Raw genomic sequence first — 107,816 nt, 5'->3', positions numbered from 1 at the left:
CAGCCCATGTCCCATTCTTCAGTTAAGCCACAATGTTCCTTTATTAGCAAAAAACACCTGTGCTTCCACCACAGCTAAATAAAAACAAAGATAATGGGTGCGGATGTAGGTGCAGGGGGCACTATTTATATAGAATTCCCCTGTATCCCTGGTTTCCATGTCTGCAGGGAAGGCCGGAATGGAACATCAGCAGATACAAGGGAGCACTTTTATCGCGTCAAACCGCTGATCCACCTTAGCTCAGGGTTGATGACACAGACTGGCAGTAACTCTCCAAGGTTTCAGACAGGAGTTTTTCTCTGCCAGACCTTGAGATGCTCCAGCATTGAATCTGAGTCCCTTTTCACGCAAAGCAGATGCTCTTCCACTGACCTGCAGGCCACATGTTATGTACCCTTCTGGGGTTCCATCAGACAAGAAAAAGAACAGCTGTTGGAACCGGTGTATCTCCTCAGTAAATGTTCCCAATGTGTTCTGATGAAACCTTTGTCAGTGGACTGCAGTATTTACAAGTAGTTTCCATACAGACCAATTCCCTGTGAAGTCTTTCCCAAAGACAGTGAACTGGTCTTGAAAAAAGTTAATATTTTCTTGAAATCAATTTCATTTAAATACATTGGGAATATCTATTAAAGAAAACACCAGTTCTGGCAGCTCTCCTTTTTCTTTTGTGGCCTGATTTGCAGCAACTTTTGTACCTCTTTGCTTCTTTTCAGTCAGATAAAACCTTTTGGGGTTATCAGGTCACTCTCTTCAGTACCTGACATCTCATTGATCTCAAACAGGGTTATCTTATACCGTTGAGCAACTTATATAGTTGTTAGTGATAGTAACACTTCACTTCACTTACCTTACTCACTCTTCCTAATACAGGTCGTGCCTCCTTATCCACTGACGTTCCATTCCAGAAGCCCCAGTGGATAAAAAAAATGGATACCAAATCCATGGAAAAATTGCTTTAAAGACCCACTTCCAGGTTTCTTGCTCTTCCATTGTCACCCCAGAATACATTGGTATAGATACTATACCGCATTCAGCCACTAGATGGGGTGAGTAATGGCATCAAATGGAATTGAATTATTCAATTAGATTCAGTTATTCACCCCATTTAGTGACTGAATGCAGTATAGCATTTATACCAATGCATTCTGAGGTGACAATGCAGGAGCAAGAAACCCTGAAGTGGGTCTTTAAAGCTGTTTTTCCACTGATTTGGTGGAAAGCTATCTTTAACGCCAAGAAGCTTGCAACCAGTGCGGTTTAACAGTGCAAAGATAGGAAATGGAATTTTGGTGCTATTTTTCCTTGTTATCAGTGGTGAGTTAAATCAGTGGATGCCAAATCAGTGGATACCAAGGTCGCCACCTGTTTGTAGACTGGATGTGAGTGTAACTAAGATGTGTCTGTCTAGTTAAGATTATTACCTTGAGCACGACATGCTGGTTCAGGCCCCTTCTAGCTCTGATGTGCTTTTCTTCTTCTTCTTCCATCTATAAATATGGGAATGGATCCATGTGAATTGTACTGGCTGTCCAGATCACACTAAAATATTTGTATGACAGCTGCAGAACTGGACATGTGAAAGTCTTAACTGGTGAGTAGGAGGCACTTGCTCATTAGTAATACTCAGTGGGGAAAAACAGTGTGGCTGGGGAAACTGTTACCAAGAAACTGTTACTAAGGCTGCAATAATATACACACATTCCTGAGAGTAAGTCCCAGGACTTAACTCAACGGGCCTTACTTCTGAGTAGACATATATAGGATTGTGTTGTAATTCTCTTCAGATTTCTTTTGACATACATTTAACAGTGAAAGCCAAAAACAGAATGAAAATATCTGCATAGCTAGCTAACATTATGAAAGATTAAATAATGTCAAGGGGCTTGATAATAAGTGGTAGTTTCAAATGCCCATGAGGACAAGGATTTGTCATGGCACATGGAACATAAATCAAGTGTGTTTTCTGCATTTCCTTAAAATAAAGTTTCTCCCTAAAGCTCTGCCATGAACACATTCCAAATAAATTCTAAGCTGGCCAAGTCCAAATATCTGTGGTTGCTCCAACATTATCATGTTTCAGATACAAATGATTAAACCTTGCCCAGGAGTTTCCATAAGCCAGTGCCTTTAAAATGAGATAGTCCAACAATCCTCTATGTACCATAAAAGGTGCAATTTCAGAGCATTCTTAAACCAATTTAAGTCTTTTATATTCATTTTCCTTGCACCCATCCCTCCCAAAATGTAGGATTATGGGGAGAGCTATACAGTATGTGTTTGTTTTACTTGAAGATGCATGTGATATAAATCTTTTTCAATAAATAAATGCTAAAATACTTCTATATTGTTTTCAACAACAACAAAAATTTCACAAAGCAGTTTATGTAGCAAAAGCAATGAAAAGGTGGTTCCCTGTCTCAAGGGACCTTATAATATAAAAAGATTCAGATGAAACACTACCAAGCAGCCACTTGAGAAGATGTAATGCTGGGGTGAAGTTGCTCTCCCCTGCTAAAAACTAGAGGAGAACCACTTTCAAAAGTGCACTTTACCAATTTAACAGCTATGGCCAACCAAACAATTTGCATTGTTGTTTCATTGACCCAACCTCCCCATTTTCAGCTGGGCTTCCTGAGATCCCTACAGTGAGGAAGCCCATTCACAAAGGCAAGGAAACTACTTGGGTGTCCCTTCCTCAGCATCACTGGAGTGCTGAAGAAGGGGCAGCAGTCAATCATTCCTCTTCCAATCCATAACTCTTCCTGCACAAGGAAGAAGAAACAGGAGTGATCATGGATGGTGCTGTCTCCTCAGCATTGTTGGAGTGGGTGAGAGAGAGACATCCATTGCACTGAGATCCCCCGATGTGTGCCGAATACCGTGGTTAGGCTGGAATCTGGTACCCCAAGTATAGAGATGTCGATGTGGCTAAATACCTTGCATTATTTCTTGAAGATTCTGTTAAGACAGTGTAATTTTACTCATTTGATATTTTGGATCCCTTTATAGGCTCCTGGGAAAAGAAGTGCCTGGATTACTTTAATTTTTGCATCTTTCCCCTGAGTCTTTAACAATGATGAGCCTGGGAGACGCAAAAGAAATTTTGCGTCAGAGGTTGGTGGATCTTGAAATGAGATCTGCGAGAGCCAGACTTTCTACATATGTTTTTCTTGGGGATCAAGCTCTTATGCTTTGTCCTGCCAGGTATTTTTATAACATCGTTATTCCAAAATTCAGGATTGCTTTTACTAAAACCAGGTGCAATGCACTCCTATCAGCAGTTCTTTTGGGGCGTTACGCAAAGCGTCCTTATTCAGAGAGACTGTGCCCCTGCCATAATAATGTGGTGGAGACAACTGCCCACATTATTCTGCAATGTTCAAATTATGATGATTTGCGATATAAATTTATTTCCCCGGTTTTTGGCGCTGTAACGGGAATGCAGGTGGAGGAGCAGCTTGCCTTTCTGCTGTCTGATGTAAATCCTGATATATCGCTCAGGGTGGCCCGTTTCTGTCATGCTGCACAGTTGATAAGAAAGAAAATTGAACATAAGAACATAAGAACATAAGAACAGCCCCACTGGATCAGGCCATAGGCCCATTTTGAGAGTATAAATTGATGATTTTATGATTTTATATATGTGTAAAGGGATGTTGGTTTTAATTTTGTGTATTTTGTTGTGTTGTTTTGTGACTAGCTGGTCGGATGACCGTTAATAAAGTATCTATCTGCACTGAGATCATTCCATTTTGCCAATGTGATTAGGAAAACAGAGAGAAGCAATCTTAGAGGGCACCTCTTAGCATTGATGGGGCACTGAAAGGCAACTCTGCTGCGCCATGCAGGGCAATGGGGTGGAAGCATGCATAGATGCAGGCACCAAAGAGGGCCAGAATTTACCTTGGCCTAAGGCACCTCAAGCCCTGCCATCAGCACTACTGGTGACCATTTACCATTGAGATGGAATTGTGACATTGTTCAGAGTATATACATTTAAGCTGAAGGATGACCTTGGCTTTGACTAAGCAGTTGGTGCATTGTTGGGATCCAACCCACCTTTCTGGGGAAAAGATTTCATGGTGGACAGAATACAACATCCAGAATAAAAGAAGAATGGGGACTACTAAGGAGGTTGTGACTTCCTATAGACTTCTTTAGGAAGGTACACCAGATTTTCTATTTAGTTGCAGTGTTTGTCTTTTACCTGATTGCCATTGCCTTGTAAAAACAGTGCACAAGCCATCCATCACTGAAGTCTTCTTGCATATATTGAAATATGCATCTTCTTGAAATAAACTATGCTTTAATCTGCTGTTTTAAACAGCTTTCAGTGGAGAGCTTGAGGCTATATACCCATGATCTAAGCTACTAGAGTTGTTTTTTGGGTACCTCTATAAATCTGGGCTTCCCACCATGCAACTGGAATTGAGGATCTCTAAGGTGGCCCCTCCCCTCTTCCTGGTTGTAACCTTAGTGAAGGCAGGAATTAACACCATTTTATTTTCCTGCATAAAGGGCGAGTTGGAGAAAGAAGAGGGCCAAGTGCAGAAATTCCTTTCCTCTCCCTCCACAGCACCCTCAGCATGAATGGCACTCACTCATCTTTATGTTGGCATCCTTCAGTCTTGGAAGACTATGGTATCGTGCTCTGAATAGTGGTTCTGGAACAGTGTCCTCTCCAGTGCACAAAGCCTGGGTAAAGTAGATATGGAGGATAGACTGTTACCCTTGCAGCAAATCCCCCTCTCCACGTCACTGAAATGGTCCAATGGAAAGGCAGAAGCCAATACGGTTGGTTCCAGCGGTGTCACAGGAGTTGCCAGAACATGATTGTGTTCAGCCATGAACTGCCTCAGGGACTCCGGCTCCGAATTTTGCCTTGAGGTTGACTCCTGAAGCCTTTTCCATAACTGGATGTAGCCACAAGGCAGTGGAGGTTTGGGATCAGAGTTTTCCTTCTCTCAGATGAGCTGCCTTCCCAGGCTAATGAGTCCCATCTACCTGGTGGCTGTTTATTCACCTCTTGCGACAAGTACAGCCAAACTGAGGGCCTATTCTTATCCCCAGTCCCTAGGGGAGACACTCATCTTATTCTGGCAATAATGTAATAAGAACACTAGTGCAATAATATATGCTTTTAAAGATTTGTGTGGTGATAGAAATGTAATTTTATAAAATCAAATCTAGTTAAGGGAGCAAAAGAAATGCCACTACTGGTATGCAGCCAGGGGCACAAGTTGCTCTGTTATTATCTCAAGTGTTTCCATCTTTCAGTAAATGGGTAGTTCACATATAAATGCACTTTGTGGTATCATCTGAGTCTGGTCCAACAAGAAGCTGACGGAACATACCAAGATCCAGGTCTACAGAGCTTGCGTGCTGAGTACACTTCTGTACTGCAGCAAGTCATGGACTCTTTGTTCACAACAGGAGAAGAAGCTGAACGCTTTCCACATGTGCTGCCTCCGACGCACCATCGGTATCACCTGGCAGGACAAAGTTCCAAACAACACAGTCCTGGAATGAGCTGGAATCCCCAGCGTGTATACACTGCTGAAACAGAGATGCCTGCATTGGCTTGGTCATGTCGTGAGAATGGGCGATGGTTGGATCCCAAAGGATCTCCTCTATGGAGAACTTGTGCAGGGAAAGCGCCCTACAGGTAGACCACAGCTGCGCTACAAGGATATCTGCAAGAGGGATCTTAAGGCCTTAGGAGTGGACCTCAACAGGTGGGAAACCCTGGCCTCTGAGCGGCCTGCTTGGAGGCAGGCCGTGCAGCATGGCCTTTCCCAGTTTGAAGAGACACTTGGCCATCAGTCTGAGGCAAAGAGGCAAAGAAGGCCCATAGCCAGGGAGACAGACCAGGGACAGACTGCACTTGCTCCCAGCGTGGAAGGGATTGTCACTCCCAAATTGGCCTTTTCAGCCACACTAGATGCTGTTCCAGAACCACCATTCAGAGCGCGATACCATAGTCTTTCGAGACTGAAGGTTGCCAACACTGCAGCTTTCCTTGCTCCTGAGGTGGAGAACTGTATATGCTAAACATTGACTTTCTTAGGACAGATGTGGAAAAAGAGATCACTGCAGCGGTGAGCTACAGTGATCTGTTCTGTCAGGACCTGAGAATAGCAGCTGCTAATCAGTTTGATAAAAAGGTAGGAGGGTTACACGATTCTTTTCCTTTGGCTTGCAGCCAAGCCTCTATTGGGGAATCTGTTATCAAGCATGTTTTTTGAAACAAGTGAAATGTGCACGTGGGGGTGGGGGAGGACTTGTGTGTGTGTGCAGGGACCAAGCACAGTGGCTCATAGCACAGCTTAATGGAATGATGTGAAATGGAGGAGGAAGATCAGATTAAAAGATGCAAGAATAAATAGCTTTTATTGTGGGGTTAAGAATACAACAACTGGGAAGGGGAATAAAAAAATAAAATGCAGTGCAGTGCACACAACTAGGCCCTAAACACCAATGGTTTCTAGGCAGAAGGAAAGAGAAAATTAATATAAGAAAAAGGAAGCATGTAATGGTGAAAGTGGAGGTGAGGAGAAAGAATTGGGAGCAGGACATCGGGAAGCCAGGAAAGTTACCAACCAACAGTATAGGTGTTTGAAAGGAGATTGATCTGAGCATCCCCCTTGAATAGCTGCAGTGACAAGAGAATCCATCTGAAAAGGAAACCTGGGCATTATCTTCGGGCTTCAGACTTACTGAAAAGTAGACTAAAGAACCCTAGACTCAGACAGAACATTGAACATGTGGTCAATTTGACTGTGTACAGGACAGAAGATAGTTTCCTCACAAACTATCAGGGTTGCCAAGGGCCAAGTTTACCTATCCATCTCTGCAGAATAGGAGAGCACAGATTGTGGGGCTAGGGTGCCAAGATGCAGCAGTTTCAAAGGTGGAGTGAAAAGCAGAAAGCGGCTTGAAGAGCAAACATGTGAGGGCTCCCCATAGCTGGGGAGGGAGGTGAGGCAAGGAAGCAGAGATTTTTTCCTGGGGGAAAGGATCCATGGGGGCAGCTCAGCCAGCACTGGAACAGCGCCTTGCAAAACCACTCAGAGGAAGGGTGTGGAAAGAAGGGGAAAAGGTTGGACAGTGAAGGGAGCAGTCCAATACTTGTCATGGATGCTGGTAGGCAGTAATTCTTGGGTGGTAAAGGGAATGGGGTCCCTTTACTTGATGCAGCGTTATCAAGTAAAGGGATCTTGATGCAGCATCAGCAGATCTTAGAGCAATTCACAAAGCAACAATAGCAAGAATGGGAATTAGCAGATGACAATGACAGGAGGATCTGGGACCCTGCATTTTATACTCAAAGCATCCACCAGAGAGCACAGCGGGGTGAAATCAGGGCCTCTGAAATCATTGTTATTCAATGAGCCTTGGTGGTCCATCCCCAAGGCAAGATGGGAACAACTCTATTGTTCTGTACCCTACCACAGGTGTCCCAGCAGATGATTGTTTGAGGCCCAAGTGTCCATTAACAGGCAACTCTTGGTTAAATGTACCATGAAACTAGAGAGGGAAGTTAGAGTTGAAGTCACATGCTTTGTATAACTAATGACTTTGTTTACTGCAGAGTTAGGACATCCCCCAAGATGCGGCATTGTTTACCAATTCAAATCTGCTGACCAGCTAAGTGCAACTGGTAATGGAATTTTCAAAAAAGATAAAGAAAGGAAGGCAAGTCTTCTCTTAAGTTAGAGAACTACAATAGGGTAATGGCAGCTGCTTGGGAAAATCAAAATTTGGACTTTCCTTTAAGGCCTATGGGACCCAAGGCTTCCATGTCATCAATTCAAATGCCATGAGTCTGTCCTCGCTTGATGCTAACCTGGCAGGCACCCAACATCATGTACACATGTATCTAAGGAACATGTCAGGCAACTGATCAGGCACCAAGGTGGAGCACAGATGCTTTAAATCAGTGGTTCCCAAACTTTTTCAGCTGGTTGCTCACTTGACCTACTGGGCCATTGGGCATGGCTCCTCATTAGGGCTACAATTCTATACATTGTACTGTACAGGGTGGTGAGTTTTTAATGCGGATTCTGTGGCTCCCCTGGCTGGTTTCCATGGCTCCACAGGGAGCCACGGCTCACAGTTCAGGAACCACTGCTTTAAATAAAATTAATATCAGTGGCAGGTCGGCTGTAGGACAAACAAATCCCTTCAATGAAGTAGTGCACCTGGACAACCCCAGTAAAGAAAAAAATTAACTGCATAAACTTGGAAAGACATTCTTTTTCTTTCCACTCAAGCTGTGACAGAAGATGTTCACCACCCATCTAGATTTACATGATAGCAAATACTCTATCTCATGACTAATTCGTATAGTCATGAGAAAACAAAAACCAGTAGGGTCTGTTTTATGGAAGACACGCTTTTGGAGACACAGAGTTATATAGCAATTTAGGAATGTATCTAGCCTTTTAAATGCTTGGGATTTACAGTAAATGCTTTTTTGTGTCTAGTACTGTACAGAGCAATTTAATATGCTGCATCTTAACTCAAGAATTTAACTGAGAACTGTGATACTCAGAAAGGTAAAACAAACTTGTTAAGCCCAAGCTTCTGGGAGAAAAAAAGAACAGAAGTTTTGGATTGTGATTAATTCAAAAGAAAAAAAAATCATCAAAATGCTTTGATGTCAAAGCTCCAGGTTTTTTAAATTTAGCCTCAATTTTAAGTTTGCAAACATTAAAAAGCGCTATGCAAGCTCTACTGAATCTTTATATACATGTACAAAAGGTATTACCCAATAACTAAAATAAACCAATAATTAAAATTTTGTTTACAATTGTACAGATCATATATTCAAGTTATTCATGCAATCTTGTCAATTAATCCATTTTACTTACATACTTGTTTAACTCTGAATTACTAAGCATTAAAAAAAAGCTTATCTGAGGTTCATGTCAATTCTTGAGGCTCAACACCATCAGCCGTCATACAAAAACTAAGTTGTTTTTTATGAAACCAAGCTACATCAAATGCCTTCAAGTATATTAAATATGTTTCTAATGTAACTTGTTTTCAGTTCATTGGCAAGCACTTTGCCTTGTCTTAGCAAAAAAGAAGAAGAAAAAAGGGCCATCATAAATAAGATGGTGTTCATCCCAAAGCCAGCACTCGCTTGGATTTCTTCAAAGTCCTTAGTCTTCAAAGTCTCACTTTCAGAATTAGGAGATTCTACTTATTTAATTTTCTGTTTCTTCCTTGCTTGAAACTGTTCTGTTTTATTCTTGACAGATTTTATTAACATTGATAATGCAGGATCGATGGATTTTTTGATAGCAGTTTTCTCCTCTGCCACAATCTCCTGCATCTCAGCTGCCTTCGTAAGTTCCTGCTCTCTTCTGCGAGCTTTCTCCTCCAGAATCTTTTCCACTGCTTTTGTTTTCTTAAAGTTTGGATCTGAAGGATCCAGATTAAACAGATGGGACGTATACATGGCTTGGAATCTGGCATCGGCAACATTCACCTAGGGCCAGAAGGACAAACATACTTAGGTTGTAACAATGAAAAATTAAGACACTCGTTCATGCATCAAATCAATTTCCTAACAAGGAATATAAAGTTCAACAGCCTTCTATTTTAAATTATTTCCCCCTTCACCTGCCTCAGAACAGTTATCTATGAAGCAGCTTTAAGCAAAAGGCAGGAAGACACCTGTGCAGTTCCTCTTCCATGAATATAGACTATAACTGCTCTTTACAAAGTTGAAATGACAGAAGTAGCACTTACATGCAAGCACTGTGTGGCTATGAATGAAACTAGACAAAACTCAGTTTTGGTCTGGGAGGGAACATGCCAAATAAAAACAAAATTCCAAGTCAAATCCTTTTATCTCTCCCAAACTTTAAACTTCTTGAAATGTCTGCAATCATATACTACATGAATTTGTTTTTAACCAGTCAAGGAACTGGAAAATATTTATCCAATGTGACCAAAACCAAGGTGACTGCTTTGGTACTATCCACCTCCTCTGCTGGATCAAGTTAAAACTACACCTGTAGTTAGTGCTATATGTTGCATGTACCTCCAAACACAAGAACTAATGGCAAAAGAATGTTCGGTTACTCAGCATAACATGCAGAAAGCAAAAGCCCACAGCCCAAATAAGGAGACGCTTTCGTATCATTCCAAGAACACCACATTAACTAGGTCTTATGTGAGCATGAAAGCCATAAACTAATCCTTAGAAATATATCCAAAGAACAGCAGATGAACCCATAAAAAACAAGCAGCATACAAAACGTTCCACATGTCTGTGCAAAATAGGATGCTTTTGCATCATGATTTATAATTAATTTCGTTACTGTCCTTTTTGAAAAAAAAGAGTAAACATATTTTAATGTATACAAAAACAAGGTTATTGATCCACTTCAAACTTAAAATGACTTGCATTTTTAAATTGCATTTCAGAACTAGGATGCTCATGGAGTTACCTGGAAGTCATCTGTCAGCAGTTCCTTCTTTTTCATTAATAGCTTCTTTTTCTTTTTGCCCAGGTTCTGCTGTTCCACTATCTTGTCATAATTGAAGTGTCTCCTTTCATCTTCTTCCTCATCCATCACCAGCAAAGCCATTTCGGCCTGCTACAATCAGAACAGATAGGATCTGTTTGCACAACATTTCACAGAATATGGGTTGCAGATGTTACCCTGTCTCATCTAAAGATGCAGTCACTAATGCACAACAGGAACAGCTATAATTGCCTATTGGTTTACAAAACATTTTTATTGGCAATGATGTGAGTACTTTACAATAAAGCACAAACGATTAAGAGCATCACTCTCACTTCAGTGAAGCTGGACCAACTGCTCTGAGGCAAATAGCTAGGATTTGTTTATTGCACTTTTAACTCATCCCCTTTTTTTAAGCTTATCAATTCAAGCTTAGAGAGACTTGGAAGACCGTGATGAAATTGAAATTTCTTCAGTTAAATGTCATTGTGTGTAAGATAACTTCTCTGAGCAATTTTAGCTACATACTTCATATGTTGAGCCAATTGGCTGGAAGACAACATGGTGGAATGGGGCTGAGCCTTGGGTGCACTTCTTCAACACACAGAGAAAACTGCATGCTACTCCAGTGGTGTGTATATTCTAGATCACATGCAACATACTATATGTATGTATGTGGTTTGTGATGCACTGTGAGCCAAAACATTGTCCCTATACTCTGCCTTTTGCAGGGCTAAATGCAGGGACTGGGTGGGTGAGAGAACCAAATATAACAGCCATAGTGGCAGGTTTTATGACACCATGGCTGTGAGACCATATATTATGCCGAAACATTTCAGTGCATTTTAAACAGTTGTTTGTACTTTCCATTCTGTTCTAGCAAAACTTTATTCTGTTGGCCAGTAATCAAGTCTCATTAATGTCCAAGGTTTTAAAAGGAAGACAGTCGGCCAATTTTTTTTAAAAAGTGAAAACAGCACACGTCTAGGACCACATGTCACTGATAAAGTAGCTGAGGTTGCTTGCACTGATTACAAACACAAACATCAAAAGAATTTTCTGTTCTGTAGTTGAAGGGAAACTGATTCACTACCCTATTATTATTTTAATCTCAAGATAAACAAAGGAGTGTTTTTATAATATATAAAAAGAAAATATATGCCACTGTGGCAAAAACAGCAGCATGCAATGTAATATGCAAATGTAGCTTCAGAATGATTATGTGATAAGCAACCTTGTGCACTAGACAGGAATGACAAGAATTCTACTTATTATGAATATAGCACACAAAAGGCATAATCCCCAGCACAAATGACCTTGCCACAAATCCCACTGAAAGCCTATTCACATTTTCAGCATATAGTGTCCGCCTGAACACACCGTGGGTGAGGGACTGTGTGCCTACCACCTCCACACATTTATCACATCAAAAAGGCATCTTTTTCTATACACGTGTAAACACACACACACACCTTGCTACTATTCTCCTCTACTCAGGTAACAGGGAGAAAGACTGTCTAGCACTTGCAGAAACAGATGAATGTTGTTTTCTACATTTAGACAGTATGGAATGTGTTTAGAGACAGATGAAGATGGAGGCAGGATGGGTAGATGGACAATCCTTTGCTCCCTGCAGTCATAAGTTCTCCAAAAGTATGAATAGGCCTTGAAACAAACAACAATGTGAATGGAAGAACTGTGTAAGATTACAGCAGCCTATTCATTTTGGCTACAAAAGCACTAAAAAAGCTTGATGAAAATCCATGTGGTGCTGAAGTCATTGTGTGCAAAGGTTTCCATATACAGGGACTGCATTTTCACAAGCAATAGATTTTTGAAGGACCTTCAAAATGTGTGTTCTGCCTAGAGATGTAGACTGAAAGCATGTTATACTATTGTTTTCACTGGGGATTAACTAATGGTCTATTTAAATACTATAGACAACATATGGAAAGAGCTAAAACATTCACATGCAACAAACATAATGCTTGAAAGCTGCCGCCTTTGAGTGTCATCCCAAACATGTGCAGCATCTCCACATCAGTAACGCACATTAACCACGCCATGTGGAGTATCATTATGCGGAAACACTTTTTCCAATGACCTTTCCATGGAGGCTTAATGTTTAGATTTATTCAGACAGTTTGGAGAACTCTTTGGAATATTTTGCAAATATTCAGAGGACACTTCAGAGTTATGAAGGAGGGATGCTGAGGGGCTTCTTAAAGATGTACCAGATGTGACTCCAACTCACATGTTGAGACACAACTAAACTAATTGTTGTCAACAAGTCCTACCCATATTACATGATGCAACAGCATCATTGCATAGAGTGGGGCCATCCTTGGGGAGGACAGGGGAACGACAACAAAGTCATGTTAGCCAGTCTGTGACCCGATAGTGTGCTTTTTCTCCCCCAAGAGAACTGTGCAGTAGCAGGACAGAACTTAGTAGAAAACTGGATTATGGCTTTGCATCCTCCTTACACCCTCCAACATTAGTGTATAGCTTAATTAGTCTATTAAGATGACACTGAAGAAAGTGGAGCCACAGATTATCTTGAGAAACAGTTTGCTGCCTCCGTATTCATTTGTTCCCTCCTCTTCTTTTGACTGAGAAGTAGAAAGCACAGCATGGGTCTTGAAAGATTGAAGAGCCAAGTAACTGAAGTGATTCTACTTCTGGTCGCCTTAGCTGGGACAGAATCAGAATCTGTTATGTCCTACACTGTACAAGAGCCTGCAGACTCCGACAGGCCCAACCAATTCGCTCCTGAAGCTGTACTTGCAATACAGCGGGTAGCATGAATCAACCAACCAAGCAATTTGCTGCCTACAATGATGAAGGGGCCTCTAAGGAAGCCCATTTGTGGATAGGGAGGATAGGAGACTGAGCATTCCCCCTCCCCCCCACCACAGCATTGAAGAAGGGGAGCTGTCTGATTGGTCCTCCCTCTTTCCCTGACTTATCCTGGTTGGGGAAACAAAGAAAAACAAGTTTGGATGATGCTTCCCATGCTAAAATGCTAGAGGAGAGGGAACCTCTGCTGAAATGGCTGTTCTCCATTTCCCCAACCTGCCTTGGTAGCACAGCCCAAGACAACTCAGCAGGGGAGGGGGGGGGACAAAAAAATGCATGTGTGTAGGCACAAATGGGGGGCAGGACTGAGAAGGTTCCTGAGATCTGGAGGTGACCATGAACAGAGAAGTAGCATTAACATACGTACTAACTTGAAGAATCATATTCCTATACCTAAATTTTAATGCTATATGTAGTATGTTCTCTTCTACCTGATGCTTTTCCATGTCAGCTTCCTTTTCTTCAGTACCTTCTTTCTTGGACCTTTTCTTCAAACCTAATTGTAAGTATAACAGAAAAACACAACTATTAAAATATGCAGAAACACAGGACAACAGGAAAGCATGATTTCTCTCCCTTCAAATGCCAGCTTCAAGGACACATTGAAACTTATGTGCTGAAAATGAGTTGTGTTTGTTCTGTTTGTTTCTGTATTTAAAATTATTTTAATAATTGGAAGCTTTGGGTATTTCTTTGGAGAAGAAGAGACTGGGTGTAATTTTTAAGTAAATGAATAAAACCAAGATCTTCATAGAGCTTTCTTCAGCCAGAACCTTCTAAATTTATGTAGAGGGAGATATCAATAGCAAAGGATAATGAAGGTCTTCTCCAGTGTTCTCTCATCCAAATGATGGCTCTGAAAACCATTGGTATGATTCAAGCATCACAGCTCTGACAAGTTTCCCACGACGAGTGCTTTTCCCATGACGAGTGCTACTTAAACCTAAATAATCCTGTTAAAATAATTGCATATTGACTGGGATCTACAGCATTGTCATTGGTGGCTCATTCCTACATGGGTTTTTTTTGCAGCAGCCCATTACAACCTTGGAGACTTTCTGTGGAAATACCACATTATAAACAAGAGGCTGCCATCAGACGGCAAATATCCCATGTTCATTCATAAAGCAGCAAATTCTGCCTGTGAACAGTCTGGGTGGGGCAGAGTCTGAATCTTGGCCAGTGTTTAGAGAAGTAACATTTAAAAAAATTACAAACGCAACCTAAGTGCAGTGGGATTTAGTTCCAGATGAGTTTAGAATTAGGGTACTTAAACAGTTACTGAAGCAACCATTTCGTTAAAAAATGTACTTATTCCAAGCCTTAAGTACAGAAACAGGTATGAAGAACTTTTAGTCGTGTATTGAAAAAACTGAGTCAAAAGGCTCCAAGGCCCAAAGTTTAATTTCAGAATATCTCCTCAATCTTGCTTGCCTGCATGAGCTCACATCTTTCTCCTGTATGAATGTCCTGGATAACATTTCCCAGATCTTTTTGTGCCAAGTACTTTTTTTTAAGAATTACAGAATAGTTGTCTTCCTCTAACTCCAGGTGTTATGAAGCGATGTTAACTAATCCTATTTTCTATTCAGATCTTCTCACCCTTTCCAAGAATTTGAAAGGATGAATCTACTCAGCTCTCTCTCTCTCTCTCTCTCTCTCTCTCTCTCTCTCTCGTTTTCAATGGGATATCCAATGACCCCAGTATAAATTAAGGAATTCACCTTGGCTTGCAGGGCTAAGGAGAAGTTAACAAATGCACACCTTCATGGACAGCATTTTCTAGCCCCCTGGGGATTAGGATAGGTTTCCAATTTCCTTGTTAAAAACGGGTTGATGGTCTTTTTTTCTGCAATCAAGAATATAGAACCTGCTTGGCCAGAGCCAACTTTGGCTAGGTTTGTAGGAAACCTATTGTACTTCCTTCTGAAATCTTTTTTGCTTTATCTTTTTACCTCTCAAAAGTCTGCATGTTCTGATGATTTTGCATAAACTTCATGTTTTAATACTATAAGCCTGTGTTTCTCTAAGTTTCTCTACTCTAACCATACCTGTGTCACCACAAGGGTTCATGTTACCAAGATTTGAATCTGCCTAATTTCAACAGAGGCCTTTTTACACATTTGGGGGTCATTCCTGGGATCTACTCCAACTTGGCTCTTTTTTACAAAGATTCCATCAGCCTTCGTCTAAATTGGTTGGTGGCAAAAGTTACATTGGACCTGGCCCTATAGCAGATCTTTCTTCTAAAATCAGGATCCAAGAAATACACTAGGGTATAGGGTTTCTAAAAGATGCTTGTTAAGAAAAATTGTCATCTAAAAAAGTCAGTATCTAGGGATAGTGCATGAAGTAATTCTTAAAGCATAAGAAATGAGTACATTTCTAAATTTACTTACTTATTCTTATATTTAAAACTATAGGGTTTTTTTTGTCTAGCACGCAGAACACATAACAACAAATTCCACTAAGAAATCTGTTTTTCTATCAAAGCATATAAAATTACCCAAGGGCAACGCAAAGCAGCTTGGAACAAGTGAACTGCTCTCCGTGCTTCCTGTGGATATGGTTTCCAGGAATCAAGAGAAAACAACAGTCTCATAAAAACTATTCAGGTATGACAAAAAGCAGAGTATATTTAAGTGTACATAATTTCAATAAGCCTCTCCCAACTAGGATGTATGAATTTTTTTAATAGACCTATCAGTTCTAATTCATTTCAATATTTTTTCCACTATCATCAGCCAGTAGGATGCATTCTATCTCCTACTAAAACACAAATTTACTATTGAAAAGTTAATCATCTAGGTTGGAACAGTCATGAAAGAATTTTACGGCATTGCTCAGCTGAAGCAATTCTCCCATATTTGCCTGATATTCTACAGCCAACCGATTACTTTTTCAAAACAGTTAAACGTGGCTAAATGTTAGATGAAACCTTTCAAACGCTGTTAGAAAAGAAATTCAAATTGATTGCTTGACTGGATTTAGTGGTAGCATGTACATGAATTCTAGTTGCAATATCCAAGGCTGTAAACCTCAACGGATGTATGCTTTGGCATTCATGAACATTACACAACAGGACTGCAAATGTCCCAGATCTACCCAATGCCCAGTTTCTGGTTGTAATTAGGCATTACTACCAACTGCGGGTCAACTGAAAGGGGCAGGGGTGCCACCCAATACAGTGTAGCAGGTCTAGGCAGTGTCCCGCATTTTTAGGAGAACAAAAGGAGAAAAACCCAGCAGATCCCTGTTCTCCTGATCTGGTAAACAAGATCCTTCACTCCGCACATGCTTTCTCTGGACACAGAAACTGGTTTGCACAGACCAAGCTTATTTTGTCAAACCATATTTATCATACCATACTGTGTTTCTGTACTTATATTTAATACCTCCACACGGTCATCCAAAACAAAGTCCAGCAAAACAGCAGTCAGAATCCCAAAGCCCTTCGCTCTTGACACATGTAAACAGGTAAGAGTTAATCAAATTAAGAAGGAAACTAACACAAAGCTTACCTAAATAAGCATATGCATCTGCACTATAAGCTAGACAAAAGACACATTTAACTAAGGAAATGTGGGTATTTAATTTTGACGGGCCATCAGCTGTACAGGGAAAGCTGAGAGGATTCTTCTGAATGCTTTCACTTACTGAATATATTAGTTTTCAAACTGAGCTGAAGGCCATACACCTTCTTGTCATTTCCCCTTTTAAAATAATTAACGTTCTCCTTCCTGCTGACAAATGACAGCTGCACAACATTCCTGCTCCTCCGGTTCCAAGACATTCCTTCCTGCACCCTTTGTTGGGTGCTCACACTTGTGGACAATGTTACAGAGAAAATAAATTATAGCATTTTTTGCACCTGTTCTATTAAGGGCCAGGACGATGCTGGACTCTCCAGAATTTTCCTTTTCCGTCTTCTCATTTAGAAATTCCATTTTAAATATCATGAAGGATTACAGAGAACTTTTACATGATCCCATGATTTCTGACCAAAGGCATTTCACATAAGAAAGTCCTGTACACATATGACGCAACACATAACAAAAAAATTCTAAATCTTGCTCCAAGACTAATTATTTTTATTTCCCACCACACTTTGTGTCCAAAAACAGGCTACTGAAGGAAAAGCACTTTTAGAATATAACTGAAAGATGTAATTATTGCCTTGTTGGATCAGACAAAAAAGTTCACCTAATTCAGCACTCCACGTAGATTAGTTGTCAGTCAGGCATCAATAAGAAATCCACAAGCACAGCATTATCGAGATAGCCATCCCCTACTTGTCCCTGCCTCTGAACCTGGGGGCTCAACTATTATAAATGGCTAATAGACATGATTCATAGACCAACATCCACAAGTATGTCTGCTGCTTCTCAAGCAACTCATGCTCACAGCACTGACAACAACCAACAGAAATGAACTACGCATTATACAAAGTCATTCTTCCCATCATTTTCAGAATCTTAATTTGCAATGGGTTTCCAGTGAGATAGATAATGTTTAGTCATTCACTGTCTTTTCTGTAACTTTCCAGCTTCAGAATACCCTTTTTCAGATGTAGTAACTAGAATGGCACACAGCAATCCAGAATTGCCAAACTAGAATTGCCAGCACTCCAAACTAGAATTGCCACAGCAATGGCACGGATGTATCATAGATTTATGTTACAGAAATATACTTGCCATTTTATTTTTCCATTTATTTCCTAGAAATTTGTGCAATGCCACAGCACCCAGAACTGGCATTCACTAAACTTCCTAAAATGACCCCAAGATTTCTCATTTGTACAGTGACAATCGATCCTCAACAGCATACATGAACTTATTATTTTTGTCCCAGTGTGCATCACTGCCCTTCAGTTGAATCTCTTCTATACTTTGGCCTTGCACCCATGTTTAGAGAGCAACTTTTGAAACTTATATTCTGCTTCAGATGTTATTACCAATTTATTTGGTATAATCTGCAAGTTTTTCAAACTAACTCCATATGAGTGTTAAATAGCACAAATCCCCAATGCATATTCCTGGTGGATCCTACTATTTATTGCTCTTGTAGCGAAAAATGTCCATTTATTTCTATCTTATTTTTCCCTTTCAACAGGGCATCAAGTGGCAGAAGGGCTTGTCTCCAAAGCACTGAAAGCTTCCTTAGGAATCATGAGCGAAGTCCTGAAAAAACTGAAGAGGATCTCAAATTCTTTTCTCTACCCTGAGTAAAATCTTACAAACTCAAAAAGAAAACTAATCAAAATAGACAACTCTGATGTTTCCTGAAAGTCAGATCAATTTTAGGCAACTTACTGTTCTGGAGCCTGTAGAGCAGCTGGCTCAGAGGAGGAATAGCACTTCCTGGCATAGGTAGGACGCTATCCCTCCACTCTGAAGGGAGAACCTATCACGGCATGTCTAACATTTCCCTCTCACAGCCACAAGCAGCATCCTTGGACAGGATTTCCAGCAGCTAACTCACAGTACAACCCTATGAATATCTAGGTCCTATTATAGTCAACAGGGTATGTTGGTATAGTCAACAGGTCAACCTAAGTATGCATAGGATTGCAGCCTCAATCAGGATGTGCCGGTAAAGTTACCTCAAATTCTGCTGGATCTGCCAAGTGAGTTGTGCAGGTCAGCTTCTGGTGTACATTATTCTCAGTCTGAAACCCAAGATGGGGAGCATCTTCACCAGGTAGGGCTACTAACGTTTGTCATGAAGTTGTAGAAAATGGCCCTTGAAATGCGAGGAGCAGTCTGATTGGGCAGAGTGGACTCTGTTCTCACAGCAGGTACCACATACAGGATTTGGTTAATTGTGCCAAGTTTGCTCTCATCACTGCTGAAGTAACCATCGAAAGAGAATACTGAATCCTAGCTAACCAATTAATTCTAGTTTAATAATTAACTAACCAAGGCAATGAAGAATTTTGAAGGCAACATTGATTAGATTTGTCCCAGCCCTGTTCCTTGGAGTAAGACCAGAATGGAAGTGGGGGAGTAGCTTCCTCTGATGAGTCAAGAGTTTTTTTTTATACAGCACCCTCTATCTGGGGCAAGTGGGAAAAAGCAATCTGACAAAGGACACCATCCTCTACTACAGGGGTGCCCAAACCCCGGCCCGGGGGCCACGTGCGGCCCTTGAGGCCTCTCAATGCGGCCCTCAGAGAGCCCCCAGTCTCCAATGAACCTCTGGCCCTCTGGAGATTTGTTGAAGCCCACACTGGCCCAACGCAACTTCTCTCAGCGTGAGGGTGACTGTTTGACCTCTCATGTGAGCTGTGGGATGAGAGCTCCCTCCACTGCTTGCTTTTTCACATCTGTGATGCAGCAGTGGCAGGAAAGGAAAGGCCAGCCTTGCTTTGTGCAAGGCCTTTTATAGGCATTGAGCTATTGCAAGACCTTCATTCATTCATATAAGTTCATCTTTAATATATTCATTTATGTAAACTTATGTAAATTTATTCAAATTTTAAATGTAAATTAATTCTTTTTTTCCCCTGGCCCCCGACACAGTGTCAGAGAGCTGATGTGGCCCTCCTGCCAAAAACTTTGGACACCCCTGCTCTACTACAAGAGAAAATCCAAGGACACAAAGTCTCCTTGATCATCCTTAAGTACATGGAACAGCAAGAATATCAAACCTGATTTTCCAAGTTCCTCAGCAAAGTACGGGTCATCCAAATCAACATCAGATGGGCATTCATCCTCGCTCAGTGTTTCCCCAGCAGCAGCCTGAAACAAAACATATTGCATTTCCATTACTAAAAACACTAATAATGTGTTAGTAATACAAATTAACATCATATAAAAACACAAGGCTGCCAAATACAAATTTCAAGAAATACCCTCAGGGCACAGACTTAGAACACAGGAAGAAAGCAATTTCAGTGGACGCTTTTGCTAAAACCAATGAAACTACAGGGCTGAAAGCATCATTTTGGGCTCCATGGACAATTCCATGAGCAACTTCAAACACAGCCACAAACTCAAAGACTTTAACAATGGACACCATTGTCCCTCGCCTCTCCTCTCCTATTCAAAGCTTTACAAAGTGGACAGGGGACCAAGTTGTTTGCAATGACTCGCCTATTTTCCAGTTCTTATAAAGGAGGGGCCATTAAATTACTAAAAAAGTAAATATATACCCACTTTCCAATTGTCCCTAAAACAGCGGTTCACAAACTCACAGGGAGTTTGAGGACCGCAATAAGTCATTGCAGGGGAGCCAGGAAGGCAGCGATGCAGTCCCTAGGATCGCGTCACTAAGGGGGGTGCAGGGACTGGCATGCACTTACCAGTCCCTGCTGCGGCCTCCCGCGGGTGCGGAGAACCCTGCGCAACCTTCCACAGGGCTCCCCAAACTTCAGAAAGTGAAAGCGGAAATGGAGCGCAATTGCTCCGCTTTCACTTTCTGAAGCTTGCAGAGCCTCCCTCGGCAGGGACTGGTATGTGCATGCCAGTCCCTGCACCCCCTTAGCAAAGCCATCCTGGGTATTGTGTCCCTGCCTTCCCCCCGCCCCCACCCCTTAAGGGGGTAGAGTTCAGGGCCCACAGGTTGGGGTGTCGCAACTCCCCAATTTGAGAAGCCCTGCCCTATAACAAATGGCACCCCACCCTTTTCTGCTCAGAAGAGACCTGCAGTCAATTCTCTTGGCTTTAAAGAAGCAGGCCTTTTAACTGGGCAAAGTGAAGGAGACAGGAAATATGCCTCAACCCAGAACCTGAATCAAAGAGTAGTTGCCCTGGAAAATGCGGTTGCAGTGAAAGCTTTTAGAGAGTGGTTCAGGGATACCTGCTTTGAATAGTATTTGGGATAACCAGGTAGTGAGTACTGTGAACCAGAGTTGTGGCTTAATTAAAACTTGACCTTAAATTTCACTGCTGCCTCGAAAGCCACTATTTCTCAGTGTAGCCTATTTCCCAGGCTTGTTTGCTAGGACGATAAAATGACACAAAACCATATATGCAGTCCTGAGATTCTTAGAAGAAAAAGCAAGATCCAAATGTGATAAATATGTACCCAATGTAAATTGTTTAGTTGTCTAAGAAACAATCTAACAAACGATAGCCAAAAATTTGGCTATTTCAATCACCAAAAATTTCAATAACCAAAAACTCAAGAATGCCAAACTTCAGGTCATAATCATGTTTATGGTGTGTGTAAGTACTGCATTTTCAACAGCTGTTGATCCAGTAATCAAAATGGGAAAAAACAAAATTTACCCATTAGGTTTGCTAGAACATTTTTCAAAATAAGGCAGACTTTGAAGCTTAGTTGTCTGTTCCATAGAGTTCCTTGGCTGGCCAATGTCAGAACTCTTGGACATTCCACATGGAGACAAAATGCTTTCAGAGCCAGCCTAAAAATGGAGGTGTGTCTGGCAAACTTATGGTTATTTTACAGAAACAATGAAGTTCACCATGAAGACACTCTCATCAGTTTTTCCAAAAGAATCCCCAAACAAGCATTTCTTTGAAGACTTTCCCAGTGTTTTAAAAAAAAAAAAAAATCTGCTTCTAAAATTCTGCAGGCAAGATTTGCTCATCGCTTAAGACTTCTCATCCAAGGCTTGGCAACTCAAAAACAATGATATTTCAGGAACAAGAATAACTATTCCCTTTAGCAATGCAAAACTTATCAAGGACATGAGATCAAAGGATAATTTCTGGATAGGTCAATACATTTATTTTCCTTTAATCACATCTCTCCCTTCATTTCATTTGGCAGCCAAAGACAAGTGAAGAGTGCTTAGGCCAATTATGACTAGTGCTACCATAGTCAGTCACTTGGCTTGCCTCTGTGCTTTCTGTAAATGCCCTGAGTGCTGGTAGGTTTAAGAAGCACAACTCCAAAGGAAAAGGGCAAAAGTTTTCAAAATGTGCTTTGGGAACCCAGAGATTCCTTGAACACTTATCACGAGTTTCTCAGCAAGATAAGTCAAGGTGGACAAGTATTCCTAAAGGACTGCCTGGGCCCTTGACATGAGGCAAATGATTGGGGCCCCAACTGAGGAGTGGTGCACACCCACCAACTCCCCCCATTCTGCAGCAAGGAACGGAACCAGTCCCTTTCGCCTTAATCAAAGCAGGAAATGCAGAAAGTGTGCCCTGCAGTACCTGTTTTGTGTAAAGAACCCACACAGAGGGAGGATCCCTGCATTCCAATCCCTAAAGCTCCTTCACCTTCCTTCACCAGGCACTTTGAAAGAGTCAGTGGAGAAAGAAGCAAGACTGCCCTTTTTTCTGCACGGGCTCTTACATGAAAGGAGGAAATGTAGAGAGATCCCAGGGTGCCTCACATTTTCTGCTGTGAGTCAAGCGTGGATGTGGAAGGAGCCACAAGATGAGAAGAGCAGGGAAGCTACAGGCTGCCTCAAGCATCCTGTTTGGGCCCACCTCTATCAATCTTCTCCTGTGGCTGCAACTTGCAGGGGAATGTTGGGCACATGCTAGAGAATGCTCCAAGTTTGTCCAAGCTTCCTGAACGGCTTCCTGCAATTCAGTGGATATGGAGGGGTTTCCTGACAAAAGACAATTTGGAAAGGGCTCCCTAAAGGCAAGAAAGCTACTTGACTAGAGCAGTGTTTGCAAATATGGCCCACAGTCTGCATCCAGCTCACCACTGAAGCCCTCCTCACTGTAAGTAGCACTTGCCGTCCCAGCGTGTCGCTCATAAGAAGCACCACCTGATTGCTGCAATGAGATGCTCTAGGCCAGGGCTTTTCAGACTATGGCGTCATGATGCCGCAACCTGTGGGCCCTGGCCTCTGCCCCCTTAAGGGGCAGGGGCAGCCAGGAGGCAGTGGCGCAACCCCCAGGATTGCGTGGCTCAGGGGGCTGCAGGAGCTTGGGTGCACAGAGGGTGCAGAAGTGAAAGCGGAGCAATCGCACTCCACTTCCGCTAAACCCGAAGTGGAGCGCTATCGCTCCAATTTCACTTTTGAAGCTGTAGGGAGCCCTGCAGAAGGTCGCACAGGGCTCCCTGCACCCCCAGGAGGCTGCAGGAGGCTCTGGTAAGTGCACCCAAGCCCCTGCAGCCGCTTGAGTGGCGCGATCCTGGAGATCGTACAGCTGCTTCCCCCCGCCCCCACTGCCTCCCCACCGCCCCTGCAAGAACTTAGAGTAGTAGTAGGCAACCTTCAGTCTCGAAAGACTATGGTATCGCGCTCTGAATGGTGGTTCTGGAACAGCATCTAGTGTGGCTGAAAAGGCCAGTTCAGGAGTGACAATCCCTTCCACACTAGGAGCAAGAGCAGTCTGTCCCTGGTCTGCCTCCCTGGCTATGGGCCTTCCTTCTTTGCCTCTTTGCCTCAGACTGTTGGCCAAGTGTCTCTTCAAACTGGGAAAGGCCATGCTGCACAGCCTGCCTCCAAGCGGGCCGCTCAGAGGCCAGGGTTTCCCACTTGTTGAGGTCCACTCCAGCCGTCTGCAAATTCCTGGTGAGTTTGAAAACCGCTGCTCTGGGCAGTTGCATCTGCCTGGAAATGCAGGCACAAAGCCTCCTGGGGCAGTGGGCTACAGACATGACTGCCTAGAGCAGCAGTCTCCAAACATTTTGGCCAGAGGGCTGCAGCAAATATCTGGCATGGTGTTGAGGGCCAGAAAAAAAATTAAATAAATACGTTAGCGATTGAACTTAGACGAGTGAATAAATGGGCTCAAATTTCCAGAATTTTTCAAAGCACCAACAGACACCACAAAATAAAGCACATACTCAAATGGACCCCTAAATGGAGGCCTCCCCAACCCTCAGAAAGACTTCTAAGGCCTTCAGGGGGCACAAAAAAGTTACTTCCAGTTTTTGGAAAAACCAGGAAGTGATGTTTTTGGATGTTCACAGGTCCAAGGAGGCTGCACGCAGCCTCCTCAGCCCTCAGAACAACCATAGCACAGTTCTGGTCATGTTTGTTCAAGTTGGTGTTTTGCCAGATTCCTGGTCCAAGCTTCACTTAGAGAACCTATGCCCACTTTAACCTAATTAGCTCCCCTTTGTTCCCCAACAATGGCCCTAGTTCTGCACTGCAGCACTGTTGGACCCCACCACCAAGGTAGCTCACATGTTCAACCTGCAGAGGTCCTCCTTCCTCCCAGCAGCTTCTCCAACCACTACAGCAACACTTTGGTCCTCAGCAGGTCTTGGGTGTGGCAGGCACACACCAATCTCCAGTGTCTCTGTTCCAGCAGTCCTCTTCCAGCAATCCTCACAAGTCCATTCATCCGTCTGTCCGTTAGCCAGCTAGCCCACTGGTCAGTCAACAGGTCCAGTAATCCATCAGCTAATCCATTAGTTCTTCAGTTCATTAATCCATCAGTGTAGCTTGCTTGCTTCTCCAAGCTTTCTTCCTTCTACTACCCACACCCCTTTTCCTTCCTGCTGGTGCTGCTTTTAACCCTGAGGGCCTTTTTGCCTCCAAGTGGCTGCAGCTGTGCAGCACACTCACTGTAATCTAAGGCCCTGGTATTAACCCCATGCTGGCCTGCCAGAGCAAGGTGTCACTGTTGATATCACACCCTATCTCCTTGAGGGACCTTACGCATTTCCATTACAGTTGGCCAGAGGCTCTCAAGGGACCAGAGGCTGGCTGCGGGCCGGATAGAGGCTCGCTGCTGGCCACATCTGGCCCCTGGGCCAGGGTTTGGATACCCCTGGCCTAGAGCATCACACTGCAGCAATTGGGTAGGCTTCTTTTGAGCAACACACCGGAATGGTAAGTGCTGGTCCAAACAGGGACCACTTTTTCCATGCACAGCAGTTGCAAGGTCTAGATCACTGAACTAGAGCATACAGTACCTTCTGTTTTTTCTTCAATTTCTTTTTTTCTTTCTTCTTTTCGAGAAATTGTTGCCATGGAGTCAGTTTATCCTTTCCTTCTAACTTGTTCCTTACCATTTCTTCAGCACTTTCTTTAAGCCCTACAGACAACCATAAAAAATTAATTCACATTAGTACTTCATCAAGATTTGTACATAAGAGACTGAAAGGGAAGCAGTATTACCCAGCATGAAGCACAAAGGAAGCACCAGTTCAGAAAATATTGTATGAAACATTGTTGAATCAACTAATGAATGACAGACATCCCAGAGCTATTCCGCAGTCTCTTAGTTATCAGCTGTGGAGTGCTCCTAAATCTGCAGTAGAGCTTACAAGGCAAGGCTTGAGTAGTGACTAAGAGTGCATTTCACCTACTACATCTAGAAAAAAAAAACTTGCAGGCCTTTCTGCCTGTTGAAGATCTAGAAACAAAGTGAAACTAAATGAATCTCAATAGTTATACATTATTTGCATCTATCTGGAGCTGCACTTGAAAACTGAACATCAGATAGCACAAAACACAGTAGCCCAGCTGAGTTCTCAAAATATGAATAGTATCTGCACCAACTTTCCCAGGCAAAGATTAAGGAACTGCTTTTGAACCATCAACAGGGCTATACATATATACTACTTGTCAGTGTTCTCACTTGTTTCTAGTCCTCATGACTACAAAAAAGTCCTAACTGTTAATTTAAAATGCCTACTGAAATAGCAAGAAACCAAGGGGAATGAGCAAGATAGCTACCAGTGCTATGCAGTTTTCAAGTAATTCATTTAAAATCATTATTTCCATAAGGAACTCAATATACTTTTTCCCCATTCTTTCATATGCTGGTTCCTTTAAACACATGTCACATCCATGCAAAGTTTCATTATTTATTACTCCTGAACAGCTATTTTGGTTAGAAAAGGGCATTTGATAAATTAGAAGCAGAAGGCTTCCATTACAGCAGGAAACCAAAGAGTCAAAGTTTCACCAGTAACTTGATTATTTTAAAAATGTTAAAAGGACAACAAAAATTGCAGAAACTTGTTCCAATAAGTCAATCTAAAGTGGCTATCACAAAAATAAGTAGTCAAATTATATTCTTTTCATTTGGTTGAGTTTTATCAAGTTGTCTCCTATACTAATATTATCTGCTGTAAGAATAGAAAGATCAAAGAATATGAAGTTACTATTATCTACCCCTGAATTCTCCCACAGGGATGTGTAATCATCAAACAATGAACACAGATTTTCATCTCTGTGATGCCCTTTGGTCACATCTATGTACTTGAAGAAATTTTTACATTAGCATTTCCGGACCTGTCAACAGTTAGAAGAACATGATATCCATCTTAAATGCTTGGTTGAAAGAAACATCCTCTTTTACCACAGCAAATGACAATTTCATAGAGCTAACAGGAAGAACACATTCCACAGAACTGCACACTACCTGATCCAAGTTTCCCCAGTCATAAGAGCCTGAGAAACGCATAAAGCAATTTTAAAATACTTTAAAACACACAGCACACAAAGAAATGCCAGGTATTGCACCTATACATTGGGTTTTCTTGCTCCTGCAGCCCCTTGTAACTCTGAAAATCTGGTTCCAACAAGGGAGGATACCCAAGGTTGCTATGTAACATATCTTGGAGAGCTGCAGCTGGCAGGGGGAGAACTTGGTTCAAGCTTTTGTTTTATTTTTCATATACCAAGGATCAGCACAGGTAAGATGCTAAGCAATGGTTTGGTGATATTACATCAAGCCTTGTGCTCATAAATGTACTCTCTTACTGTTCAAATATATATATAAACCCCCTTATCAGAATTCAAGGCGGTGCACAACTGAAAAAATGTCACACACAACAGAACAGCAAAAACAAGCAAGCAAACAAGAACTCCCACACTCAGAACAGCAAAGCTTTTCACAGTAGCACATTTGCAAGTCTGAAGCTCTGACAAAACAGAAAGGCCTTCAGAAATCTGGGAGAGAAGGTGCTAGGCACACCTTTCAGGTCAGGAAATTCGATAAGACCAGGGCTACCACCACAGTGACCACAGCTACCTCCCTCAAGTTTCCATCAATCAAGTCTCAGGGTGGTGAAACTGGCAAGAGAGGCTTCTTAAAGAATCTTATTGCATAGACTGGTTCATATGGAAGATGACAATCCTTCAAACACTTCGGCCCTAAACCACTTAGGGCTTGAAAAGTCAAGACCAGCACTACGATGTGCCAGCCCTCACATGCTCTAATTCACAGAGATATTTTCTCTTTAGCACAAGTTTCAGATTGCCATCCCATTCAAACCAGAAAACATCTGAACTTGTTTTTCAAAGCCATGGTGTGAAGATAACTGGCACCCTGATTTGGAGAGCATACATGATTCTTTGGTGGTTCAGACAGCAAGTTATGGTTTGTGTTCAAGAGGAAATAATTCACTGAATTGGAACATGCGAGAGGAAGGAGGAACAGACAAACACAAGTCTTGTTCTTGTAGCACTTAAAGGTTTGCCACCATGTGTGTGAACTTGTTCACCCTCATGCACATGTTCCTTTCATAACATTCATTCAGTGGAAAGCCAGGTTTCCATTTCTTTGGCTTATAAGAATGTTTAAAGTTAAACAGGATTCCAAGCACTCATTCAACTGTAATGAAATTTCACACACAACCAGAGCTTTCTTGCCAATTTATAGAAGCTCTTATTCTGGATAAAGTAGCAACTTTTTAAACAAAAATGGTTAGAAAAGGCAATACTGTGCTGCCATACTGGTCTTTCTAGCCAGAGTAAAGATCACTGAGGCAGTTTGAAGGAGACCATCTCTCCAAATAGGGCAACTATCCTCAAACTCTCCAGGAGAGTCTGGGCCACTGTAAGTCCTTGAGAGGGAGGAGGAAGAGGCAGCGACAGCACTCCCACTATGCTGCTGCCAGGGAACAAAGCGCACTATTTGAAGAAAAAAAAACTTTCCAGAGGTACTGTGGCCCTCTGGAAGGTGCAGAGAGTCCACAGCCCCCTCTGCAAGCCTCTCCATGCTTCCAAACTGCTCTGGTTGGTTGGTTGGCAACTTTCAGTCTCGAAAGACGATGGTATAAGCCTACAGCACCCGGTATTCCCAGGCAGTCTCCCATCCAAGTACTAACCAGGCCTGACCCTGCTTAGTTTCTGACATCAGACGAGATTGGGCATGTGCAGGGTAACAGTGAAATACAATCAAGACCCACTTCCTCTTTTTATTGCAAAACCAGGTCACAACTGCATTTCAGAGTAGTTTGGAGGCATGCAGAGGAGGCTGTAGGTTGCCTGCACTTTCCAGAGAGCCATAGGACCCAGGTAAGTTTTTTTTAAAAGCCCTCTGTTCCTCAGCAGCAACTCAATCATACAGGTACTGTCAATGCTGTTGCTTCACCCTTTAAAGGGGAGTGACAGAGATTCCCTGGCTGGGGCATCGGGCAAATGGCAATCTTTGTTATTTCCCTTTAAAAACATGTTCGTTCTGAATAAACTTGATGGGAGTCAAGACTATAATGAAACACCATGAACTCGAATTATACACACAGCACATTTTCTTAACAGGGACAAAAAATAAAAATTGAAGAGGAGGAAGCATTCAAAAGCTACTTTTTCCCTACTTAAGAACTTTGCGGCTCTTCTCTGTATTAGCTGGATGTGGTATGGTTACAATAATTGCAGTTTGTAGCCAAAACAATCATAGTAGTAATTACAAATAAAGTAGTGGGATCATTGACAATAGAACTGCAAGTATAAAAATACTTTTCAGACATCATATGCTAATGGTCAGGTAACATCCTTTGAAATTTTTTTTGAATAGAAATAAGGTTAGATATTTAAACATAGCATTCCTCAGCAGAGGAGTCCTAAAACAAACAAAATTGGGTTTTCCAGATTTCAGCTGACTAGAAAATGAAATCAAATTGCTCCATCTAAAGAAGTAGGACTAGTAGGATAACACAGCCTTTTCATGAAAGCCAAAAGGGATTGAATTTCCTCCACAGATTAGATGGTCTTAGATGCTGCTGCCCAAACCATTTCCTGAGAATGGGATGACGGAGGGGGTCAAACTGTACAACACTGAAGAAATAAAAGGAGCTGCTTGCTTAAATGAATGGTTGGAGCAGTGGTTTTTAACTGTTGCCGTGAGGCCGTCTCAGGTGTGCCGTGGGATCAGAGGAGGCTGGCAGCAGCTGCGCGCCCACGTGCGGGAGAAGCGGCTGCTTTGAGCCTCCTTCTGCAGGGAGAACAAGCAAGGGAGCAGCCAGGGAGAGGGCTGATCTCAGCTGCTTTGCACCCCACACAGCAGCTGAAGAGCCCGCTAGGAGGTTGCTCCTGCTACTGAGCACGACTCAGGCTGCAACCTGGTCCTCACTTTCCTGGGAGTAAGCCCCGTTGGCTACTATGGGGCTTACTTCTGAGCAGACATGCATAGGGTTGGGCACGAAGGCGGTTGTTGCCTGCCTGCGTGCTGATTGGCCAACCAGAGAAGCCCGGAGGAGCCAGGAGGTGGGAGCTACAGAGTGAGTGAGAAGAGGGAGCCAGAAGCAGGCACACAGGTACATAGTGAGCGAGTCTGCTGAGGCCCCCAACCTAAGGACTGGCTGGCAGTCAGGCTGCCTTAGGCTGGCAGTGAAAAGGGTTCCTGAAAGTCCCTTTTCCTTGCCAGTTTGCCTGCAATTCCCCAAAGCGACCCTCCCTGCACTTTGGGGCTTTTAGAGGAAGGGCGCTGGGTCACAATCCTATCCACACTTACCTGGGAGTAAGCCCCATTGACTATAATGGGGCTTACTTCTGAGCAGGCATGCATAGGATTGGGCTTTTGGTTGCACTCTTTTTTCTCAAATACACAAGCAGGCAATTGGCACTTCTCTCTCCTCTTCTCCCCCACCTACCCCACCCCCTTCCCCAGGCATATATTTCCCCCCAAATCTCACAATCACAGTTAGCAACTCTCTTACTGTCCCTCCCCTCACTTGTCAGCACCTTCCAAAGATACAGAATCACTGCCTCACATTCTCTCTCTCTCTCTCCCCCACCCCCAGTTTAATCCTGCACTTGTTTCAATCATTTCTCCACACTGCCCCTCACCCACTATGTGATCAACCTGCCCTGTCTTTGCTAACACTTTCTGGCACTTTTGATAAGAATCTGAACATAGGACTTTTTCCTCCTTTTCAGAAACCACATATACTTTCCTCTCCATGCTTCTTGTCAATTTTTTTGTCATGTAATGATTTAATTGTATTAATTTTATTAATTCAATATTACCTGTAATGTAGTAACTTAATGTAAGTAAAAAACTGGTAGTGTGCCTTGACAATTTTAGTACCTTGTCAGTGTGCCATCAGCTGAAAAAGGTTGAAAATGGCTGGGTTGGAGGGTGAAAGATGCTCTATAATATATAGTATGTCTATGTTAATCGGTTAAAAACAAAACATCTATCATTCAGATGGCAGAAAAGCAAAGCACAACAAGATCAGTGAAAATACTATGCCAAAAAATTTTTTGGCATATGTAGAATTTGGTAAGTTTTTTTTCCAGGTATGGAGCACAGAGCTGAAGAATGATGGAAGACAGGCCCTGTTCATCCCCCTTCCCCAAATGAAGACTGTTTCACAAAAATGGTTCTCTAGGTGACATTGAGAGATGGTGAAGTCCCCTGTTAAAGCTTAACCACCTCACATGGAAACTGCTTTCAGTGTCATCCCCATACCAACGACTTCCAGAAGTACAGTGACTTATAATGAGATCAGGAGCGGCGTAGATTCCATCTGTACTGCTACCAATTTTTATGCAGAAGTTGGGAGACACCCAAGTCAAGCCACTACATAAAGACAAAACACAGGGCAGCTTCAAGTGACCAAGATGTCAGCTACTGTGAGCACCCCAGCACTGGACTGTTACCGCCTCAAAAGTCATAAAGGATATGGTGCATGCACATGCAACACTCAGCACCATCTCTCCTTGCTCAAGGAGTGGAGTGGCAACCAGAAAAAGAACAGCTGTATCCCTGAACAGTGGTATTCTACAGCTGTCCCTGATGAGACAAGATGCTTCTTTTCAAAAAGTAGTCCTGGCTCATCTGCTGCAGTTGCAGGGATGTGTGCATACACAACACTTTGTACTACATGGGCATTCCTGGATTTTTTTATTCTGAGAAAGGGGAAGTAGAGCACCCCCAGATTTTCTCGTTGCTGAAGCACTGTGGTAAAGGTAGCCACACTTTGTCATGCATGTACTGAAGTCACAGAACAACCCCACCTTATTTTCAGGAAAATTTCCCAAGGCTACAGAAGTAGTATCCTTGGGAAGAAGATGGGGATGCTCCTCCCCCAACTTTATTTGATTCATATATGCGAATAGATGAAAGTTCACCAGATAATTAGCAAATAAAATAGGACAGCTTAGTCTTGGACCAAGATTTCAGTATTGTTTGACAAGTTAATAGAACTAACAATTAAGGAAGGTGATGTTCAGTTCATATTGCTTTACCTGTCACATATTTCTAGAGGTGAATCTAAGCAGATTGAGTCTAAAAGAAGGATGAACTCAAGAAACAGAAAGGTAGCATTGCAAATAGCATGATCCATTTACCTGGAACCCACTTAATCTCCATTTCCATATCTGTTTCTTGGTGCTTTTTTTCCTTTTCATGGATACTCTGAAGGAGTTCTCTGTATTTTGCAATTTGCTCATCATCATCCTTGGAGTGGTGCTTATATCTGTCACTCTCTGCTGTGTGTGTTCCATCAGTATCTTTGAAAAAGGGAGGAAGAAAAAGCAAGGAGAAAATTCAAAATGTAGCTTTGATAGATAAACAAAACGTCCAGGGAATAGGCTGGCTGTTAAATGGTAGACTGTAACAGATGCATCCTAACTGTGTAGTTAGGAGGAAATACTCCTCCTTTGACTGGACAGAAAGAAGTGCCTTCCTTGGTTATACATGTTGATTATTTTCCTGGAACTATTCGTGTGTTTGGAAATGAAGAGTGGCCAGCAACACTTCTCACCAATTTCACCTGGTGGGAAGCAAGCAGAGGTTTTCTTTAACAGCTGCATACTTGAATACAAATTCAGTTTAACATTTGAGGAAACTATAACAGCAGACTAAGATGAGACAGACTGCTCTTTTTATTTATGTACATCACCTTTTCCCCCCCATAAACACATACAAGGCAATAAGTACAGAGCATTCTTTCCGTCTGATCACACTTTTTACATTTCTATTCAAACAGCTGAAATTCATTTTTTTTCCTGTTTGTGCTTAGTGCCACAATAAACACACTGGCTAGAATCCTGTCATGTATCCTCTAACTTCATAAAACATCAGGAACACGTTAAAAGCAATGGCTATGTATTTTCTATTAAAAGTTTGCTTTTGAAAATGTAATTAAATTCAAGAACTTTCCAAACTGAAAATACCCCAACAAGTCTCTGGTCTGGTAACACAGCTTAAACCAGGGTTCTTAACTGTAGTTAGCAGTGCTCTTTCATGTGGCCTCTGAGGCCGCAATGAAAATAATACAGGAAATAAGTTCTTTTCCATAGGAATAAGTGGACTGCTCAGGAACAGTCAGGAAGTAATCAACAATACTGGATTAAACCTCAGTTCCTTCTGCTCTCCAATGCAGCTGTATTGAATGCATGAGGTGAACAGAAAGGGCATGCATTGCTAGACAGAGTGTAAGCACATGCTTTGTGCCACTTCATTTGCCAGTTGCCACTATTTAAGATCCTTCTTTTACCTTTATTTCTTTTATTTTTTCACATTTTTATATCACCCTTCCTCCAAGGACCACAGGGTAATGTACACGGTTCCTCCCCTCCTTTTGTACTCACAACAACCCTGTGAAGTCACTCTGGCTTTCCTGTACATCTTTACTGCAGTGCAGAAAGAGTTGACTTTTGAAATCCTTTCAAATGGTCTCCATACAAGAATTTTAAAGAAAGAAAGTTCGGTTCTTGCCCCTCCTTCCATGCACAACAATATGACTTCTTCCTTCTGCATATCATGAATCACACAGGAGTTAATCAGTACTGCTAAATTTACTGACAGCCAGAAAAAGGATATAAAAATACTGGTTGAGAAGTTCCATTACAATACATATTATTTTATGTATTATAATAATTATGTATAATGCATATACAGGGGGTCCCTATACTCACAGATCCTGTATCCACGGTTTCAGGCTTTCCCAGCTCTCATAATGCCTTATAAAGGCATAAAACACCACTTCTGGGTTTTGGGGAAAAACCCAGAATATTTTATTTATATTTGGGTTTTCCCGAAAACCCAGAAGTGACATTTTTTTTGCTTATTACAGACATTCCAAGCCAGGCAGAGGGCGTGGGCAGATGCGCATGGTCTCTGCTGGGCTCAGAAGGCCCTCCAGATTCTTTGGAGGGTGGAGGGAGGCGTCCCCCACATCCACAGATTCACATATTTGTGGGGGGTTCCAGAACGGAACCCCTGCAGATACAAAGGCACACCTGTACTGTACCCACACTATTATGATTCAACAAGATCAAGCACTTTTATGTCCCAGTGGATTAGATTCACTATTCTCCAATTGGAGTACGTGCTGAAAAAAGCATGGAATTATGCCTCCCTCCCTGTTGTTCCTGTATAACCTAAAACAGTGGTTCTCAAAAGTTCTCCTTAGGAGGACAGAACCACTTAAGTCTTTGTTGAGGCAGGGGGTTTGCAGCAATTGTGCTGCTGTCAGAGAAAGACGTAGGGGGAGTTCTGACTTACCTGAAGCTAGTGTCAGCCTCCGGGGAGTGCAGGGAGCCCCATGGATGCCTCCACTGGGCTCCCCAAGCCTGGAAATGAGTAAGAATTGAGATCGGAAGCCATTTCCAGGTGTTTTTTTTTTACTCATTTTTACTCATTTCCAAGTTTGGGGACCCCGTGGAAGCATCCATGGGGCTCCCTGCAAATCAGCACATATTAGGGCCCATCTTGTTGGAGCAACCATAGTTTTCCACTCACACATTGCACTTTTAAGATCAAACTCATCCTTACAGCATCCATTTTTTGTTTTATCTTTTCTATTCAAAATTTAAGAGACAATCCACTAATATGCAGCATGCCAGAATACTGAATGTATATAATGCATCCCCCACCTACTTCCTGAAGAAGCAGAAAAGAGAAGGCAATGGTTTCAGGGACCTTACTACTGCACTAGTGTCAGTGCTACCAATATTCCTTCAACCGGCAAGGTTGCCAAACAGCTCAAGTCCATAAAATGCATACCAAATGCTATCCATTAATACTCACTTCAGCTGGCAAGACTCATCCTGCATAGCCCACAGAGTATTAGGTTGCTCTACAATTGCACAATTTCAGGTGCCCAGTTTCCAAGAAAAAGAAACATTTCCATGAACAACAACAAGAGCATTAGCTACAACTGCTGTAGTCCAAATTCTTCCAATGGTTCAAAGAAAATTTATTCCAATCACGGACAAGATTTGAGGCTTTGGTTACACAATGACTGCTAATATGATTTAACCCAGCTTACTCCAGTTTAAAGGCCTAAGAGTGTACACATTTTAAACATTTATAATATAAGATAACTGAGAACCACAAAAATGACACCCCCATTTGTCAGAAACTGACAAATTATATAGAATTCAGATTACAGAAGGTAGAAACTCTGATAAATTCCTTGAAATCTGGTTGCTGTTCATATCGTATTTTGCATTCTAATATGCTAATCCAGAACCACCTGTACCTCCTTTAATCTAATGTAGTGGTTCTCACACATTTAGCACCAGGACCCACTTTTCAGAATGAGAATTTGTCAGGACCCACCGGAAGTGATGTCATGGCCGGAAGTGACATCATCAAGCAGGAAAATTTTTAACTATCCTAGGCTGCAATTCTACCCACACTTACCCAGGAGTATGTCCCATTAACTATCATTGTTAAAAGAATATACATAGTAGCTTGTTAAAAGTACAGGTCTGTGATATTTCCTCAAATACAGTCACATTCCACAGTAGGTCTAATATATTAAAAATAAAATATTGAAATGAATGGGGACCCACCTGAAATTGGCTCATGACCCAGCTAGGGGGTCCCGACCAACAGTTTGAGAAATACTGATCTAACAACAAATACAACGAATGGATACTAGGGAATTCTAACCAGTTAAAAAATGCACTTTGAAGTGAGTGGAATAAAAAAGTCTTACAAGAAGAAAGCAATGCTTCTTCATAATGGTTTTTCCATATAAATACTCCAAACCAGGCATATTATTTGCAGTATGCACACATGTATTATTTAAATGGAATTAGATAATCAGTAATCTTTTGAGGCTTTGTCAATAAGATTCCATATGTGAAATTTCTGCAAGTCCTAGTACCACAGGAGGAAGACAATCCATTATCAAATTTTCATACAATTGAAGCAGGGGAGGGTGGAAGCACACACATTATTACCAATTTCAATTATGGGAGAAACTTCCAAAAACCCGAGATTCAGTGGCTGTAGAGAATCAAGTAGCAGCCAACTTGAAAAATCACATTAGTGCAGGTGTTATCAAACTGTGGGTCCAGGACTGTGTTATCAAACTGTGGGTCCATGACCCAATTTTTGGTAGTTTGTGAAACTGACAGGGTTGATTAGGCTATGTGCATCAAGGGTTCAACAAGCTGCTACTTGGGGTGAGCACAGCTGCCCAATCACTATTACAGCCACACCTCTTGGCATTTATAAATCAGGCAACAGTCTCTAAAAAGTTTGGAAATCACTGTACGAGTGTTTATCCAATATGCAACTACAATCAATTCTTGTTATCTGTTGGGGTTAGGTTCCTGGAAAACTTCGATGATACCGAAGCATTGATCCTACAAGATCAATGGGGTTGGGGGAGGGGTAGGTCCCAAGCCTATCCTATTTTCCAGCATCAGTGCAACTGCAATGCAGCCCTGAGGTAAGGGGGAAAAGTTCCCATTCCATGAGGAGGCCTTTGTTACTGTCTCCCCACCACAGGACACGGCACACGCCCCATTGGCACGGCTGCACCAGCATTGGAAAACTGGATAGGATTGGGCCACTAGCCAGTAATGGCAGTGGATAGCTTCAAAATGTCCACAGCAGATGCTTCAAAATATCTCTGAACAGCCTCAGGGATGTAACTATTAGCCACAATTTCCACCTCTAATGTAGTTATTATAATAATAATACTTTTCTTCAGGTTTGCTGTATGCATTACTGAGATATGCACAGCGCACTTGGTCATAAGAAAAAAGGGCTCTGCTACAGCCATAATCTGGCAAGTGCCTAGGTAGGCATCTTATATTTATTCAGCTTTACTGTGAAATCTTGGTAACCAAGAGAAGAAGCTTTAATCCTAGCAGGAAGATATGATAGCCCTCAGAGGAACTGTCCACTTCTTAAAATGTGCAACTTAATAATATGAGAAAAAAATTAGCAACATTTAGAAGAGTTAATGTCTTTCTATTATAACAGAACATGAAATCAGTGTCAGATATCATCTTAATGTCAAAGGCAACATCCCACAGCTCTAAATATTCCTACAAGTTTTAAAAAAAACCAAAAGTTACCATCGCATCCAAAAAGCAAGTTTGATTGTAGAAAAATCCCAATTGCTACCTCTGAATACCAAAATTGTTACAAAAGTGGACTAATCCATTTTTACAGAAATAACAATTTAACAGTGAGATTAGTACACACATTGCTTTAGAACAGGAGTGCTCAAACCCTGGCTCGGGGGCCACTTGCGGCCCTTGGGGGCTCCCAATCAGGCCCACACGGAGGTCCCAGTCTCCAATGAGCCTCTGCCCCTCTGGAGATTTGCTGGAGCCCATGCTGGCCCGACGCAACTGTTCTCACTGTGAGGACAACTGTTCGACGAGGGCTGCCTCCACTACTTGCTGTTTCACATCTGTGATCCAGCAGTGACAGCGAAGAAAAGGCTGGTCTTGCTTTGTGCAAGGTCTTTTATAGGCCTTGAGCTACTGCAAGACCTTCTTTCATTCACATAAGTTCCATCGCAAATATATTCATTTATGTAAATTTATTCAAATTTTAAATGTAAATTAAATCTTTTTTCCCAGTCCCCAACACAGTGTCAGAGAGATGATGTGGCCCTCCTGCCAAAATGTTTGGACACCCCTGCTTTAGAATGACAGCTAATAAGCAGAAATACTAAAACCTGGTCATTTAAACAAAACCTCTGCCTTCCATTCAAGTGATTTTCTCAACTTGATTGCTATTCTATTAAGAAAAGAGACATATTTGTCTTAAAATCTAAATGCTTGATCTATAAAAAGAGATATTTCCTGAAAAATGCTCCTTAAAAAGAAAAGATAGGAAAAAACAACCTTGAATAAACTTTTAAATCATCAACTCTTTTACACAGAATGTTAACTGTACCTTCTTGTTCTTCCTCCTCACTTGATGAAGCCAAGTAAGCTTGGAAGTCCATGTCCAGAAGTTCATCTTTTTTGAAGGTTTTGTTTAAGGAAGTCACTCTTTCATGATCTGTCTCATCCCATGTGACATCTATCTTAAATCAGAAAAGTACTATATTGCATTTTATACTGTAGATATGCATTTAAAAGTCATATAATTAAGGCAATGAGTACTCCTAAGCAAAGACACTCCAGCACCAACTCAGACTTTGTGCCACAAAGAATCTTGCTGCTCAGAAGATGACTATATGGGTATCGGTATCTTTGCTGCACTCTAAGAGGTTTCAGAGAAGTTCCATCCCCATCACAGCAATAAAAAGTCCATAGGAAGGAACCTGACAGGGAAAATTGTGAAGACAACAGACTTGAGGCTGGAAAGGTGTGCCCCATTTCCTTTGCTTTGGATATTGTTGCAGTCCAAGCCTCTACTAGAACACAGAAGTTCAACGCAGTAGTCAGTAATAGCCAAGACTATAAACCTAGTTTGGGGAAGTCCACTCTAGGACATATTTTAGATCAAGCAGGCTTTGTTTTTCAAACACAGAAGTTCAGCGATTACATATCAGGAAACTGCATCTTAAGTATCACTGGGGACATGCATTAACTTAGCATGTCTTTCAAAAGAAGCTAGTGCAACAAAAAAAAGGATATCTACAAGAGCAGTTTCAGGCTCCTGACCCCTGGTGAGCACTGCCAAAAGCACCCAGGCACACACAACACTGCAATCTGTGGCAAAGTTTCCTAGAACTGTGATTCTGGCTTCTGACAACGGCGACAATACTAAGGGATGTCTCCCTTTCTATCAACAGTGAGACTGCTGTTGTATTTATGTAACTTACAAATTAAGAACACACAGAATAAAAAAAGGGCTACAAAAACACTGTCAAGGTACCTTTGATGTTGCCACAGCGGCAGATGTGAAGTACTTTGGCTTATAAGCAGCTCCGTCCACTTCTGAGGCCACGTCCTTTGGCATGTTGTCAAACGTCACATCATCTGGAATAAATCTTAAAAGCCAGAGAAAATTATTTATTATTAAAACAGATACTGAAAGGCTTCAAAGGGACAAATATTGACGGGCCCAGCTTCTCTCTAATTAATATTAGCTGAAAGACAAACAGAGAATTGTTGCTCAGCTATGGCTTAGCCTGAAGCAAAAATGGGAAAGAAGGTAGAGCTAACTTGCTCAGGCCAGGAAATGTCTGGCCAACTCCAGTGTGCTTCCACTGAAAATTAGGGAGCTCCTGTTATTATTCTTCAAGTTAAGGTTGTCCTCCCAAGTTCCCTGACAACCTGCAACACACACTGTTCTTTTCAAAATAATTGTCATAAGCTGCCTTGGCTTACACCTGGAAAACAGAGTAATTCTTTTTAAAGCAACACACAACCATCTCAGAGGTCAGGAAGCCAAGAGGGGAGCGGTCGTTAGTTCAACCACAGAGTCGGTGCTTTGCGTGTATTACATCCTCAGCTCAATCCAAGGCATGTTTATAGAAAAGAGTTCAAGCAGCAGGGATAGTAATGACCTCTGTGCAAGTCCCTAGAGTGGCATTTACTGCTAGAGCAGGCCACCCTATGCATAATGGACCACAGATTATTTATTTGGTTCATGGACCTTAAGGTAGCAAATGTGAAGTTCTCAGGTATTCTCTCATTCAAGCACAGACCATACCTAGATCCGACCGCTTCTGTAAAATGGCTGCATCATGTGCCCTCAAGACTCTGCTCTGGGCATGATTTCCTAACAGGACACCTCTAAATATGAATGTGCAAACATATTTTTGGCTACTGCCACTCTTCTCTCAAGTCTCTGCTCCTCTCAATTTTCTTTTTCTCTTACCTTCACCCAATTAATTGCTGAGGCTTAGGCTGTCAGCCAACAAGAATCGACATTTGCACCTCAACATTCTTTAAAGTCATAGCTGGAATCCTCTTAAACAATCTTCCACTGTCTTTTTTAGTTATTTGTGTTCTCGTAATAAATTCAGATTCCCATATTATAGGGGACTGATTTCTAAAGAACTTCTTTGGGACAATTTATGAAGAGCCACACTCAAATTGAAAAAAAGACTTTTTAAAATCAGGTAATCAAGGAGAAAAATGTTCCAATTCAACAGTGTTAGCCAAAGCATAAAACACACAAACACACCACCATTCAGTATACCTCAGGTCCACAAAAGAACAACTGCTTTCAAATTCCAGCCCATCACACTCTTCATAAATTTTACTGGCAGTTTCTGGAGAGTCACATTCAACTACTGCATAGAAATACTTCAGACGTTTGAACTGATAGTCTCTCAGTTTCTCCTTGTAAATGCTACAAATAAAGAGAGTAACATTCGAAAATCAAAGCAACTCTGAAACAATATACTGCAATTTTTAAAAAAATTGTCCATGTATGGCTATGATAAAACAAGAGTATCTGCCAATACATGCACGTTTCACTTTATAGGTCATGATCAAAGCATTATCAAAGAAAAAACAAAAAAAACACCAGACACCAATTAGATGCTTAAAAGTCTGATCTACAAGCCCCAATTCTCCAACTGTGACATTGCAAGAATAAGAACAGTTAGAATGTACTTTTGTATACTGCATACTAAAGAGCATATTCCACTGATGGCAGCAGACAAATTGAAGTAGTACATGCAGAATCTCAAACTGTGAGTTGGAATTCACTAGCTGGATCGCAAGCCAATTTCAGGTGGGTCCCCATTCATTTCAATATTTTATTTTTAATATATTAGACTTGATGCTACTATGGTATGCAACTGCATTTGGGGAAATGTTACAGATCTGTACTTTGAACAGGCTACTATGTATATGCTTTTAACAATGATGCTCAATGGGGCTTACTCCTGGGTAAGTGTGGATAGGAGTGCAACCTTTGGGATGTTTGGGGAATTTATTTTCAACAGATCAGCAACAGCGTGGGAGGGTTAGGAGGGTTCTCCTTTATCTTAAATAAATTTTTAAACTTAAACTTATTGTAAACTTTTAATTTACTCAGTTAATTTAATTAATTTTATCATATGGGGTGTTAAAAATTTTCCTTCGTAATGATGTCACTTCCGGCCATGACATCACCACCAGGTTAATATCACTTCCAGTGGGTCTGACAGATTGTCATTCTAAAAAGATGGTCCTGGTGCTAAAAAATTTGAGAACCACTGCACTAGAGCATAAACATAGATCATCCAGGTTGGATGGCTGAAATACAAATTATGTTTGCACATGGACAAAAGGATTCCAAAAAAACAAAAGCAATCTTTTGCAAATATTTTTTTCTTCCCTGTGATATCTCTTTTGAAAATTCCTGGATTTTCAACAGCAACTTGCAGCGTGCCCTTAGGAGTTATGGTTTCAAGAAACACAATGTGCAAGTTACACTGAATAACCAAAGCAAGGCGTCTTTAGCATATAACCCATTGAACCTTGGCCATGGTTTGTGAAGCCCTCCTGCAAAATGGTATATAAACTGCCCTGCACAGAAGTGGCCATGTTTCCAAACTCACTTGTTTTTCTCAAGAACAAAGCATAAATTGGAACTTACAAGCAGTAAGAAAACTTGCTTGCAGCTCAGGTTTGAGCTGAGAGTCTCTGCTTTAAGTTATGAGGGAACAACCCCAATTTTTTCCTGGTGTACTTTCTGCTACCAGTTACCTCAATGGACAGTCCTCTGAGTTAAGTGCCATGCCAGTTTTCTGTTGCCTAAGAAGTACCTAATATGCTTTACTTGCTAAACAAAGGTAAAGCAGCAGGAGTTAGCAACTCAAGTAACAATTTTCTCCTTTTTAGATTTGCTGTGATTACACAGCAAATTGGTGACGGTTACCCAATGATAGAAAAAATCTCCATCTAGTGGCAGAAATGCAACCCTCTATTTTCCTTTTTATTTTTTCCAACAGATACCCTAATATTCAGTTGCTCAAAGGCTCTATGCCTTCAACTCACGGGGCTTATGGAGAACTGTTTTTCTTTTAATGCACCAAGTTATACATGTATATTTGTGCACATCAACAAAGCCTTCTCAAGTACACAGAGCCTCATTTCACTTCTATTCAAGGTCGCTATACAATATTAAAATACCTGTCTTTCTCTGTGACACCCTCGGGAAGGCTTAATAGTTCTGCTGGCCCATTCACTTCTTCTTCTTTCATTCTCTTTTTTCCAAACTCTGATGGATAAATCTAGAAATGGGGGAGAAGAGAACACTGTTGTACTAGGGTGACTTGAAAGCAACATAGGCTTTGGAGGATGGGATAATAGCATGTTAGGTTCAATCCCTGGCATTTCTGGCTAGAGCTGGAAAAGATCACTGTCCAAAACCCTGCAGAGTTGTTGCCAGTCAGTGTACTGAACTACACAGCCCAATGATCCAGCTCAGTATAAAGAACTTCATATGTTTGTATAGGTTTGTTCTAAGAGGTGTTTTTGTTCCCATGTGTCTTTCTTTCCTACCCAAGTCACCATAAAAGTACAATGAAATCCACTACACCCACAGCACTGTAAGCAAATCATGGGGGTGGGGGGGTGGCAGGGGGAGCAAAACTGCCAACCTTGTACTAACCCTGAAAAAACAGAATTCACTCATTCTTTCCTGTTTGTAAAAAATAAGAACACCATCTTTAGGAATGAGGCTCAATTCAATGTGCAACAGGAGTACTTTGGAAATGGCTAACCTTGAGGCTGTAATGCTATACACGCTATCCTGAGAGTAAGTATGATTGAACTCAGTGGGACTTACTTCTTAGTAGAACTGCATAGGACTGCACTGTGAATAATACACTATTTTAGGGGTGGGAATATCACAACTTAAATCATTCTACCATCCTTCTGTTTCTCCATGGAAGAGACTGAGATGCTTAGTTAACAGAATGTAAATATATCCCAAAGTTCCAGAATGTAAAATACTTCTTCAGTTTTGCAGAAACAGTTTACATATAGAGTGTTCATTTAATGAGCATTCAGTGCCTGGGTGTAAATAAATAAAAACCAAAAATGTTCAAACAGCCTTTCATGTGAATCTGCTGATTCAGCGCTCCCACAAAGCAACACACTGTCACCACAGGTCATTTCCACCTTCTCTCCTGTCAAGGATGAGCCAAGTGCCCACTCAGGGTGGAGCCAGAGGATGAGCCAAGAACCAGGAAACAACTTTTGCCCAGGCAAAGTCCCAGCCTGGATAGGAAGTCTTTTCAGCATTTCTGTTTAGGAGGGCCCAATGGCCAGCCTGGGTGTGAAAGGTGTTGGGAGACAGGAGCATATACAACCCATTTTACATCAGATGGACTATTGCAATTTGCTTCCTGACTCAATGAAAGGTGCAGATTTTAACCTTTAAAGCAGTGGTCCCCAACCTTTAGGAGCCTGTGGATGATTTTAAGCATTGAAGCAAAAAGTGGAACTGTCATAGACCACATGCAGTGCCAGCTGCTGCTGTGGATGGTTCATTTTCTACCCTCTCTCATGGTCCGTGGGGAAGCGTCTGCTCAAGTGAGATACTGGAAGTGATAAAAGGCTATCTTTTCTTCCCTGAGACCTCAAGCACCACTTCTTAAGGGCTCTTGGACCACAGGTTGGGAACAAGTATTTTGAAGCTTTGCACTGCCTTGAAGCATCATACTTTAAAGACCATCTCTTGCCACCCACTGAGGTCCAGACAGCATGCTTTGCTGGTCACTCCACCATGCAACAATCTGGATGGTGACAGCAAAGAGTCTGGTGTTGACTGTGATTGCTCCACAACTGTGAAATCTCCTAACAAAGCAAGAACAGCTAGTTCTCTACAGCCTTCCAAAAGAGGTGCAAGATGCACCTCTTCTGAGGGATTTTTGGAGAATATAGTGTTCTGTGGCTGTTTATATCACATACTATGGTAATTTTATAATAGTTTGTTTTCAAATTGCATTTTTGCCTGCAAAGTTAAAGACGCTGAACCTTAAGAAAGGCAGCATATAAAAGTGTTAATAAGCAAATAAATAAGCTGAATAGTATCTCACATACCTGTTGTGCAACCCTGACTAAGGGCCCAATCCTATCTAATTTTCAAGGGCCGGTGCAGCTGTGCCAATGGGGTGTGCACTGCATCCTGAGGTAGGGAGACAGCCATAGAGGCCTCCTCAAGATATGGGAACATTTGTTCCCTTACCTCTGGGCTGCATTTTGGCTGCACCAGTGCTGGAAAGTTGGATAGGATTGGGGCCTAAATCTTTTAATCAGACTACCCCTTTTCTGCACCAGCATACTCTCATTCAACTTACACCAATACTCATTATGTAGATTTTGTTACTGAAAGAAGAGAGCTCACCTTTACAGAAAAAACAACTCCACCTTTAGGTGTAAAAGAATTAAGTAGAGTCAGTAAGTCCTTAGCCTTCAGTCGATCCCAGTCCATGTTGCAAACTGCTAACCTGTGTGTGACCTTGAATGTGAGAACAAGAATTTATAACAGAATCTTTTCAGTTAACCAAACTGTAACTACATTGTACAGTAATACAAATAAATAAAATTACTAGCATGAAGACTGTCATATCATTCAATTAAGACTTTTCCTGGGCCTCCTACAGCAAAATCAAACTTCTCCTGGGCCTATTACAATAACATCAAACACCAGAATTCCAAATAGATGGACCGGGAACTAGCATGACGGGAATAGTAAAACAAAATATGTTGAATGGTTTCAATTTGACCCTGATTGCAGGGGCGATAATTAGGCTCTCCAACGTCTTGAAAATTTGATCAAGATTTGCATATTTCCTCCTCTGGGCAGGAGGTCTGGTCTAGAGGGTAGAGCCTCCATTTGCCTGAAGATAACATCCACAAGGTCACCAGTTCGAGGCCACCGGCACTGTGCGACCTTGAAGCAGCTAACAAGCTGAAGCCGAGCTATTCCATCTGCTCTGAGCGTGGGAGGATGGAGGCCAGGATGGAAGCCAGATCAGAACGAAACATCTGAATTGTGGTGGCTCTTGAAAGATAGAGCCTTCTTTTAATTGTAAAAATCCCTACGGGGATTTAAATAAGCCTGCCCATGTAAACCGCCTTGAATAAAGACCAAGAAAGGCGGTATAAAAATACCTGTATTATTATTATTATTATTATTATTATTCTGTCATATGAAGCTAATGAATTCCTGCATGAGAACAAAGTGCTTATTTCTGGCTTTCATCTGCTTAATGATGTCACTTCCAGACCTCAGCAGGCGCCACCTATGTTATTTGGCCTACGGGATGAAATGAGTTTGACATCCCTGGGCTAGAACAATGCACAAGACAAAGTATTAGGTATAATGCGGGAGGCCAATATTCAACAACACTGTCAGACATGACACTACCGGGTGGATGCCACCTAGTTTATCATCCTATGTTTTTGAGAGCAATTCTAGACCCTTACTTGAGATACAGTATCTTTGAACTCAGTGGAACTGACTTTCAAAAAAACTAAAGTAGGATTTTGCCAGAAGTGAGGTCAGAAGTGAAAGTCCTTTCTAAACAAAAAGAACTGAAACAAGTAATAGTTAACTCCTTAACAACATGTCCCTTCTCAAGACTTGCCTTATCTGAACGAGGTGCATCTTTAGCCAGCTCACCCCATTCATGTACAATTTCAGGCTCTTTGGGAACTATTCCAGTCAAATCATCTTCTTCTTCATCCTCAGAGCTAGTTTCTATATTGCCTCTCCCTCTTGCCAAATCTGGTCCACTGTCACTTTCTTCATCATCTGTCTCATTTCTGTATTTTTCATCTTCTGAATCATTTTCATCTCTCATTTCACCATCATCTCCTGAACTGCTTTCTTCTTCCAGATCTCCATTATCTTCTGATTCACTTTCCTCTTCAGTTTCCTCATTGACTTCTGATACTTCAAGTTCAAAACTTTTCTCATTTTTAGAAGCTTTATTTATTTTATTGATCTGTCTGCCATAGACATCCTCTTCTTTTACTACATGAAAACACCATATTTGACTCACATGTATTATATATGCAGATAGTTTGCTTAAATACATTTATAACCAAGAATCCACAAAAGCACTTACAACAGATGTCACAGAGACTGCCATTCCCAACTCCTCAGTGGGGCATGAATGAGCCAACAACAGAGATGTCCAGGTAAATATTAAGTTTACTATTTGTGTGGATCATTAGCACAGATTTTAAAGAAGCTGGGCTAGTCACTCTAAATGAGTACAGTATTTGGTTGGTGGAACTAGTTACCTTGCTAATCAGAGCTAGCAGGGATTTCAGGTTAAATACAGAGGAGAAGAAGAAAGCATGCTCACCTAAGCTTTCAAAAGTCTGTAGACTATTAATCAAACTACTCTCTATGCATACATTTTTCAGTGTAACTAAGGAAGCATGGGGAAAGACTGATTTGAATAAAAGGCAAAGGGCCAGAAAGGGAGGCAAGGAAGATCCAGAGGGGGAATGATTGGCGACACAAGGAAGACCAGGATGGATGTGCAGAACTGGCTAGAGGGCCCCTCATCCTGCAGTGAACCACCAGAGCAAAATGGCAACTGACACAACAGTGGGCTTTGAGCATCACCGTGTTTGCCCCCAGTGCACAGCAATGGGGGAAATTGGATTGGTGAAGGTCCAAGGTACCCCATGAAGGTATCACTCAGAGATACTGTTAGATCATGGGATGAACTGGTTCAGTGCGAAGGGTGAGAACAGTCCATTAAAATAGATAGAACCAGCCCATTAAAAAATGCTTCAAAGTGTGAAAGGGAGAGAGATTACCAACAGAAGAAAAAGGCAAAGGGCCAGAAAGGGAGGCAAGGAAGATCCAGAGGGGGGAAGATTGGCTACCCAAGGAAGACCAGGATGGATGTGCAGAACTGCCCAGAGGGCCCCTCATCCTGCAGTGAGCCACCAGAGCAAAATGGCAACTGACATAACAGTGGGCTTTGAGCATCTTTAAAATTATTATTAATAAGAACATTTATATATAGGGGACAGCTGTATCCACTGATCCTGTATCCATGTATTCAGTTATCTGCGGATGGGCACCCACCAGAGGGTCCTCTAAGCCCAGTAGAGACCGCAGACATCCGTCCTCAGCCTCTGCTGGCCTCAGACTGAGTTTGGCAGTTTAACACAACTTCCAGTTTCATGGAGAAACTGCAAGTGATGTTTTTAATGTCTAATAAGGATTAGAAGCCCCGGATGGGCTCAGAGGAACCTCTGGAGGTGAGGGAAGTAGAGTTCCCATCAGCTCGGGGGGGGGGGGCATTTGCACTTATCTGTGGCTTCAGGTAACTGCAGGGGATTTTGGGACAGAACCTGTACAGGGTCATACCTGTACTGCTTTTCAACAAAAATGTTCACAACTTTGAGGAACATAGCCTACTTTTTCTTTCTAGAGCTTAATATACTGATTTTACCAGAAAGTACAGGTTGAGTCTCATTATTTGTGAACTCACCTGGATGGCAAAAAAACTGCAGGATAGCAAATCAATTAAAAAAACAAAGTCTCTTTGTTCTGGTAATTTAAAAACAGCCTTGCTGACCTTTGTAATGCACACAGAGGCCATCAGTCTCTCTCCAGGCACTTAGGCTTCACTAGGAAGCAGCAATCCCTCCCTTCACAAGGAGCCCCAGCAAGGGGGAAAGAATGGAGAAGGTGATAATTGATGCCCTTTAGCCTTCTTTCACACGGTCAGGGGGAAGGGAGGAGTGAAGCCTGCAGAGAGAATGATTGATGGACTGTCAGCAGGCTGTCCTCTCTGGCATTATTAAGACTTTTTTCCTTTAATTTAAAGGGCCCTTCTCATCAGCTTTGAGACAGAAAAATCTGTGAATATTTACGTTATACCTGTAGTCACTTGCATGACTGTCTCTCTGCAACAGTAAAAAGCAGTTTTTTAAACTGTGGTTTTAAAGGGGTGCATTTTTCCCCTTCTCCAGGGATCAGCACATTCCTTCTCATTTGCAGGGGCCATTTGTGTTGAGTCAAATCCGTGTATAACAAGGCTGGACCTGTACTTCCAAGTACGTGCACTTCAGAACAGAATTATTTCAAAATCACACTACTGATAAATAAATTTACTATTCTGTACTGTTCTTTTATCTGTACAATAAATCAGTTGTCTCTAATAAACTGAAGTTTTGCACACAGACATTTTATGAAGACATTGTTTATTAAGGCTGCAATCTTGAGCACACTAATTGGCAAGTAAAAGCCATTGAAGTCAATTAAGCTTACTTTCAATGAAGGAGGGTCCATGTGATAATCATTCATCCAACCCACTGGTTCTCAAATTGCAGGGTTGCAACCCACCAGGAAACCGGAAGAAGCCCATTCCTCCATAGGAGGAGTAGACAAGAAATCAGCAGCAACGTGATGGACATGATTGCACTGCTGCAGGGAAAGAAACTGGTTTTGTTTTTTTTAAACTTAGCTGGGGGTTGCTATGGCCCTCTGGAAGGTCTAGGGAGCCTGCAACCCCTCTGCAGCCCTCCCCATGCCCCCATGAAACTAAAAGTGGTTTGTTTTATTTATTTATTTATTTTTACAGTGCTTTGGAGGTGTTGGGAGGGCTGCAGAGGGGGTTGCAGGCTCCCTGGAGAGCCACAGCAACCCTGGGGTAAGTTTAAAACAAAAACAAAAAAAACTGCTTTCCTTCAAGGCAACAGTGTGCATTGCTGCCCTTTTCCCTCCCCCACAAACACTTATCAGTTCTGAAGTTTGAGAACCACTGATCCAAACTAATCCGGTGCCTATATGGTCCACATAGCTTCTGATGCTATGATTTTTCACTAGTACTACTGTATTTTTTCTACAATTTTTTATTAAGTTTTCTTACCTGCATCTTCTGCTAAAACTTCTCCTTGCCTATATTGTTCTTCTAACACACATTCCTTATCTTGTAGAGAACTGTTTGCATTTGTTTCTTTTTTATTCTTTTTGGACTTGAACAATTTGCTTTTTTGACCTTCATTTTTGGATAGATTTGATTTTGATACTGATGAACAAACATCATCTATACTTTTGCTCTCTTCCACAGAGTTACTATCAACAGGAGACTTCCCAAGGTGTGTGTCTCTTTTAGATTTTGTCTTTTTTTGCTTAGTTTTCTTCCCAATCAATTTATCATCAGACTCTGAAAGATCAGAATCAGAAAGATCATAAAAGCGTTTCATGTCCTCCGTAGAGCTACGATGAACAGGTCTTCCTCTCTTATCCACAGTATACTGCAACTTGAATTTCTTGTCATGGAACATAGCCCGAAATCTTTTATCAATTTTGATCTTTCGATCCTTTTCTGGCATTTCCCAAAATCTGGGGTCTTTGGTAATGCGGGAAAACCGCTGGTCACTAACGAGTTCCTTCTTAGATGCCATTTTCACTCTTTTAAAATGTCCAAACTTGAACTATAGAAAAAGAAAGCAGGGGTGGTTAACTTTGTAAAGCATCCTAATAAAGAGTACATTTATTTAGAGCACTGATTCCCAAACTGGTGGGTCTCAACCCATCAGGAGAACCAGAAGCAGGGCATTCCCCCTTAAGGGGAGTGACCTTGTTCCAATGCCAGCAACAATGCTGCAATGATCGCAGTTCTGCCACTGCCAAGGGGCTTTTTTACTTAGGTGGGGGCAGCTCTGGCCTCCTGCAGGATCCTGGAGGTTCACAGCCCCTCTGATCTCCTGACTTAGAGGGTTTTTGCAAAGCAGTAAAAACTACTGAAGATGACAATAGACTCACTGCTACATTTGATAAAGGAGAAAACAAAGTACACAATCAGTCTAGAAAACTATATGGCACAGTCCAGGCAGACAGCAAGGCTTTTTACATTATCTGCTCAGCAGCAGCTTTTTCACAGAACTCAAAAAAGACCTTCCATCTGCTCTGATTTTCTTACCGGTGTTTGTCATGTTGTGGATGGCCTCCCAATCTGGCAGTAACTGGTGATCACATCATCACCAGTTACTTCCAGTGGTAATTCCCATAGGTGGACAATGTGAAGTGGTATGGCAGGGGACAACATTGAGAAACACTGGTTTAGAGCTATGATGAACTGCAGTGTGGGAGGCAGCATGTGGCCTGAATGTTTACCAGATGAGTTTAGTATAGTCTACCTTTATGAACTGACTTGAGTCTGTAAGATTCTCACAATGCGTTACAAGAGTCAGTGAGAAAGGCAATATACAAATGTTGCAATTCAGTTTTTCTCAAGGTTCGTCCTCTGCCATACCACTCCACATAATCCATCTATTCAAAGTGCCACCAGAAGTAACTGGCGATGACATCATTACCAGTTACTTCTTAGTTGGGATGCCAGAAGTGACACAACAAACAGCAATAAGAGGCTCAGGTTGGACAGGAGGACTTTTTTGAGCATGGAAAAGCATGCTTTGGAGCTCTGCCAGCAGAGCCAAGCCTCCTACCACTGTCTGTTAGGTCACATTCCTGGTCTTGCTGCTGGGCGGGAAGTGTTCAGGGGTCCCTCGAGTACCACCAGGCACCACCTCAAGTACCTCTGGTGGTACCTGTACCACTAGTTGAGAAACACTGGTGTAATTAACAGCCCAATTCTATCCAACTTTCCAGTGCCAATGCAACCAAAATGCTGCATGCAACCAAAATGAACTTGCATGCGCTGCAAGGAACGAACGTCCCCTTGACTTGAGGAGGTCTCCATGACTTCACTGCCACTGCAGGACACAGCACACACCCCAATGGCACAGATGCATCAGCACTGAAAAGTTGGATAGGGCTGGGCTGTAAATCTCTCGAGAAGGGGATCTGAAGCAGAGCCTCCCCATGTCAGTAGAGGGGGGGGGTGAGGGGATCAGATAGCTGCATGGTTTGTCAGTGATCAGCACTGACAGATCAGGAAATACTTCACACAGCGCATAATTAACACGTGGAACTCCCTGCCACAAGACGTGCCCTTGGTGCCCACTGCACTAGATATCCCTTAAAAAAAAACTGCACAAGTTCATGGACAACGGAAGAAAATACCCCACTGCTGGGAAACCCCCGCCCCAAAAGAGGGCAACAAACATCTCCATCTCAGATAAATGCTCCACCTGTCCACGGTGGAGGAACCCCCTTTAACTCACCTGGTTGTACGCCTGCAGCTGCACACACTCATAGAACGCACGCGCTTCCTCCTGGGGAACACGCACGCGCTGCAAGGCTGCTCACTTCTACCCCAACGACGGTGGCCCTAAAAGGCCAAACTAGTGAGGATGAGTGCGTATTGACTTGATTGACTTTTCTGCTGACCATGAATGATCATAATGGGAATGGATGATGTTTTTCAAGGCACCAACTTTAGTGGTGGGGGGACATCCCTCCTTAGCTAATTCCTTAGAAACTTTCCCCCACCCTGATGTTCTGCATGACGATCTGAATTTTAGGGCTGCAACAAAAGTTAGCCTCCCCTCGCCCTCGCACTGTCATTAGACTTGATTCCTTCCTACCACTCTTAATGCCACGCACATGGAAGATGCGTTCGCCGACAGGGAACCGGAAATCAAGACGCACGGCCATTGCGACTGCACCTATTGGGACTGAAACAAGTACAGTGCAGGACTAGAGTGGCAATTCCCCTGTTCGGAGAAAGGGCTTGTTCGTTGCTTTTGAAGCTGTCTGGGGGTTAAACACAGCCCGATCGTACAGCACAAGCTCACTGGGAAGTCGGTGGTACTGTATCAGTAAGGCTTACTCGCAGGAAAGTGGGCATTACAGGATTGCAACTGTGTGTCTCACTGGGGAGCAGGGGGTTCCCTTCTCCCCACAAAAAGTTCATTGCAACTCAGCTCTTTCATCCCGCATAAAAATGGGGCTGGGGTTTTCTTTGCTGTTGTTCTTAAACATCTTAAAAAATTGTTTTGCAACAAAAGGCTATAATATGTTATTATCTCACTATTCCAAACTAATAGCACAATCCTCTGCATGTCTACTCGGAACTAAGCTGCATTGTGTTAGTGAGTCTTCTTCCCAGGAAAGTGTGGATAGGATTTGCAACCTTGGAGCCCAATTCTATGCAGGTCTGCTTAGAAATAGGTCCCATTATAATCAATGGGGCTTCCTCCCAGGAAAGTGTGTATAAGACTTCAGCCTTGGAGCCCAACTCTATGCAGGTCTACTTAGAAGTAGGTCCCATTATAATCAATGGGGCTTCCTCCCAGGAAAGTGTGTATAGGAGTGCAGCCTGTGGTTGAGGTATAGTGCCTTATGTCATGTAATCCCCCCACAACCCCCCCCTTTTTTGCAAACGACTGTGCACAGCAGCCCTACCTGCAGCAGCAAACAGCGGCTGCTCGGAGCCCTCTGCCTGGGTGCACCGGGAGAGGGCGCATGCGCAGAGGGAACTCTACCCTTTCCACCTCTAGGGCTGGCTGCCCTCTGCCCCGCGAAGGTGAGAGCCTGCTGGGGGAAATGGGCGCCCCCGCGGCGGAGCTACTGCTGCGAGGCGCCTGTTGGGCGTCCCGGCTGCACCGCTGCAGTGGCCGCCGTGCTCCTGCCCTCTCCCCCTGGACGCTGCGGCTGGCAGGAACTCGCGCGGCCGGCGGGCCTGGAGCCCGCAGCCCCTTCGACCGGCAGCTGAAGAGAAAGCAGAAGAACTGGGCGGCCGCGCAGCCGGAGGCGGAGCGCTGCGAGTACTTGCGGGAAGAGGTAGAACGAAGCCGGGGCGGGGGGGAAATGGAACGCGGGCCCGGCGTTCTCTTCTGGAACGCTGAGGATGGTAGAATTCGAAAGTGTTGCACTTCAGGGCCCGAGCCGGCGCTGCGTGTGCTTTCCCAAGCAGGAAGCCTCTCTGCGTGGCATGAATGAGTGCATGGGGGACAGGCGGAACCCGGGGCTGTCCAGCTCTTTTCATACAGAGGACCGCAAGCTAGCCTCCAGGGTGCCTGCATAGGGCCAGGAGTGACGTCATGAGGCAGGGGATGACGTCATGAAACAGTGGATGGCACAGTCCTGTCCAACTCTCCAGCCCTGGTGTAGCCACAGTGCAGCCCCATGGTAAGAAAACTCATGTTCCCATACCTTAAGAAGGCCCTAGCGACTGTCTCTCCACCACAGCTTGCAGTGCACACCCCACTGGCACAACTGCACCAAGCACTGCAGAACTGGATGGGATTGGGCCCGCAGAGGGACAAACCAAAACAGAGTCTGTGTGTGACCTTGCTATAACTTGCTTTGTTTAGCGGTTACATATCACCTTGGAGAGAGGGTTCCTCCAGAGCCTGGGAAAAAAACAACAACCCTAATTCACATTCCAACCAGTGTGATCAGATACAAAGGAGGACAGAGTGCCTACGCCTTTAACCATTGTATAGAATTTTGGCAGGTGCAGTTCAACATGGAAGGGTTTAGAAAGGCATATCTACCAAAATTCTCTCCTTTATATAATATTTAAAGGTGTGTCCTCTGGTCACCCTGATTCCAGTTCATGTTCACTGCAAATGTAACATCAAACTATGATTTGGTAATCAGGAGCACCCCCAGTGAACTTGCATGCACCTTCCTCCCTTTTCTGTGATTTAACACAGGCCTACAAAATTGAGTGTCAGAAAAGTTTTTCCCAAACTTTATGGTGGTTTGATATGAATTTGGGGTGCCGATTCCAAAAATGGCATCCGTTTTGCCCTATCACACCTAGTTTTGGAGATACAGTATAGCCTCATTAGTGAATGGTTCAAGGTGTAGGCTTCCTCATGAGGAAGCTGCTCATGAGGAACCATTCACTAAGCGGCTATTCAATGTCTCCAAAACTAGGCGTGATAGGGCAAAACTGATGCCATTTTTGGAATTGGCACCCCAAATATACCCAGGAATTGGTATAACGTTTAAGGAAGCAAAATGTGTGTTGGCCTGTTATCAAATTGGCAGGCTATGGCTAGTACTAATCTCCAAACTCAGATTTGAAAACTTGCTTCTAACCATTGTTTCAAGTTATGGTTTGAAAGCAAGGAGCTTGGCCAATTCATTCATGAAATGCAGTCTAGCTTAGCAAAAACTAAAAAATACACAAGAGAACCCACACACTAAAGGAGAGGAGGGAGCATTTGACATTGTGGGAAGCGTTGCTTGTCACCAAATGGTAGCTTGACATTATCTCTGATTTCTCAACATATTTTTTCAGTCGAAGAATTAAGTTTTTCCTGAGATTGAACTTAGTAGTAATGCTCTTTTGTTATTGAATGCTAATTTTTGTTTATTGCAGGTTGGTGCTAGGATAGCAGACCGTGTGTTTGATATAGCCAGGTAAAACGTTATAGCTTATTTGTCTGTTTAGTTCTGTGGTTTTCAAACTCTCTGGGAGTTTGAAACCCGTAGTAAGTCTTTGCGGGGCAGGAGCAGGGGGAAGGCAGCTTCGTGTCGCTCAGGGGGCTGCAGGGACTGGGATGCACTCACCAGTCCCTGCAGCAGCCATCCCTGTGTCTGGGGAGCCCTGCGCAAACGCCTGCAGGGCGCCCCAGGTCAGGGAAAGGGAGAGTGGAGCGATCTGCTCTGCCTCCACAAAAGCTGTATTAGAAGCCTCTGAGGCACGACTAGAAGACACTTTCATTCGCATCTGGGAGGTTCTGGGAGGTCATCGGGACCTACAGTAAGTCAAATCTGTGGGTCCTAAACCCACAGATAAGAAGGGCTAACCTGTACTCTTTTGATCCTTGAGACTTTGATCTTTGTCTCTAGAGCAGGGGTTTCCAAAGTTTTTTGGCAGGAGGGCCACATCAGCTCTCTGACACTATGTTGGGGGCTGGGGATAAAAAGAATTAATTTACATTTAAAATTTGAATAAATTTGAATAAGATTAATAATAAATAAATAATAATAAACTTTATTTATACCCCGCCCTTCTCCCCAAAGGGACCCATTCATTACATAAATGAATATATTAAAGATGAACTTATATGAATGAAAGAAGGTCTTGCAATAGTTCAAGGCCTATACAAGGCCTTGCACAAAGCAAGACTGGCCTTTTCTTTGCTGCTGCTACTGCATCACAGACATGAAAAAACAAGCAGTGGAGGGAGCCCTCATCCCACAGCTCATGCGAGAGGTCAAACAGTCACCCTCACGCTGAGAACAGTTGCGTCGGGCCACTGTGTGCTCCAACAAATCTCTGGAGGGCCAAAGGCTCATTGGAGACTGGGGGTTCCCTGAGGGCCACATTGAGAGGCCTCGAGGGCCGCAAGTGGCCCCAGGGCCAGTGTTTGGGCACCCCTGCTCTAGAGGTTATTGTTGAAGATTTGTCTGTTCTTGTGAGAGCTTGGAAGATCTTTAAAAGGACAACTTCTTTTCATTCTTGCCCTAGTAACTAGCTAGCAACTTGCCATTATCATTTCTTGTATTTCTCTGAAAGAAACCAACAACTGTAAAGGAAGATTATCTGAGGTACACAATATTGGCTTGTAACAGCTGCTATGAAACTAAGCAGCATCTTATAAAAGAGGGTGAATGACAACAGTAGACAGTAGACCTGAGCATATTAGAAGTACAATTGATTTTTATACAGCTTTGACAGTAAGTTATTCAGGGCCCAATCCTATCCAGCTTTCCAACAATGGGGCAGCTACAATGTAGACCTGAGGTAAGAGAACAAATGTTTCCATATCTTGAGGAGGCTTCTGTGACTGCCTCCCCAACACAGGAAGCAATGCATACCCTGTAGGTACAGCAGCACTGGCACTGGAAAATTGGATGGGATTGGACCCTTTGTAAGTAAGCGTTGAGGCATTAGTGTCAACTATGGATTTATGCTTTTGTTTACACAAAACAGTGCCGTATAAACATGCCAGGATAAGCTTCCCATCAACTAGTTTCAAGTGGGGAAACTAATTTCTGGAAGCTAAATCCATACTTGCATGTTTAACTTCTGAAAATTTTATGGAAAAAATATAGCTTATTCTTATGTACTTTTTGGTTTGAACTCATGAATAACAAAAGTTCCAGCATTTTATATTAAAGCAAATGTTAGAATACTCTCCTGACAGTGCAATCTTATGTATGCTTACCAAAAAGTATATCCCACCAAGTTCATTTGGACTTATTTCCAAGTAAATATGTAGGAGTGCAGCCTAAATTGGGGACAGTAAAAGTGTTCATACTTCTTGAGGAAGCAAGGTGAGCAGTTTTGTGATACTACATTTACATTATCACACTAAGCATAGTGTTCTGATGTAAACTCCACTGAGTTCACTGGGACTTATGGTAGGTAAGATTTCAGCCTAATTGGTAAAACAAGAACTTGATCAAATAATTGTATGTTACATAGTTCCCTGAGTTTCATTTTTGCAAATAAATTGCGTTTATTGTTTTTGAAGGTCTTTTCCCTTTGCCTTGGACCTTGGTTGTGGACGAAGTTACATAGCTCCGCATTTAAATAAGGTATGATTTCTTAGGCTGCAATTCTATACATAATTACCTGGGAGTATACCCCATTCAATTGAAGGGAGCTTACTTTTGAGTAGACATGCATAGGCTTGCGCTTTTAGTCTTTATATATGCGCTATGAATTTGAATTCCACAGACTGAACTAACAAATAGATCATCCTTGAGTTTTACTTTGCTAACTTCTCTGTACAAATTAACTTTCAATTGTTTAAAAGTCTAGCAACAATGCTAATACTGTTTTATTCTTGTTGTCTTGAATAGTTTGCTCATTGTGAAAGATAATGTCACCTTAGTAGCCTAATCTTCTAATCTACATAATTACTCAGAAATATGTTTTACTCAGTTTGGTGGAGCTTACTTCTCAGTATGCATAGTATTATCACCTAACTCTGTTGTATTAGATTAGGGGCCTTGAACCCACCTCTCCCCCCCCCCAATTTAAGCTTGTTCAAAGTTACCTACAGTATCAGGAAAAATATTTGTATGTATGTTCATAAAAGTTTTGGAAACAATATTTGTTTCTAAATAGTTTGTAACCACAGTGATGCATTTTAAAATTGTTTATTAAAAGAACATTTTTAATATTTGCTATAAGAAACTAAGACGCAGTATTAAGCTATGTGTAATGTGACATTATCTTTTAAGAGGCTAAAACCTTATGAAAGTATACACTTATTACTTTACACCCCTTGCTAAACCAATACCCTTTCCCCAAAACACACTGGGCAAAACAGTTGATGACAACCTGCGACTCATTTTAATTTCAGGAAGTTGTTGAAAGGCTGTTTCAAACAGATGTTGCCGAAAATGCTTTGGTAAGTAACTGTGTGACATGGTCCTGGTATTTAATCCCCAACAACGAAAAGTGAAACAGCTTTAACTGTAGTCCTAATGGCAGTTATGTTCTAATCCTATTTAGAAAAACACAGTAGAATCGGAAATACCTACAGTCAGTGTTGTAGCGGATGAAGAATTCCTTCCTTTCAAAGAAAACACATTTGATCTTGTTGTCAGTGGTCTGAGGTAACTAACAATTGAGTTAAACTAGAAAAAGTATTTGTAGCGAAAGCAGCATTTCTCTGTGATTGGAAACCGCAATTCATTTTGTCACAATCCACATCTTGTACAAAAGCATTTCCCTATGTGTGGCTAAGGGCACAATCCTAACTATCGGTTAAGGCCGTAAAGCACGTTTGCACCTCCTCGTGAGTCGGCTGGGCCAGCGCAGGGATGCGGGCTGGCCCATGAAGGCTGCATCCAGCCTCCGTGCCGATGTGGGGAGGGAAACTTGCATCAGTTGAACTCAGCCAATGCAGGGGTCTGTGGAGGGCAAGGAGAAGGCAGGAGCGAGGCATTCTGGGGCAGGGGAGGGTGGCCAGAGGGCGCTCTGGGGGGGCGGCAGGCAGGGAGTGGGAGCAGGGAGCAGGAGGCGGAACATTTATGCCGAATCCCTTCCCCATTCCCTGAGCATTGTGGAGTGGCTCGAAGCCGCACTGTTCTCCTCAGACTTGTGCCACCTGAAATGGCGCAGGTCCAAGGAGGCCCACTGGGGTTGAGGTGATTTACCCAGAGGTAAGGGGAAGAGTTTCCCCTCACCTCCGGCTGAACCAATTCTGGCCCCAGTCTTGCGCTGGATACAGCGCAGGCCTCCTCGCCTGCCTGTTCCTGTGCAAGATAGGATTGCTCTGCACAGCTAATAAGTATGCCAATAGTTTAGCTTGTGGTCAGGAGGCCTTTGTGTACATATAAAGTGCTTTCATGCAGGGGGAGCCTTTCTGACTTGTTACTGAAGTACCTTGCATTGTAGTGAATGTTGCTCATTGTTTCCAGAGTAGCCTTTTGAGGGGTGCAAGAGACTGTCCTAGAAAGACAGGGAACAAGGCACAAGAACCAGTCATCTAGCCTGTTATGAAGAGTGAGCTAGTTAGGCAAGTCAGAGGAGGAAAGAATGTTAGAATTAGTATATTTTTTCCCCCAAAAGAAAGCAAAATGGTGGGGCAGAAAATTAGGGTTCTGCTTTGGGTGCCACTTCAACTTGGGTTGGGCCTGCTGACTGGTTGCAGAAATGTTAATTTTTTTTTTGCTGGTATATATGTATTCATTTTCATGTAATCCATAGGAGAAATGCATAAATGACTGAGTTTTTTTGGGGTGTGAAAACAAGTGCTGTATAGCATAGTGGTTTAAACAGGGTATGTAAACTTGTATGTAAGTGAGAAATAAGCTGGCTTGGCTATAGTGAGAAAGAAGACCCAAATAGCACAATTCTGTCTTCTCAGACATGTGTTTTGGATTATAGGCTAAGTATTAAAGCCGTTACTTTAGGCTGCAATCTTATATGCAGTTTCTACAAAGTAAGTGTGATTTAACACAGTGGGACTTCTGAGAATGCACGCTTAGGATTGCACTGCTTTTCTTCATTTCAGAGACTTCAGGGTTTTAGGGCATAATCATAGTTTAAATCTAAGTGACCTGTATCACACAAAGGGCGCAATCCTAACTCCTTACATTAGTGCTTTCCAGCACTGGCATAGTGGTACTAATGGGACATGTGCTGCATCCTGCAGTTGGGTGGCAGTCACAGAGGCCTCCTCAAAGTAAGGCAATGTTTGTTCCCTTACCTCGGAGCTGCATTGCCCTTATGTCAGTGCTGGAAAGCACTGACTTAAGGGGTTAGGATTGCACCCTTAGTTTGATAAATTTTGACCTGCATACCTTACCTGCCAACCTGATTCAGCTGCTGGAAACTTGCAAGTTTGGGAAAGTTCTGTGCCTTTGTTCAGCTTATTTTACTGTTTGTTTTTAGCTTGCATTGGGTGAATGACCTTCCCAAAGCACTGCATGAGGTAAGCGCAAGTGTTACTCTCTACATAAAGAAGCTGATAATGACTTGTCTCAGGGATGTCAAACTCGTTTCATACAGAGGGCCAAATAGTATTCATCATTCCTGCTGAGGGGCGGAAGTAATGTCATTGGCAGAAAATGATGTCATTGAATAGGTTATAACCAAAAATAAGTACTTTTTTCACTTAGGAGCTCATTAACTGCAGATGACATAAGAGAAAATACACAAATCATATTTCAAGATATGGGAGAGCCCAAGTTTCATGTGGGCTACCCTTTCAGCAGTAACATCTCAGCACTGCTCAGGAACTGAGAGTTTGAGGGCCGGATAAAAAGCTTCGATGAGCCGCATCCAGCCCCGGGCCTTATGTTTGACACCCCTGACCTATCTGTTGCTCTGTATTTAATTTTATCTTTAGAACAATAGGTAAGAAATTGACTAAATTTATGAGGCCTATGTACAAGTGGCTAATGAGAGTGACTTTAACTCTCCAGAATTATTCAGTGTGCCCCAGTGAGCAACATGATCACCCATTCCTAATGTGGTCTCTGGCTGCTATCTTATAAGGATCCTTTTCTCTTATACTGCAGAAACTGGTTGTCAGGTCAGCAGGGGAGGATAGCCCTTGCTTTCCCGATAGCAAAGTGGCATGGGAGTGTAGGAAGACAGCACAAGAAGCAGGCGATCCCAAACAGAGCCAAAGAAGCAGACACAGGCTTGTTTGTTGCAGGAGCATGTATTGGTCAAGGAGCAGGCAGAAGAATAGTCAGTCTTACGGTCCAGAAGTCAGGGATATAGCAGGTCACAGTCATGAGAAGCCAGTCCAAATCAGTACACAAACCAGCAGCACAGCATGCAGAAACTCCACCACAACACCCACACCTTAGTGTCTGTGCTTGCCCCATATATACTGGGGTCAGCCAATCAGAGTAAGGCAACCTCATAGTCACAAGACAGTCTTGTGACCCACTCTGATTGGCTGTCCAGTGGTGCATTGCACCACTCCACCATAGCCTATGTGACTCTGCACACATCTCTCCCCAAGTCATGTGACTCCCACCTGTAACAGGTGCAGCTGATTGCTAATCAGCATACAGTGTTGCTGTTCCTTGAAGTACATTTCATACCAGGCCTGGACATCAAGGCCCCTCCTGCCACATCCTGGCTTACAATAATTCAGGGCCTGGGATGCCAAAGGCCTGACACTGGTGATGGTGTGATTTTCTCCCCTATCAGTTTTCTGCCTGCTTCTTATCTACTCTTTGTTTGAAATTTATCTTCCCTCAGTTTCACTGTGCAGTATGAACTGCCGCTGCTGTTTTTCTAGTCTTTTCTCTCTGATTTTGATACTTGAATCTTGGCTCTCCATTCTGCCTTATCCCTGTGAACTGGAAACAGACAGCCCAATCCTATCCACACTTTCCTGGGAATAAGCCGCATTGACTCAAATGGGACTGACTTTTGAGTAGACATGCGTAGGATTGGGCTGTGATTCTTCTACTTCTAGCTCCCAAATTGTTGGACTATGTTCAAGCAGAGTTAGTTCCTATGGGCACTGCTGTCAAAAGGAAACTTCATCAGAATTATCAGTGCTTAACTATAAGATTTTGATACACAATCAATGACTTTGAATTGCATTTTATTTTATATACTGACTCTTGAATTAACTAGCAATCACAAACAACTTGTACTTCTTGCTTAGTGTCTTTTAGGCACTTAGGGGACGTTTTGTTTTTTTTAAAGACCCTACTCTTAAATGTTCAGGTATTAGCGTGTTGGTGTTTCTGGATTATTACCTCTTACATCTCATGTTTCTGTTTGTGCTGTCCCATAATGTCAGTCCCTGTTCTACTGTTCAAACTTTAAAACTACAATTTTAGCTACTGTGATAGTAGCAGGCCAAACGTGATCAGAGATGTTCAGAGTTGGAACACTTGCTTGTCCACAAAGCTCATTATTTGTTTTCTATTTTACCACTTTGAGAGCCTTGTTGGTTGAAAGGCATATAAATAGTAATATAAATGCAGTTTAAATAAAATGAATAACTGCCAAGCTACAGACTCAGCCTAATCCACCAAGAGGGAGGTTGTGAAACTAAATACAAATATTTATCTGTAAAAATATTTTGAAGTAATGCCTTCGGAATCAAAGTTCAAAGCTTATACATCACTGCTGCAGAAGAATTTGTCTACGTGAATGACATTCTTTAATTGTACTCTTTTATTGTAGATACACCAGGTCCTTAAGCCAGATGGAGTATTTGTCGGAGCAATGTTTGGGGGAGATACACTTTATGAACTCCGCTGCTCTTTGCAGCTGGCTGAACTTGAAAGAGAAGGTGGATTTTCTCCACATGTCTCTCCTTTTACTGCTGTCAGTGATTTAGGACATCTACTGGGAAGAGCTGGTTTCAACACACTAACTGTGGTAACTATCAATGGCACAAAAGGAACAGCTCAGGAAAATGCTGACTGATCCTTATCCATTTGTTCCAGTACAAAGCAGTCTGCAAGCTTTAAACTGAAGTGTTTTGGAGGGAGAGAAGATCATAATTTACAAATGAAGTAGGTATTGCATAGGAGACTGCCTTGTACTGAGTCAGACCGTGACCCATCTAGCTCAGTACTGTACTGTCAACACTGACAGCCAGTGACTCTCCAGGGTTTTAAAGGGGAATTTTTCCCTGCTGTATGTGAGGTTGCTGGGGATTGCACCAGAGACCTTTTGTATGCCAAGTATGTGCTCAGCCTCTGAGTCACAGTCCTTCACCAAACTCTGAACAAATTCAAAATGTTGCATTGGAAGAATCAGCTGTAAAAATAAACTAACTTTGAAATGGATGAGCAGCAAAGTGCAAACCACTACTAATTTTTCTACTATTTTGTTGTAATAGATAGAAAAGAATCTACAATACCCATGAGGGTGCCTATTAAACCAGGAAATTGTGGTAGATAGTGATATAATCTCTTTCCCCTTGGACTCTAATCTCATTTCAGTGGAAAACATATTCCAAAGCAAGAGTTCTGCTAGTTGCTTGACTCTTGTGTAAAACAGTTTGATTAGTGAGATCAAACTGAGGTTCATCTGTAAAATAAGTGGTAAACTTTCAGTCAGAGATCTGGCTGGTTCAGTCAATATGAAATTCAGTCTGCCTTGGCTGCCTTGTCCACAGTCACCAAGCCTCCAAAATGTATTTATTTCTCCAGGGTATACCACTTTTTCTGGCCCAGCAGGCCAAGTTTCATTACTTATCAATTTCCTTCCTGCTATTAGTGTGTAATCTTTTCTGTTCCTGGCTCCTGTGTTCTCCCCCCACCTCATTTTTCTTTTACCTTGATTTATCACGAACTATTCCAAGTGCCTATGCCCTAATGTTTTTCAAATGTATCTGCTTCTCAATCCGTAACCTTGGTTTGGATCTGTTTTCCAGTCGTCAGCTCCTTCCCCCATATCTCTGCTTTCTGTAAGTAGCACAACCCTTCCTGTTGCAGGCTTTGCATACTTTTACAACCAATTATAGTCATCTATGTATACTTTTACTCTTAGAAGTGCATTGTGTTAGATACTATAAAAAAATCTAATCTTACTGTTCTTAGGATACTGATGAAATCCAAGTTAACTATCCTGGAATGTTTGAAATTATGGATGATCTGCAAGGCAAGTCTTTTTGTGCTTCTGTTTTTTGTTTTAAATGGTGAACCAACAGAATGGCTAGATTTTGAGGAAGAAGTGCCACAAATGCAGAATTAAATTATTAGAAAATGTCTTCTGTTGCACACAGGATTATGAAATAACTGGATGAGAATTAATACAGTTCTGCATTGGAGGGATTAATAAAAAGTGTAAAATCATGCTATTAAAATTACATCTGTATAGATGCATAACTTATTAGATGCTAGATATTGACAATCATATTCTCCAAGTGAGTGTCAATGCAGAAAATTTTTGATACCATGATTGGGTTGTTGTTGTTATTATTAAGAATATGTATACACCGCTTTTAAAAAGGAGTGGTTTACATAATAAAAGAAATCAGTAAATGGTTCCCTGTCCCTGAAGGGCTCATAGTCTAAAAAAATACAGAAGAGACACCAGCAACAGCCACTGGAAAAGACTCCATGCTGGCATGAGGGAAGTGCTTTCCACCTGCTAAATGTAAGAAGACACCACTTTGAAAGGTGCCTCTTTGCCCAGTTAGCAAGGGTTGGTTGGGAAAAGAACAAGTAGGAAGTTCCTTCCATTGATTGTATGTTGCCTATTACCCTTTGAAGTAGATAAAACACAAATTTAATAACTAGCAGTATACCCCTTGCTTTAGCAATGTGCTAGTTGTGAATTCCCAGACTAAGTGTGGATGAAACAGAGTAGCCATTTTGGGGTTTGACTTAAAGAATTCAAGAAATCCTTTTGCCAGCTGGTGTGTATTGCTGGCAAGGGTTAGAACTATGGTTTTAAAATTGCCTGGGACCAGCTGTCATCTCTTTTATGAATCTGCTTGAGAACCCCAGTGCAGAAACTCTGCTCTATGTTCCCTGTTAACCAAGAATTAAGGGTGAGCACAAGAGGGACTTCTCAGTCTTGGCAGTGGGGCTGTGGAACACCTGCCTTAAGGAGGTTGCCAGTCTCCATCACTACTGGCGTTATTTTGGCAGGCCGTGAGAACTGTTCTATTTCAGCATGTTCCTAGTTGGATCAGTTGCTATGCTGATTGCTTTGAACCGCTATTTTATGTTTTCAAGGCAGTGGTGGTTGTATTATGTTTTAATTTTTGTATCTGTAATTTCTCTTGTATTTCTCAAATTGTTAACTACCTTGGATACGATTCTTCTGTAGTAAAGCCAGATATAAATAATAGTAATTGTTAAACATACAAATTTACATAAATAGGAAATATACTTTCTGGAAATTTCCCCTGGTAACCATTTGAGAAGATCTTCCAAACAAAGGCAATGGTTCACCAGACATCTACTTTAATATATCCCTCAAACAATAACTGAGTTTCTAACCTGATTCTTGGTGTTCTACAAGTTGACTTATCTCAAAGAGTCCTTTAAAGACAGTGTAGAGCTCTGTGCTTTGCTTACTAAATAAATCTCACAATTGTTCCAAAATAATCTTCGTCTAATCATGTCCTATAGTACTGTACTCTTTATTTGAAATTACACTAAATGTGAAACTCATGGTGTATGCTGTATCTTTTTTTAAAGCCTGAAAACTGTTTTTAGGTATGGGAGAAAGTAATTGCTCTTGGAGCAGAAAGCCAATGCTACACAGGGATACCATGTTAGCAGCAGCAGCAGTGTATAGGGGTAAGCGCATACTGAATTTGCTGTTTAAATTTGTATGTCTTGATCGGTTGAGATCAGTATAGCAAATAAGGCCCAAATCCTAACCAACTTTCCAGCACTGACATAGCTGTGCCAATGGAACATGTGCTGCATCCTGTAGTTGGGTGGCACTCACGGAGGCCTCCTCAAAGTAGGGGAATGTTTGTTCCCTTACCACGGAGTCGCATTGTCCTTATGTCGGTGCTGGAAAGTGGGTTAGCATTGCGCCCAAAGTGTGTCAGGGCTGTTCACCTGTCCCTTGCTATTGCCTCACGTTTCTCACTCCCTTCCCCCAAAGCATACACAGCTTTGCAGTCTTTGTGCATTTTCTACTGGTGTCAATATCCAGAAGGAGTGGAAATGCACAGCTGCTTTCCCTAGCTAAGGGAACAGAAGAATACTAGGCTAGTTGTAATACTTCGCTGTTTCTCATCTGGCATGAAGACCAGCAGAAAAAAGAGTAGATGCAACCTTTGTAGCCATGAAAATGCAGTGCACTGGCATGATCATGCATGAATGGTCTTTCTCCTGCCCAGTGCTTTTTTTGTGTATTTTTTTTTTTTTTAAAAAGGTACAGGAACTCACAACTTGTTAATCATTTATTTATTTACTTACTTACTTTTAAACCATTTTTTATCGGAGAAGTAAGTAATAAGATACAACTAGACATAGTCAATAACTATACACACATACACACGTCCATCCCGTGTGAGCTCCCTGATAGCAAAAGCACTCCTGCCACAGCTGGAGTGAAGCACCCCATTTTTTTTAGGTGGGGAGGTGCTCCATTGGGCTATAGGAAACTCTCTCCATTGGGCTATAGGAAAGCCTATAGTTAAAGTGTTCAGAACTAATATATAAGGTCTTGAGCCCAGCTGGTGGCTATCAGCGCCTCAAGTATTAGTTCCAAACACTTTGAGCCTAAGAGTTCCTAAGGCTCAATTGCTAAGGTGCTGGTCTGTGGAGCCAGAGGCTAGGGGTTCAAATCCCTATGAGGAATAATTTTTTTTTTTTTTTAGGTGGGGAGGTGCTCCATGGCTGCAAAATATAAAGGTTGTTTGCCAGTTGCCAAAAGGGGGGCCAGATGAGGCTGCAAAACTCCTTTTTTCCTGGTCTGGTCTGGTTTTTACCTGGTCTTTTTTCCTGACACAGTGTCAGGGAGATGATGTGGCCCTCCTGCCAAAACGTTTGGACACCCCTGGTATAATAGATTGCACTGGGTTCTGCTATAAGTTTTTGTAACTTATAATATATGCATGTTTCTTTAACAGAAATGTATGGAAATGATGATGGGACAATACCTGCCACGTTTCAAATCTATTACATGATAGGCTGGAAATTCCATGAATCACAGGTAATGTACACACCAGTCTTTTATGTACAGATGTCTAAATAAGCATATTGTACACTAAGTTTTAGTTACTTTTAGCTGTAACAGTTTAGGCTGCAAACCTGTGTGCTCTTTTCTGAGAATACACCAAGTACTTGTGATGTGCAAGTACTGCAAATCACTTTTTACTGAGCTTGGTTTAATAGTTCTGCATATACAAAATTATAATTCCTGTCTCCTTTCAGGCAAGACCAGCCCAGAGAGGTTCGGCAACAGTGTCATTTGGAGATCTGCGTAAAATAAATGAATTGATTCCAGGAGGAAAAAAACTTTGACATGAAGTACGACAGTGGCAGTTATACTAGACTTTGCACTGCAGATAGCCTGTGGTTGTCATGGCAATACATTTCCAATGTAGTCACTTCAGTGCCTAGAAAAATCTTGTATACTCGTGTTTACCACCTCACTGGCTATACTCATGTATGTAAATTTGTAAGTGTGTGGAGTGTTTTTGCAGAAAACCAAATAAAGTGATAATACTGTGTGCTTCTGTACAGAATGTAACTATCTAAACATGAGACTATAAAGAGATCTGTGTCTAATGAGAAACAAAGGGATGGCAAACAAGGGATTATGTGGTGCAGCTGCCACCCTAGCCACCATGTAGAAATACCACTGTTCCTCTTTATGCTGTATTCCTGGGTCTTCCAGTGGAATGAAACAAACTACACTGGCCTGTGTTTATTTAAAGAAAGAGCCTCTAAAAGGCGCTTTAAAATTGCATATCTTTGTTAAAATCATTATAAATTTGATTAATTTTCAACCCCCAAAAAATACTTCTGGGATAAGAGAATTTGAGCAGACATCAGTAAGTACAATAGCAGCTGTTAACCTTTAATGCCACTGCAAACTCAGCTGATTCACACAGTGCCCTGTATAAAATGGTTTAGGCTGCACACTTTCCTGAGAGTAAGCCCCTTTGAGAGTAACCACACTTTCCTGAGAGTAAGCCCCTTTGAACAAAATAGGACTTACTTCTGAGTAGACCTGGTTAGGATTGTGCCCTCACCTTGCCTTTTGTGAATGAAAAGTATGATAAAAGGTGGAGACAATTCTGAAGAGTGAAATCATGCTAGTCAACTACTTTGCTTGAAAGAAAACATCTTTACTGTGGACAAGCATAACTGGCTTCCTGCTATGGGAGCAGCTGTTGCCACCCATTAAATCAGGAATTGCTACATCTGTGAACTACCTGGCTCATATTCCAGTTCCTTTCTTTAAATGTAAAACAGGTAGCAGCTAGCAATGAGTTTTTCTTTGGGTTGTTTGTTGCTGCACGTTTTTATGAATATTACGGATACTTAAGGTACTTTTCAGAGAAAAATGTTCACAAAATGGTGTACATAACATCTTTTAATATTAAAACAGTACAAAGTGTAGCACAAATACAGCTTGTTCATGGCTCCTGTATTGTGTGAATGGGCAGTGGAGCTTGGAATATAAGGGCCAGGCTGGAGCAAAAATAATTTGGGCAGTTAGCCACTCCATTCTAAATAGTGTTTTTTGAAAGTTGAAAAGGATCAACCTTCAAATCATTGCTTTGTATCCTTGATCGATCTCACTGCCTCCTTGATTTTGTGATTAACACAGCAACATTTCTCTCCATCTCCTTAGTATGCTTCCAGTCCATTGAGCAGTCTTTGAGCTGCAGATTATGGAAGAGCTGGACTGGAAAGAAATGTAGCTTCAGGTAAATTTCAGGAGTTATCCTATGGAAGACCTTGACCTTTTGTCAGCTATAGTGAAAGAATGAAAAGGCAACAGAAATCCTTATGAAAGAATGTGAATTTGGCTTGCTTATTTAAATACAGGTGGGCCCCTGTACCTGCAAGGGATTCCTTCCATGCCCACCTGCAGATATGGGGGAATCAGGTTTCTGTGCCCTCCACATGCCCATTAACATTGTTAGATCCTTACCACTACAAAAATGTTTTTGCTTTTACAGGTCACTATAGTGTGTACAGTCAGGCTGCAGCAGCTGGAATATTTAAAGAGACTCAATCAACGTTAACAGGAAGCAGTTAACTTCCTGCTTCCTGTTAGCATTCGATCTAGTCTTTTCAAGCAGCCTGCATGCACTATAAGCTTGTATGCTTTTAGTGACCTATAAAAGCAAGAAAATTTTTGCAGCAGTAAGGATCTAAACGGCATTAATGGACACGGTGAGGTGGATCCACAGAAAATTGAATTCACAGATACTGAATCTGCAGGTCCAGGGGTCTGCCTGCATATTAATCTTATTTGATTCTTCCTCCACAGAACTCAGTGCAGCAGAGTTGTTTCTTCCACGTGGCCCATTTTGTCCTCCCAATAACTTGGGAGGACAATAACTTGGGAGACTGATGGGCCCAAAGTCACCTGGTGTGTTTTCATAGCTGCAGTGAAATTTGAAGCAGAGTTCACTAGTTTGAGTCAGATGTCATCTGTTATATACCACACAGACTATCTTCTGCCCTTATAACTATTTAAGATTATTGTGTTGATGGATTACAGTATACAGGGAAAAAAATGAACTCTTAGTCTTGTTCTTCCAGAGGATGTCTAGTGTATAAGCCATGCACAGAGTAACACTGTCCCAGGGCATGAACTGAATGAGAACAGTCAGGGAGGAGAACATAAGACAAGCTGTGCAGGATCCGCCAAAGGCCTATCTAGGCCTGTCTGTCTATTCTGTTTCGCACAGTGACCCACAAGAGAAGCCCACAAAAAGGCATACTTCTCTCCTGCCCTGTTATCCTGAAACTGCGATTCAGAGTCATATTTAAAAAGATTACAGGGTTGGGCTAATTCTAGCCTAGAAGTACTTGGTATGGACTAAAATCTTACAGTGGTGCTAATAACTATATTTTGGCTAAAATTGAAATTCTGATCCAAGGAAAGTGGAATTGAGTCTGACATAAATTACTTGGATTGACTGGATTTGTATAATTCTATTTTTGCATGAGGGGGAAGTGCAAGGGACTGTGCAGTGGCCTGGAGCTGCATTACCACCATCAGAAACTGGATTCATTAAACTTTGTGGCTGCTGAGCATATTACCCATTCACTTTTCAGGCAAGGTCATCCCAGTCATGAAGCTGTCTGAAGGGGCTTCTCTGAGTGCTGGGTGGGGGAGGAGAAATGGTGAATTGATAAGGTTTGCCCCCTATCTGTCTGCCATCCCTTAAGAACAGCCCCACTGGATCAGGCCATAGGCCCATCTAGTCCAGCTTCCTGTATCTCACAGCAGCCCACCAAATGCCCCAGGGAGCACACCAGATAACAAGAGACCTCATCCTGGTGCCCTCCCCTGCATCTGGCATTCTGACATAGCCCATTCCTAAAATCAGGAGGTTGCGCATACACATCATGGCTTGTACCCCATAATGGATTTTTCCTCCAGAAACTTGTCCAATCCCCTTTTAAAGGCATCCAGGCTAGACACCATCACCACATCCTGTGGCAAGGAGTTCCACAGACCGACCACACGCTGAGTAAAGAAATATTTTCTTTTGTCTGTCCTAACCCGCCCAACACTCAATTTTAGTGGATGTCCCCTGGTTCTGGTATTATGTGAGAGTGTAAAGAGCATCTCCCTATCCACTCTGTCCATCCCCTGCATAATTTTGTATGTCTCAATCATGTCCCCCCTCAGGCGTCTCTTTTCTAGGCTGAAGAGGCCCAAACGCCGTAGCCTTTCCTCATAAGGAAGGTGCCCCAGCCCCGTAATCATCTTAGTCACTCTCTTTTGCACCTTTTCCATTTCCACTATGTCTTTTTTGAGATGCGGCGACCAGAACTGGACACAATACTCCAGGTGTGGCCTTACCATAGATTTGTACAACAGCATTATAATACTAGCCGTTTTGTTCTCAATACCCTTCCTAATGATCCCAAGCATAGAATTGGCCTTCTTCACTGCCGCCGCACATTGGGTCAACACTTTCATCGACCTGTCCACCACCACCCCAAGATCTCTCTCCTGATCTGTCACAGACAGCTCAGAACCCATCAGCCTATATCTAAAGTTTTGATTTTTTGCCCCAATGTGCATGACTTTACACTTACTGACACTGAAGCACATCTGCCATTTTGCTGCCCATTCTGCCAGTCTGGAGAGATCCTTCTGGAGCTCCTCACAATCACTTCTGGTCTTCACCACTCGGAAAAGTTTGGTGTCATCTGCAAACTTAGCCACTTCACTGCTCAACCCTGTCTCCAGGTCATTTATGAAGAGGTTGAAAAGCACCGGTCCCAGGACAGATCCTTGGGGCACACTGCTTTTCACCTCTCTCCATTGTGAAAATTGCCCATTGACACCCACTCTCTGCTTCCTGGCCTCCAACCAGTTCTCAATCCAGGAGAGGACCTGTCATCTAATTCCCTGACTGTGGAGTTTTTTCAGTAGTCTTTGGTGAGGGACCGTGTCAAACGCCTTCTGAAAGTCCAGATATATAATGTCCACGGGTTCTCCCGCATCCACATGCCTGTTGACCTTTTCAAAGAATTCTATAAGGTTCGTGAGGCAAGACTTACCCTTACAAAAGCCATGCTGACTCTCCCTCAGCAAGGCCTGTTCGTCTATGTGTTTTGAGATCCTATCTTTGATGAGGCATTCCACCATCTTACCCGGTATGGATGTTAGGCTGACCGGCCTATAGTTTCCCGGGTCCCCCCTCTTTCCCTTTTTAAAAATAGGCGTGACATTTGCTATCCTCCAATCTTCTGGCACCATGGCCATTTTGAGGGACAAGTTGCATACCTTAGTCAAGAGGTCTGCAACTTCATTCTTCAATTCCTTAATAACTCTTGGGTGGATGCCATCAGGGCCCGGTGACTTATTGATCTTTAATTTATCAATGAGGTCTGAAACATCTTCTCTTTTAACCTCTATCTGACTTAACTCCTCGGTCAGGAGGGGCAGTTCAGGCAGCGGTATCTGCCTGAGGTCTTCTGCCATGAAGACAGATGCAAAGAACTCATTTAATTTCTCTGCCATCTCTAAGTCTCCTTTTATCTCCCCTTTCCCTCCCTCACCATCCAGAGGGCCAACCGCTTCTCTGGCGGGTTCCTGCTTCTAACATATTTGAAGAAGCTTTTATTATTCCCCTTAATGTTGCTGGCCATGCGTTCCTCATAGTCTCACTTGGCCTCCAGTATCACCTTCTTACATTTCTTTTGCCACAGTTTATGTTCCTTTTTATTCTCCTCATTAGGGCAAGACTTCCATTTATGGAAGGAAGCTTCCTTGCCCTTCACAGCCTCTCTAACTTGGCTGGTTAGCCATGCGGGCACCCTCCTGGATTTAGTGGAACCCTTCTTTCTTTGCGGTATACACCTCTGCTGGGCCTCTATTACTGTTGTTTTAAGCAGCCTCCATGCACTCTGGAGAGATTGGACTCTTTTTACCCTCCCTTTCAACCTCCTTCTAACCAGCCTCCTCATTTGGGGGAAGTCTGCCCGTCAGAAGGCAAGGGTTTTTGTTAGAGATTTGCCTGGTATTCTTCCCCCAACGTGCACGTCAAAACGGATTACAACATGATCACTGTTCCCCAATGGCTCAGTAACGTTTACATCTCTAACCAGGTCCTGCGTACCACACAATATTAAATCCAGAGTCACCTGTCCTCTGGTGGGCTCCGTGACTAGCTGATCTAAGCCACAGTCATTTAGCACATCAAGAAATCTGGTTTCCTTATCGTGACCAGAACACAAATTGACCCAGTCAATATGAGGATAATTGAAGTCCCCCATGATTACAACCCTGTCCCTCCTTGTCACCTCCCTGATCTGTTTCCTCATTTCAAGGTCCCAATCCGATTTCTGGTCTGAAGGACGATAGCACGCCCCCAGTATTACATCGCTGCACAAGCCTGATAATTTAACCCACAGAGATTCTACGGTGGAGTCGGACCCACCTTCAATCTCTACTTTGTTGGATTCTATCCCTTCCTTAACATAAACGGCCACCCCACCTCCAACACGTCCCTGCCTGTCCCTCCTGTAGAGTTTATAGCCCGGGATTGCGGTATCCCACTGATTCTCCGCATTCCACCAGGTTTCCGTTATGCCCACTATGTCAATATTTTCCCTTGTCACCAGACATTCCAGTTCTCCCACCTTTGCTCGTAGACTTCGGGCATTCGCATAAAAGCATTTATACACGGAATGCCCCAGGATGGGCTGCTTATTTGCTCCTTTGTCCCCGCATCCTCTCATTGTGCCAAACCGTCTATCACATCCCATCACACTACCTTTCCCAATTTCTTCTCCTACCCTGCCTTTGTCTTGTTGTTCTCTAACCTCCCCATCCTCATCCCATAGGGATGAGGAGTCCCGAACCGGATGCCCCTCGGCTCCTGTCGGCCTTCCCCCAGGGATCAGTTTAAAAGCTGCTCTGCCACCTTTTTAATGTTATGTGCCAGCAGTCTGGTTCCATTCTGGTTCAAGTGGAGCCCGTCCCTCTTGTACAGGCCCCGCTTGTCCCAAAACGTTCCCCAGTGCCTAACGAATCTAAACCCCTCCTCCCTACACCACCGTCTCATCCACGCATTGAGACGCCTGATCTCCGCCTGCCTAGCTGGCCCTGTGCGTGGAACAGGTAGTACTTCAGAGAACACTACCTTTGAGGTCCTGGCTTTCAGCTTCCTGCCTAAAAGCCTAAATTTGGCCTCCAGGACCTTCCAGCTACACTTGGTTGGTGCCGACATGCACCACAGCCACTACCTCTCCCCCAGCACTGTCTACTAGCCTGTCTAGATGAGAAGTGATGTCCGCAACCTTCGCACCAGGCAGGCAAGTCACCATACGGTCCTCACATTCGTCGCAAACCCCCCCTCTCTATGTTTCTAATAATCGAATCCCCCACTACAAGAAGCCCCTGACCCCCCTCCCGCCAAGGAGTATCCCGAGTGCGTTCGGATACAGGCCCATCCCCTGGAGAAGGGGTCCCCCCTAGGGGATTGTTTCCCTCCTCTCCAGGATGACGTCCTCCAGTCCCGAGACTTCCCACCCGGGCAGCCAAGGAGCTGCACGCCTGAGGTTGGGACGAAGCCTGATCATCCCCAGAAGTCTCCCCACGGTCCTCCTCTGCCTGCCTGCGCTTCTCCCGGTCGGCCACCAAGGCTTCAAGGGAGCGGACGTGTTCCCTGAGACCCTGGAGCTCCTTGCACCGAGGACACACCCATGACTTATGCCCCAGAGGCATATGATCATACATGTGGCACTCGATGCAGAACACTGGATAGCCCCCACCATGCTGCTGGCTGTCTGACTGCATAGCTTTTTTGTTGTTGTTGTTGTTGTTTTATTTAGGGGTCCTTTTATAAACCCTACACTGTATAGCAGCCCTCTTCTCAAGGGAAGAGGAAGGGCAGTGTATGGGGCCCTGGCCTCCTCGCCCTGCTGCTGAACTCGCCCAGACACTAAACTCTCGTGCCTTACCTGGCACTTAGTTCCCAAGGCACTGGGTTCCCAGAGGCCACACGTGTCTGGAGAGAGCCTCACGTGATGGCCGGCCTAGCTTTATACTCCTGGCTGGCTCCTCCTCCCTCCTTCCTTCCTGATTGAAAGGGGGCCTGCCTTCCCAGGTGAGTTTACAAAAGCTCAGGAAGGCAAACGGCTGCTGATGGGCGTAACCTACTCTGCAGGCTCCTGAATGGACTGCTTGGATTAGCCTAATGGGGCTCTTAATGGGTTGGGAATTGCCCCATACTAGGTTCTTTCCCTCCTAGTTCTGTTCTCTTAGGCTGGACTGTTTTTGTAACCTCAAGCTAGTTTTTATTTGGGTTTGTTTAATTATTTATTGCTCTCTAGATCCTGTGTCCTGTGTCCCAATTTACTGAACTGTTTAGGTTATGTTCTAACTTAGATTAGGTTTAACCTGGGTTAAGTATAGGTTTAATTTAAACAAGTAGAAAAACCTGCTTTCCACTTTATCCTCCTCCCTTCCTTCGATTAGGTGCTACCTTAGGTGCAGCTAACTTTCAACTTTGATTTAAATGCCTGACCCTTGGGCTCTTACTCATGAGTAGGACTCTGCTCTTACTCATGAGTAGGACTCTGCTCCTCCCTTATGGTGCTAACTTTCAATTTTGATTTAAGGTTGATTTAAAGGTAAGGTTAAGGTTAGAAGACAGGGAGTTAGAAAGACAAAGCGTTAGAATGAGTACACTTACCCTCTCGTCATCTTCCTCCTCCTCCTCCTCTAAAACTCAGAGGTCTACTTGCCTTCTCCTTGCCCAGATGCTAAACTCTCGTGCCTTACCTGGCACTTAGTTCCCGAGGCACTTGGTTCCCAGAGGCCACATGCCTTGGTTCCCTTGCTGACCTTGGTTCCCTTGCTGACCTGCTCCTTGTCCAGCCGTTTCAATCAGCTGAGGCTAAGAGGTTCAGGGCAGTAGTAGTCCACATCTTCCTCCAGTGCCACTCTGTGAGTAATTGTGGCAGTAAAGCTGTTAGAAGCAGCAGCAGGATGATTGCTTGCTTCTGAGAATGATCAGAATGGGATTGTTAAACTTCACTGGCTTCTCTTTGGCTACCTGCCAAGAAAGCCACACTGTTGAGAAGGAAGTGGACTCCCCCCCCCCTCTTCCTCCTTACCTATTGGGCCATTTGCTGCCACTGACCCTCTTCTCCCTTGTTCTCCACCCAGTCTCTGGAAATAATCAGCATGGGTAGAACCTGTTAAGGGAGCATTTTACCCAAGCTGCTGCTCCTGAAAGAGGGGGAAAGCATTATCCTAAGTTCAGGCGTAACTGTAGAGCTTATGAATCAGCTGACTTTTGATGACAATAAAAAGCTTATACTTCAGGTAGCATGGTTGTGCAGAAAGGTAGGGTGGGCACTAACATCTTTCACACAAGCCGCATTCACAATTGCTGAATACAGGGAAAGAGGAAGTGAGTGCACACCAGCTAGCTATGCTGATAGGCTTCTTGGCTATGCCTGCCAAACTTCCCTACCTTCAATTTTTTCTCCTAGTCTGCAGGCAAGTGTGGGGGCATCCAAGGATTATGGACAGCTGGTGTGTTCCTGCTTCTAACTCTGGCTTGCATGCTGTAAATGAGATGCACCCTTCGTGCTGCATTTTCTGCCCCCCTTCTTCAGTGTAGCAATTTTACTTCCTCACTCATTACCCAGAATAATAGGGCTATTATTCCAGGATAACTGATTATTTGGAAGCCTGCTTTGTATCCCAGTCATCTCTCTCCAACTGGCTAACATCTGTTCCTGGAAGTTCTTAAAAATTTCTGTCCTTCTAAAGCTGTCCTCTGCCCCCAACGATGTTCTGCTTTACATTACATTCCTGGCATAGATGCTGCTGGAGCACTGGAAAGAAATGTCAGAAGTCTTAAGCCGCAGGAGAGGAGTCCTGCTGCAGCTCCTCTTCACCCCAGCATTGCTCCAGTTTCTAAGAGGGGAAAGCAGCGTACGACGAAGCCACATTGTGCACTGTTTCTATGTGGCCCAAGAATTGTGATGTCAGCGGAGCACTTCAGAAAGAAGTGCAACAGTGCGTACTGCAACAGCTCCCATAATCATAATGTGAGGAAGTGGGGGGGGGGGGGTGTCGAACTTTTTGCCTTACAGACATGGGTATCTTTAGTCCTCATGCCTTTCCACCCTAGGCACTCATTGTGGTGCTGCTTATGCCTCAACCAACTTCCCTTTATTCTCCTTTTACATCCCTCCTCAAAAGCCCCTTATTAAATAAAGCCTTTTAGAAAGTGCCCCCATTCTCCATTGCCACTGTTCTCGCTTGACCTGTTTTCACCAGCTTCCATTATAAATCTCTTCCCCTTCCATTATTGCCTGTCCAATGGAGGCTGTAAAGCGACTGTTGCCGCTTCATTTTGTACATCCTTTAGCACATTGGTTCTATATTAAACAGTAATGCCTAGTGATGTTTTTGTACGGCTTGTCTTGAGGAAGAAATAATTGTGTTACCACAAAATAAGTGATCATACACAGAGTCACTTCTATACAGAGTTATGTGGCTGTTAATTGTGGACAATGAATCCACACCCTTTCGCATGGTGGCATAGGAGAACACTTTTAGGCACCTTGAGTTGAGCCTAAGTATATTAGTGATCTCAGAAACATGGAAGCAATCATCCATTTGTTGATTAGTAAAGCAGCTTCCTTTCTTGTGGAGATGACAGAACCACAAAAGGTGGGGGAAGACATTATTAAAACTGGACACCTTCCCCAGCCTTTCCGGAAAATACCGGGACTTGAAATGACAAATTCTCAGTTCTGTCACCTTGGAAGTGAAGAGAGACTGAGGTTCCTTTGTCCTCCAAAGTAACCATGGGGAAAAGGAAAAACAATCTGTAGGATTAATTCTGGGGCTATACACTCATGTAGGTGGATCAACCACTGCCAACTATACAGCAGTTGGGAACTCACAACTGCTGTATAATTGGCCATAGTTAATCTCTCAGCTCATTCAGTGGAAGTTAAGTAAGCACTGATGTGATGCCAGGTAAACCTTGGAACCTGGCTGCTCAGGGCAAATATTCCTTGGTTTTGTGAGGAGTGCATGGTGCTCTTCCCTAAGAAAGGACATAGAATGGCAGCCCCAAAATCAAGGAAGCCCAGGTAGGGGCTTGGTAGGGATACAATTAAATACGCATTACCTCTTGCACATCAAGTTTCATGTAGAAGGTCTGAGGCTTGGAGCTGTAACTGGATTGAGAATCTAGATTTCCCTTTTGCAGGGTGCTTCCCTCTAGGAAACAGCTCTAGTGTGGAAATTGCAGTTAGGATAGTATTTACAGGTTTGGCACAAGTGCTCTGAGTGTTGAAACTGGTTTAATAGCTCACTGGGTTTGACAACTATGAAAAATCTAAATATAAATGAACAGCAGTTACACAAGGAACGAATCTTGGAACAGGAGGCCCTAAATAAATTACAACAGATTGAATTTGTGTAAATCACACATACGTTGAGAAGTTGCAGATCGTAAACCACATGCATAGTTTCTCGTTTTTATATGCTAGGAGCATGGGTACAGATGCATCTGGGTTTGTTTCTGCTGCCAGGCCATGTGATCAGAAGATATCTATCTAGCTAAATATATATCCTAAAAATAATGGTCCACTTCTAACATTTGTAGGTGACTTCCTTAAAGTGTCGGAGATAAAGGTACCTTCAAAGAGCAATGCACTTAACATCAGTCTGATTGATATCAGAAGAGACAATCAATGTTGTCAAATTCCATTCACTGAACCACTGAAGTACATGCAGCTTGCAACATCTCTTACTCATGCATATACTTAGCCTACTTTAGTGAAGTATCCCCTGGGGATACTTATCCCCTGGGGGCTGGGGATAAGAATAGGCCCTCAGTTTGGCTGTACTTGTCTAAGAGGCAACTAAACAGCCACCGGGTAGATGGGACTCGTCAGCCTGGGAAAGCAGCTCATCTGAGAGAAGGAAAACTCTGATCCCAAACCTCCACTGCCTTGTGGCTACATCCAGTTATGGAAAAGGCTTCAGGAGTCAACCTCGAGGCAAAATCCAGAGCCGGAGTCCCTGAGGCAGTTCATGGCTGAACACAGTCATGTTCTGGCAACTCCTGCGACGCCACTGAAACCAACCGTATTGGCCTCTGCCTTTCCATTGGACCATTTCAGTGATGTGGAGAGGGGGGATTTGCTGCATGGGTAACAGCCTATCCTCCATACCTACTTTACCCAGGCTTCGCGCACTGGAGAGGACACTCTGTTCCAGAACCACCATTCAGAGCGTGACACCATAGTCTTCCGAGACTGAAGGATACCAACAACTTTAGTGAAGTTTTGTGGCCATTTCATGTTATCTCTAGTCAGGCAATAGAGGATTCTAGTTGTAGACAAAGCTACTATTATCACAAAGATTGATTAGAAACACAGGGTGGAATCTAAAGCATAACGGACAATATTTTGCTTGTACATGGAGATTTTTCTGTTATTTCTGCAAGTGGCAGTCGTCATCGTCCCACACACACACACTCAAAAGCCCTTCACCTAAGGCCTCTGGAACAGCACCCCATGAAGTATGAGAGTCAGCCACAGGAAGGAAATAGTGTCCCCAGGTGCATGCAGAAACAGTTTGGGCCCAATCCTACCCAACTTTCCAGCACCAATGCAGCCCCGAGGTAAGGGAACAAATGTTCCCTTACCTTGAAGAGGCCTCCATGACTACCTCCCCACTCAGTTCAGGATGCAGTACACACCCCCTTGGCATGGCTGCACCAGCTGGAATACTGGATAGGACTGAGCCCTTTACAAATCTAAAATATAGAGTGATATTGTGTATTCTTCTTTTGCCATGCCAAAACAAGACTAACATAGACTCAACCAACTGTAGTGGCAAATATGATCTATGAAGATCCTAATTCTTCAGTTTTGTTTTAAGCTATGCTTGTTATCTAGCTATGATCAGTTCAGTTAGAGAGCAAATTCAATCTTTGCTGTTCTTAACATTTTAATCTGGGGAGGAATTGCCAATAGGATTGGGCTAAAAAGCATGTAAGAAGAAATGCTGAAATCTAAGTTGTCTTTGGGAGTCTCAAGAAAAGGATAAGTTAGGACAAATTAACTCTAAGGGAGGGGCAAGTTGAGAGCACTCTTCAGTTTGATATCTAGAGAATTCAGTCACCTTCAGGGCATGGAGGAGGGGACATAGAATTTTCTGGAGCAAGAATTAAAGGTTCATGGTAGCTAAAGCTTTACTGTTCAGTGAGTTTTTTTTTCCATGCTTCGCACATCATCCAGAAACCTTGAGAGGCATGTCAAAGAGCTGAAGAAATAATCAGCTCTAACAAACATGAGGTTGCATTTTTCAAAGCACCTGACCTTTTCTCTGAGAGAATGGAAGAGCATTCCTGAAACAATAAAATGAAACAGTTATAAAGTAAAACCACTTAAGCCGTTCAGCACTTATAAGTATCAAAACAAGATAAAAGCCCAATCCTATACCTCTGCAGTTCTTGGCAGTATAGGTTATGGCATATGCCCCTGAACATGGTGCACTACCACTGCAGGGGTGGTGATGAAGCCCCACCACACCACTTGTTATGGCTGAGTGGTTAGTTGAGTGTGGGTTCAAGACCCACATTCCTCTTTTGTCCTGCCATGAGAGTTTCTGACATCACATAAAAATAGAGGGTGATGTACATTATAATAAACCCCAACTGGACTCAAACCCACCTTGCCTAGATCCCAGTCTGGGCCTCTACACAGTGAAGTACCAGAACCCTAGCTTTCTTGAATGCTTTGACTGGCCCCAGATCCACCTTTGGCAAAAGGATTCCTTCCAGCTGGTGCACTTCTCCACTGAGAGCCTTGCAGGTTTGTTTTACGTGGCTGCCCTCTCTTAAGGGAACTGTCTTCCTTCCCTTGTCCTGTTGCTGTCAAAAAGGCATTCTGAAAAGTGTGTGTGTGTATGTGTGTCATAAGAAAACTTAAACTCCAGGTGCCAGAATTCCCTACAGTTCTCAGTTTTTACATCCTTGCTCTCAGTGGGAGTGTACAGGTATGGTGTCATGGGGGCATCTCCCCATGGTCACTTGGTACAGTGGTGGCTCTCACTGCATACTCATTTCTTGGGTTGCCAATAGTGGCCACTGGATAAACCTGCACCTGCCACTGCCCCCACTTGGTTCATTCCACTGATGCTTCTCTGGTCACTGACATTTCGAATATGTAAGTTGTGGTGATGAATTCCTTGCCTGTCTAACCAATAACAGGCTGGGGGACCATGACTGGTGCATGGTGTTAGGATTTCCAGGAATGCTGGAAAAGTTGCTGAGAGGTCTGCACCCACAATGGAGTTGTCCTGCTCTTGTTTCCCCCTCCTGCTTTGTCCTCAACGGGCTTAGGAGAAGAGAAATGTTGCTTGGATATTGTGCCAATGTAGCAGGGACACCAGTGCTACTTGGGCATAGGATTGCACCATTGAGAGTACAATCCTAATCCACTTTCCAACACTGACATAAAGGCAATACAGCTCCAAAGTAAGGGAACAAACATTCCCTTATTTTGAAGAGGCTTCCATGAGTGCCGCCCAACTGCAGGATGCAGCACACGTCCCATTGGCACCGCTATGCCAGTGCTGGAAAGTTGGTTAGGATTTGGGCCTTGGTGTGATTAACCCCATTTTGCCTGGCCCACAAGTGTACACATTTGGTTCCTGTTGCATATATGGTTGGGCAGAAATGGCTTAACTAGTAATATTTATTTTTTACCCAAATCTATTTTAAAAGTGAAAGTTGTATAATCATGCATAGGGATTGATGCAACAAGAACACAGGTGAAAAAGAAACAAGATTTTTGAGCACATAAAGAAGTCCTCATGGGAATGCCAGTTTAATAATGAATTAAAGGGAGGAAGGCAAATGCTGCCTGAACATTCCATGATTGTGGAATGACTTTTGGGATTGTTTAACATTCTTGCTCTTCAACTGCAAGAACAGAATGGTAGGAAATCACCTTAATAAGAGTGGACAGCTGCAGGATAGGTTATTTTTAACTCTGTTCATACCTTGAGTTGTAGTCCACTGCAGTAAAAGAAGAGCCACTGGATATATTAGACTTTATGGAGAATGTTAACCTTTTCTGTAACAAGTCAGTGTTACAGCGTAAACTTCTCTTAATATAATCATTGCATGTAAGAATACAGGTAGTTGCGAGATTCTCTAACCAGATTCCATAATGAAAGCTAAATTATTTTTCCCAGACAACCAAGTGGCTGGTTATGTGCTGGTCCTTCTCTATGTCTTGGGCTAGCCAAGCCTCCTACTGAATTGGCATGTGCCCCCTGATTGGGCACCCTGTCTAGATTAAGGGGTGTGATGAAGTGGCCAGGTGGTTTCCATTCATGCAATCAGGTGGCATGAAACCTGGCTTCTTAAGCATACTTGGGGGCCCAATCCTATCCAACTTTGCAGCACTGATGCAGCCATGTCAATGTGGTGTGCACTGCATCCTGTGGGGGTGGAACAGTCACGGAGGTCTCCTCAAGTTAAAGGAATGTCTGTTCCTTTACCTCAGGGCTGCGTTGAGGATGCATCAGTGCTGGAAAGTTGGTAGCATTGGGTCCTTGGTGTGTTTTTACCTGGTTTGCAGCCTGCCTTTTTGTGTGCTTTGTTCTTAAGTAGCTACCCAATGGCTTCTGCAGGGTGTTTCTAGTTACTACATCCAATTTTATACTTTGTATGCATCCAGACAAGTGCAGGCATTTTTTTCATTTTTCATCACCTGTCTGTTGTACTTTTTCTGCTCTGCTTTCCCTTGTTGCTAGAGTGGTCATATTTTGACTCCTTGCCTACCTTCTATGTTCTGTGTTCACAGGTAATTCAGCTGGTTATCATGCCTGACTGCTCACAGGCTCTACCGTTATGTGATTTAAATAAGAACCCATGGTGTTCTGTGCTTTTCTGAAATGGGTGGTTTTTCCCAGATGGCCTTCTCTGCCTGGTCTCCTTAGTTTGGGATGGTGCCAGTGGATAGATCTACAGGTTGCCCCCGTTTAGCTGCTGAGCCAGTAACAGGGAATGTGGGGAGCAAGAAGGGGTGTGTTGAGGCTAACTACTAGGCGCTATTCTCTTCAGTTGGCCTGGAGCCTTTTGTGCCTTCCCTGTTTCTTTTTACTTTTAAAAGACAAAATAGTGCTTTTAAAGTGTTTTACAAATTTTTTTTAATGAGAGGAATTACTAATTAAAGCTCTCCCTTGCAGGAAAAGAAACTGACATGGGGCAATTCAGAGATGCATTCCAGGGGCAATTATTACTCATTAAGGGCCCAATCCTATCCAACTTTCCAGCACCAGTGCAGCTACAATGCAACCCCAAGGTAAGGGAACAAACATACCCTTACCTTGAGGAGGCCTCTGTGACTGCCTCCCCACCAAAGGATGCAGCAGATGCCCCATTGGCACAGCTTCACTGGCACTGGAAAATTGGATAGGATTGGGCCCTAAATCCCCAGCTAGAATTAACAAAAAGCAATAAACTAGTTGAACCAGTAAACAATAAACTTTATTTGGAGTTTCCATTTGCTGACTGAATCAAATGAGTAAATATTAAAGAAAGATACTGGCCATAAGGAAGAGCACTGTTAATATAGTGCTATATTACATGCTGTGTAGAACTGCTTCCAGTTAATTGAGGAAAAGCAATGTCTTAAGAGTTCTAAAGGGCTTTAGTATGGAAGCAATCTCCCCCAAGATATTGCATATGAAGGCATTCTGTAACTAATTTTACCTAGCATTTTTAAAAGAATGTCACTGAAGTGTGTGTCAAAGTACTCCTTCTACACTTAGAGAAGAGAGGCCCAACTTCAGACAACAAGTATCATTTCCTAAGTTTGGCATTTTCATCTACTCTCCAGATTCCCTTCTCATGATGAGGACCATGACTTCCTAATCTTGACCTGAGTGTTCCTGCTCAAAAGAGTCAAACGAGTGGAACAGTCACACTCCCTGCAAGATAGATGTTCTTCAAAATTAATTAATTAATTAATGCCCCCCCCCCCCCAAAAAATAAGAGATCATTTCATTGTAGAAAGAATGTGGATTCCAGCTTCAGATGAGGACAATTCTGTAGATCGGTTTTGTGAAGTTTTGTAACAGCCTTGTGGTCTAACTCTATTCAAGGTTACCCAAGACTAAGTTCAATAGAATCTCCTTTCAGGTAAGCATGCCTACAATGGTAGATTTTCTGTGTCTGAGTATGGGGTCCCCCACACCCTCCACCTCCTGTCAAGGGGATGACATCTATGTCAGGGAGGGGTTTGGACATGACAACTGGTGATGGTTGGCAGTTGATGAGAAGAAGGTATGTTTGCTGCTGAAATGGGGCTTATTGAAGATTGAACAGAAAGCAAAAGCTCTTGTTTTGTCACAATCAAACGGCCCTTCTACTTTCTCCCCCTTGGTTCAGTGCACTGGGGTCTTGTTCCTGGTCATTTACTATGAGTTCTTTCTAGTTAGGTTGGTGGACTTGCCTGGCAAGAATGGCCATGCCCAGTGTGGATGCTTATCAGGCTCAACAGCATAGATATGGGCACCTTGGTGGGCTTATAATGTCCCCTGGCTAGAAATTGCACTTCCTAAGCTTTGGCAATGGGAGGGCAGTTCAAGGTCAGTGCTAGCAGCTTCTTGATCCCCATGAGTCCCTTCCTGTCTTGCTTCCTGACCTAGCCTCTTCTTCCTCCCGTTAGGTCTCTGTCTTATTTCCCTATGCCCTTCATTCCCTAATACCTCATCCTCCTGCATCTCAACTCAGTCCTCCCTGTATGGACCCTTTCTCTTCTTACTCTGCTACAGTTGTCTTCTGCTCTCTGGTCTCTCTCTCTTCACCTTGGCCCCTCTGCCTGTCCTATTTTTCTTCTCTCCCTTGCTTTTAAATTCTTCTGCCCCTTGCTTTTAAATTCTTCTGCCCCTCTCTGGAAGCCTGACCCCATCTGACATTGTTGGGTCTCCATAGGTCTTAGGCGCCCAGCAATCACATTATCACTGGCCACGCCAGAAGTCCTCAGGTAGCTGAGCCTCACAGGCTTGTGGAATGAGGCCGAATACCTCACAACAGCTCAATCCTATCTAAATTCATGTGCAGCAATGCAGTGGTGGTGTCATGGGCTACACTGCAATCCACTAGGGATTTTTGACTGCTGGAGGTCCCCTTGCCCCATGGTAAGCCCCAACAGCTGCAACGAGTCAACTCAATCCTGTGCTAGCAATATTGCTGGCATAAGTCTGCATTGATCTGTGCAGGCAGATTACGCCTGGGATGGAGGTTTGGATATGTCCTGTGCTGATGCCAATGATGCCACTCTCTCAGTCTTAATCCCTGTCCTAAAAGGGCTCACACTCTTAAAAAAAAAAAAAAAAAGGCAGAAGAGACACCAGCAACAATCACTGAAAAAGATACCATGCTGGGGGAAGAGGGACAGTTGCTCTCCTTTGCTAAATACAGAAGGTGCCTCTTTGCCCACTTAGCAAGGGTGTACAGCCTTTAATGCTGAACAACTTAGCTGCCACTTACGAGCACCAATGCATATGGTGCTTTAAATGATTAAATTAAAAATGCAGATGCTAACTTTCTAAAAATACAGGCAAAATAACAGGAGAGAAATGAAGGCACAATGTGCTTTGACACATGACATCCCCAATACATCTACAACTTGATTCTCAAGTAAATTTTTGATGTGGTGAAGTCACGGAACAATACCTTCCCACAACTTTTATGGTGTCAGTCTTTCTTTCAAATGTGCCCTTATGCAATTAGATCTAAAGGTTACCACATGCATTATATTTGTCTATAATATAGTATAATACTTGTAGTGAGGCCTCTCACATGGATTGGTTGTGCTGGTTCAAGAACATTCCAACCATGGGTGGTGGTGGGGTTTACTGGGCTGGCAGGAGACTTTAGTTTCTTATTTTCACCTGTAAAGGCATTGCCTGGAAAGGAAATGGCATCAGCCAAAGCCCCTGCTGCCACCCCAGGAAGCACCTGCGCCCCTAAAATTGCCACAAAATTGCTGGTGGGGAAGTGAGATATCCTCATAAATGAGTGAAGGGGCTGGGGCCAAAAACATGACCTAGCACTACTTTTAAGCACACTTCTAAAAAACCCATTTAGGTGAGTGTGTTGTTTGGCCTAAGAGAAGTTGCAAAGGTAGATTGTAATGTTGAATTGAAGAGATTCAGCAAGTTTGTCCATTTGAAAATTGAATGTACATTGTAGGTTTTTAATTAACTTTTAAAGGGTTGGGAAAGGTAAGATCAATTTATGTGTCCTTTGCAGAAAACAAATAAGTCTTAGGGCACAATTCTAACTCAGAAGTAAGCCCTATTTTGTTCATTGGGGCTTACTCTCAGGAAAGTGTGGTTAGGATTATAGCCTTAGCTTGTGATCTAGAAAGGCACTCATGTGCTTATCCTTTTTCCCCTCAGACAAGCTGCCTGACAGAACTTCAATGCTGTTCAAGATTCCCAGATTCAAAAAGCTGTCTGTACATTTGCTGCATGAATGTTTTAAAGGGGAAGTCGAGAAAATAGCATGCACACATGGGCAGCAAATCTCTAGCCCCAACTTCCTAAAGTGTGTTTTGAAATTACACACCAATTACGCCAAAATTTAAGCCCAGGCAGGAGCCCAGGTCTACCCACCCAACAAACCTTAGTCACGGAGGCCTGTAGGGAAAACAAAGTATGAGTAACCCTGGGATTTTTGGGTGAGAAGTAGAGTGAAAAAACGATACGAAACACCAGAGGGTGGTGTAGGAACTTATATATATTTACACCTACTGACATACATAAATACAGAATTGCTTTTTTTCTCTGAGTGAGTGGTTCTCCAATGCTCAAGGAAGACCCAAGGAGTCTGAGGACAGGAGGTTTTGGAATATCAGATTCTTTGTAACAACTGTTACCACAAATGAGTGTTGCCAAATTTTAAAATCCAATTCATGAGGATGGCTGACAAAACATGTGAATAAAAATGTGAAAAATTTACGGTTTGAAGTAGCCAGTTGAGCTCTAGAGGCATTTTTCCCCCCCTAATGCAGTACATTGCCTTCTTCAACAGCCATTTCTTTCAAAATGTGAGATGGGCTTTCTTGAAATGGGCAAGGCAATTGCGAGGTATAAGGAAAAGACAGAAGATATGGGGACAAACAAATAGAGGAAGAAAGCCAGGGCAGAGTATGCTTAAATAAGGAATTTTCATGAAGCTGTCACGTTGTTCATGTCTTTGAATGATGACACATAAATATGTGATATGGACATTTTCAGGTTACATTAAGACAACGTATTAGACTATTACGTGAAGACACACACACACATACCCCTTCATAAAATTGTCAGTGGGTAAATATATATTCATAGTATTGAGAACCAAATTAAAGTGGCAGATTGACTGTGATGTGCTGTGTATATTTACTCCTTCAGGTAGAGGCATGTATTTCCATCCATATTATGAAGGAACTAACATTTACTTCAGTCATTCTATGTTCAAGGTCATAGATAAGAGAAGATATTCATTGAGTGAGTTAGTATCATGCCACAAAAAACATTAGGAAATTGATGGTCCTATTTAATTCCATACGAATGAAATAAGTGAATTGTATATATAATAATTCCTTCCTTGTGAATAATTATAGGACAGTTTAAATAGAATATTGTTCAGCATGCTAACATTTAAGTCAGAGATTGTATTCTCAGGGTGTCATTCTGTTTTCCAGAGAATAACCCAAGTGCTGAAAATGTATTCTGTTACATAAACCAGCCCTCATGAGTGGTCAAAATCCAAAATAAAGTCATGCCATTTACAGTGCAATCCTAACTTGCGCTGAGCAGGCAGGCCAGTGTGCCTGCACTGTATCCAGTGCAAGTTTCAGGCAGCCAGAGGCTCGCCCCAAGGCAAGGGGAAACTTTTCCCCTTACCCCAGGGAGAGCCACTGCAGTCCCAATGGGGCTACTCGGATCTGCGCCACCTCAATTGTCGGTGCAAATCCAAGCAGCCCAGGACTGCTCCAGGCTGCTTGGGAATGGGGCTAGGATCCAGCGTAACTGCTGGGTCCTGGTGCTGCCTCCTGCTCCTCACCTGCCCGTCCCCAGGAATGCCCACCGCCCGCCCACCCCCTGCCCCAGAATGCATCCCTCCCCCCTCCTCCTCCCCCCTTCTCCACACCCCCTTCAGATTGCCGTGCCAGCTGAGGTCAGCTGGCACAAACTCACCCTCCTCAGGGTGCAGGGAGGCTGGTATAAGTCGGCCTAACTGCTTCCAGAGTGGTGCGGAAGTGCTTTACGGCTCTAACGCCAGGTTAGGATTGCGCCCTTAGTTCATGAAGCATATGCAGTCTGGCATAATATTACATACAAACATGTACCATACATTTGTGGATTACAAACCTGTTACACATACAATCAAAAAGAGAAAAGTAACATTAAAGTGAAGAAGAAACTTGGAGAGTTTTTTTCTTTTCCTCACATTTCCATTTTCGTTGGCAGTCTTGTGGATACTATAACTTTATTGTAACATAGAGTTCTTGGTCTGCCCTTGGTCTTAATTTCCTGTAATTTTTAAATGACATTTCAAAAGGGTTTTTAATGACATTTCCAGAAGGGTTGCTGTACTAACCTTGTTACAGCAAAGATGTCAAAGAGTTGTAATACATTAAATATATTTACTTTTTTCTATTTTTTATTATGTTTTAATAAATAAAAATACAACAAACCAACATCATACGTTAAACCCCATTAAACTTCTAGTGCTCCCCACCACCTTCTCCGGGTATGATTACACATTCTCTTCCATCTTCATCCTTTTCTATTTCATCTTCATTAAATACATTTATTGAGATGATGATATTTATTGTGGCATTAAGTATATGAATCTCGTGAAACAGACTTGAGTACCTGAAAGGTTATGCCACAATGAATATTAGTCTTGAATGTGCCACAAGACCCTCCCATTCCTTTTAAAACAAAGATGAAACTGACCCTAACAAAGGCCAAGATGGAAGAAATTCAAGCAGGTGACAAGGATAAGTCTAAAACATTAGTGAATAGATAAGTAGTGAAAGAGCTGACAGGCCTGTCTTGTGGATATTATGCAAAACTGTTCAGAAGCCAAGTGCAGAAGTTACATTTTTGCAGATATGGGGGTCATGTCAGCACACCTGAGCTAATAAAGCCATCAGCCTATAACTCATGACTTACCAAAGCTGCTTTGGCATGTTGGGTCTGTCTGCAAATCAGACCCATCCACGGTTCATGAAGGCTTTTTATCAGGCATCCGCAAAATGTTCTGAAAATCCAACTAAAGCTTCAACAACCAGCATAAATTGTGAAACACCTCATCATATTCTGCAAGAGCCCAAATGTGGAAAGAAAAGCAAAAGCAAGTTCATTTGTGATTTGCTAGGTAAGTGATACTGCAGTATCTAAATTGTCAACTTGTCCCTCAAAACGACCACGGTGCCAGAAGATTGGAGGATAGCAAATGTCACGCCTATTTTTGAAAAGGGAAAGAGGGGGGACCCGGGAAACTATAGGCCGGTCAGCTTAACATCCATACCGGGTAAGATGGTGGAATGCCTCATCAAAGATAGGATCTCAAAACACATAGATGAACAGGCCTTGCTGAGGGAGAGTCAGCATGGCTTCTGTAAGGGTAAGTCTTGCCTCACGAACCTTATAGAATTCTTTGAAAAGGTCAACAGGCATGTGGATGTGGGAGAACCCATGGACATTATATATCTGGACTTTCAGAAGGCGTTTGACACGGTCCCTCACCAAAGGCTACTGAAAAAACTCCACAGTCAGGGAATTAGAGGACAGGTCCTCTCCTGGATTGAGAACTGGTTGGAGGCCAGGAAGCAGAGAGTGGGTGTCAATGGGCAATTTTCACAATGGAGAGAGGTGAAAAGCGGTGTGCCCCAAGGATCTGTCCTGGGACCGGTGCTTTTCAACCTCTTCATAAATGACCTGGAGACAGGGTTGAGCAGTGAAGTGGCGAAGTTTGCAGATGACACCAAACTTTTCCGAGTGGTGAAGACCAGAAGTGATTGTGAGGAGCTCCAGAAGGATCTCTCCAGACTGGCAGAATGGGCAGCAAAATGGCAAATGCGCTTCAATGTCAGTAAGTGTAAAGTCATGCACATTGGGGCAAAAAATCAAAACTTTAGATATAGGCTGATGGGTTCTGAGCTGTCTGTGACAGATCAGGAGAGAGATCTTGGGGTGGTGGTGGACAGGTCAATGAAATTATCGACCCAATGTGCGGCGGCAGTGAAGAAGGCCAATTCTATGCTTGGGATCATTAGGAAGGGTATTGAGAACAAAACGGCTAGTATTATAATGCCGTTGTACAAATCTGTGGTAAGGTCACACCTGGAGTATTGTGTCCAGTTCTGGTCGCCGCATCTCAAAAAAGACATAGTGGAAATGGAAAAGGTGCAAAAGAGAGCGACTAAGATGATTACGGGGTTGGGGCACCTTCCTTATGAGGAAAGGCTACGGCGTTTGGGCCTCTTCAGCCTAGAAAAGAGACGCCTGAGGGGGGACATGATTGAGACATACAAAATTATGCAGGGGATGGACAGAGTGGATAGGGAGATGCTCTTTACACTCTCACATAATACCAGAACCAGGGGACATCCACTAAAGTTGAGTGTTGGGGGGTTAGGACAGACAAAAGAAAATATTTCTTTACTCAGCGTGTGGTCGGTCTGTGGAACTCCTTGCCACAGGATGTGGTGCTGGTGTCTAGCCTAGACGCCTTTAAAAGGGGATTGGACAAGTTTCTGGAGGAAAAATCCATTATGGGGTACAAGCCATGATGTGTATGCGCAACCTCCTGATTTTAGAAATGGGTTATGTCAGAATGCCAGATGCAAGGGAGGGCACCAGGATGAGGTCTCTTGTTATCTGGTGTGCTCCCTGGGGCATTTGGTGGGCTGCTGTGAGATACAGGAAGCTGGACTAGATGGGCCTATGGCCTGATCCAGTGGGGCTGTTCTTATGTTCTTACGTTCTTATGTCAGTCATTCCCTTGGGCATAATTGGCCTTTTATATGATGTTTTATCTGATTTGGGCCCCAATCCCAAGAATAGACCAGTTAAAGTGTATTTTATTTGTTGTTGATGTCATTTCTCCACCCCCTCCCCCAAAGATTTAGCTTACTTGATTTATGAAAATATCTTTGGCTCTAACAAACCTAAATTTATGGTTTTAACTCCAAGGAAACCATTGACCACTTTCACAATTTTATTTCAGTAGGATCAAGATGGTATTCTTGATTTGAAATTGAATTGGTCAAGGAGTTTTCAAAGATTTTTTTTTTTTTAATATCCAACTATCCTTTTTGAATAACACAGTTATGAATAATTAACTTTGTGTGCCCACCTTTATTGACATTTCTTGGCTCAAAACAAACCACATTGTACTGCTTTTCAAATATTTATGAAATGTTCAGTAAAGTACTATCTATTTAAAGTTTGTTAATTAAAGGACACACAGTTTGGCTTTTATGAGCCCCTTTTTCAGGTAAAATTTAATACAAGGAAACAGATCCTTTTATGTTTTGAGGATAATCATTTCCAAGCAGTATGTCAGCCACCAGCTTCTTCATAGCTTCTGGTTTCCCATTTCTGCTTCCTGGTAAGGAACAGGTTCTAATTCAGAACTACCATGTTCACATTTAGGATTCAGTCCTATCTGGCCCTAGTGCTGGCGCTGAGCTCCAGCACTAGTGTTTGGTGTCATAAATGTGCCACAAAGCACATTTACGGCACCCTCTGAGTAAGGAGTGTTGGCCCAGCGCCAGCGCTCCTTACTCAGAGTGTGCTGTAAATGTGCTTTACAGCATGTTTATGACACCTAGAGCCAGTGCTGGAGCCAGTCAGCGCTGGACCAGATGCCAAATGGAGGACACCATGGGAGCACCCAATAGTAAGTTGCACCACCAGGTGGCAGTGCGAGTTTTCAGGATGGAGGAGAGGCATTCTGAGTCGAGGGGAGGGCAAGATGTGGGCGAGGAACCGGCCAGGGGGTGGGACCAGCAGAGCCCTCCTCCACTAAATCCTATCCTCTGTGTTAGGCTGCACAGTGAAAGGCCCCATTCGCCCAAGGAGACCTCCAGTGACCTTCGTGGGGCTGCTGGATACAGTGGTCTCCATTTTGGTGCCACTGCAGCCAGCGGCCCTAACAAGGATAGGACTGGGCTGTTAGCCAAACACTGAGAGAGAGAGAGAGAGAGAGAGAGAGAGAGAGAGTAGTGTCCTTGGGGAACTCCTCATGGTTGGTAGAGGTGCTTGTTACTGTATTGCTCATTGCCAGTGGCTAGGAGGGGGCATCCCCCCAGCATTAGCTGCTCTTTGACCCTGCACCTGACTCCATCCCCTGCTCTGTTTACCCTGGCAGTGCTTCTCTGGCCACTGCATTGGGGCAGTGTGGCTGTGGTGATTGCCTCCTTGTCAAGATGCTGCTCTGTGGATGATTGACTGTGTGGGTTTTCCATGGGCAACATCAGCATTACTGGGAAGGATTGTATCAGTATTGCTGAGAGGACCGCACCAGCATTCCTGATAGGGCTGAACTGGCATGACATTGCCTGGCCAGGCTAAGGGTGTGACGGTCATGGTACTGGCATCCCTGTGCTCTCAGCAGTGTCCACATAAATCTGGGTTTTTATTTTCTTTATCAATAGGATGGTGGAAGATAAATTCTGAAAATCAGTCATCTCTGCTCTGCCACACATATCTGTATATTTCTAGATCAGACAATGAAAGCTGACATGCAATTTAATCCTCCACAGTTTACAAGTACTGAGTGATGTTGAAATGAATTTCTTAGGCAGTCAATTATAACTAACTCCTTAGGTTTGCAGTTGTGTATAGGTAGAATGGCACGCACACTGGCTGCTGCCAGGATAACTAGAGCACCATTCTGTGCTTGGCATGTGGAGCAAGAAACCCTGGCAGAGAGCACCCGCTGATTGCAACATGTTGCTTATTGCCATCAGTGTGGATGATGTTTTACATACAGCGAAAAGGCAGATCCTTGCTCTGAGGGGCTTACACACTCATTACTGACACACAGAAGACAAGGGGGGTGGGAGAGGGGATGGAGGCAGAGAAAGTGCCTGCAATTGTTTCAATTACAGATAACAGGCTACAACCAACTTTTAGGCACCTATGAGTGTACTGGCAAAGCTTGTTCAGCGATGGCTTTAATGTTGAAAGATATGCCTGCTCCCAGTTATGTCCTTTCCAAATTCCCTCTATGCCAAATAATTGCTTTATCTTATGTGATGTTACTACTCTGCTTCTGGCAACACTGGATTTTTTTTATATCAGCCATGATGCTATCATAAAATGATAAATTACCACATGCTCAGAAGTACTCTTTATTAAGAACGGTTTAGCTCAAGGTTAATAGCTACAAAAAACATAGAAATGTAATGTGCTATATCTAGAAGACTACCTAGAGCCACTGTCCTGTTTTATAGGTATTTAAGAACCATTAAAAGATATATTTACTTGTTATAAAGTGATATCGCTTTTAAAGAGATGTAATAATAAATGTTTAATACATTTCAGAGAGTGCTTGAATCTACATTTTGATAGCAAACTACAACTTTTTTGTAAGCCTGCTTGAGCTTTATTCTAAGGTCCTGCCTTTCTGACAAAAGGATTTAATGGCTGGTTTCATGACTTATTTATTTTACTTGAACTCCATCTTCTCTGAGAGTTAGCTTTCTGCAGAATATGAAGTCAGGCAATTATGTCGCAACAGGAAAAAGCATCCTTTCCATGCCACTTCTAGAGATTTCTATTCCATTCTGTAAATGGCCTTTGTCATTCTATATTGCTCACCAGGGGTAAGGATCATTGTTGCATTGTTCAGAAAGCAAGCTGCATGCTTTAAAACACCCCCCCCCTTTCTTACAGGCCAATATCCTCTCACCCTCCTATAGCATGCAGGTATGGGAACACAGGCAGCACTGTGTGTGTGTGTGGGGGGGATTGGAAAGCTTGGGAGAGGCAAGAGAGAATATTTTCCCTTACCCCTCCAAAAGCCTCTCAATCGCCTATGTCACCGATGGGTCTCTTTAGATCCGTGCCAGCTGTATAGCATGGCATGTTAGGGAGCTCCAGAGGGGATAGCATTTTGGTGCATGTCGCTCACACTGGGATGTACCCTCTCCCACCTCTGACATGCCTCCTGCCCTCTGCCCTGTCTACCCAGGACTATACTTCCTCCACCCGTGGAATGCTCCCCATAAATGTACTGGGACTGGCGGAGCCTCACCTACCCACTGCTACCCCTCCTAGGGCTGATCCTCCCTGGTTCTGCCCTCCCTCACCCAGAATTGCCCCCTCTCCACCCCCAGAACACCCTCCTGACATCCCCTGCATCACCTGGCACAAACTCACTTTTCTTGACTGGCATAGGGATGGGAATCTGGTCCAGCAGGCTGGCACACATTGTACCAGCACAACTGGCTCACAAGTTGACACAAACGTGTTTTACAATGCTTTGTTCCTGAGCTAGTGCAGGGGGCCTGCTTCGGTATAAGGCATAGTTAGGATTGCAACATAAGAAGATGAGTAATACTGAAAACAGCTGAAAAAGACATACCATTGACCAGCCTTTGTGGCAGAGGGCCCAGCTTGACTCAGCTGAGTCAATTTTAGGTTAAACCTACCTAAAGATTCCCTGAAGGAGGAAAGGGGGACAAAAAAGGGGTTTGCCACAGTAGTACAAATCCCTCCTCAGAAAGTATGACCAGGCACAGTTTTAATTCTTATAATGTATAAATCAATGTAAGGAATGTGTTTTTATCAACAAATATAGAAAGAAGCGAATGAACACTTACAGAATTAGCTCTGGAATTTGAATTCAGCATCTTAAAAAACGTTCCATTGTCTTTATTGTGGCAAAGAGACACAGAAAATAACACGTCAACTGGAAAACCATTATGTGATATGACATTTCAGCCAATGCACCCTCTCTCCCTTATCACAAATTGTCACAGCCCCGTTACCTCTCCCTCCCTCCAGATGTATGATATATTTAATAAATTACCCTTGTGAGAATGTCTACGGCAAAAGTCATCTGTGCTTTGGGACCATTCAGGTTCTTTCTAAAAGGACAGTGCTCCAGGGCTTCTACTTCCATTTTAACCTCATAAGAATGACCCTTTTATCTTTAGCTTTCAGTTGATTCAAGACTCAGGAGCCCTTCCGCAAGAACAAATTACATTTTACACAGAAACATTTTTGTTCATTTTGGATGTAACTTTTCGATAGTTTCACTGCTTGATGAATTACAGTTTGGTTTATTGTTCCTGAAAGGTAGTAAAACTTTCCAATTCAACAGTTGCTCCTTTTTGGCTTTCCTAAGAGGACCAAAGATTAAATACACTTAAGTGGTTTACAGAATTACAGCACAATCCTATGTGTGTCTACTTAGAGGTAAGTCCCACTAAGTTCAGTGGGGCTTACGCCCAGGAAAGTCTGTCTAGGATTGCAGCCTTTGGCACAGTCCTAACCCACTTTCCAGTACTGGCATAGCTGCGTCAGTGGGGTATGTGCCGCATCCTGCAGTTGGGAGGCAGTCACAGAGGCCTGCTCAAGGTAAGGTAATGTTTGTTCCCTTACCCTGGAGTTGCATTTCCCTTATGTTGGTGCTGGAAAGTTGGTTAGGATTGCTGCCTTTATAATGTAATACAATACTAGACATACTGAAATGTGATGGCTGGTCATGCTACAGAGGACAACGTTTATGTGCCTACTATAATCTTTCTTAAACATTTTGGATGTGTAGGGGGAGCACTAATTGACTTATACCTTCTAAGATCTCAGTTCCTTCAAAGCTGCTTGCATAATTCTTACTAGGGGCCAGGAAGGGTATTTTCTCTGACATTTAGCCATTGCTTGTCAAAGGAACACTCCCAGGATCCCAGAACTTGTGTCCCTGCTCAGCTGTCTTCTTGTTGCCCCCCTCCCCCAGTCTAGGACTCTACAATCTACTGTTAAGAACTGACACATCCAGTTCTGTACATCTGTCCCTTTAAAAAGTAGCTACTGTGCATTTCAGCAACTATTTAAATTCATCTGCTACTACCACCATGCAGTTAAATGGATGTCTACAAGTACCCCTAAAGTTACAGGTTCTCACTGCAAGTGTATCTAATGTATGTGCATGTACGTATTTCTAGCACTTCTTACATAGTTGGGACTAGATTCACTTCTGAGCCTATTGGTGCAAGCCTGAATCCTTCTTTTGTCTCTCCTGGTCATTTGCATAGAATGAGAGAAAGAGGAAACATTATACTCTATTTCTGTGTAATTGTTAAAGCTCCCATGATATGTAATAACAAGTGAGGGAGAGGCTGCAAAGTGAAGGAATATCTGGTGCCAGGGATAACCCATTTTTATTTTGGGGGGGAGCAATCCTTTTATACATAACTGCGTGTTTGTCTATGCTTACAAATAGCTTGGGGGGAAAGTGGGCTTGGTATATGTGATTTGAAGCAAGAAAAGCTGTGGACAGGCAAAGGGTTAAACACTCCTCTCTACCTCTCACTAATTTTCCACTCAAAATCACTCTCTCCTGAAGCTGTTCCTCTTATTGATGCAACACACACACACACACACACACACACAGATAAAACGTGTCATTAGGTTTTTAGGTATGTTGAGTCAAAACTTTGGTGCTTTATGAACTGGTTTTTAATAAAGTATCATACAAAACTCTGGACAAGTCTGCATCCACTCACGAACTGCTGGCTACGTCTGTGTCAGACTAAGTTCCATCACCGTCTCTTCTTCTTGAATGTCTGCTCTTCTAGTCCCCATGTGAACAAAAATAGCCACTCATGCCACATTTGGCATTCCTTCTAAAAATGCCGACAAAGCTGACAAACACATCTTTGGGCATTTTTACTTTTAAGTGGAAGATCAATATTGAGATTTTTATCAAATGCTTCCAAAGGGTAATTTGTGGCAATTAGCAGAACTTGAAGAGAGAGAAATATACCTGCATTTCTTTTAACATTCTACATTAAAATTTGAGTTATGGAGAAATAACTGCAAATCTTACCCTGGTAATTTCAATTAAATGGTAATTTCTATTAAATTTTGGATATTTTGAAAGTATGGGGTAAGGTGGCTAGATAATGAGAATATGAAAGTTAATGATTTTGACTGATGTGAAAGTATAAATGTACTCTTATCTATTTTAATGACCAGTAAGAAATATCTAATAATATGGGCAGACCAATCCTAGTCTGCACTGGCACAGCCAGGCCACATAGCCTGCACTGTATCCTATGCTGGTTAGGAGGTGATTGGAGGTCACTTTGAGGTAAGGGGATATTTTTCCCTCTACCCTGTGTTGAGCCCCAGCCAACATGGAGCTTTTTGGATCTGTGCCAGCTATTTAGCTGGTGCAAATCTGAGAAGCCCGTGTAGGGCTGCCCAGCCCAAAAGCAGGGGTTAGGATACAATGTGCACTGCTGCCAACAATCCCACCCCCCACACAGGCCTGATCCTCCCTGTTTTGCCCCTGTACCTCAAAACACCCCCTCCCCGCTTCCAGACCACTTTCCCACCACTCTCTCCCAGTCCCTGTACCACCCAGCACACACTTTCCTGTGCTGGCCATTGCAGGGGTAGAATTAGGCACCAGAAGGCCAGGCCACACTTTGGGGCCAGCTCTGCCAGCTCTCAAGTAGCTGCAAACATACTTTACGGCACGTTTGCAAGACTCACAGCCAGCACAGGGAGGTCTCTGCCAGCCCAACTTAAGTTTAGGATCATGCTGTTAATATTATAATATTCTGAAGTAATTTTGTATAAGATGACTTCACTGAGTAATGTGTGACCCACTGTTGCCCTATCTCAGTAATTCCCAAACTTCTGCAACTGACGGTTCCCTTGACCTACTTGACTGTTGAATTACAACATACACAGAAGATAGTTACAATAGGTGTCAGTCTTTCTAACTTATCTCCAATAGTTCAAGAGTGCAGACTTTGCACCATGTCACTCAGTAACCGTACCCCGTCCAGAGACAGTGTGTGGGTGGTCTATTTCCATGTAACCTGTGTGGAACAGATCCAGGTGCACTAAACACAGGAAGACATTGCTGTATGTTGTTTCCTTGGTTTTCAGTGAAGTCTTACCTTTCCTCCCTTCTATTCTCCAAATCCTGTTTACTTTTGCTTAATTAGCATCATTTATTTTGATCACAGACTTTGAATTTCCTTGGCACAGAAATTAATTAACTTGGTCCAAACTCTTCATGTTTGGAGAGCAGAGGACAACACAGACCTATTATGCTTTCTGTACTGAATGAACATGAACTCATTATACTGTTCTCTTGCAAATATTTAATTAAGTAGGTTTCTGGGCATGGTAGAAGGAAAATGGGAAAAAAAGGGTTTTTATTGAAGACATCAGAAAGAAACTGTTTAAAAAGCATTTATAACTCTTATATTACCTGAAACTGCTAAAAGGAAGCTACAAAATGTCTGAGGGAGAAGGAGACAGGAATTGAAATGTTAACCTTATAATTGAAAAAGAATCTTGAGCAGTTAATCTCTTACAATTCAGCATCTCCAACAAAACATATTTAATAAATATGTCATCATTCAAAGATGAAAGAAAGAAATGTGTATGTGATCAGTGTGCTAGAAATGGCGTAGCTGTACAGATACAGTGTCACATATTAAAAGAAGCCTCAAAGTTATTAACTCAGGCCCAAACTTTAACCAATTTTGCAGCACTGACATAGCTGTGCCAATGGCGCATGTGCTGCATTCTGTAGTTGGGTGGCAGTCACAGAGACCTTCTCAAGATAAGGGAATGTTTGTTCCCTTACCATAAAGCTGCATTGCCCTTACCTCAGTGTTAGAAAGCTGGTTAGGATTGTGCCCTTATTGACTTAACTTGTACAAAATAATGTTTTAGTAGTTAACTGGCAGTCCAATCCTAACCTGCACTAGCACAGCTGGGTCAAGTGGCCAGTGCTGTATCCAGCACAGTATAGGAGCAGGCTGGAGGTCTCCTTGGGTTCAGGGGATATTTTTCCCCTTATGCTAACACTCCAGCCTGCCCAATGGGGTTACTCGGATCTGCGCCAGCTAAATCACTAGTGCAAATCCAAGCAGCTCTGTGTAGAGTTTTCAGGCCCGGGGCTTAGGACATGGTGGAAGCCTGCTCTGCCATCCCTGCCCCGAAACACTCCTCCTTGCCTTCTACTCTCCCACCATTCTCTTCCCACTTCTTGGCTGCTTGGTGGAGTACTCACCTCTGCTATTGGCGGGGATGCAGCGATGGCAGGCTGGCTCAGGCCTTTCCAGTGGCACTACTTGCACTAGAGTTGTCACAAACACGTTTTATTACACATTTACAACACTCTAGGCTGGCACAGCAACTGTTGTGCGGGCCAAAGCCAACAATAGGTTGCACTGTAAGTTACTGGTATTGAAACTCATAATGAGAATGCATACTGAAACAGGAATTAACTGTAGAAAATGAAAAAGGAAGAAAAAACCAAGGATTTAAATTTGCTTTTAAATGGCTGTAGAACTTTGCTTTCTACATGAATGACTAAACAGTACTAAGTGGCTTGAATTCTGGCCTAGCCAACACTGCATACATCCTACACCACTCTAAAACATGTTATGTAATGTCACTCAAGACTGTAGCAGGAAATGTGTTCATCCTGAGTGGTTTTCTCCCTCTTAACCCATGTTAGATTTTTTATAATTCGGTACTTTGTGTTCTTTTACAGTGATCTCTAATATAACTTCTAGTTGTTTATACTCCAAATTATATTTCAGTAATTTGATTTGATCAACCTGATCATTGTTTCCAGACATCCTTGTCCCTACTCAAGCTGTTTATTTGCATGAAATGACTCATTCTGAAGCAGCATCATTTATTTTCCATAGAGGGATTTCACATTTACAATATGAAACAACTATTCATCAACCATATAATCTATCACTTAGGCTGTGTAAGTCAAAACCAAATTTGCCATAGGCAATAAACCAGCATTCAGTGGAAAGAAGTGACCCTTTGGAATAAAGTAAGAATTTTACCAGGGGAGGCACCTGAAGAATCTTAGCAGTGAATGCCACAGTTAATTATCTCTTCTCTCACTTGTAAATCTAACATGCACCAGCATAGAAATAACAAAAACAGATAGAGATGGGCGGTACTCTTTCATATATCGTAGCAAATATTTTTACAATTAACTTAATAATTGCTTTAAAGAGAGCCAGGGCCCAATTCTATTCAACGTTCCAGTACCAAAGCAGCCACAATGCAACTCCAAGGTAAGGGAACAACCCTACCTGTGGCTGGCTAATCTTATGATTGGGCCGCTAGTCTATCTTTTCCCCAACCATTTATCTTTAGATTTTAAAGCTACTGATTTCCCAAATGCCAGAATAAATCTTCCATATTCTTACACTGCTCTCACATGGAAGATAGTTGTGTGCTACAATATTCAATTGGCTGATTATTATGCAACACATCTGTTTGCATGTCTACTCGGACGTTGCAGCCTAAATAATTTAAAATAGCATATTTAAATAATATGATAAAGCAAAATCATTTTTGAAAAGGCAATAATTCACCTCTTTTGAAATATTTTTTTCTCTCTGATTGTCAATACTTCCTTCTGTTTCTTTGAAAATAATAAAGTCATCAAAACTTCTTTTTGGATAAAACTGCAACTAGTTCTGTATGGAATGCCGAAGGAATGTTTGGGCTGCCTTTTTTGTAATTCCAGACTCCTTATGGTAACACTTCGAAAGCAAAGGTTTAAAAATGGTTTGTGATTCAGCATAGGGTGGTGTTTTTTTCCTTTGTTCTTCAGTGGAAAAGGAAGTGAAAAATCCCACTGGGCACACTCCAAATCTTGGGTACACCTCAAGTAACTCTTTGATTATCCCTGTCATAATGAACTGATAAATATTCTGTCATTCAAATAAAGAAAACCCTTTCGAACAAGGTGCAAGCTGCTGCTGGGGAGGGCGGAAGCATGATTTTTGGCAGGAAAAACAACACAGGGAAAAGCATTAAACCCCCTCACCATATGCTATGGTCCTATCATCAATGATATACAGAGTGGTCTTTGTATCCAAGGTTTCACTTAACCGTGGATGCGGGGGGGGGCACGCCCCCTCACCCTCTAGAGGATGAGGGCGTCCCCAGTATCCATGGCTTCAGGTATCAGTGTGTGTGTGTGTGTGTGGGGGGGGTGTTCCAGAATGGAACCTCCCCTGTGGATACCGGGGCATGCATGTATTTATAACACAGGGAAACAAAAGTTTCATTATTTTAAAATATAATCAACAACATGCTTAAACTGCAGGAATTGCCCTCATAGCTATTAATGGCCAGATCCATAACCTATGAACAATGGCATTTCTGCATTTGAGCTGATTTAGTGCCAATTAAGTTAATGGGACCAAACAAGATAACATGTACTATATCAATTTAAGTGGTTTGTAAATTATACAATTTAACTATTCAGGGAGAAGCAACTTCTTTAATTTAACGGCTTATTGTAATCTCTCAGCTATTGTGTGTCAGTTACTAACATCCCTGGTGAAATGTAATTCTACTAGAAATTCTACAACAGTTATTTCTTTCATACATTAAGTAATACAAAATGACAGCCACATGAACAAATACACCAGTTACAGATTAACACACTGTTTTGTCTGGCAGCTTAATTTTTGTGTTATCTGATGGACCTAAAATAATTTCCCTGACAAGATTAATTACAATAATAAAGCTGTAGGGAACATATAACTATTTCTCCAGGTTTTTTTCTTGCAGTTACTCAAGCAGAGTAACGTGGACTTATAATTGCCTAAGAGACCAATCTTATTCTCCCCCCTTCCAGCAATGCACCATCACTGAAATAGCTACCACTGTATCCTGTGGGGTGGGGGAGAATTGCAGAGGTCTCCTCTGAGTAAAGGAACAATTATTCCCTCACCTGGGGGTGAGCTTCTGTGGTGTGTATGCATGTGTACTCAGTTCTGTGACATCTGAGATCCCAATGTGGGATTGGGTCAGGGAAGTGGCTTAGGATGTGGAGTCTACCTTCCTGAACCCAATCCACCCATTCCCCACTCCCATTGCTAACCAATTCTTCCCTCCCCTACTCTGTTGCCATCTCATTTCACCCTCCCCCACTCCTGTTCCACTATCCCGCACCCACTCCTGCCTTCCCCATCATCGAACCTTGGTTGGCAGGCAGCTCCACATCTATTGGCACAGGCAGAAAGACTCCCACTTCCCCCCAGTATCCCAGAAGTATACTACTCAGCATGATGCTGGAGTGCCTTTTACTACTGACACTGACTGCTTTACAGCAGTCAGTGCCAGTGAAAAAATAGCTCTGACGATGGCCGGCCCTTTAGGATTGAGCCGTAAGACACAGAACATATGCAAAATTTTAAAGAGCCAACAAATGTTGTAAATGATAAAGTACATTATTTATCATTAGGCAACATTTAACTTTTATGAACATGTATATATTTATCCCAGCAGATCTTACAGACATGATGATCTTACAGACTCAGCAAGCAAGAATAAATATCAAGTCTTTATTACTCATTTTAAAAATATGAATAGTTCTTACAATGCTGATGTTGACTCTTCTATTCTAATATCAAAATGTTGACATTCAGTTTTAAAAGACCAAGTTAACTTCATAAAGACCATTGTACTATTGTTATGTGAGTAAAATGAAAAGAATCATTACTTGCAGCCTGATCCATTGCTGCCCTACTGCTGGTGCTGGGTGTCACAAATGTCCTGTAAGACATGTTTGCTCCCCAAGGGAGTAAGCAATGCTGGCGTAGAGGCCTGCACCACCCCATTGATGCTGCAGCAGGAGCCCTGGCTGCTGGTGGAGAGCAGGTAAATGCCAAGCAGCATGGGGGCGTAGGGAAGGTGGTGGGAGGGTGTGGGGAAGTGTTCCTGAGTAGAGAGAGGGTGGAACAAGGGAAAGGAAAGGCCCAGGAGGAGGGTAGGACTGAATCCTGTAGGAGGAGTAGGAGTCCTCTGCTGAATCCTGTCCCTGTATTGGGCTCAAAATCTCGACATGGAGTTTCTTGAGCCTGTGCCAGCAAAATAGCTGGCACAGACTTGAGTAGCTCCATTGAGCAGGCTGGGGTTTTACTTGGAGTAAGTGGACAATTTCCCCCTTATTTCAAGGAGACCTTCAGTCTACTCAATTCCAGCATAGGGTGCAGCAGTGGGTATTTGGCGCCACTGCTCCTGTGCTGGATAGGATTGGCCTGAAAATGTGCTTTAACTTTAGCTGGATTGTGCCCATTCTTGATTTTGAAATATCCCTTAATTGTTTAGAAACCTTTGTTCCATATCTGGTAATTCAGGTTGCATAGATGGAAACACAATCTACATTAGAGGAGAAACTGATATGCATATTTAGAATAAAAGCGTGAATTAATGTATCTATGCTGTTTCAGAAATATTTTTAGGAATAGTTGCATATATGTTTTACATCATTTTAAAGATTTTTTCAGTGTAACTTGAGTTGGCAACATGATTTTCATCTATATAAGCATTAAGTCTGTATTAGATGATATTGGGTATACCACTAGAGTGGGCTGTACTTAATTGCTTTTGAGTTATACTATAGTTTTTAGGTCAAGCTATGGCACAATATTGCAATCCTTTCCCTCTTGACTAAATTTATTTATAATTAAAGATGTGTGCCTTGCATATATTCGTGGATTGGATTCTAAAAACCAAGTGGAACTTATTGCATTTTGCAGAAAAGGGATGTTCATTTTCTGTTTTAAGCTTAGAATAATGTCAGTGCATAATTTATCGCACAATCTTATGCATGTCACAAGTTATAGTGAGTTCAATGGAACCTGCTCCCAGGTAAGTGTGTACAGTATAGGATTGCATCCTTATGACCCAATTCTAACCAATGTTCAAGCCCCAATGTAGCTGTACCAAAGGGAGGCATGCTCCATTCTGTGATGGTGGTGCAGACAAAAGCTCTCCTCAAGGTAAGGGAATACTTGTCCCCTTACCTTGGGGTTGCATTGCAGCAGAATTGGATCTGGAAAGTTGGTTAGGATTGGGCTTCTGGTTTTCATTTGAATAATCTACAAACTATTCTCTGTTCAAATAAGCTAGTCACCTTTACAATCTTTCTTCTCTTGGGTGAATAAAAGTAAACTAGGACCACTTTGCCATATCCCTTAATTCCCTTGATTGGGATGTGAAAAAAGTCTATGTGTATTCATGCAGTGTTTTTATGCGTCCAAGGAGACTTCAATAGCTTTTATTTTAACTGGAGCTGCTAATGCTGCAACAGAGGGCCTTCCAACCTGTTGCTGTAGCATCAGGGGCATCAAATTCACTTTGTACAGCTGTCTGAATAGCATTCATGGCACCTGCTGAGAGAAGTGATATCATTAACCATTAATTTTGCTTTTATCAGGGTATATCTTTAAGCAGGAACCACAGAAATTGCTAAGTTCAAAATTTCGGATTTCAAATGATTTGTCATTTGACTGGTTTGCCTACAATCATACACTGGAAGATTTTTTTTCTGATAATAGGCTTGAACCCATCTGTCACAGGTTCTAGCCAGGCCATCTTGATCTCTGCTGAACCTGAGTGAGTGCAGCTCTGTAATAGTAACCTGTAAAACTGACTTGATCAGAGACTGCAAAATGCAAATGTGTGTAGCATGTACCGCTGGCAATGACAGTATCATTCGTTACTCGGCCTTTGATACCTCAAAAGATATCATTGGGTACTCAGCCTAAGAGTACCCAAGGACTTCAAGCATTTGTTGATATTGACATACCCACTGAATTCTAAATCTGAATTCTAAATCTCCACATACTTCTAGATCTGCTTCAGATTTACATTTTACTTACACAGAAAGTTCTGTAGTTTGGGGAAATCATGAAAGCCATACGTGGATTATTACAGGTGATAATTCCACATCTTTTTGCTTGCATGTACATGTACTGAAGAAACACTGACATCTGAGGCAGAAGTCAGTTTGACAAATCTTTTCCCTTAATCCCCGCCCTCCAGATAAAATGCTAAGTGAAGGAGCAACAATCTTTGAAAAGAAAAAAAATGCTTTCTTTGAAGCATAGCCCTTTAAAGTTCCTTTGAACTAAGGTGAACCCTTTTTGAACAAGGCAGCAATTTTCAACCACTGTGCTGTGGCACAGATGTACCACCGGAGTTTGGGAGAAGGTCTTTTATTAGTAGGATCAGTGGCGGATGTGAGGCCCCCCCACCACTGGCAGCATGGTGTGCCTTGTAAATTGTCAAAACCTGATGGTGTGCCTTGACCATTTTAGTGCCATGAGATGAAAAAGGCTGACAATCACTGGAATAAGGTGTGAAGCACAAAACTGATACCTACTGAGCACTATGAGCCAGAAAAAGACCAGAACCAGAGCTACAAATGGAATCTCCATCTGAAATCAATAGGAGCAATTCCTTTGTGGCTGGGATTCCCTTTAAGAGGCAGAGCCAGTGGCTCAGGATTCCCCTCCTCCTCCTTCTACACAGAAGCTCCCCAATGGAACAGGGCAGGCTGCTGCAAGACGTGCTCCCAAGTCAATTGGCGCACTGCACTATCCACACCCTGCAAAAGGCAGCTTCACCTGCTACACAGCAGCAGGCATCTCCCCGCCCACACCTTCAGCATCATCTCCTCCTGCCAAGGTTTGGCCCTGACGCAGTTACACCTAGTAACCGTTATTCTTACAGCCAACCAATCACAGTCCCTGAGTTCCAGCTGACCCGCTACCAGAAAGAGACAACATCTGCCTTTGCTGTTCAGGCTGGGAAGTTCACAGCACCTAACACTGCAATCCTAACTTCACTTTCCTGGGAGTAAGTCCCATTGAACATAATAGGACTATCTTTTGAGTAGACCTGCTTAGGATTGTGCCCTAAAACGCCAAGGAGGGAATGATGTGGTGTTGCTTTCTTTATAGACATCAGTTATTTGATGGGGAGGGTGACCAGATTCAAAGGGGATAGACTGTCTATAATCAGTGTATAAAAAAGGGAATTTGGGCAGGTGCAGCATGGAAGGGTTTAAAAAACAGCTCAGAACCCATCAGCCTATGTGGGAAGTTTTGATTTTTTGCCCCAATGTGCATGAGTTTACACTTACTTACATTGAAATGCATCTGCCATTTTGCTGCCCATTCTGCCAGTTTGGAGAGATCCTTCTGGAGCTCCTCACAATCACTTCTGGGCTTCACCACTTGGAAAAGTTTGGTGTCCTCTGCAAACTTAGCCACCACACTGCTCACCCCTGTCTCCAGGTAATTTATGAAGAGGTTGAAGAGTGCCGGTCGCAGGACAGATCCTTGGAGCACACTGTGCTCTCTCCATTGTGAAAATTGCCCATTGACACCCACTTTCTGTTTCCTGGTCTTCAACCAGGTCTCATGTTTCGGTTTATGCTGTGAGCAACTTTGCACTAGTTACTATGTTCAAGTCTAACTTCCTTCATAGGTAGGATTACCAGATACAAAGTGGGACAGAGTACCAATACCTTTAACCATTGTATAGAGCAGGGCTGCTCAAACCCCAGCCCCTGGGCCACTTGTGGCCCATGGGGGGCCCCAATCCGGCCCCCCAGGAAGCCCCCCATCTCCAATGGGCACTCTGGAGACCCACTGGAGCCCTTGCTGGCCCAACGCGACTGCTCTTCTCAGCAACAGCAAGGAAAAGGCTAAGCCAGTGTTATTCAAACTGTGCGGTGCAGCTCTTTACGGTGGCGCCAGGAACTCAAAGGGGAGGCACAGGATGTCCTCTCGCAGCGATACATTCACACCCCTGGGCAGAATACAAGCCCCGATTCTGCCCGTCGCCTAAGCTTTTTTTTAAACCAGAAGAAACAGGAGTTGCTCAGCTGTGAGAGTGGCTGCTTCCACCCACCCTCTTCCCCCTCCACTCCAAGGCTGCTGCCTTCTGTGTTCACTGTATGTTGTTTCAAAAGCTCTTTGGCTCCAACCCCCATCTGGCAAGTACAGAGCATGCTCAGCTTGCAGTCCTTAACCTTTGCTAATCCTTGTCTGGTTGGTTCCTAGTTCCCAGCCTGGGTTTGCTTCTCATCAAAGTGAAATCTCTCTTTTCAACCCCTCCCTCTTCCACTCACCCCTTTCGATCTCCAAACCTTCCCGCTTTCCTCCCCCTCCCCAAATAAAATGCTTCCTATTTTACCAGTCGCCAGGGGTCTAAAAGTTGTTTCCATGCAGTTGGCAAAGGGGGGGGGGGGAGAAAGAGAAGCACACACTTTACTTGACCAGGAGCAGAAAAAGGGTACTGTTTTTAAAGTGATTTATTGTTGTTTGACTGAAGAGGAAAGGCTGTATTTTTAAAGTGATGAATCTTGCTATTTGAAGGGAATACTTATCAGCCATTGATGAAGTGATTGCCAGCCCAATCCTATCCACACTTTCCTGGGAGTAAGCCCCATTGACTCTAATAGGACTTACTTCTGAGTAGACATACATAGGCTTGAGCTGTGCATCTCCTAGTATAGGAGACAAATCAGCTTCCTAACCAAGCCCTTATCAGCTCTGATATATTTTCATGGTCTATTTTTGTTTCCCCCACCAGCTGCTGGAAAAATTTAATTTCATTAAATTAATAAAGGGTTCAATCCTATCCAAGGAGAATGGGAGAAATGACTAGTTGGACTGGGGTCCACAGGGGTGTGTGTGTGTAATGTTGGTCAGACTGGTTGTTCAGAAAGTTCATTTGATAAAACAATTCTATTGGTATACTTACAAAGTTTTAAAAAATGAGTCCTCCTGGACCAGACAAAATCTACCTATTCCAGCATCCTGTCTCCAACAGTGATCAGCAGCTGATCATTTATAAAGCATGTATATTGCTGTGTATTAATAATATATTTTTAAGATCTGCATTTAATTAATGATATGATTAATATAATTACTAATATAGTTAATATATATTTAATATTTATTATTATATTATAATAAATAAATTATGTTATATTTATTTAATATAGTTAATATTTCTGGCCACTTCCTGTTTAATGATCATGTTCACTTCCAGCCCTCAGGAACATGATGGGGAGTCATAGCCAACAGCCACGGGGGTCAAGGGAGCCAGTGGCTGGAAAAGTTTGAGTACCACTAGGCTAAGCACTCACAGCAGAGCAGGAGCCCCTTGGGGAGGCTGCAGCTGAGTCCAGGCATCCTGTGGGTGTGAGAAGTCCTGGGTCTGTTTGCCCTGCTGTTTGGGTTGGGGGTAGGCACTGAGGAGGAATGGGAAACTGTGGGTCTATTTGTGCTGCTTGCATTTGCTGGGGGCCGGGCGCTGCAAGGGAGAAATCACGGGATGTTTGAATGCAGTTGGAGAGCATGTCTACTCTGCAGTAAGTCCCATAGAGTCAGTGGGGCTTATTCCTAGGAAAGTGTGGATCTGATTGGGCTGTGAGTGCTTGGTGTTGGTGGTGGGCCTTGCAGGGGAGAACTCACAGGATGTTTGGATGGGAAGGAAACCTACTGCTTTTGCTGGTTGGGGTTGTTGGCAGAGAGGGAGGAAGATGGGGGTCAGTTTGTGAATGGGGAAATACACATAGCTCTCTGCCTACTTCTAAGTTTGTTTGGTGCTGGGTGCAGGCTTGGGGAGGGGGGGGGACTGAGAGAGGAAGACAGGCAGCTTCCTTCTCTGTGTGAATGAGGAGAAACAAACTCCTGTCCTGAAGGGTCAGGTGCCCACCAGCTCCCTGACTGATAGTGTTCCTTTGCTGTTGCTTGTTGCCAGGATGGGGGGGGGGGGAAGAGTGAGTAAAAACATGCTCCCGCATGGGGGGGGGAAGGAGCCCATGCTGACTCCTCTTAAGTTTGTTCTGTACTTTTCCTTAGGAAGAGGTGTGTTATATGTGTCAGGAATTATTTTAACTCCCCTTTTCTGGATCTCATGTGTATTATGAATAAGCTCAGTAAAATTCATTCATTCAAATAAGTTCTGTTGCTAATATATTCATTTATGTAAATTTATTCAAATTTGAAATGTAAATTTCCCCGAGGCCCGACACAGTGTCCGGGAGATGATGTGGCCCTCCTGCCAAAATGTTTGGACACCCCTGGTATAGACCAGGGGTGGGCTTTCAACTTTAGGGATCCTGGACCTTTAACAATTGTACAGAAAGGCTGTGAATTTCAGCAGGTGCAGCTTGTCATCTGTGACTGCACCTGCTGAAGTTTTCTCTCCTACACAATTGTTAAAGGTCCAGGAACCCTAATATTGAAAGTTTGCCCACCCCTGGTATAGAGGACGAAAATGTGGCAGGTGCAGCTCAACATGGAAGGGTTTGAAAAGCTGCAACTGCCCAAATTGCCTCATCTATGCAATAGTTAAAGGTATAGGCACTGTCCCTCCTTTCTCTCTGGTAGCCCTATTCATAGGGATGTCCTGAACATAAAAATGGGGGTAGTGGGGATTACATCACCATGAACTCCTTGAAGTGGGATTTTTAAAAGTCTTAAAGAAAATTTGGGCTGCTGAGTGATTTGGGTGTGTTCAAACAAGGAAGGTTCTTAAATACAAGGTGACTAAGCCACACTGACTGCCAGCATGTCATGTACAAAATGTGAAAGGTTCAGGAGTTGTCTTCCAGCAGGAAACTTTCTCCAGTGAAGGTTTTCCTCTTTCAAGTTTTGGCAGGCAGGCAGGCAGGCAGGCAGGCCTTAATTTGAACCCGAGGACTGCTCAGTGCCA

The 107,816-nt window shown here is 42.9% G+C and overlaps 2 protein-coding genes across 6 annotated transcripts; one reads left to right on the top strand and one right to left on the bottom strand.

Annotated features, from left to right (window-relative positions):
• Positions 1-8,658: 8,658 nt before the first annotated feature.
• ESF1 (ESF1 nucleolar pre-rRNA processing protein homolog) lies at positions 8,659-51,923 on the bottom strand. 2 transcript variants are annotated; one of them, XM_066609701.1, is made up of 14 exons: positions 51,857-51,923; positions 48,414-48,981; positions 45,159-45,547; positions 43,913-44,026; positions 41,692-41,792; positions 39,767-39,919; positions 38,495-38,609; positions 37,565-37,697; positions 31,756-31,917; positions 25,143-25,264; positions 19,993-20,083; positions 13,775-13,839; positions 10,467-10,613; positions 8,659-9,499 (listed from the first exon to the last, which is right to left on the bottom strand). In XM_066609701.1, the coding sequence occupies exons 2-14, from the start codon at positions 48,949-48,951 to the stop codon at positions 9,212-9,214; spliced, it is 2,418 nt and encodes an 805-aa protein (XP_066465798.1). In that variant the 5' UTR covers positions 48,952-48,981; positions 51,857-51,923; the 3' UTR covers positions 8,659-9,211. The 2 variants fall into 2 exon arrangements, with proteins under 2 accessions (XP_066465798.1, XP_066465708.1); XM_066609611.1 differs by lacking the exon at positions 51,857-51,923 and adding an exon at positions 50,674-50,717.
• Positions 51,911-66,910, top strand: NDUFAF5 (NADH:ubiquinone oxidoreductase complex assembly factor 5). Of its 4 annotated transcripts, none has more exons than XM_066609822.1 (11): positions 51,911-52,234; positions 53,787-53,827; positions 55,891-55,954; positions 56,728-56,775; positions 56,880-56,983; positions 58,767-58,806; positions 61,035-61,232; positions 62,402-62,462; positions 64,031-64,114; positions 65,404-65,486; positions 65,708-66,910. In XM_066609822.1, the coding sequence occupies exons 1-11, from the start codon at positions 51,917-51,919 to the stop codon at positions 65,795-65,797; spliced, it is 1,131 nt and encodes a 376-aa protein (XP_066465919.1). In that variant the 5' UTR covers positions 51,911-51,916; the 3' UTR covers positions 65,798-66,910. The 4 variants fall into 4 exon arrangements, with proteins under 4 accessions (XP_066465919.1, XP_066466143.1, XP_066466001.1 ...); XM_066609971.1 differs by having other exon boundaries at positions 51,960-51,977; XM_066610046.1 differs by lacking the exon at positions 56,880-56,983 and having other exon boundaries at positions 55,891-55,959; positions 56,713-56,775.
• The last annotated feature ends 40,906 nt before the right edge of the window (positions 66,911-107,816 follow it).

This window comes from Tiliqua scincoides, chromosome 1 (assembly GCF_035046505.1).
Source record: "Tiliqua scincoides isolate rTilSci1 chromosome 1, rTilSci1.hap2, whole genome shotgun sequence".
NCBI lineage: Eukaryota > Metazoa > Chordata > Lepidosauria > Squamata > Scincidae > Tiliqua > Tiliqua scincoides.
The sequence above is the reverse complement of the archived record's forward strand: the minus strand, read 5'-3'. Positions and strand labels throughout refer to the sequence as shown.

Bases quoted from the DNA above. Each gene is read 5' to 3' on its own strand.
- ESF1 (XM_066609701.1), bottom strand. From the start codon at position 48,951: ATGGCATCTAAGAAGGAACTCGTTAGTGACCAGCGGTTTTCCCGCATT. The intron at 44,027-45,158 runs GCAAGTCTTGAG...CTCACATTCAAG, and splicing joins ATGCACCTCGTTCAGATAAG to GTCACACACAGGTTAGCAGT. The intron at 31,918-37,564 runs GTACAGTTAACA...CCTTTTTCAAAG, and splicing joins TGAGGAGGAAGAACAAGAAG to ATACTGATGGAACACACACA.
- NDUFAF5 (XM_066609822.1), top strand. From the start codon at position 51,917: ATGCGCAGAGGGAACTCTACCCTTTCCACCTCTAGGGCTGGCTGCCCT. The intron at 56,776-56,879 runs GTAAGTAACTGT...AATCCTATTTAG, and splicing joins ATGTTGCCGAAAATGCTTTG to AAAAACACAGTAGAATCGGA. The intron at 56,984-58,766 runs GTAACTAACAAT...GTTTGTTTTTAG, and splicing joins CTTGTTGTCAGTGGTCTGAG to CTTGCATTGGGTGAATGACC.